The following is a 114410-nucleotide window of genomic DNA, read 5'->3' on the forward strand; positions in this document are numbered from 1 at the left end:
AATTACATAAAGCTTGAGCAGTTATGACGGTTATGATTAAAAAAAATTGATGTATAGCTAAAGCTTATATTCTTCAAGCGCCCAGACGCCTAAAACTTTATCTTTTTTACCACGTTAGTTTAAAGTTTCAACGGAGCAAAAAATATGAAGATGCCTACCTTCTTTTTCTCTCGAATAAAGGCATCCCACTCGCACTCTAGCAAACCAAGTACGTAGGGATCGGTAAAAACCTCGGCATCTTTCTGACAAATTTTCTGATATAATACACATCAGTCAGAAAAAGGTATTCAAAAACTACTTTTCCTTTCCATTTAGAACACCACGTATACGTTAAATGTCAATATTACCTCAGCAGCTCCTTTGATTATGTGAAATTCCACATCTTTAAGCAGACCGATCACCGAGATTGTATGTTTGTCCGCCATCTTTGTATCCAAAGATTCCCGGGGTTTAAGTTGTCATGGGAACGGGGATTCGCTCATGCGTTCACCTTCGTGAGTCCAAAGTTTATAACGCTCGTACCTCACGCACCTCACGCCACCTACGGCCTCCGACCGGCCATCGACGAAGACTTATAAATATCAGAATTCTCACTGCCGGACCATTGTCGGAGGCTAGGAAATGACTAAGATTCGTCCTCGGATTAACAGACTTAAACTAGACAGGGTTCTTGTACCTCTTGTGCCAAACTAAACGTGACCACCACGTGACACCACAGGTGCCCACAATTAGCGAAGCACAAACAGCTGACAAACACAGAGAAAAAAAAGACATCACACCAACTCTGACACCAACCGTAAAATAATATAAAATAATGATATAAAATTAAATAAAAATAACAATGTAACTATTTCTTAAGAAAAGGCCTCAGGGAGGTAGTTCCAGACAGCTATACTTGGAAAATACGAAAATTTAAACACGTCCTTATTTGCATATGGTACTCGAAGGCATGTGATGGCTTCCCCTCGTGTAGCCTGTTCCAGGCTCCGAGATAGTGTGAAAAGTCGTTCAGTAAAAAGAAATGCGAAAAACGCGCGGGGGTTGGGGAGAGACAGGGCCATTTTTCTCGCCGCCACCGCCCCCTTTCCCAAGTCACGCGCGTCTTTTTTTTCGCTTTGCTCGTTTTAATTCGTCCGCACTATACTATCTGAGAGCCTGGCGCAGGCTACCCCTCGTGCGACTCTCGGAGTGTTGAATTAAATATTTTCGGCTATTTATATCAATAACACCAATGAGTTAGTTTATACATAATTATCCTAAACTAAGAACGAGAAGTCCAAAGACTACTGCAAAGCTGATTTAAAACAACGTGTATTGTTTTTTATAACAATATTTCGGCTGGCCATACCAGCCTTCTTCAGGTTTACAGATGTTACCGAACAATACACGTTGTTTTAAATCAGCTTTGCAGTACTCTTTAGACTTCTCGTTCTTGGTTTTTATATTTTGGCTGATTTGATCTCTTTTCTAGAGATCCAACGTTTACAACTAGCAGGATCTTCGTCCACGGTTTTTGCAGTTAATTTAATCCTTAACCTAAACTGTCTTCTTCTCATTTCCAGCGTATCCCACCCTAACATAACACTCGCATATCTATTATAATTCTGTGAGCAGGACCGTGCTGCTTTGCCTTGAACCCTTTCCAGTGCACTGATATCTTTTTTTAAAAACGGGTCCCAAGCCGCACTTGCGTATTCTAGTTTTGGCCGTGCCAGGGAAGTATATGCTATTTCTCTCACATTCCTGGGATAATTCCAAAGGTTCATCGCATTATACACAACGATTTGCTTACATTAGCTGCTGTCATGGAAACATGGGCTGACCACCTGAGCTTGATACTGATCGGTAACACCAAGGTATGGGAAACTACCAACCTGTTCCAACTCTACACCATAGACGACATATTTTCTCTGGGGTGGATTGTTCTTATGTGAGATGGTAACAATTTTGCATTTGCAAGGATTAAACTCCATTTGCCAATGATACAGCCTGGATTCAAGCCTGCGTAGGTCACATTGAAGAAGGTTACGGTCCGCATCGCTTGCGACAATGCTGTAAAGTAGGGCATCGACGTCTGCTAAAAGCCTAACTAATGATTGCACGTTGTCTGTTAAGTCGTCTATACATAATAAGAAGAGCAATGGGCCGAGGACTGTACCTTGGGGTACGCCAGAAGTCACCGGACATTGACTTGATGTTTGGGCTTGACAAACAACTGTTAGTTGTTAGCTGCAACAAGTTAGTTGTCTGAATCATAATTACCACGAAAAGAAATCAACCAATTAAAAAACTTACGGACGAAACCTTTTGAACCCGTTGAAGAAAACAAAACCTATGTTTCCTGAGAGATCCGTTAGAGTGTTGACGGAAGCGAAAAATTGAAACGTCAGCTATATTTTTGACTTGAAGTCGCATGTTATTGCAAAGCGCGGCAATGGTAGCGAAGAAATTGCTGGTAGATGAAAAAATTACAGCTTGTGTCAAAGGCATATGTATAGTTTTGAATAGAAAAACATTGTCTGGTTCGAGTCTGGTGAAACATTTTGCGTTCTTAAAAATATCTAAATTTTGTGCTTTGAGTAACTTATTAGGGCCATTTATACGAGGAAAAATAAAACTCGTCTTAAATAAGACGCGAACTTTTCGTATAAACGACACATTTCGTCTAAAATAAGACGCGGCTTAGCTAAGACGCGTCTTATTTTAGCCCTTAACACCTGTTCTTAGATAAGACGCGTCTTAGCTAAGACGAGAAAACTTCGTATAAATGACCTTCGCGTCTTACATAAGACGGGAACGCATAGTACGCATGCGTTAATTTTTGGCGCGCCACGTTGGATTGCCGTTGCTACGGGCAACATTCACATGAAAACGAGTCAAGAACAGAAATAAGACGCGAACGATTTGTACGAGCTGTTCTGGTCTTAGATAAGACATGCTCGTATAAATGGTACAATTCACGTCTTATTTAAGACGCGTCTTATTTTTCCTCGTGTAAATGGCCCTATTGTTTTTCTTACGAGCTGCTGATTGGCCCACAAATAACTTTCTTGAAATGTTGTTATTTTCCTGCAATCCGATTGGTCAACTTTGTCTAAGTGGCCATCACTGTAAAGGTAAAATTCATCCTCTCGAATTTTTTTTGGAGTCTTTCAGCAAAAGTTGGAACTTTCTCGAAGAACTCGAGCAGAAACTCTTGCTACTGCACAGCAGGCTCCATTCAAGCCTAGTACAGCGTAATGAGAATCTTGGTCAATTCACTCTTTTCACCGAGACCATAATGTACCTTGTTTGCCCCCCAAAATTTTACATAATCTTTGTTTCCAGTTTCTCTTGGGAACCCGTTAGCCTGCGTGGCAGGAGCAGGGGTTTTGGGCGCGAGAGAAACGCGAGGGGCGCGCGAGGAGGAAGGGAGGGAGGGAAACGCCTGCCAGGAAACCATTGTTTTCGCCATCCCGCCTACTAATTATGTATGCAAAAATAACGCAACTGTGAATGACTAGCTGTCAAATAAGTCTGGCCGCGATGCGCTTATTTAAGTCGTATTTCGCGTACTGTTTTTCTTTTGTTTTCCTAAAACAAGAAATCTGAAGTGAAGGTACTATTAAAAAAAGTGTAAATGCGGTCGTCCGTTGAAAGAAGAAAGTCGCAACCATGCGTGGCTTGTTATATAAAATCCAGCATAAATCTATTACGTTTTTGATGAAGGTATCGTGTTGGACTTCCCAACTTGCATGCAGTGTTTGTCGGAGAAATTAATTACAAACACTTTGCTGACTCTCGAACTGGATCCAGCGCAGCATACAAAAGAACGCTGGTAGCAGGGAAAGAAGAGCGGAACTTCAAAGATCTACAATAAGGCTAATTCTGCAATCAATATTATTATTGAAGTAAGTTCCTGGCGGTTTTATAACGTCTATAACCAGCAAGAAGAAGTCCTCAAACCAAAAATCGCTAAGGATTATAGATCGCTTCGTCTTCAACAATCTGGTCGTTGATAAGCGTAGCCTGCGTGGTAGGCGTTTAAGGTCAAACAGCAGATAACAAGCACACAGGCAGCATGATTTTTTCTTTCTTTCTTCTAGTGAGTAAAACAAGCCGTTGGGAGACAAGACTTATCAAAACCAGTCAGCAAAACTCATCTAGCTGACAGGTCTTTTCCTTCATACGAGTCTTTTAACTGCTTTCTTCTATTCTCCTCTCAAGCTGAAATAGATGCCTTCAGTTTCTAATCTTTCTAAAAAGATGAATTCCAGACAGAAATCTTATCACGCCTCACTAACAACATATTTTTAAATGATTACTGAAAGATTACTCAGTAGCGTGATGTTGATTTCAGCCAATCGGATTAAGGTATTAAGGCTGTGATTGACATGTTTTGAAGATGGACCAATCAGGATTTTAACATTTGCCTGGTGGATGTTAAAAAGAGAAAAACAATGGTCTCCTGGCAGGCGTTTCCCTCCCTCCCTCCTCGCGCGCCTCTCGCGTTTCTCTCGCACCTAAAACTCCCTTTCCCTTCCCTTTCAAACGCCTGTCACGCAGGCTACGTGTTCGTCAGACAATGATTTAGCAATAAAAATGTAGTGATACTTGCTGCATCGCAGTTCTTGTTTATTGATCTTCAAAGTAAATTATATTGCGTTAAATCATCTCTCGAAGGATGTATCACAGACATTTAAAAATTTTTCTCCACACTCCGCTCTTTCGACACCTTCTCATTTTCCACACTCCGCACTTACTACGGGCCACTGTTTAGATCCTGCTGCGTTGCAGATTTTTCTATAGTTCTTACGCCAAGCTGTACTTAGAGCGTTGATAAGGCTTAGATGTTCCTCGAAAAAAAAAACATGGACTTTCAAGACTGTGCTGGGTGTTCAAGGGTTTTCAAGACGCGTGCTGTGGTGTTGAATAGTGGCACTGAAGGTGATGTATGATAGTGGCCAATGGGGATGAAGGTGATCACAGTTATGAGGATAAATATAGCGTTGGTGACGGTGAAGATAAAACGGCTGGATGCTGGTGGCAGTGATCGTTACCATGGCATTTTTGTGGCGGTGCTGACAGATTAATGACAGAAATGGTAGTGATCCCTTGAATTACTAAAATTGCCATTTGCAACAGGCTATAGGTTGATAAATTGAGCCATTTATTGGGCGAGAAATCATTGCCAGTTTACCTAAAGCATAATATGAATTTTAAAAGATGAACCGCACAGCCTCAGGAACAACTCGTTACAAGATTCCATCCGTGTAGCTTAAAGAAGCTGTACCAATTATTCTTTGCCGAAGTACTTTTTGATTACCAAATCAACCACATCATTTCCAGTTATATAGATCAGAAAGTTTGGCCTTTACTACCGTGACATCAACGTTGTACTTGTCATTTGTTAGATATCGTAGGTTTGGCTTGTCGCTGAGTATGATGTTTTTCACAATCTCTGCAACTTCATCCACATTTTGAATCCCTTCCTGAACAAGTCATTAAACCTAAGTCTATAGTTTTGAAACTGCTCCGTGGTCTTTTAGTCAGCGGTTGGACTGTCATGCTTTTGTGTCCAAACTTCCTGATTCTCCAATATTGATGATACCACGGGACCTGGTTCCAAAAGAGAGCATCTACCAGGCAATGAAAAGTCACTTCATAAGTAAAGCAATCTTGAAATACATTGTGGTTTTATTAGCATCAATCACACACAAGAAGGAAATCTGTTTTTCCAGGCGCTGCCGGTTGGATCAGGCACAGGTTAATTTCGCAAGGGACAGGGTTTTTCTTTAATGGCAACTTTCCTTCCTCAAAATGTCGAATAAAATGAAGGAACTTTCTTTGCCTTACAAACGGCTAGATCTTTGTGTGAGGAAGCGAGTCGGATAACCACGTAAAATGGCCGGCCCGTCTCCAGTAGGAGACACAAAAATAGTGTCCTCAATTAGCACTTTCGTACTGAATACATTGACGCTTAAAAAATAGTTTTTTTTTTTCAAAATGGTCGAACTAGCGCAAACGCGACAGCAACACGAATATGCCTCGAGTATTGGCCTCCTGGCAATAAATTTATTTTGGTTGTGTGTAATTGCACAGTGTGGGGACTGTTACATAAGAAAAGGAACATGAAATAAAACCAAGAAAAACTGACCCTTATTTGAAATTTCCATTTTCCTTCAATTCTATTGACGGTGTAACTTGTTCTTTAACGGGTGTTCGTCCGCGGCGGGTGCGACGGGTGTCCCACACGATTTAGGGACAGACCATTAGAAAAGTTATCGGCAGGGGTATGGGGGGGGGGGGGATTTTCGAGCCGCAAGAATTGTTTTCGAAAACAAGTCCTTTGCATGATTATTTTTAAGGGTTATTTGGCGTGCATGATTTTTTATTATTATTTAATTTTCCCTTGCACAAATTTCTTTTTGTACTTCGCCCGCCCGCCCCATAAGTTTTCTAATGGTCCGTCCCTTACCACTAGGAAGGTTAGGGAATGCGGGCGACAACGATCGAAGGTCAAACCCTCAGGGGTCAAAACTCTTTTGCTCCATAGCCGCGCATTGCCTAAGTTTCACGTGATAGATGGTCAAACCACGCGTGATCAGATTACGAGCGAAAGAAGCTAAAAACGGGCGCGATCACATTACGTTCTGTGCATTCCATTCATTCTTAGTAGAAGTCCAAAATGCAGCTGGCTACGCATACACGTGCTGTGCATGCGTAATAGCAAACTTGATTATAGTTTCAGTAATTAATACAGTTAGTACAGCAACTAGCAATGCTCCAAGCTCTGTACCACAGTTCTGATTTGTGAAAAATTTTTTTGAACAAGAGATAGTTTCAGTTCCTGGGTAGGGGTACTCGGCCTTTTTTTTCAGGCTTTAGGTATATGAAAGAAAAGGGAAATCTGTCATTTCGGTCTTTACAAGGGCCTAAAAGGGCTAACAGATGCATTTTATGGGTTTGAAAGAGACAAGCAAATCATTTATTCATTACTGTCATTTATTAACATTTTATTAAAAGATATTGCTTTTTTCCCCGGGGGGGGGGTACTCAACCAATATTTGGGTATCGGTGAGCCGCTGAGGTTTTGTCCTGTTTAGGACAAAAAATTCCTAAAATACATACCCTGTTTAGGACAACACCCTCAATTTTAGTACCCTGTTTAGGACAACTCCCTCAACAAATCTAAATATCAGCGTTTGCACTAAGACAAAATCGATCGTGCATGAAACACCCTGTTTATGATTAGAACAGACTAGCACAAATCAGGCACACTGTTTAGGACAGACTTGCACGAAAGTGTATACTCCATTTACAACAGACTCGTGCAAAATTATATACTCTGTTTAGGACAGAGAGGACGAAAACCATACCCTGTCCAGTGGCACATCCCCTTATAAGCCATTTAAAGGAGTAGCCCCTGGGGTTTTACTGTGGCTCTGAAAGGGATGCAACAACAAGAACAGCTTTATTTCAGTATTCCCACGTGAGTACATGGTATTACCTCCATTATTTATGCAATAAATCTTAAATCAAAAGAAAGGCTATGATTAAAGAACAAGTTTTGTCTATATCCCATACATTGTATGTAAGCAGCTCTAGTCTGTAGATATGAGGATCAACATTGTCAAATATGAAGAGGGTTTTTCATAGCTGTCAAAATTATTAAAAAGGGGGTATCTATTATTACTGTTTCTGTAAAAGTTAGATCAAAGACTATCGTAAAGATTACAATATTATTGACAGTGGTGGATCCAGGGCTGGGGCCTGGGGGGCCTGGGCCCGCCTCCTTATTTTTAGACCAAACTGAGGCCCAAAGGACCAAAAAATTTTTGTTTTTGATACTGCACCCCCCTTTCTAAGGGTCTGGATGACCCCTCCCCCTCCCCCTTTTCTAAAGATCTGGATCTGGCACTGATTGAATAGAAAGTCTAATTCTTGTTCAACTTCATTTAAGTGGCAGAAGGGGCAAATTTGAAGATTTTCTGGAGTTTTCGGTACTGTATGTCTGCCTGTTTCGATTAGTAAGCGATGGTTGCCAAGTCTGAATTTATTTGGTGATTATGTTCAAGTAATCATTGAGATTTAAATTATTGCATAGGGTATTAACTTTTTTCATGAGACTCATCTGATTTTTCTCAGCCATTTCTTTTGATATTAATTTGTAAACAGTGCTTGGCATAATGATCATCTTGTTTGTTTTCTAAATGTACTTCTGCATAAAACTGGTATCCTAGCCTCCTCTGTATAGCACTAAGCTTTACTGCATATTATTTCAGAACAGGGATGGTAATTAAAATTTAAAACCCAGTGAATAAATCATCATGAAATAAAAATTATAACAGGCAGAACAGAAGAAAAGCCACAACATGCACCGTGACAATCGCCTTGCACAGTGCATGGCACCCACAGCATGTCTGTTAAAAGCTTGAAACTTCACATGACCTTCTGATACATGGATAAATCCAATCCCAGCTTGATAATTCTCTAGTGCCAATCCTTGTAATTCTGTAATAGTTAACTCATATAATGCATTCAAAGACTCTTGGCCATCAAAAACGGGTTGGCTCAAAACAAATGGCAGTGATCTTCTATTGACAACCTCATGTTGGCTGAAGACTGCGATGAAAACAGCACACACAACAAAACAATAAAAAGGTGTCCCCTTGAAATAACCACCTTTGACAGCCAAGACACCAAGAAAAGAGGCCAGGAAAAATATCCATGCAAAGTAGGAGAAACAGATGCAATTGATGTAGGTTGGTAGATTCCTTCGAAAATATGGTCTACTTTGTATGATGAAATGGTTTGTATAAGAATAAACTGTGTTCCGCAATCTCACTGTCCTTCCTACATCTTGAACTGACACTCGAGTGTGTTGCAGTTGTGTTGCATTGGTGCGAGGTATGAGAGGATCCCTCTCTGCCATGATAGTTTATCTGAAAACAGAACATTACATCCCTGTAATAAATATTGATCCTTTGAGATAGGATTAGCTGTCAAGAAAATACCTGACAAGAACCTTGTTATTAAAAAAAAAACTAAACAGAATTGGAGAAAAACATAGATAAATACTCATGTCATTCATTTCTTCATTAAAACAAGCTTTGATTTTTTTCCACACAACTGATGTTGACCATTCAAGTCAAGGACATAAGCAAGTCATGTCACTTGAGCGAAACTGCAAATGAGAATCCTTGAAGCGAGACAAGACGACAACAAGTCTCAGTGGGAAAGGCTGATCATTCTCATTTGAAATCCACAAAAACGTGAAAATGCTCACTCCATGCATGCTAGATTTTGATCAACCAGAAGTGGGCTCCTTGGTCACCTTGTTCACCATTTTCACATAGGCCATAATGCGCCTGGTTTACCCCCAAAAGTTTGCATAACCATTGTCTTCAATTTCTCTTGGGATGCCTGTAATACCCAGCAGAAGTTGGGCAAAATTTGGTGCGGGGCGGGGGGGGAGGGGAGGGGGGTAAACAAGTTGTATTATGGTCTATATGAAATTGGTGAGGATGCATTAAAAACAAGCAAATTCATCAAATATATTTGATTTTTTAGAAAGTTTACTTTAGTCACAATTCAGCTATTCAGAGGTTGGCGCAATATCTCCACACAAGACGTCGGGTATAACGAGAGGGATTTTGCATCATGGCAGTTGAACTTAAAACTAGCACTGAGACGATCTGGGATCTTCACCGCTTTTGAAGTCTTTCATTACACGGTTCACTCATTTTGGGACAACGCGCAGTTTTTATACCCAGGCTACCGTATTATAAGGTCTATAAGCCTGTGAAAAGAGTCATATATTGTTTTAAGAATCCTCAACTTACCTGGACGTAGAGAAAACGATCATACAGCGATATCCGTGCGCCGAAAGCGGAAACAAATTCTCGGAATGATGTCGCATCTGTCCTCAGCAGAGTAGGGTAGGGCTGGGTATCGTAAAGCTCCGGGGGGGGGGGGTACTCCCATACATTACCTATACGGGTATGTGCCGCCCAACGGGGTCGTGATTTTGAAGCTCCTGATTTAGAACGGGGTATCCATTTCAGAGGTGTTTTCTAGAACGGGGTATAATATTTCGAACGCACGAAAGCTCCAGTTTTGTAAGCAGCCATTTGAAATTATTCAAGGACAGATTGCTTTTAAAAATACGGTTCAATGCGTTAACAAGCCAACTGTTGTGTTCTTTGAACCTTAGAACGGAGTATAAAAATTGGCCCATTTCTAGAACGGGGTATCAATTTTAGGGGAAATTTTTTTTAGAACGGGGTGCCAATTTGGAGTCCCGGGCGGCACATACCCACCCAAAAAATACCCAAGTGCCCCCCCCCCGGGCGTAAAGCTACCGACCAGACGAGCGATGATCAGCATGATTACTCGGCCTTAAGTTAAAAATGTGGGAAAACTATTCGGTATAATTCTAAGTGAAATAAGCTTTGATCGATGGCCCGCTCAAGCTTGAACTGTCTGCCTGTGTTCCCACGCCTCGCGCCCCGTCCCCCGCTACTGTGGAGTTTCCAATGAAGATCGGCGGAATACAAACCGGGGGAGGGGGGTTCTTTTAGAGATCAACATGACCTCACTTTCACTCTGGTGGGTTGTTAGTCAATTGATGAGTACCCTTTGTTTTTAGGCCTCATTATTCCGCGCGGCCATAGCCTGTGAACAGGCTCTCTGTTTGGGGAAAAAAGGCCTGTTCACAGGCTAGCGCGGCCACGTGGTCCAAGCGAAGATAGGATAGGATGGGGCTAGCTAGCAACTCAGAAATGAAACGTTTACAGTTAAGTGTCATTCTATGTCCAAGCAGAAATGCTATTTTTTGACTTTTTTTCCTGACGAGTAAGCTCCTCGTCGCACGCGAGAAAAAACCTCTGGTACCCAGCTAACAAATTAAAAGTATGTTGTCTGATCATTCAAGATTTGCAGTTTACTAGACAGAGGGTCACTAAATGAGATTGAAGAAGCAGAAATCAATCCTCACAGGACTAAGAATAACATTTGATGACTTTTCAAAGCCGGTGGGCAAAAGTCGATATCGCAAATATCAACAAGGGTTTTTTAAAAACCATAATTGCCTGGGCCCAGTTGTTCGAAGGCCGATTAGCGCTTAACCCGGGTTTCTTTTTCTTGTGTTCAAAAGCATTTTTCGGATAATTTTCTGTGCTATTTTTAGAGCTTTCAATCATCAACTTGTAGACAAAAAGAATTAAAACTGAAATGCTTTTTAAGCTTTCAAATCTTAACCCAGCTTTGAACAATTTGGCCCTGCTGTTTTATCTTGAATTTCAAAAAGCAACGCACTCATGCTCATTCCGTTTCCGTTTTTCCCGCCCGTTCGCCTCGGATACGTCACCGTTGTGAATTGACCGAGAAGGCTGGGGAAAACGCTGTACAGGGACTGGGCAAATGATTGGTGACTAATCTTATGTTGACTTCGCTTCCAACCAACTAGACAAAACAAAACTGAGTGTTGATCTGGATATTTATTAAATAAAGGACTGGTCGTCTTAACATCTTAGTCATGTTGCTATTCTGTTAAATCATGCTCACTTTCAAACGCCCACCTGGGTAGATCTTATTGTCAGCTGGTCAAGGCTACGTATTATGGCGACCAAGCACAACCGTGCGAGTGTGTCTTGAATAATCAAACACCAAAAAACTAGCCTACCTTGTGTATATTAAAAAAATGAAATAGTAAAAAGTTTATTTAAAAAAACCAGCCTTTTTAATGCCAATGACGCTTGAGTATTCTATAGCTTTTGGTGTGTAGTTGAAGGCAAATAAATATTGGTGTATGAGCGGGTGATGCTCGATAGACCAAGTCAATATATGCACTATTGTGTCGTATATGCACTATTGTGTCGACCGCCGCCTGGTTGGCTCAGTTGGGAGAGCGCCGGGCTGCTGAACGGGAGGTCACGGGTTCGAACCCTGGCCGGACCAACGCTCAGGGTCTTTAAATAACTGAGAAGAAAGTGCTGCCTTTGTAATGACATCTGCAAACGGTTAGACTTTCTAGTCTTCTCGGATAAGGACGAAAAACCGTAGGTCCCGTCTCACAACACCGCTGTTCGAAAAGAGTAGGCGACGTAGACCCCGGTGGTGTGGCCAACCTTCACACATCACATCACTCACATCATGGGTTCAATTGGGTGGGTACAGTAAGCTCATAAATGGACTGAGAGCGGCTGCCAGTGGCGCCTTTGTATGCTGACGTCCGAGCTTACTGTTCACAGGTTAAAAATGTGTTGTAAAGAGGACACGTCTGTTGTCCTCTCATCCACGCCTCTTCATTCACTCTCTGTCTCTTCTAGTTTATGGTACTATTGTGTAAGTGCTAGGTATCATTGTTGTGTTCTATGTGACGTCACTCTAGACTTGCTATTCACTTTTGGTATATCTTGCACCAGCCGTGTGTGCTCCCAGTTTCATTGCTGGGAGGTCGTGAGTTTTCGCTGACGATACATCTTACAGGAACAAAAAGATTTTGGCTCTGTAGATTCGACGCAAATTCAACCAATGAATAAATAAACAAACAAACAAAAAGAAATAATTAGATTTATAAATAAATACATCAAACGTGCACTAAACCTTTTATATAGTGAGAAATGTGCTTCAGTTCTTTGAAATTAGGAAAAGTCACCAAGTTTGGCAGTGATAGCTTGAATGGTTTTGAAGTACTGTAGTAATTTAACTTTAAAGCCGTGAGGGATCGAGAACCTCAAAAGCCTCCCCACCCCCCGCCCCCAGGTCTGAATAGGGTTAATGCTTGATTCTTTTGCCTTGCTGTTGTGATCTAGCCTGCGTAGAAAGCGTTTCCGTGCTGTTTCGGAGCAAACGAACGACGAACGAGAGTCAAAGACCGCACGAAAAAGTGGCGCGAGTAAGCGGGGAGGGGGAAAAAAAGGAAAGAAACGCTTGCAGACATATCCCGGGCTTTTGAAAACCGCCCACTTTGGCTCTCGTTCCATTTTTCGCGCGGCCAAAACCGAAAAATCCCGTTCCTCTGTCTTTCTTTGCTGTGAAACCAAACGGAAACACTTGCTAGGCAGGCTAGTTGTGATAAAAATCAGCATTCAGATCCGGGATACCAATTGTTTTATTATTCACTCAAAATAATCCCTAGTTTAATCGTGTTCAATTCCCGTCTTCAGTCGCCTGTTTCTCGGCAAGTTCAGGAGTAAAGGGATATTTAGTCCAATTCTGGAGAAAATCTCCTCTGAATGGAAAATGGCATCCGTCGAGTTGTATTCTTCCTTTTTTGCTATGCTTTTTAGGCAGAAGTTCGGCTATTACGTATGAAATAACGCAACCTCGTCCCCAGGGCTTCTCGGTTGGCGTCCGTTTTTTTGGCATTTTTTACATATCGCAAACGTCTTCCAGCTTTATCGGTGAGATTTGAGCCAATCAGAAACAGAGAAATATTTTGAATGAATAATGAATAACTTTAAGCTTAGTTTTTATGCATTAGATCAGGATTAGATTAGATATTTTTAGGATATAGGTATTGTGAGGTCGGCCACTGTCGGCGGGATTCTTTTTTCTCTCGAACTTTGTTTACAAAGGCAGTACAATAGGAGACAAAAGAATTCTTTATTATACTGAACCTAATAATTAGAAACCGATTAGCTTTGAAACGCTCTCTAGCCAAGCAAGCTCTGCCCGCCACTACCGCATAAATGGAGAATATGACAAATGCACTGCTTTGGTTTAAAGCTAACTGAAGGATTAATATCACTGAAAAAGTGAAACAATACGAGTTCTGTTCCTCCTCGCTGAGTTCTCAAAAACTCATCAAACTGGCACTTGAAAACTACGCTGCTAACAGGCTACTTTTGATCCGAGTGAGCTGCAGATGACAGCTGAGAGGCGATAGAATAGACTAGTTGTTTTATGTAAACAGGATCAAACAGAGAGACAAAAATAACTTCAGCCAGCAACGATTCTTGGTTCAAAAATCACCCGTGTTTCTTTCATCAATTAATTAAGCAAGTGAGATTACAAGGGACTTATATTGCATTCATCACGCGAAACGCTTTCTGGGGATCTTGAATGGCGCGGAACAGGCGGAATGCTCTCCCTGTGATCTTAGAACCCATTTCACATCCCGCAGAGCATATCGCACATACGCTCGAAGAAGAAACACGTCGCAGACATTCAACCGGCAATGCCATGCCATATCCTGAGGTTAGTAAGACTAAATTAAGTTAACGTTAATAAGAAAAGATGTGTCTCCACTTTCCGTATTGTATAAATCATTGATCGAGTGTAGGCGTTTGTTAATTTGTTTCACGATGCGGACCTAAATCGACTGTAGTCGATAGACTGATGTATTCCAAATGAGACATATCATCAGCGGATACATAGACTATCTTGAAGACTATTAACCTCAACTGACTAATTACCTTAGCAGTAGGCATTTTTGATTGCACAGTGCTTTTTTTTGTAATTTATTTCGAAATTCCATGACATTGTTTCCCTGCCTGCTGCTTGTTCATTCCAGGCATGATTTTCTTTTGACTAATAATTTTTCCGACATATTGTTTTGGGATTACGTTTTCAATAACTTTCTTTAGATTGACACCTTTTTGAGAAATATTTCACGCAGTTAATTACTTATTAATTGCCTTTGTTATTTGTTCCTTCCATTAAAAGCCAAAAAAATTCTTTCATTTAGTGTCACGGTACTTGGTTGTTGACAGGAAGAAAGAGATTTATCTAAGCACTCGCTTTCTTCGCTTTAGATTTACATGTATCGTGCATCAACTGTTTCTACCGCCGCACTGAGTGTCTTCAGCTTAACGAGTCGTTTGTAAAGAATGTTTGAAGTAAATTCACTGATCAGATATATTAGAGACGGTTTAAACTACTGCAGAATATTTTTTTCCATTTTTGGTTCTTCCATAAGAAGACCTCTCCAATAACTGACCTTATCAACACAAAGATCATAAAAAAAATATTGTCAATATTCCAACGCAGCAGGGGAGGAAATTTTTCCCTCTTACTTCGCTTCCTTTCTTTGCTCTTTTATATTACGTCACCTCTTGCGTGCTGAGTTATCAAGTGCCGGGTAAATATGGATACAGAAGAATCTTTTTCTCTCTTATTTATATTAACTTATGACATACTGTACCAGATTTTCTGACATTTACGTCCCGAATTGGCATCTTACGCGATCTTAAATGTAAACACAAAACCCAGGGATCGATTTTTTAACGGTCGCGTGATGCTGCGATGTCAACATAGCATAATCCATTTGTCGACTTAACCGCAACAGTTATTCCAAAACAGCTTTTTGTTCGCTCTCGTGTATTAAACTCGCAAACTGTAACTGAAAAGGTAAACCTAGCGTTAAACTGGAAACGAAGGAAAATTCATTGGTTTCTTAAAACGCTGTTTTTGCACAATCCAGGAAAATGCGTCGTGAACTGAATCGAAGTTTTGTGACAGTCTTTTGTTGTATTCGATCGTGAACATCACTGATGTATGACCCACATAAATGACTTCTCTACCTTTCTGTCCGCCTACGCTGATCCCACGCTGTGTTCGTCTCCCAACTCTACCAAAAAAGCTGCCAAAATCATAGTTTTTCTTAGAAAGCTTTCAATTTTAAGCTTTTTTGGCAATCCCGCAAATAAAGGAAATTTATGATTCCCAGTGGAAGAAGTTTTTGAATGTTAACCGAGTCATTAATTGTAGTTAAATCCTGTGAAATCATTTCTGAACCGGCAAATCTTGACGGGCAAATTTTGTTTGAGAAAGATCATCATGATCCAAGCTAACAACATAACGGATTTTAGATTCCACGAAGCTCAGGGTAATATTAATAGCTATTAATGCTTTTGTAGACTGAAACATTAATGGTATTGGTTTGATATTGCAGCTCTTTGTATGAGCAAAATCAAACAAAAACATTATGACTTACTGTCAACCGTATTTAGCAGGGGCGGATCCAGGATTTTTCTTAGGAGGGGGTGCACCACTAACTGACTGATGACGTAAAAAATTTTAAAAGCGAATACGAAGAAGAGGGCTTTTGATTAGGAAATAACATAATGTGAACTGCTGAGAATACATATCAAACGATAGAGCAGATTTTGTATGTCTGTCAAGCGACTGCACAGTGTTAATTAGAAAGCGGCCGCAGGTCATCCCAGGGGGGGTGCGCACCCCCGGCACCCTCCCCCTGGATCGCCCCTGTTTAGCACGAAGTGCCAACTTGATGTGGAGATTGTTTTAAAACAGCTGTGTCACGCTTGACTTCTTTCAGCCTCTTCTTTAAGTTCTAGTTCATGATCTTAGAGCTTTAGGTTTTAAGACAATGACAACTACGAGAACAAGATTTTACCAATACTAAGTAGTACGAGCACGTGAACCAACTTCATTTTGGCGGAAAGAAGTTTATCCATCGTCATTCGACTACGAGTTTTACTCATGTGGTGAAAACAAGTTATGAAATGGTAGAAATTTTATCATTTTATATCGATCGCCGGAAGATGGCTTTACCTCCTTCAACGGAAATAAGCGTGCTAACTTTTGTGGTGAAAAAAAGTACAATGAAGCTTTCCGGGGTGTCTATTTTTAGAAAATAGTCGAGAAAATGTGTCGTCCTCGTCCGCTCGGATCTAAAGGTCTCTATTGGTCCAGGAACTTAATATTAGCTACGAAATTGGTGGCTAATCAAAAATTCACAGCTTCATTTCAAACAAAGTCTCCCAAGCCATTAAAGTATAAAACGTTACAGACAACTAAAATATACGTTGAAATACTGCCAGGATCGAGAGAACAAGTTTAAAAACTTCAAGTGCAATCCGTTTTAATCTTCTTCAAGTTGGTCCATCCGTACCTTCTTTTGTATTTCCTGTGTTATTTAAACCTGCTTTTGATGTTTTGAGCTCTTGTTTCTTATTCTTTGTTTCACTCAATTTGGAGGCAACTCCAAGTGCTTCAATTTTGAAGAATTTCTAGACTGCGAGCAGTCCCTTTTTTTTCTTGGCAAAGTTACTGCACGAGAAACCCAAGCATGCGAGCTGCGATAAACGAAAAAAACGAGAAGGAAAAATCTCGTGATGACACCCTGACTCCTTTAAGATGAACAACGGGGACAATAACGCGCAACGTCAACAAATGAACAGGTTTTAATAAAGTTTGACAACAATTTGCGCGAGCGTCAGACTTTTTGGTTCATCTTTATTGCCGCCACCGCAATGACGACGACATGAAGTTTCCGGATGCGTCGTTATATCTTAACAGAGAAAGTGAAAACACAAGACGTCGAATTTTCTTTCTTTTAATATCTGTTTGGTACGGTCTTATAATTCCAATTATAGGAAAATTCGGCTACGTTTGACAAATTGAGTTCGAATAAAGGCGATAAGGCTGAAAAGAACGCGAAATCACTGCATAAGAATGTTTCCGCTGTCGTCGCCGTTTCGTATACCTTATTACATGAAATTTGGGGACACGTTAAGGTAGCGATTTTTTTTCGCAAAGTTTTGGAACATAAGTCTCTTAATTTTCGCTATTTTACGAAATGAATTAAACTTTGGCGCATTACACTGTAAATAAAGACGACAATAGAACATTTATGTGATAACATCATAAACGTCAATAACTTCATTTAAATCAAAATCATACAACGTTCTGTGTGAAGTGACCAGATGGCGGAATTTCATATTGTACTCACTTTGATTTAGCGGGGATTTAAATTTGGGACTGGGTATTTTGCGAGTTGCGAGTTCAAGGTGCGAGGTGTGAGTAATGGAAAGTTGACAAACTGCAGTCTGTCTTTTCAGTCAATCCGTTTCGAAAGTTTGTTGCTTTTCGTAAAATTAAACGTGAGGTACATTTAGCTTGCGACTAGGAAATAAGGCGCTGTCAAACGATCACGTACTTGCCGTCCGACTAAATAAAAAGTTCAAAAACAGAGCTGACGCGTTCTGTAGTTGGGCGTCAGGTGTAAGACGTTCAGCATTCTTTTCTCACGATGAGGGAATGATAAATGCTGACTTCGCGTTAAATTGGGTGACCGGTAAGCGTCGAACGCCTTGGTACTAAACTGGATATACCCGAAAATGTTAATAACCACTTATATTAAACACGCTTTTTTTTTCTTCTGCTAAAACCTCTCAGTTATATACTCTGCCATCTGCGCCTGCTACATTTTCTGCTGTATATCCAAGGGCTTTACTGTTGTCCGCCTACGCCACCGTTATAATTAGCATTTACTGTGACAGTGTGTGTGTGTTACGACTCTTTGGTCTCCTTGCTGTCTTGCTCTTAAGCAAACTGTTAAGATTGGAATCCATTATTCCATACCTGATAAGAACAACTGAATCACCGCACTGCACTTCACTGAATAACAAGAACATTTATTGGCGTTTAGTAAAAGAAAAACACATATTGTTATACGAAGAATATTGAAACAATAGGGAATCTCGTATGTGCTAGCAAGGATAACAGAAAAAAAGGAGAGAGTACCGTAAAAAATCCGCGAAATATTCCCGTAGGAGTTCGCGACTCTTAAGTATTTTCGCAGCGGCTGTGTTGGAGGATTTAAATAATAAAAAGTATTTCCATAAAAATGAATTTTACAATAAATCGGAGCGATTTTCAACCTCAACAAAGAATTAATACTCTAACAATCGACATGTGGTGGGTCATTACCATTAGCAATTCAACAAAATATCAGCGGTTATTATTTCTCAGATCTTCTCAGAGAGTAATTCACCTTAGCAAGCAAATTATAGGCTCTATCAATAGTATAAAAACAACAACGACGGAGATGAATTTTAACGAAAATTATTCCGCGTAAAAGCAGATATGACTAAACGTCCCCGGAGGGTACTCCTTTATATAAGCTATATAGGTATGTGCCGCCCCATCGGGTAGGGTTTTTGCACCGTTTTGGTCTGAAAACGGGTGTACACTTTTCCCATTTTGGTCGGGAATCGGGTACGGTTTTCGAGGGAACTACAGGATTATATGAATGTATTTATCGTTTCAATTCCAAATGAGTAAGAAAGAACGAGAAATATGCGAATTCGAAATGGCTTTGAAGAATTGCTTTGTTTGCGTTCTAATCTAAGTTATAATAATTTCTGCCTAAAGGCCAGGTTTGAAAGTGGGTATGGATTTTAGAGGTCTGGTCTGAAAACGGGTGTCGAAAGTTACATTTTTTGGTCTGAAATAGGGTCAGGATTTGGAGAACTGGGCGGCACACCACCAAGAATTCCGAGGAGTAACCCCCCCCCCCGGGTAAACGTCACGCAAATAATGGTGTCTACCCCCGTCTGCATTATGTTATGTTGTACCGCTAAATCAACAGAGATCGTAGTTTATAAAGCCACGACACTTTTTTAACGTCCGATTGTCGACTAAAACGTTGGGACAGGGAGAACACCTTCACCTTTTTCAGTTCGTCTGTTTTCAAAATTTAAACTTACTGTCTGAAAGCGGTTTCAGGTCCAGGGCGGTCGGACGAAGTACGTGATCGTTCGGCAGCGTTTTATTTAGTCGCAAGATGTACCTTTTAATTTCTTTAAATTGACTGAATAGACAGACAGAAGCTGAGCTCGTCAATTTTCCATTACTCGAAACTCCACAATTCGCATTCTACCCGGGCATTCTACGCACAAGTATTTCTTACATCAATACACTGATGTATTTCCTTGAGCTTTGTGATTTTCCGCTCAAAATTGCGTAAAATAATATCTCTTCTCGAAAACGTGACCTTGAATCGATTTTTACTCCAGTTTGTTGTCTTCCTTTGCCCACTTTATATTGAATCCCGGAACTGAACTATTGGAGTGTTTTAATTATTTATTCAGAATATTTTTCCTTTTTTGATTGGCATAAATACCTTGACTAATTATGGCCGGGGGAGAAGCATGGCGCGGTGGCTCAGCTGTTTCGGCAGTGTGGAACTGGGTCCGAATGCATAAAAGCTGATACGTCCGACGTTAGACGTATGTTTGACGTTGTTAGGAACCTGTGGTGTCATATACGCCTGACTTATGCCAGGCGTTGACGAAGGTTGCACCAAGAAGACGTTCCGGCGGGCACCATCGGTAGCAGTATATTTGTGAACTTTTATTTTTACATATTTTTGAGTCCTAATTTCGTCCTCGTTTCAAAATGGCACAAAACGTAAGCACCAAGAGAAAATGATAGTCACGGGTACGGTGTAACTCCGTTTATGCAACCGGCCTCTGGAGAAAATGGAGCAGTACATTGAACACGTTATGCGAATACTCTTCTACATCAGAATAAACATCCCTTCATATCCGTTAAACTGTTCTGTTCTGAACTGTTCATAGAGGTAAGCATGTTTGAAGGTCGGAGATAGTTTGAATGAATAATAAACAGTTGTTGGAATGGGTTGGTTTTTTTTAGCTTGACTGACTTAGCTTAGCTTATTATATGGCTAACTTCGCTCCTACTGAGCAAGTACGACACTTCTTTTTACGCTCGAGGACTTATAAATGGACTGAAGAAATAAATGAACAGACCTCGTTATTTATTTATTTATTTATTTATTTTCGTCATCCCAGTTCTCAGACTCTTTCAGAAAAAATTGGAAAAGGCGGCACCTCTGAGCTAGCTTGTTAAAACTTTGATTCGTAAGCTAAAGATCTTTGTAGCCCGTTCCAGGCCTGTCTCCCCTGGTTTTCCCTGCCTACAATTTAACTCGCTACCCAGCATCGAACTCCGCGCCTAGAACAGGCTAAGATCTTTAGGGTTCTTTTGGCGAATTTAGTGACAAGATGTTCACCCTAAGAAGTCTGGAAGTTTTCAACTTTCCAGGAGCGCTTCAAAATGTGATTTAACGTCATATTCGTGGTGACATAATTATGTAAACTGAAACTAAAGACCTACAAAGTAATAAGCGGAGATACACATATAAAATAAACATTTCTAAATTTTACAGAAGTGAATGCATACTTAGTGTTTAAAATTTTATCATTAGCTCTGTCCACACTGTATAAGAAAGCTGAAGCTATTTCATTTTCAATAAACATCTTGTCGATAAATTAAACAACGAAATAAGTCATATTCTTCAACTAATATTAACTTTCAAATGCTAATGATTGTAAGGTAGCGTCTTTGTTTCCATGCCAAAAATATATTTTGCGATAAAATATGAAAAAAATATGTAACTATGACGAACTGCGTATACTTATTTAATTGGCTTACCATGATTTGAATTCTGAAACCGAATTTTTATGTGCCTTATGAAACAGCGTAAAGAAAGAAAACTGAGAATATAACTTGTATTGCAGCTGTTTTTCAAGGAAGGATATTTGCATATCTCTTACCCATACTTCTGAAGAGAGAAAATAAATTACATTTTTGAGTAACAAATTAAGCGATAGGAAGCTTAGGAAATGGAGATTAATCAATTTAAAAGTTTGAAGTGCAAAGAATAAATTTGAATATATAAAAAAATAATTGTTTTGAAACGATTGCTGACAAAACGCCTTACCGTTAAGTGAACCGTGGCAAAATGCAATATTTTCAAGTGTTTTCTAGTTCCATATCGAAATTTTCCATTACGCTGGTAATTTTTAATCGATGAAATCTCACAAGAGAAGCAAGAAAAGAGCATTCAGTCTTCCTTCAGTGTCATTCAAGGTTGGCTTCTTAATTTGTTTTTGTTTTCGTTCCGAGTAACGATTTCTCATGCAATCGATAACTCGCCTGATTTTTACTGTAGACTGGCAGTTAAGCCGAAAAAAGTCTGTGTGTCGAGTTTGGGAAAAATTAGTGGGATATTGAAAATTTCAAAGGTCTCCTTGTGAAATAATATTCAACCATCAAAATGCCTAACAGAACCTATTTTCGCATTAATTCGGGTTTCTCTCTACAGTCAAACACATCGTTTCCCTTGTGATGTTTATTTATAATTTTGGAAAATCACTTTCTTCTTTGTTTTCGTTTGTATTTCGTGTGCCGATTTATTTGTTTTCCATAGCTGTCGTAGCCTGTACATTGCTGTACTTTGTTAGGCAAATCCTTGGTTAAAATTAGCAGCCTGATCGTGCAAAATATCTTTAAATAATGTTTAACCTTCTAGCTCTCATATAACATGCTAGTAAGTGTGATATGGGTGTGGTCTTCTGGTCCATATCAGATCAAGGGATAGTGAATCACGATAGTTAGACAACTATGCCTCTGGTAAAATTTTGATCCGATCTCGAGAAAAAAGGACGCTAATGTTAATGCGTCTTATAACCTCGTTTGTCGCGTTTCTTTCTTTGAAGTCTCGGATTTTTAAACATGGGTCTCGGCAGGAGTCTCGCCGTTCACGCCACCTCTAGCTAAATTAAATGACCTGAATCAAATTAACAATCTGGTAATTCGACATTTCGGATTCCGGAATCCGGGAAATTTAAGGAGAAGAAGAAGCTTTATATTTTTTACATTCACAATAAATAAATTACAAATACAGGCTACCTGCAAAATAGCAGAGCTAATCAAGGCAGGTAGTATGGAGACGTGTCTATTACATTATAGAGACGTGTATATTACATTATACAATCTTATTCTAATGACATAAAGATATACAATAACAACGAAATTAAATTTTGCTTGTGAGATCCGGAATCCTGGGCTTCGGAATCCAGAATACAGCTCAAACCGGAATCCGGAATCACTCTAACGATTGGAATTCAGAGTCTAAGTTCCACTGACAAAGAACCCGGGATTCAGTACCTGGGCGATCCGGAATCCACGGCGTGGAATCCCGAATCTAAGAGTCTCTTGGATTTCCATACATGGGGCAAGCAATAGGAGTAGCTATCTTAACGTGTCGTCTTCGTTTTGCTTTATTTTTTAGCAGGGTGAAAATATTGGAAACAAGCTTCTTCTTGAGTATCCATGTCCTGCAATAGAACGCTACAAATTGTTAGTGGTAGGAGATGACGGATGTGGGAAAACGAGTCTCCTCAACGCGCTTGTCAAAAGCGACTTTGATGTAAGTGTTAATCTGTTCAATTAATGTCATATTGCGTCTTCTATAACTCTAATAGTGGAGTAGAGATAACGTCGTATATACAGTACGTTTTTGCACATTCAGAACACCAATCAGGGAGCAATAGGCATAATTTTTTTGTTTGGTAATTTTTGCAGGCATAGCCAAAAACTTGAAAAAGTTGATCCAACCTTTTAAAGTTTCAATCCATGCCTATCACTGGCATCTGTCGCAACGGACGACAGTACACGTAGACAGTTTCAATTCCCGAATACTATCTTAAATAACAAAGCTGGGCCATTGTTTTTAGAATTCAATCGAGTCAAAGACACGTTTCAGCTTCTTTTTTTCTAAATGACGTGAAATAACCCTTTTAACTCAAGTTTACAATAATTGTAAACGTCAACACTAGTGTGAACTTTTTTTAACCATAGGTACCAACCAGAAAGGTGGGTATATTATTTTAGGTCTATCTGTAGCAAAACCTTGAATATTTTGTGAACAGGTTCCCTTTGAGGCGTTTTAAATAGAAATAATTTTTGATAAATATTTTGTAAGCTAAAAAACGCTATAATTTAAAGAACTTTTATTTGAACGGTTTTTAAACGTATCATTGCTGTGCGATTTCAGAACTTCAACACCAATAAAAGTGTAAGAAAATTACAATAAAGTTTTCATAAAATTTAAGAGACAAAGCAGCCAACTGAGGAGCTGTAGAATTTTCTTTTAAGCAGTATTTACTTTTTGTCCTTTGTAGGCAGAGGAGACGATATCTTGCATTTTTGATGAGTGTGTGGCAGACGTTATAACGGAAGGAAGTAGAATGGAATTAATGCTGTGGGAATTATCTGGTACGAAAAGTATCCATATTGGACGCCACTAGCCATCTTCTCATAGCTGTTATACTTTCTAGATTTAGCTTATTTATTGGACTGATCTTGCTCCTCGGCTCATTTTTTTGGTCATTTGCTCATTTTTTGATAAATTATAACTATTATAAATTTTAAATGACAAATAATAAATAAATTTTAAATGATTAGTTTTAATTAATAATTGGTGTTGCTGCAGCCAAGATGATCACGAACTTGTGAATCCTGATTGATGATTGGCGATGTTAGTTTCCTTTTTTGTAATCATTCCAAGTTCATTAATACAATGCCTTTTTTAGGCCTTGAAGACTACGAGAGCATAAGACGAGAGATGTACAGAGATTCTGACGTCATACTGATATGTTTTGACATTGGCCATCCTCCGTCTTTACAAAGCGTTGTAAGCAAGGTATTCTTAAAATTCTGCTGTTGCTGCAGCCTTTAATTTCCTTGCTTAGGTGCTTGATCACCTTTTGTTGATATCTTACAGTGGATGCCAGAAATAAGTGACGCATGCCCAGGAGTACCTTACTTACTAATTGGCTGTAAGAATGACTTGCGCAGTGATGCTGCCCTTCAGTATTATTTGACTGTACCAGGACAAGAATCAGAAGAGAACGACAGTGTAACAAGAGTTCAGGTATGTTTCAAGGAATCTTACATACAGCTTACTGTGCTGGGAACTGATTTGAGTAAATGAACATCTCATGGCTAATCCGAATGTTTCGTTCTTAAGAGGCAAGGCCACAAGCTTTTCTTCAGATTTGGCAGCTATGTTGGAGAATGCCAGCATGAACTCGACCAGCCGTTCTTTTCTTTGCTGGTTGGTATACTTGTTGGCTAACACACAGTGTTCTCCAATCTGTTAATTAGTATATTGTAGATTTGTATAATTTATTCTCTCTCCAAGTTAAACAGTGATTTTTCTTCTGCGTTTACTCCTGATTCAATCTTGTTTAACACCTTCCCTTTTGTTTATAGACTGTCTCTGTGGCGCAGTCAATAATGGCTCGTGATTATGTCGAGTGCTGTGCCAAAACGCGGTGGAATGTGTCGAAAGTGTTCAAGAGTGCTGCGGAAGCTATTTTGCACAAGGACGACGAAAAATTAGAAGAGACTAAATCACAATCTGTACTTCGGCGGTTTTCGTGGTTTACTCGGAGATCTTCGGGGTCTGATATTACTGACTGTCACACCGTTGCTCGTTCGGTATCGGGAAATCGGAGGCTTTCTTTGTTTTCAACCAGCTGACAGAAAATGCTAACAGTTCCACTCTCACAAGGAAGGACTTGTTTGATCTGTGATAATATGGTGAACCTTGACGCAAGTATAGTGGCATGATTCCTTCTATTCGTGAAGGTTCGTACGTAAAGATACTTCAGAAACCACCATGTACGTAGGGAACAATTACAATATCGTCGAAACTTCGAGAATGTTTAATGTATTTCTTGCTGAAATAGAGACATTGGGAGCAAACATCAACCCGATGCGAGGAAGGCATCCAAGGGACAGTAAGCGAACTTACAATGCCCTCAGTCTTCTCAGTGAGTAATTGACGGTGCGAAAGAGAATATATACAAATTAGACCCATATTCAATCTTGTTCCCAGCTTTGTTGGTTTGATTTAATTTAGATGAGATCAGAATGAGGAATCACTATGATGCGCATGCGCCTTAAACGCGTCTTACTGCTTTAATCAGCCACAAGAGAAACCTCACAAATGCAAGCCTTGGATCTCGGCTCGGACATATGAATTTTTTTGCACGATTGTGACGACAGAAAACACATGATCGTAGAACAGAACCGTTTCCTGGTCAGTTCAATCACTAATCGCCGGTTTTCACTGCACGCCATTGAAAAATGAAATATCAAAACGGTTCAATATAAAAGCCCAGAATCTGGAAATGAAGAGGAAAATATGCAAAGACCCTTACCAAGATTGAGGTCAGGTCCGGCATATGCGAGATATTCAGAGAAATGATTTTTCCTGATTTATAGAGCTTTGTATGAAGACGCGATGTTGGTGCCCATCGACACCAACGTGGCGGCCGGAAACTTTTTGCTTCGAAAGCTTGAATTCATCTCTCGAGAAAATCATGAAAACCATGAAAGATTTGAATCAATCATTACATCAAGATATTTAAATAAATTTTCATTTAAAGGCTTGCGTGGGCGATAGTCGCAGAGCCAAGAATCCTTATCCTAGGTATGAGGGACATTGTCTTTTGCCGCCGGCGAAAGATTACAAAATGTGATTTTTTATGTTCAGAGTTAATTTATTGGCGTTTAGCCATTCGTTGACCTTAACAAGCTGCCGATTAACAAGTGATTCGAGTTTCTGCAGATTATTTTCAAATATTATAGTGATATCGTGAGCAAATAGATAAAAGGAAAGCAGCGAAGAGAACTTGTCAGATGACATTGATGTAAATTAGAAATAAGAGTGGTCCGTGGATCAGAGCCTAGCGGCACCCCGCACAAGGTCGTTTTTAGCCTTAGATGCGTTGTTTTTGACTTTAATTCGTAGTTTGTTTTCGGTCAGTTAGGTATGATCTAAACCAGAGTTGCTTACTCCACTGACTGACCGTAATTTTCAAGTCTAGCTAACAGAATCTCATAGTTAACTGTACCTAAAAACCTGAAGATGATGTGGGCTGCGGAAATACAAATTTTGAATGAAGATATGACCATCGCAGTGGTGTATGAAATTTAAGCAATTGGAAATAAACCCGAAAAAATATCGGGACATCAACGGGATTCGAACCCATGGCCTCTGTGTTAGCGCTGCAGCGCACTACCATTTGAGCCATAAAGACCCATACATTGGGAGCAGGCCAACTTGTTGACTTCATCTTAACCCGTGCAAGGAATGACACATGAAGATGATGTGAACTGAGGAAATACAAATTTTAAGTGAAGATATGATCATCGCAGTGGTAAATGCAATTTAAGCAATTGCAAGTAAACCGCCAAAAAATTGTATTTCCGCGGTTGACATCATCTTCATGTTTCATTCCTTGCACGGGTTAAGATGAACTCAAGAACCTTTTCAGACAGTGTGTCATCTTCATCCTTAAATACTGGGAAAATCTTATCATAATTTATTGATCACCGGAAATAAATTTCAGTTAATCAACAACTCTTGTTTGAGCTTTGTCCCATGTCCAGTGATCTTCACGTGGAACCCTATGAACTCTTCATTGTTTATTTGACCAATCACATGGCACTCTGCCATGTTCAATAGCTTGCATTCCCATGTGGAGTCACTCTGTTTTTTTCTTCACGACCAAGCACAATGTCTTGAAGCGTTGTTTTTAAATTCTAATGTGGCGTGCCGTACTTTTCTTTTCAAGTGTGTTGCAGCGTTACGGATTAGTTCTCGCCTCTCTCGCCTCGGAGATCCCGGTCTTTTTATTTTGCGGGAGAAGCTCGAACAGCTTCAGTTACATGTTCTAATGCAATCTTCCCAGCGGACACAACGTTTAGGGACTGGCGAACCGGTCAACATTCCAGCTGACCTCGACCTAGATAGCCTGTTTGTGAAAGACCTCCGTACTTTGTGTAGTCAACTGAGCCTTCCTACCGCCGGAACACGCTCCGCGCTCGTCGAACGGCTCAAAGAAGCAAGAGAAGAAGCCCGGCGAAATGCACAACCTATTAGCGCCCCACCCCCAGTTCAAAATGGTGGCGACGGCATAGAACTCCAGCAACACTTTCAGCAGTTACAACAACAAGTCCAGGACCTGCTGAACCGCAACTCTAATATGACGAAAGAATGCTCTGCGAGAGCCAGCAGACTCAAGCTAAATCCTTGGTCCAAGCAACCAGCAACGAGACGATCGAACAGACAGCGGCCGCAGCTACCCAAGCTGCAACGAACGCCTTCACTGGTTCTTCGTCGTCTTCTCAAGCGGTTGTTCCTGAGAGAAACGCGTCGAGCTGAGGGCAAAGTTCCTTCTGCGGTCCAAGAAACCTTAAATTCTACTGCTGTTGTTGGCGCAAGCGGTATGATATCAACAGTACTTCCTCTGCATTCCAGCGTACTTTGGATTCAGTACACGAACTCCCACCCAAGCTTGTGAGGGAAATCCTCTCGGGTAAGTTTATGGAACTGTCCAAATTGTCGTGCTGCAGAATTGTTAGAATACCTGTCATTAATTCGTTATGCAGCTGAACATTACAGGGGCCTAGGCTGGTGTGTTTATGATGTTTCGCCAAAAGGCTGTTGCTAACAAGTTTATTAAGTGGTCGATCATAGACAGCCAATTATGGCTTAAAACGTTTACTGTTACCCTTCACTTATGAAGGAAGAAGTTGGTTTTTCCAGTCAGGACCCTCATTCGTACCAAGTACAGTTAGAGGCAACAAATATCGTACTTGCCACAACTTCAATAAGGGTTTCTCATGAGCCAGGACCCCCTGCCCCTATGCACACACGTGTAACAAGCTAGGTTGTTGAGGGGATAACCCCCGGATCCAGGTGCCCTATCCCGAACCGGATAATCAGCCACCCCACGGGCTGAGAATTCCAACATGGAGCACCATAGCTCCCGCCACCGCGGCAAGTAATTTGGGGGTGTAGTCACTGCAGTAAATGTCTTTAACACTTAGGGCTTTCCACAAGTTGCTCGAGATTTTCCAAAAAGATTTGCGTGATTTCTCAAAAGTTGCTCAAAACACAATCAAAAGTTGCTGGAAAAAAAAGAAACTATTTTTGGTCTGATGCTAAAATATGCAGATTGTAAAACAAATTAAGGTAAGATTTCTGATCATTTTTGTGCAATTTTGCGACGTAACCAGCGTTGCTAAACAACTTTTCCTCAATTAAAACCAAAAAATGTAATAAGTCAAAAAAAAATTGTTGAATGACCTTCTTCACCCGAGTCAATCAAGTCAGTCGAGTGTGAATCTGTTATGCCTTTGTGGCTTTCCACCATGAAGTATATACCGTGAATCTTCCTCCACCATTTTGAATTTTCTCTAAAAACCGCTGACCTAGCCTATCCCAAAAGTAGCTTTCCAGCTACTTTTATCTGACCTAATTCTCTCCGTTACAAAGAAAAATGTAAGCAACCCTTCGGTCCATAAAAGTCACGATGCTCCTTTACTAAAACCATTTAGGTAGACTGCTATACTCAGACTGCTTGCTGAGACGCCCGGGGTTACTTCCTCATAAGAGGTTAATGGGGATGTGCCGTTGGATGGGGTCGCATTGTCACGACTGGGTTGACTTTAATGGAGTCGCATTTTCAATAGAGTTACTAGAATGGGGTCGTACATTTTCGGATTTTTTGGGGTAAGACATTTCTTCATACTTACGGTTAGCAAACGCACCAGAATGTTTGTACTGCAGATGAAAAGAAAAAGCTTTCCTCATTCAATCTAAAAAAAATAGGTCAATTCATAAAAATAGAAAGTGACTAAGTTGGGATCGGGAAAATTACATATTAGCCCAAAAGTGACTAAGATGGGGTCTCTAATTAGCCACAGAATAGACTATAATGGGGTAGGGGCGCTGAGAGGCCAGTGGCACACACCCAGCAAAAATTAACCCCCAAGATCTCCCCCCCCCCCGCCCGCCGGCTGAGACGATTTTAAATGACGCATAAGTTCCTTCTTAAATGTTACCATGTATGTTAACTTTGTGAGCCATTTGGATAAAGAGTTTCAGTGTCAAAAAAGCCCGAAATTGAAAGGTCCTTGGGCCTGTCACAGTTCTGTACTGGAATGTCAATCTTATTCTTGTTTCGTGCGTCTCTTTTGTGAATTTCAGACCTCTTTTTAAGCGTATAACAGTAATGATTTTGTTTCTGTACAATTTCTATTAATCACATTCTGAGGTCAATATAGAAGAGGTTGTTTCTACTTTTCTTAAACTAGCGGTCAGCCACGGTTTAATGAGGAATTTTGTTTACGATTAGCTGTACTTCTTAAGGCGGTGTTAATTTTTTGGTTGACGCATTTGTAAAATCTAGAAATCGATTGATTGAGAAAAGTGTGATTGCAAATATTATTCCAGTTGATAGCCTGCAGGTCGTCAATGAAATCCTTTGGACTGAAGTCGCGCAGAGTAGCCATGGATCTTAGATTTCTTAGTTGGGAAGAATTATTTACAGGCCTGAATGGTGGAATAATGTTTATGTTAAATAGGAAGGAAGGAACGTAATGGAAACCGGGATGCCAACTGAAATAAAATCCATATCACCCTTCAGATTGAAATAAAGTACTAGATTTACTTAGTTTCGCAGTAATTTTAATGTGTACTTTAAAACTGACAATGAGCGTCGTATCATAGCCACCTGATAGGCAGTCTGGGTGACAGGGATTAATTCATACTTCGACTTCTGGTAATTCTTGGAAACAAACCAAGATTGTCACTTGTGTTGACGTTTATCCATAAAAGGTATTCGAGATTGCAAAATAATACATGTTAGCCAAATATTGTGTCCCAAGTATTCCGATGAGAGCCATTTGTAAGCATCATCAAGATGGTAACGTTAAGCCCAGTTTACTGCTTTGCCATCCTCCTCCAGCTGAACGAAGTCGTTGGTTTCTTCAACTGCAACTCAGACAACTGCAGAGACTGCGCTTCTAATACCGACGCTTTTGGCTTCACGTGCAGATGGTGTAGAAGGGACAGTGAATGTCATACTCCAGGCGCATTTTTAACAAACCCTTGTAAGAGAGCGGAAAATATTGTTGATCCGTCTCGCTGTGGAGAAAAGTTCTCCCATTATGACACTGGATTGTCTTTAAAAATGTTGCTTCTTTCTGCAGCAGCGTATGATCCACTTCATCCCCAGAAATGTCTCAACAACTCGCTGCCATCTGCCGACTTTCAAATACAGCATATTGTAACAAGGAAATGTGATTTCTCTGATAACCAATGCTCTGGCTATGTCGCTGTTTCCCATACCGTGAAAGTTATTGCTATTGCTTTTCGCGGCTCCGAATGTTTCGATCAAGCATTTTCTGTGTTTGTTGAGACTTTATTTAGCCCTAAAGAAGCTTTTTTAAGCAAGGGTAAAGTACAAACCTACTGGAAAAGAGGGTTCGAGACATTATGGCCGAGCATGGAATCGAAAGTGAAGGCTCTCGTCGCTGACAATCCATCCTACAAAATTTGGGTTACAGGGCATTCTCTGGGTGGTGCAATGGCGTCCTTAGCAAGTGCATGGCTAAGTTATTACAATATTGCTTCTCGGGAGAAAATCATTTCGTACACTTTTGGAATGCCCCGAGTTGGAAACTACGACTACGCCTTAGAACACGATCGGCTGGTTGGCAACAGTTGGAGAGTGGTTAATGATGATGACGCTGTTCCCCATTTTCCAGGAGTTTACGGCGTGCCAAACATGTTCTTCGGTCCCTACCACCATGGAGTAGAAGCTTTTTACAGCAAGCCGGCAACAAGTGTGTATTCTGAGCACAGGGAATGTCATGGAAAACCAAACAACGAGGACGTCACTTGCAGTTTCTCGGAAATAACTCGCTCCTTCGAACGACACAAGAACTACTTCGGCATTCCTGTGGGGACATTCTGGGCAAAAGACTGTGTTCACTCGACACGTAAGAAACGAGAAACGTCGGAAGAAACCAATACCACAGTGTCAAAAAGATTCCATTTTGTGCAAAATCGCTGCTTGAAGAACAAGTACATAAATGGGTCGTTACACGTCACAGCAACCCCGCGGTTCCAGTCTGTAAAAGCCTCCTCCACTCGAACAGTGCAGTCAATGCACATAAGATCAGTGTTTTGTTTCCTGTTACTTAACATTTTCATTTTCGATTAAAAAGGTAACTATACTGTGAGATTTAGTTACGGATTTAGTCTAAATCATTTAAGTTGTAAAAGTATGTAACAGTCAGAGATTAATGCTAGGACAGAGATATAAAACATCCCATTCCACGGCACTGGCTTTACTGACTGAAATAAGACCAAAAGCTGAGCATGCTTAAAAACTGCATTCGTAACAACTAAATATACCACGAGTAATGAGTGTTGTCAAAGGTACGCGACGGACCCAGATGAGCACTGAGGATCCACAGCTTGCAGCAATAAGGAATTTAAGATCCGACGACGTGACGGTAACGCTAAGAGCATAAGAAATAACCTATTACAGTGCATCATACGTCTTCGTCCACTTTGCTGTTCGTTTTTGCTCGACTTCGACGTGAAATTGCTTAATTTTACGTTTTATGGAGGACGTAAACAGGCGACGACGAAATTTTATATGTCTCTTTCTGGCTTGGATATGGTCTCTTGAAATTTCACCCACACTTGACAATTGTAGGAATAATCGCAAGTAAGACTGAAAGAACGCATATTCACTTTTTAAGCCACGTTTTCTTTGCCATCGCGTCCTTGGATCTTAAAGTCCCTAATACAGCTGTTTGTTTGTCTAAGTTTTGTCTTCGTACGACCTCAAGCTTTCGTTAGTCCCAAAACTTGCTATTACCATGAGTAATTACACTGTTATAATCTTAGTTAATATTTATGTAGTTTTGTGGAGAACTATTCGGTCCTCTTCCGCTCAAGCTCGATCTTCCAGTATGCCAATGCGTGAACGATCATTGTTTTGCTTCTTAGCATTTTTCATTTCTACTTAAAATACTGAGATGAGAAACTATGCAGACTCATGGATACATAGTTTATATTTCAACGGCTGTATTTGTCCACGAATAATGAACAACAAGCATGCTAGTTCTCGTATTATTATAGAAGTGAATACTTCTCATTAGAGACATAAAACATCTCGGAACTTAAACTCCCGTTAGAAAACAGTATAATGTAAGAAAATTATCACGGATAATGAACATTTTTATTTTACGTGTTATTATCCGTGTGGATGAGCAAAAATCCACAGCACACTTTGTTTGTAGGATTTTTAGATTGTCCCTGATCTGACCTTGCAGATATGACGTGCTGAAATCATCACATCAGTAACAAGCATTCCTTAGTCCCAAGTGTAACTGTCGTTTCACTCCTTTTATTCAAATCGATTATTATTTTGCTAGAAAGAAACCTTGATGTATCATACTTAGGAGCAATAGTATTTAAAGGAGTAAATAAATCAGAAAGAGAAAACCTGTGAAACTGGGAGAATCACGCCGTTGTCCTGTAGGTTAAACCCTGGCTCTTAAGTATCCGTATCGTGGTATCGAGAACGAATGAGCCTAGCTTCCATTTTTTTCTTTGCTGCTGGATATTTGAAATGATGGTGGGAAGTTCCTAGTCACCGTATCGACGCTGGAATCTTTACTATGACTTACTGTATAAAATCAGGCTGTTTAAACAATGCACAACAAAAACAGATTTTCCGCTTCTGAAAGAGGGCGAGTCAATTACTAGTCTAACTAAACATCAGTCGACGAATGATTAGTTTGAGAAGTAAACCTATTATGCTAATGCCTGATTTCTTCCAACAATAACCAAATGAAGAGGAAACAGGGAAAATATAATTCTAATCACAAAAACAATGTAAAGGTGGAGAAAACAGTTCTCGGAAAGTCACCTTTGCACTCAATAGTAAGGTCGTCTTTTTGGCGCCGATTTGAAGTTCTGGTACGTTAAATATCTAATGTCAGGGTTTATCAAAGAGATAGATTGACGTTAACTTGGTTTTTGAACTAAGTTTTCTTTCACATGAAATTCCCATAGCGAGAAAATAAAGTAGAAGAAATAGATGCAGTAGCTCGTACAACTAAATTAAATTGTAAATTCAAATCCAACCCTCGTTGAAGTCATCCCGCGTGTCTCTCTGTGACACTCAAATTAGTGCAGGACAGACAATTCCCTGTACCTCGAGACTTGTAAAGGACAGTGACTAAATCATGTCACCTACTTAGCAATTCATGCTTTTTTTCATATATTTTTAGAGGAGGGAGAAGACAATTATCCGCAGCTGGCAGATTTTTCATTGAAGGAGTCCTTGAGGCCAAAACTTCGTATCATATGACTAACGTAACAGGCCTTTTGCATTAGTTGATGATGTGATTAACTTTCTGTAAACACAAAAAACAACTCACTTTAGGAAAAGTTTGTTAGCACGAACTGAAAGAGCATATTAAAATTGGTTAACCTGTAAATTTTCAGCCGTATTTCTCAAACGTAGCTATTGCAACGGCCGCCGAAAATTAGAAGGATTTGTATGGGAAAAACAAAGTTGCCACCCAGTTGATCACGCGGCCAAAAGGCCTATTTCGGGGAAAAGCCTATTGCGTTGACACAGCAACACTTCAGCGTTCCACAGAGTCTTGTGTTTGCTTCTCCTACAAATTTTATCACCTGCAGGTTTGCCAATTACAAAAGTATAGAATGCCTATCACAAGAGCAGAGATTCAACGCGAGACAAATGTGCAGATTGAAAATTATGGCACCAAGTTTGATGTTCGTCGAACAAACGTCCATCGATACACAAACATCTTCATCCATGAAAGTAATCCATTCTATCCATATGAAACGCTACCAGTTTATTGTGTGTCGCCATTATGGTTTGCTGCAGTGGGATTTCTGTGTAGCATGGGTGGAGCTGCTAATCTAACTGCTGCAATAATTGGCTTGATTTTTGATGTACCATTCCTTGCAACGTATTGCCAAAATGAGGTTGTGAACCGTAGATCGCTACCGATTGTCAAGAAGCAAAAGACTGTGGACAACCTTCCAACGCTCAACGCCTTATGGGAGGTTACCGTAGAGGAATTGAGAGGAATTGGTGTTTCCACGGATAATGTGGAGATTGGTCTTCAAGTGATGCAGTCGGGCAAATTCAAATTACAAGTCTTCCATCCGGCAGCGTTCAAAATAATGGATAAAGCGAAAGGCACGTCACGTTTCTTGCTTACTGGGTTCGCTGTTGCTGCACTCTACAACATTATCTGTATTATCGTACATTCCTTGATATAAGAAGTTGTACGTGTAATGCTTATATCCTGACTGCAGAACAAATGTTAGCGTGTAGGATAGGCTACAAGGTATAAATAACGTTCTCACATCTGAATGGCTGACAAGTTTTCGCGGAAATACGCATTAACGTAAACATACTCTAGCGATAAACACATGCCAGATATTTCCAAAATGTGCGTATTTCATAATAAGTTCGAATAAGCAGAAGTGGTTGAAATAGAAATTACTTGTTTCAGAGCATTTATTGCACTGTAGAATATGACACACAACAGTTTTTGACAATATCCGTGTATGTCATAGCATTCTTGTGTCTTGAAGCTTCCGATAAATGGATCAGTGCAGCAAAAGGTTTGCAGTTACGGATAAATAACAAAACCCCTGAGCAGCATATATATGTTTTGTGTTTTGAGAGAGGCTACTGCACTTTAGATAAATGTAGATCTTTAATTTGGCAACCTTACCTACTCGCAAACAAAAGAAAAGAGTATTGTTTTATGCTACAAAAGCAGCTAACAGAGTAAGATGTTAAAAAGATTAAATGAAATTAAGTACTGCGCATGTCATTCAACTTTGAGAGCTATTAAAGTATCCTGTATGTATCTTTAATAGAATGCATATTTAGGTTGTATCGGACCCATAGCCCTTAGTTAACAGTTCTGGGCTATATCCCCTTGTTCAGAGTCTGAGATGAACTTCAGCGTTATTACTTTCATTTTTTGGATTGGTTAAATGCATTTCCGGGCTTCGCTCTGTAAAGATGAACTGTAGGTAATGCACATTGTTCGAGAAACCGAACAAGGACCGAACAAGGAAAAACGGATGTGCACTCGTGTGGCATGTTTAGGAGTGATTAAATTAATGTAAACTTTATTTTGGGTGGGTTCAAAACTTAGTTACGTCATGTACTCTCTTCAATGGTAACTACAAAAGGGATAATTAAGAGCTCCCGATTTTTACCGTTACATGGCTGTTAGTGGTCATTGACTCTTTCTGTAACTCTCCTTCCATTTCACTATACGGACCGAAGATCTTTCATTTTTCTTAATTTTACTCCTGTAGCTACAACTGAGTAGACCATCCTCCATCTAGACAATAAAGGCCCGGTCAGATGAATATCCTCATTTTATATTAATTTAGGTTTCCGCAGTTCTGTACAGTACCACAAATGATCCCCAGACCGCAAATGAACCCCAAAATGGACCCCAAATGATCCTCGATCGCAAATTATCCCGTGAAAAGTAGAGGAGTTGAATGGATTTTTGGAATGAATGGTGAATGGTGCTGAGAACTTGCACAACGAATAAAGCAAGTGAAATAATAAAATTATAAATAGCCGTTCCTTTCTTTTAGCTTCGGATGTTTCGTTGTTGTCACAATTTAGGACAGGAAGGATGTCAAACAGAAACATTTATTTTAATGCTGAGGAATACGGAATACTAGCAGCTCCATCTAGTGAAAATGTCACGTCTAACTTGTTACTTGAGACAGTCAGACAAAGATTCAAAATCAGGGAATGAGAAACTGCGAAGGAACGAGCCAGCGTAAATTTTTGTACCTATATCAGAATTCTCATAAGTCAATGGGGGCTACACCAGAGCGAAGCTTATTTTGGGTCGGTTTCAGAGAGCTCGCCGCCACTAAAATGATCATCCTCTGAGGTTGATACTGATCGAGTATCCGAAAACAAGTCTGATTTCAGAGACATTTTCTCGTAAAAATAGAACATCTTATTTAACTTCAGTATCTTGGCGTTTTGCTTAAATGTTAACCAGTAAATCAAGCAAGACTCTACATTGCTATTCAAGAGCTATTTTCTTGTTTTACTGATACTTTTTAAGTTTATTTCAGATTTTGTCGTTTGCATTTATGTTTGTTTCATTCATTGAACATGATTAAGTCAGTTTAAATGTAGTTTTACAGTTGATTCCTTTTTTGCAAATATTTTAAAGAAAAATGTGTTCAGTTAAATGCTTTTTGTCATGATAATAAACTAGAGACGATGATCCAGTAACTTTAATCCTATTCATTTTCCTCAAGGAATCATTTGCGGTTGGACAAGGGGGATCACTTGGGGTCGTGGATCATTTGCGGTCTATTTTGGGGATCAATAGCGTTACTGTACAGGTCACCTCATCTTCATTTCAACACATAATCAAGCAAAAAGGTTACAAAAACTAGTAAGTCGATCATCAAAGGAAACAAAGGAAATCGGTCTGAAGATTAGTGTGGACATCAAGGATGACCACGTAAGTTTCACTGTTGCTCATCAACTGATTTGTCAGGGACGTGACGTGACGCGTCTCTAGTGCGCGTTCCTCCGCACTAACCGCACTCGACCGTTTCATGTGCACGGGAAACACATAGAATAAATTAATATAGCATTGGTTGGGGCAGGGACTGCAGGGACTCAATTTTACCAAACATTTTTCGCTCCAAACAACAGGAGCGTCGTTCCCAAAGGGCGAATTGCCTTATATGGCCAACGGGAACCGTCCGCTGACCAAGGTATTGTGGCATCAGGAAATGAGATTGCTCTAAGAGTTGTTTTGCAGCTGCTCGTGTGTAAATCCCGCGTGCGTGCCCGAAATCTTGACGGAAACGAATAACTATCAGCGTCTTTCTTGCAAGCCTAATCATTTTGCGGAAGCTCTCTCAAAAGTTTTTTTTTTTTTACACTTTCACTATCACTGCTGTCTTCTAACTTGATTCTTATTTCTTGAATCATTTTCGCTTATGCTTTTTTTCTTCTCTTATTAATCCAGCCTAATAATAAACAATTATTGGACGAGGTCTTTCTGGTATCCGGAATAGTCAAGGTTGAGGTAAGTGTTATCAGCCGAGCCGAAGGCCGAGGCTCACCTGATAACGCTTACCGAGACGGCCTTGATTATTTAGGATATAACAAAAACCGAATATAATAATGGCTTTATTATACATTGTTTTGACGAAAACAACGACAAACACACCGTCGCAAGGAACCTAAATTGATACTGTTATTGGAAATGATACATTTCGCTCGCAACCTACAGCTAAGTCAGTTATCTGCTAGCAGATAACTAGCCGATCTGTAGGTTGCGTTGATTTCCAAAATTAGCTGTAGGCTCTTAGCCAATGAAAAGACAGATAGTGAGTACAATGTGTAATAATCAATAGGATCAGCCTGAGCACTATCATATATAGCACAGTAGCTGAAGTGTTGTTTTCTGATCAAATCGTTACGATCTGAGATACCCTTTGAGCCTAAAACATCATCGCTTCGGGAAATATACTTGCTTTTCGTACAGGCAATAAAAGGTTTCTTGCTTTACTATCTGTATTATTTAGTTAACCAGGGTGATCTGAAAGTTAATCTTTTATTTCCTTACAAACATGTCATTATCCTTTTCTAGATCAGAAGTTAATGGCCAATGGGGGTGAATAAAAGTCTGCAAATAGCAATCGGTACTTCGAAGGTTTTCGTAGTTTACGAGGAGATCTTCGGGCCCTGATATTAATGACTGTCATGTACACCGTTGTTCTTTCAGGGGAATCGGGAAATCGGAGGCTTTCCTTGTTTTCAACCAGTTGACAGAAAATGCTAAGAGTTCCACTCTTACGAAGAAGGACTTGTTTGGTTTGTGATAATATGGTGAACCTTGTCGCAAATATAGCGGTATGAATCCTTCATCGAGGTTCGTGTCACTGAAGAAAAACCACCACATACGTAAGAGAATAATTACAATATCGTCGAAACTTCGACAATGTTAAATAAATGTATTGCGTGTTGAAATGAGAAATATTAGGAGAAAACATCAACGACATCAACCTGATGGATTGTGCAACCCAGGAATACAATGCAAAGAAAACAAATCAGACCCATATTCAATCGTGCTTCCCGTAGATTTAGATGAAGTCAGAATGACAACATCATGATGCCCATGCGCCTTAATCGTGTCTTGATCCACCGTGGTCCACGAATCTCAGCTCGGACATGGATCGTGTCCAGCACAAGGAAAGCGTTTCTTGATAAAAAAAAATATATGTTTGCTTTTCTATTTGTAAGAGAGTTGAAATTGAAATGTGAATCTCATTTCGACCTATATTTCACGTTGATGACGACACAAATGACCATAGACTGAACTAAACTGTTTTCTGTTGATCGCTATATGTATACTGTAGTTCACTTGGCAAAGAACGCGAAACTGAGACCTACCAGCATGTTGATAGTACGATGAAAAGACCTCAGCAAGAGTAGATGATCGCGTCGAATTTCTTGACAGCCGTGTTGCCAAATGAAGGGTTTTTAGAAGTGATAAAAATATACTCATTGCTCTTAAATAAAGTTGTAACGTTTACCGCGGTGGCAAAAGTACGTAACGAAAAAGGTATTTGACAGCTAGACCCAACAGCAAGGAATTAAACCAGGGGCGGATCTAGGGGGAGGGTGCAAGGGGTGCGCACCCCCCCCCCCTTCCCTGAGATGACCTGCGGTTTTCTAATACAACTGGTATTCTGCCCAAAAAAAAAATGTGAATTATTGGTGTTGAAGTAGAGGAAGAGACGAGTGCACCCCCTCCTAAAAAAACTCCTGGATCCGCCCCTGTAAACAAAGTGCACAGTTCTAATCAAGCGAGGTTTAGAAAAGTGGTAAAAAAAAGACTGAGAGAGTTGGTTGCTAAGATGAACCTACCCTCATCTCTCCTCTGCAGATGCTCCCGCTGCTTATCCAAATGAATAGAAATAAAGTATTTAAGAAACAATGAGTAAGAAGTAGTAAGCGGCGTCATTAAAATCGCAATGTAAGATTTATGATAAATAGGAAGAAATTAAGAAACCAAAAGAAATCGGATCGCTAACTAGAATCAAATCACATTGAAAAATGTGAAGACAGTTTATTTCCGTTTCGGTAATACATGTTAAACAACGATTAAGATTAAAACAGAGCACTAGATTTATACTTAGTTTTGCACTCTGCTTAGTTTTGTACTCTGCACCATGTTTAGCATCTTGTTATTGATATACTGACCTGTTTTGAGTTACAGGCATTTCAACGAGTTCATCTGACTTCTGGTAATTCTTGGAAACAAACAAAGATTGACGTGATTTTCATAAAAGGCTTTCGATATTGTAAAATAAGACTTGTTAGCCATGTATCGACATTTATAAAATAACTAAGATAGTACGCGCGCTCTGATTGGCCGAGAGGAGTGTTTGCGTGAGAGTATGTAAACATGGTTGTGGCGTCAAGATGTTTTGCTTTTCGCGTGCTAATCACGCAAGCACGAATTTGAAAAAGTTTTCGAGTTAAAAACTCGACAAGTTTACTTTATTTACCCATTCCTTCGTCGGCTGAAACTTGGAAAATCGTTACAAAGAAGGTGTGTGAATTTTTTTCGCTTAAGCTGACATTTTAAGCGAGACAAGTCCGTATTTTGGAAAGCATCTTTTTTGCAAAACGAGAACTGATTACGCGTGCAAGACTTTGTGACTGGTAAGAATTTCTCTTTTAATCAGTGCCATAGAAAGAGTTTTGCGTCTTTTCTCTGGAAAGTCATTGTATAAAAGCAATAGAAAACTTTTTTCCTGTGTTTGCATAGCCTGATATAAACACTCGAGGCGTTGGGAGAATTCTCGACCGTTATGCAGACCCTCAACTTCGTCTCGGGTTTGCATATTTATCTCGAATTCTCCCAACCCCTCTCGTGTTTATACCAGGCTATGCAAACACGGAAAACGTTTACTATAGATGGTTTTCACAGTGACGTCATCAAATTGTAAAATTAAAATAGCGAGGTTTTACGAATTCTTATTTACGCTAGGTTGAAGATAAACAAAAAGAAAATCTTTGTACAAGTTTCCATTCCCGTAGCATGTTTCATTTCGAAAATACAACAGTTTGAACTTCCGAGTTTTCACAGTGCGTGACACCAAAATAGGAATGCTGTCTCGTTGAAAAAAAGTCTCTCCTCTTGATTTTCAGCATGTATAACTATTTCAAGTATTAGAAGATATGTTTATGCGCACGTATGCTAGTTCTCGAGTGAAAAGAACGAGGTTTTATAGAAAAAGTGAACTCGAGATGTTTTTGTTGATTTCCGGCGGCCATATTGGTGCACCAAAACGGTGCACCAATATGGCGTCTCCATACAAAGCTCTACAAAGGTGCGTCAAACGTTTCGGCAAATAACTCAGAAATTGTGGGTTACGAAGACCTGAGACTTGGACAAGTTGTTTAAAAATTAGTCTTTTACAACATTTCATTTTCCTGGCTTCTTCCACTGGACGGTTTTCAATTTACTTTTTTGTTGCGTGACAGTGAAAACGATCCATTGCTTAAATGCCAAGCATTTCGGTGGATACTATTTGTTAGCATTATCAAGATGATAACGTTAATCCCTGTTTACTACTTTGCCATCTTCCTCCAGCTAAACGTAGTTGTTGGTATTTTCTGCAACTACAAAAACTGTAAAGACTGCGCCTCCAATACCTCTTCAGGCAAAACGTGCAGATGGTGTAGAAGGGACAACAAATGCCATGTCGTTGGCTCCCCCACCACAAAGTGCAAGAGGGCGGAAAATATCGTCGATCCGTCTCGTTGTGGAGAAGAATTGCCCCAATACAACCCTGAATTGTCTTTAAAGATGTTGCTCCTTTCCGCTGCGGCGTATGATCCAAATCATCCCCATGAATGCCTCGACAACTCTTTGCCATCTGACGACTTTCAAATACAGCATACTGTAACAAAGAAATGTGATTTCCTTGATAACCAGTGCTCTTGCTATGTTGCTGTTTCCCATACCGTGAACGTTATTGTCATTGCTTTTCGCGGCTCCGAATGTTTCGAACAAGCATTCATTGAGTTTGTAGAGGGTTTAGTTAGCCCTAAGGAAGCTTTTTTAAGCAATGGTGAAGTTCAAACCTACTGGAAAAGAGGCTTTGAGAAGTTATGGCCGAGCATGGAATCGAAAGTGAAGGCTCTCATCGCTGACAATCCATCCTACAAAATTTGGGTTACAGGGCATTCTCTGGGTGGCGCAATGGCGTCCTTGGCGAGCACATGGCTCAGATATTACAATGTTGCTTCTCGTGATAAAATCGTATCGTACACGTTTGGAATGCCTCGAGTTGGAAACTATGACTACGCTTTGCAACACGATCAGCTTGTTAGCAACACCTGGAGAGTGGTTAATAAAGATGACGCTGTTCCTCATTTCCCAAGCTTAGCCTCCCTGAGCATCCTAAACGGTCCATACCACCATGGAGTAGAAGCTTTTTACAGCGAGCCGGCAACAAGTGTGTATTCAAAGCACAGGGAATGCCACGAAAGACCATTCAACGAGGACGTCACTTGTAGTTTCTCGGAAATACCGTCCTTCAAACGACACAAAAACTACTTCGGCATTCCTGTGGGGACATTCTGGGAGAAAGACTGTGTTCACTCGACACGTAAGAAACGCGAAACGCCAGGAAAATATAACAACACTCTTGCGAGAGATCCGCGCTGCTCGAAGAAAAACACGAAAGAGGCTCGGTCCTCTTCCGCCCGAGCTCGATCTTTCAATATGTCACAGTTTGAGCGATCCTTTTTCTGTTTCGTGGTATTTTTCATTTCTACTACCTTAGAATAAATGAGAAACTACGCAGACTCTTAAATATATAGTCCATATTTCAGTGGCGGTACTGATTTGTCCACGAAGAAAGTTAACCGCAGTACAAGTAATGATCAATAACCATGCTAGTTCTCGTATTATTATAGAATACTTCTCAGTAGAGACATAAAGCATCTCGCAACCAGATTGAAAACAGCACTGTAAGAAAATTATCACGGATAGTGAACATTTTTATTGTACTTTTTGTTAACCGTGTGGATGAGCAAGACTCCACAGCACTTTGTTTGTGGGATTTTTACTTTGTCTGACCTTGCAAACATGACTTGCTGAAATCATCACTTAATAAGCATTCCTTAGTCACAAGTGTTACTGTCGTTTCACTCCTTTTATAAAAAGTATTCAATGGAAGTTTGACTTGCTGTTAGTAGGTGAATAAATAGAAAGAGAAAACCCTTGAAACTGAGAGGTAAATCACGCCGTTGTCCTGCAGGTTAAACCCTCTTAAATATCGGTATCAAGAATGAATGAGCCTTCGCTGCTGGCTATATGAAATGATGATGTAAAGAATGCACAACAAAAATAGCTTTTCCGCTACTGTAAGAGGGCAAGTCAAGTAGGTCGAGTCCAACTAAACATCAGTCGATGAATGATTAGTTTGAGAAAGTAAACCTATTAGGGAGAGTGCAATAATTATCAGGAGGGGGCGGCGGAAGAACTAGAGTTATCTACCAAAAACTTAGACAGTACCCCCATCAGAAACCAAAAAATTAGTTCTAATCCCCCTCTGTTATGTTAAAAATAACGTCGCACCCCCCTCCCACCACCCACCCACCCACACACACATACCCACCCCTCACCGCCACCATTACCATAGATGCCTTTAAGTAAATACCTTTTAAATTGTCACTCTATATTCTCATCGCCTGATTGAAGATTTAGACAAAGCATTTGCTAAGTACTGTGGTGCTTACCACATTGGCTCAAAATCTAAAACTTCTGAAGCCACAAAGAGAAAGGAGCAGAGAAAAAAAATCAAAGAACAGGAGACTGAACGCTTCAAATAACAGACGAAAAAGAGCTTGCATTATATTTAGATCCTTGGGAGGAGAGCCTGTTGAACTTTGTTATGAGCCAGATATATACGGAATTCAGCAAATCGATTCAGTCGATGAAGAAACATTACTTTTATTCACATCAAAAACCAACAAAGCTTGTCTACGAGATCTGTTTGATTCCCATTGTTTTATGGGGGAAGCTGAAAAACAAGTTCATGATTTTTGCTATACATAGGATCAGCTCAATTAATTAGAAGACGGGTTAAAATTGATCAGTTGTGAATTTGCTTCTCATTTTGATGGAATATTTTCAATAATCGTTTAACAGCTGTTCGTATTGATATTTGTTACAGTCTATCATGATGCCTGTATTGAGAATCTTTTATTGCGTTTAATTTTATTTACATTTCGAATAAAACTTAATTACCCCCCTCCGTCAAATGAGTGATTTTACTTTGAGCCCCCTCTATCTTGGCAGCAATTTTATGTAATGCCCCCCCTCTAGTTTTTCAGCCCTCCCCCCCCCCCGCCACTCCTGATAATTATTGCACAGTCCCTTATTCTAATGCCTGATTTCTTCCAACAATAACCAAATGAAGAGGAAACAGGGAAAATATAATTCTTATCACAAAAACAGTGCAAAGGTGGAGAAAACCCCAGGGGGGGTACTTGGGATTTCAAGTGACGGTGATGATCGAAGGATTTTTGGGGGTTTGAAATTTTCGATTCCGGGATTTTTTTGGGTAGGAAAATTTGGCAAGTATTTTTTGGGGTAGCTTGATTTGAGTAGGGATTTTTTGGGGGTATTAAAAAGAATCGGTTGTGCCCTGGCTGCGTAGTTCTGCGAGTAAAGTACAAACAAACGTGTTTTGCTGTTGTTTAATAGTTAACTATGGTGTCGCTTTACATCGCACGTGTTATACAATAGTCTGCATTTTTGGTCCAGGGATTTTTTTGGGTTTTGCTGGAAGCCCTAGGGATTTTTGTCGGTCTTGAATTTGGTTCGATTCGATCATCCCTGCCACTTGAAATCCCGAGTACCCCCCCTGGGGAGAAAACAGTTCTCGGAAAGTCACCTTTGCACGCAATAGTAAGGTCGTCTTTTTGGCGCCGATTTGAAGTTCTGGTACGTTTTAAAATATCTAACGTCAGGGTTTATCAAAAAGAGAGATTGAAGTTAACTTGGTTTTGGAACTAAGTTTTCTTTTACATGAAATTCCCATAGCGAGAAAATAAAGTAGACGAAATAGATGCAGTAGCTCGTACAACTAAATTAAATTGTAAATTCAAATCAAACCCTCGTTGAAGTCATCCCGCGTGTCTCTCTGTGACGCTCAAATTAGTGCAGGACAGACAATCCCCAGTACCTCGAGAATTGTAAAGGACAGTGAGTAAATCATGTCACCTACTTAGCAGTTCATGCTTTTTTTCATGTATTTTTAGAAGAGGGAGAAGACAATCATCCGCAGCTGGCATATTGTTCTTGGAAGGAGTCCTTGAGGTCAAAAATTCCTATCATAGCGGAGCTCTCGCGCGCGAAGCGCGCAGCGGAGCACCATGGGTAAAAAAATGTGGTAAACTACCCATCCGAGAAAATTTGGTAATCACGTGACCGTACACCGACCGCCCGCCCGACCGTCCGTCCGCACCACAGACATACCAATGTAAAATAATTCAATTAACAGGTATGGCAACCCAAATGCAACTCAAGGTTTTATTTAGAAAGAAATCGCATGGCCGCCCGGACTTTTAGAAAGAAAAAACAACAACAAAGTCGCGTCTTTTTCAACGTTATTTTTGATGTTTACACTCACGTGGATAACAGAGAAACTGAGCTAGAGCTAGTTTCTGAGAACAAAAGAGAAGAATTTTGTAGGAAGAAAAACATGAAAATTCAAAGCGGCTGTGAGACAATGAGAAATGCTAGTGGCCAGCAAGGTGAAACTGAGCGGCAGTGAAAAATAAAAGCGAACATCAACACAGGAGACAATTGGGTAAGAATTCCTCCATAAAAATAATGTGCAACTAGGAAGTTTGACGTTTAGTCCTACAAAACAGCGTTGTAGTTGTGCAAAACAACGGCAAAGAAGGACGAAAAGCGTGCTGCACGTGCAAATTTTGTTGTTTTGCTAATTAGAAAAAAAAGTGTGCTGCACGTGCAATTTGTTTTTTTGCTAATTAGATCTATTGATGCCATTTCCATTGGCCTCCCCGTTTAGCATTAGACGATTTAATTTTTTTTGTTTACAAGTTTTATTAACAAGAGCTTCGCTTTTAGCCCTGGCTAAATCTATATATTATGACTAACGTAACAGGCCTTTTGCATTAGTTGATGATCTGATTAACTTTCTGTAGACACAAAAAACAACTCACTTTAGGACAATTTTGTTAGCACGAACTGAAAGACCTTTCTAAATTTAGTTAACCGGTAAATTTTCAGCCGTATATCTTAAAAGTAGCTATAGCAACGGCCGCCGAAAATTAGAAGGATTTGTATAGGAAAAACAACTTTTGCCTCCCAGTTGATCACGCAGCCAAAAGGCCTATTTCGGGGAAAAGCCTATTGCGTTGACACAGCAACACTGTGCGTTCCACAGTGTCTTGTGTTTGTTTCCCCTACAAATTCTATCACCAGCAGGTTTGCCAATTACAAAAGTATAGAATGCCTATCACAAGAGCAGAGATTCAACGCGAGAGAAATGTGCAAATTAAAAATTATGGCACCAAGTTTGATGTTCGTCGAACAAACGTCCATCGATACACAAACATCTTCATCCACGAAAGTAATCCATTCTATCCGTATGAAACGCTACCTGTTTATTGTGTGGCGCCATTATGGTTTGCTGCAGTGGGATTTCTGTGTAGCATGGGTGGAGCTGCTAATCTAACTGCTGCAATAATTGGTTTGATTTTTGATGTACCATTCCTTGCAACGTATTGCCAAAATGAGGTTGTGAACCGTAGATCGCTACCGATTGTCATGAAGCAAAGGACTGTGCACAACCTTCCAACGCTCAACGCCTTATGGGAGGTTACCGTGGAGGAATTGAGAGGAATTGGTATTTCCACGGATGATGTGGAGATTGGTCTTCAAGTGATGCAGTCGGGCAAATTCAAATTACAAGTGTTTCATCCGGCAGCGTTCAAAATAATGGATAAAGCGAAAGACACGTCACGTTTCTTGCTTACTGGGTTCATTGTTGCTGCACTCTACAACATTATCTGTATTATCGTGCATTCCTTGATATGAGGAGAAATTGTACGTGTAATGCTTATATCCTGACTGCAGAACAAATGTTAGCGTGTAGGATAGGCTACAAGGTATAAGTAGTATAAAAATGATGCCATCCCACTCACTCTCTTTTATTTCTAACTCATCCCACTCACTCATTCACTCACTCACTCTCTTTTATTTCTAACTCATTTCATTCGTTCTCAAGTAGTCGCTCTTATTGCTCGAAGAGATAGAAATAAGATAGTTCTCAAGTAGTCGCTCTTATTGCTCGAAGAGATAGAAATAAAAGAGAGTGAGTAATATGTCATCATTTTTATACTACTGGTGTCCATTTTTTTGTACTTAGTATTATAGTTGGACTGATATTGAAACAGAAAAATAAATTTGATTTAGTGTTTAAAAAGATAAAATAATAATTATATAAATTATGTCTCATCAATCTTTTACCGATAAACAACTTATGAATTTGTCTTTGGACGAATTAAAAAAGATTGTATCACAAGAAAAAAAAGATATTAGGAAAGATTATAAGGAATCACAAAAAAAGAGAAGATTGATTGAAAAATATAGAAAATTGACAGAGTTTAGAGAAAAAGTTAAACAAGGAAAATTTAAACCAAAAGTTGATAAAAAACCCAAAGTTGATAAAAAAACCAAAGTTGATAAAAAACCAAAAGTTGATAAAAAACCTCATTCTAAAAAGATAAAATCATTTGAGGATTATTTTGAGGAATGTATAAAAAATAAAAAAATTCCTAAAGATACTCCGGTCTATTTACGAAAAGCTCTTGAGAGAGCTATAAAAGAATATGACCAAGGAATTGAAGTTGAGAAATCAGCTCTAAACGAATTTGCTAAAAAATATATTATAAAAGGGAAATCTGGTATTTTACCTTATCAGTTTTTTGAAAATAAATATCATATTATTAAAAAATTTATTAGAAATCATCGTAATACTAAAATAAGGTTTGTTTTAATTTGTCTTATGGAAAAGAAAGAAAAATTATCGAAAGATTCTATCTCATTTTTTTATACTCAGGATAAAGCATATTTTAAATCTAGTACTTTTAATAATTTTACTTCAACTGATGAAGAAGATATATTATCAAATAGTTATAAAGAGATTAATGAAAAAATAGCTATTTATCAACAAAATGGTAGTGGGTGGTATTTTAAAGAAATTTTACAACTAGATATTCATACAACTCAATTAAAACCAATGAGAGGTTCTTCTTATATTCCTCTTCCAGATTGGATTATGAGAAAAAAAGCAATTGTTAGTATTCGAAATAAAGATGATAAATGTTTTATTTGGTCAGTACTTCGTTATCTTCATCCAAGAGAAAAGAATGATTGTAGATTTGCAGATTTGAAAAAGTATGAAAATGATCTTAACACTAAAGGAATTACATTTCCAATGAAAGTAAAAGATATTAACAAATTTGAAAAACTTAATCCAGATCTTCCAGGAATAAATGTTTTTTCAAATGATGGAGAGACTATTTATCCTTTGAGAGAGGTAAAGAAAGATTGTAAAAAAACCATCGATTTATTTTTGTATGAAGAAGATGGTAAATTTCATTATTCACTAATTAAAAACTTTTCTCGTCTTGTACGTAGTCAAATTACTTCAAGAACAAATGAACCAATTAATATTTGTAAGAGATGTTTTAGTCATTTTACAAAACCAGAATTATTAGAAAAACATATTAAATATTGTTCTAGTAATAAAACATCATTTGTAAAAATGCCAAAACCAAAAACAACTTTACATTTTACTAACTATGATAAACAACTTCCTATTCCTTTTGTTGTATATGCAGATTTTGAATGTTTTACTAAACCAATGAATAGCTGTTCTCCTGATCCTAAAGATTCTTACAATTATAACTATCAAAAACACGAACCATCAGGATTTTGTTTTTATGCAAAGGGTATTGTTAATAAAAGAATTAAACCAATCATTTATACAAAAAAATCAGATGATGAAGATATTGCTAAAATATTTGTAGAAAAACTTACAGAAATGACGAAAGGGATATATGATGATTTTTATCTTAACCCAAAACCTTTAGTAATGAGTGAAAAATCAAATAAAGATTTTAATAATGCGGTTAATTGTCATATTTGTGGTGGTGAATTAGGTAAAGATAGAGTTAGAGATCATTGTCATTTTACAGGTAAGTATCGTGGTGCAGCACATAACAAATGTAATCTTATGTGTAAAAAACCGAGAATACTACCAGTTATATTTCATAATCTTCAGGGTTATGATGCACATCTATTTATTAAACAACTTGCTAAAATAGATGGTGATCTTAGTTGTATTCCATCTACTGAAGAAAAATATCTTTCATTTTCTAAATCTATTAAAGTTGGAGAGTATAAAGATATTTATGGAGATATTAAAGCAATAAAATTTGAAATCAGATTTGTTGACTCATTTAAGTTTCTTCAAACATCACTATCCAATCTTGTTTCAAATTTAAATCAAGATGATTTTCATATTACAAAACAAACGTTTAAGCATAATACTTCATTACTAACTCGTAAAGGAGTTTATCCTTATGATTATGTTTCATCAATTGAAAAACTATCTGAAAAACAATTACCACCAAAAGAAGGATTTTATTCAAAACTATATGATGAAGATATAAGTGATGAAGATTATCAACATGCGATTAAAGTCTGGAATACATTTGGGTGTAAAACAATAAGAGACTATCATGATCTTTACCTAAAATCTGATGTAATGCTTTTGGCAGATGTTTTTGAAAACTTTAGGAAAACTTGTCTTAAACATTACAAATTAGATCCAGCTCATTACTTTACATCTCCTGGATTAGCTTGGGATGCATGTCTGAAAACAACAGGACAACGTTTAGAGTTATTACATGACTATGATATGTTAATGATGTTTGAGCGTGGTATTCGTGGAGGAATAACACATATATCAAAAAGATATGCAGAAGCAAATAATAAATATATGAAAAATTACGATCCTGAAAAGAAATCATCATTTATACAATATTTGGACGCAAACAATCTTTATGGTTGGGCTATGACTCAAAATTTACCAACACATAATTTTAATTGGATGACTAATATTACAGTGGAAAAGGTAATGAAAATTTTAGAAAAAACAAATGATAGTATGTTAAATACTGGTAAGAAGGGATATATTTTTGAAGTTGATTTGGAGTATCCACCAGACTTATGGGATCTTCATAATGATTATCCTCTTGCACCTGAATTAATGAAGGTTAATGGAGTTGAAAAACTAATATGTCATTTTAAACCAAGAAAAAATTATGTTATTCATTACAGAGCTCTTAGACAATGTCTTGAGTTGGGAATGAAGATTACTGCTGTACATAGAGGAATATCATTTTATCAGTCTCCTTGGATGGAACCATATATAAGAAAAAATACAGAACTTCGAAAATGTGCTGCAAACAATTTTGAGAAAGACTTTTTTAAACTAATGAATAATTCAGTTTTTGGTAAAACAATAGAAAATATTAGAAAGCGTCAAAATATAGTACTTGTTGATGAACGTAAAAAAGCACTAAAACTATCAAGTCGTCCAAACTTTGATAGATGTACAATATTTGATCGAAATCTTATTGCTATTCATATGAAAAAAACAGAAGTGTATTTTAATAAACCAGTATATGTTGGTCAAGCAATTTTAGACTTATCAAAAACTCTAATGTTTGATTTTCATTATGAATACATCAAAAGTAAATATGGAAAGAAAGCTGAGTTATTGTTTACAGATACAGATAGTCTAATGTATCAGATTAAAACAAAAGATTTTTACGAAGATATATGTTATGATATAAAAAATAAATTTGATACTAGCGATTATCCATCAGATCATCCTTCTGGTATACTAACAGGAGTTAACAAAAAAGTGATTGGTATGTTTAAGGATGAATCATCAGGAAAACAAATAACTCATTTTGTTGGTTTACGTCCTAAACTATACAGCTATAAAGTTGAGGGTGTTTTAGAATTAAAAAAGTGTAAAGGAATAAAAAAAAATGTTGTAAAAAAATCAATAAACTTTGATGATTATGTTAGATGTTTATTTTCTGGTGAAAAAGAAATGAGAAAGATGAAAATAATAAGAAGTGAAAATCATGATATATATTCTAAAGAGGTTAATAAAGTAGCTCTAAGTCATGAAGATGATAAGAGACATGTGTTAAATGATAATATACATACACTAGCTATTAGAGAAAAATTTGAGGTTTAAGATGTAACAATTAGAAATAATAAATGACATATACAGAAGAAGAAATAAAAAAATATCTCAATATTTTAAATAATTATAAGGTAAAAGAAAGTGAGGTGATTAAAAAGTCAACAGTAGCTTCATGTTTAGACTGTAAAAATACAGAATCTTTTATTATTGATTTTGGTCAAAAAATATGTTATGAATGTGGAACAGTAAACGGACATGTACTAGGATTTTATGATGTGAAAGATTATGATAGGGTACATTATAGAAAAAAGAGTATTTATCATAGGAAGTATTACTATGATAAAAAGGTTAATCAGATTTCTAAAATAATAGATCTTTCTGATGAACAAAAATATGAACTTTACAACAGACTATTAAAAATAGATAATTACATTATGGAAAATATTAACAAACAATATTCTAGAAAGAGAATGATAAATATTACTTATGTAATAAAAAAAATTTTGGATGAAATGGGGTGTGAAAAGTATAAGAGTTTAGAGCTTAAAATAAGCCCTAAAACTTTAGAAACTTATGATAGTTGGTGGAAAACTTATAAAGAAATGTTAAAATAATTTTATATTATTATACTAATATAAAATTTAATCTTCTAAATAATAATTATCATAATGAAATATCTCAAACATCTTAATAAATGCTTTCTTCATACAAAAAAGATCTTCATCTATTTCAAAATCTATATCTTTACTTATTTTTAATTTTATATCCATTTGATCTAAAAATTGATATATTAATTTATAATCAAGAGTTTCATCCTTAATTTCACCCTCTATTTTTTTTAATAAATCTTCAGTTTTCATTTCAACTAAATCTTCATATCTTTTATTATCAAAATATAAGTTTCTAATTTTTTTTTCTTCATGCTCATAAAAAGATAAAAATTTTTCAGTAAGATTTTCATCATAGTATTTTCTTTTTAATTTTACTTCATCAAATTCTGTTAAAAGATAATCATCATGTATATGATCATAAAATTCTTTCATTAATTTTTTTCCAAGTCTTTCAAGATCTTTTTCTTTTATGATACAAGAACTCATTTTATTATATTATTATATTATTCCTTTATGAAAAATCCAGTATAATATTCCAGTTAGATAACCAAGTACTTCACTTTTTAATGGTGAATCAAATACGTATACACATCCTCTCCCACGTTTGTAATGTTTATAGAAAGATTTAAAAGCTCTATGGAATATTAAATGATTACGTAATATTTTACTTTCAGTATTAATAGGTAAACCTTCTAGCTTACAGATAATTTTTTCTAATGAGATATTTTTTTTAAAAGTAGTCTCATATAAAAATCTATATATTAATGCTGATTTTATCTCATCTTCTGAATAAATAGTATTTTTGAAAGGAGGGGGGTAGTAAAAGTTAACGTAATGAACTATTGTTTTTATCATTTTTATTAATCACATATATTAAATATATTATTATATTTAATCTCAAATCTATCCGGTTCAGGAGATTGATCAATTATCATATCATCTATTAGTTTCATTCTATCTACGAATTTTTGTTTATCCCATTCATCTCCTCTAAGTACAGCTCGAAGTTCAACAAGAACTTTTTCATAAGTGGTGTAAGCAATTTTTGTCATCTCAATTTTCCTCTTATAATTTTGTTTTTTTCCAACTCCAGTCATAATAACACCAGCACCATTTATTACTCCGAGAATAACAGGATTAAGTGTAATTCCCCCAGTAATAGTTCCTATTGATACCAAACATATTCCAGTAATTGTAAAAAAATTATCAAGAAATTTATAACTTTTATAAGATCTCTTAAAACACCAATATTTTTTATGATAGTAACTGTAAAAATCTTTTATTGTTTTAATATCAGATTTTGATAGAGATGGGTCTATGTGATTAAAATCAAAAATATCTTTCATTTTTATTATTTTATATATATAATCTTAGTTTAGTCTATAATACATAATTTCCGTTTATCTTTTCCTGTAGTAATATATGATGATGTACTGAAGAGTCAATGTCGTAAAAGTTTGGAGAGTACATAAATTTTTCTATCACTGATTCTTTACATAAAAATTCAAATTCAAGGTTAGATGAAGTTCTTACAATATTAGCGTCTAAGTCTGCGGAATAGTTACTTATATTAACTTTTGTAATATTATCACTAATACTTTCTGTTAACCATAAAACTATTTTTTTTCCACTAAAACTAGATGGTATTGGTATATTTTTTCTTACATTACCAATATTTATGTTTAGTGAACGATTTATATATAAATAGTATAAAAATAAAAGTTGTTGTCTTGAATTTGCATTAGACACATCATATTTTTTTATATGAAAATTATTTCTTCTAAAATGAGAAAAAACAATACATAAAGTGTAACTTGTACTTTTAATTGATGGTTTAAAAGATATCTTATAATCATTTATTCTTAACCCAGTTTCTTTTATGTTATCCATTGTTTTACTTGGAAATGTAATATTTTGTGCAGATTTTCCTGTAATAGAGGACAAAGCATTAAACACAACACCAATTGAACTTTTATTTAAAACGTAATAGTTTGAATCGCTAAAGTCAAAAAAATGTTCAAAATATTTTCTATATACATAATTTTTTATAAAAGGTAAATTTTTATTTACAATTCCAACTGTTGCTGTATTAATTTCATTTACCATTCCAACTGTTGCTGCACTATTATTATTATTTTTATCAAGATCAATGTTTAATATTTTTTTATTATTTGCATTTATGTCAACATTGTATGTAACTTCTGTTGGTTTGATATCAAATGCTGTGTGATAGTCATAAACTTTATCTGGGTCGATATTGCTTACTTTACCCACAATACCATAAGTAACAAAATAAACTCCTGAAAACTGTCTTGGATAAACAGATAGATCAGTACCTTCTTGTGGTATATTAACAAGAAAATGAAGAAAGAACCTATTACCAGTTGTCAACTTCTTAAAATTAACTATTATTCTATGGTAATACATATATTGTGATTGATTTGTTGCATCTATATAACTATGACTGAGTTTTTTTACACTTACATTTTCAATTGATAATCCTGTTGAAGTTCCTTTGTCTACACTTATTTGAGATTTATGCCAAAGTTGATAGTCAGTGTTTAGTATTTCCAAACATAGTGTGTAATCAACATTAGCGGTTAATCTGTAAAAGTTAACTGACATTTTGTACTTATAACCACCTTGAGAATTTTTGTTTATTTTTACATAAATTACTTTGTGGTTATAGTTATGAAAATTACCTTTTGAAGGAGGTAAGTCTGCTATTTTTGATATAACAAAACTAGTTCCAGTATCTATTTCATCAGTCCATTGTGCAGCATTAGACATAAGAAAAGTAAATTGGTCATTGTAATGACTTGGTTGAACTGCAGTGTGATGAATTAGACTATCAACATAACTTTTATTTACACCATCATTGTCTTGAGTTGGATTACTTAATCTAATAATTTTTTTATTGTTCATATCTAAGTTTCCAGTCATATAATCTGTTCCATCTTTTTTTAAATAACCTGTTGTAAATCCTTTATCATCAACATACTTTTTGGTTGCAGCATCTGTATCATTAAAAGGTGGTCTTAGACCAATTATAAATTGATTATTCATGTCAAGTGAGTTTAACATTTTATTTGTTCCACCAACATGTAGATACTTTATATCTGTAAAGGCTAATGGTGTTGGTTGACTGGGACCTAATGGAGTTGGTAGGTTTAAAATTCTATGATTATCCATGTTAAGATTACCTTTCATTGGGTAAGATCCATCTCTATCAAGAAATGTATTGTCTACATATTCTTTTGTAGGAGGTTCTTTTGCATCCAGTGGTGTGCTTAGATTTTTAATTCGGTATGTATTTTTCATATCAATGTTTGAATCAATTGTTAGGTTTGTTGTTGAGGTGGGTTTATCATCCACATACTTTTTGTTTGCTGCGTCATTATTATCTGTTGGTTTACCAACATTAGTTATTTTTTTATTATTCATGCTTAAATTGCCAATCATTGTTCGTGATCCATCTCTGTTAAGAAAATTACTGTCTGCATATTGTTTTGTTGCTGGCTCATCTGCATCATTTGGATGTTTAAGGTTTAGAATACGAAATCTATCTTTCATATTAATGTTTGAATCAACTGTTAATCTTGATGTTTTGGGTGCTCCGCTAGAATTATCATCAACATACTTCTTTGTAGCAGCATCAGTATTAGCAGTTGGTGTACCAACATTTCTTATTTTTTTATTTATCATATCATAATCACCATCAGAAGTAAGATTAAATCCAACTCCTGGTGCTCCTTGAATTCCTTTAGCAAATGAGTTATCTTTTTGTTCGTTAAATATTCCCATTTTATTTATTAGTTTAGACTACTAGTAAAGTTTTTAGCAATACGTTTTTTAGGCTTATCAATGTATAAAAATGTAAATGGTTTTTTTGTTGCTGATCGATATGTCTCTTTATCAACTCCTAATTCTGATGATATACGATTTGCTTCTCTCGATGATGGAAATTCATACAAACAGTAGTGAGAACAATTTAATCGTATATCCTTTGGAGTTTTGTAAAATGATTGACTTAGGTATATTACAGAACAATTCTTATGACGACCTTGGATGAAATAATCAATAAGTTCTCTTTGATTTTTATCACAAACATAATCATCAAATATCACAAGTTTTTGATTATCCTCATATTCCATTTCTGTCACTGGAGTTATTTCATCATTACTTACATTTAGTATTTCATATCCCATTTTATGACTTAATTCTCTCATTTTTTGAATTAACTTTTGATACTTATCCTGTTCTAGATTACGAGCGTAAAGATAAATTTCATCATAATACAAAAGTGGTTTAATTAACATATGATAAAGCAAATTAGTTTTACCACTTCCACTGTTTCCACATATTAACATTCTAAAAGTATCTGATGGCATGTAAGGAAATAACTGTTTATATTTTTTATCCGGGTCATCGACACTATCATAGTTTGGTATTTCCATTTTATATAATAGTTATATATTTATTATATAAAATGGATATTGAAGAATACAAAAAACTTGTAAGAAATAAAATTGAGGCTGACTCTTTGACTAGACAAGTGAGAAATGTTATAAAAGAAACAAAATGGCAAAAACAAAATATGAGAGAGGGTTTTACAGAAACATTTAAACCTCTTATTGAGTCTCAAGAGAGTGTTAAAAAAAGTATTGATGAGCAGCAAAATAAAACTTTAGAACAACTTCAAGCTAATCAACTTGCTCTTACAGAAGGGCTTAATAAAAACAGACTTGCTATAACTCAAGGATTAGAAAATTTAATTTATGAAAAATTTGAAGACGCTGAAGAAGGTAGTTCTGGCGCTAAAGGTAGTTCTGGCGCTAAAGGTAGTTCTGGTGATAAAGGTAGTTCTGGTGAGATTGATTTATTAAAAAAATTTCAAGAAAGATTTGGTGCTACTAGTGATAGTGATGATGAAGAAGAAAAATTTAAAAAACATTTACCTCCTACTCCAGAAAAAAAAGTAAATATAACACCTGATTATTTTGATGAATACTTAAATAATCAACAATCAATTAATATACTAAAAAAAATTGGTTATGATAAGTTACCTTCTTTTTATTTTGATAGGGATATTACTTATCTTTCTAGTGTAATTGAGAGTGTAAGTAATAAGTATAATGATTATTTTAATAATATCTTAAAAAATACTGCTACTTTCGAACAATATCCTAGAAGTGGTTATGTTATGGCTATACCAAAAAATCAAAATCCACGAAAAGAAACAATAGAAAAAATTTCTGATTTTAACACTTTAAGCTCGTATTTAACTCAATTAAATAAGCTTAATTCTTTTAGAATAAAAACTGGCTATGGAATTACTCTCTTTAATAACCCAAATAATCTCCTAAAAAGACTTGAATTACTCGGTGGATCAATTCTAGCTGGTAATAATGGTGTAATAAATGAGTTTTCTCAAATAGCACATCTTCTAAACCAAATGAAAGTAATTACAAAAAAACAATTAAACGATCTACTAAAAACTTATATAACAATTAGATAAATGGAAGAACGAGCTATTCATATTTCTTCAATAAACAGGGAAAAAAGAGGAACAAGCAGACCCGGTGATTTTACTATTAAGTTTAATCCATCTTTAAAACTTGACCCTGAAAAGAAACATCAACTTGCTCTTGATCGGTTGTCAATGACTTACTCTTGGTACAACATTAGAAGTGATTATAAAAATAATAAGATTAAATATACTCACGATGGATCCACTTGGCAAACAATTACTTTTACAGATGGAATGTATTCATACTCAGATATCAATGATTACATTCATCAGTATATGGATCAAAAATCTCACTCATCAGGTTCAAGTGGAAATAAAACTTATTCAATTAATATAACATTTATACTATCCACCTATCGAGTTCTCATATCAATTGAAGGTGATTATCAATTAGATCTGAGAGGAACAGAATTTGGAGACTTGATTGGATTTGAAAAAAAACTTATTACAAAAACAGAGTATGGAACAAAACTACCAAATATAACAAATTCTATTGATGTGTTAAATATTAACACAACAGCAATAACTAATAGTATTGTAAATGGAATAAATACAAATACCATTGCTGTAATACCAACTGATAATTTAACAAGATCTTTTCCATTTACTTTCGAACCTAAAAGACCTTTATACTGTGACGTTTCTGCGTTTAAAATTGATGAAATGAGAATATTTGTTACAGACTCAGTTGGAAGACCAGTAAATTTTAACGGTATAGATTGGTATATGACTTTACTTCTTCACTCGATGTAAGCGGGGGCACCTACGGTTCCCCCTGCACCCCCCTCCCTTTATAAGAATGAGGTTAATTTTGGAACACCCTTTTTATATAACTATTAAAATAAAATGATGAGACAATCAGAGTTTAAAATGAAACTTGACCCTGAATTGGGTAAATATAAAAGAGAACATATTTATGGAGAAGGAATGATGGATAGGTTTAAATCGTTTGGAAAAAAAACATTTGCAAAGTCAATGAAAAAAACTGCTAAAAAAAGTGCTCAAAAAAGTGGTGATAAATTACTAAAAATGACTGCAACAAAAACTGGTGAATATTCTGGTAAAAAGGCTGGTGATAAAATAGTTCAAGCGTTATCCAAAGAAAAGGTAAAATCCACCAAAAAAACCCCTGCAAAAAAAGTAACTTTTAATAAAAAAGTTGAAAGTTTACCAACAAGAAAAATGACTCAACAAGAAATAAATCAAAGATTGAATTCCATTCTTAGTGGAGGTACATTAAACTAAGAAAAAAATTATATAATTATTAAAATAAAATGAAGTCTTTTAGAAATCCAAATTATCTAGAGAGATATGAAGATGTTGTTTTTGATCTGGAACAAGCTATTAATACAGCTCCAGCAAACAACACTGATCAAGATAGAAATAACCTTAAATTTATCACTGACAATTCAGGTGAAGTAACACCATTTGATTGGTATAATGCTAGAATAGCAATAGATTTTAAAGTTCAAAAACGTGATGGAACTAATTTTGTTATTGGAGCTAATGTAGATGATGACAGTCTTACAGCTAATAGAAACAACCAATATGTTGCATATAGAGATGATCAAATGGGAATTGTAAATGGAGCAAATAGTTTTATTTCAAGATTATCAGTATTAGCAAATGGAAAAGAACTATACCAGTGTAATTATGCTAATCATAGTGTAAATATAAAAAATTTACTTGAGTATAACAAAACTTACGCTGAATCAGTTGCAACAAATGAATTTTATTATCTTGATACATCAACAACTGCTAATAAAAATAGATTTATTAAAAGAGAAGTTACTCATCGTCAAAATGCTGCTGGTAATGCTGATGAAGCAGGTTTTATGTTAGATAACACCCCATCATCTTATAATAAAGGATTTGCAAAGCGTAAAGCTTTACTTGGAACATCATCCACAGTACGTTGTGAAATTCCACTTAATAGGTATTCATTTTTTGAGGCACTTGAAGATAAACTTCTTCCTAACACTAAAATCGAAATAAATTTTGAGATCGAAAAAGATGATAATCTTATTTGGAGGGCTGGAGGAGATCGATGTAGAGTAGTAGTTACTCGTCTTCAACTTTTTGTACCTAGGCTGGTATTCAATGCAGAAGGAAGTAAATTATTTATGGAAAACTATCTTAAACCGTATAAATGGACCTATCTAAAAGAGGTTGTTGAGAGAAACATTGCTGGAAATCAAAGAACTGGTAATTTTAGAATTACAAATGGTATATCAAAACCACGACATGTATTTGTTTTTATAATTAATACTCCAAATATAGATACACAAACAGCAAATCCATTTTTGTATAATACTTTCAGTGTTTCTACAGATCCAAGGACTCTTGACAGGTGTTATCTTGAGGTAGGAAATGGAAATGAATATCCTGATATTCACTACAAACCTTCAACAGATCCTTCAAGAGTTTTTAGAGATGTGATGAAGTATGTTTATGCTAACAATGATTTTCAAGGAGGTACACTTCTTACTAGATCTACTTTTGAAAATATGTCCGTTTGTATATTTTGACTTAACCAAGCAAAAACTAGACATAAAAGATGGGGTGACAAAACTTGCATTTCATTATGAGTTATCTGGAACAACTGCAGCTAACTACAATGTTTACGCTCTGGTACTTCACGAAACTGAAGCTGAAATAACACAACAAAATGGAAAACTATTGTTAAGAGCATAAGGAAACCTACACCGCATATTATTACACAGAATTTTACACAAGCTGTTATGATTACACAGAATTTTACACAAGCTGTTATGATTACACAAAATTAAATACAAGCGTAAAAAATCATACGATATTTATATTACAGCAGGTACATAAAACCACCAAAACAAAATAATATAAATATTATAATAAAAATGACATCTTATATTGAATACGGAGTAAAACTTACGGATGGACAAAAGTCAAAATTGGCTTCTGCAATATTAAATAAATCACCACTAACTCTTCGGTTAAAACATGGACATCTTCGAGGTTCTGATGAGTTAATGCTAACCCAGAGACAAATTTCTAAAATAAAAAAATCTATTGCAAATGGTACCGGATCGGATATAAAGATAAGTAAAACACAGATTAGACATTCTGTAAAACATGGTGGAAACTTATTTACATCACTCGCATCTCTTGGAGCAAAAGTATTACCTTACGCAATAAAAGGAGTATCAAAAGTTGTTCCTGCATTGGCTACTGGTGCTGCCACTGCACTTGGTGAAATTGGTTTGAATAAAATATTTGGAAAAGGAATAACAATCCCCCATAAATTTTTCCCAATGCTACCACCTTTTGTAAGAGAATTTACACAATCACAAATAAACCAAATTAACAAAGCACATCAAACAGGTGGACGATTAATTATTAAACCAACTCGTAAACAAATAGAAGGAGGATTTCTTGGAACTCTTGCATCTATTGGTATACCAATGGCAATTAGTTTAGTATCTAAAATGTTTGGTTCTGGACTACAAGTAGATAGAAGTAATTCATCCAATACTTCAAATGTTTACGTTCCACCTCCTCCATCTACTTATGGTGAAGGTTATCCTTATCACTCACCACCTTTTATTGGTAATTGGTCAAACCCAATAGGAATGGGAGTTAAAAAAAAAAAGCCCAAATCCAGGGGAAAAGGACTACTACTAGGAAAAAACAGCTTATTCAACTCAATTCCCATTCTAGGTACCATTTTGTAATTAAACCTCTATCTAACTTTGACCTTATTGATTGGATAAAAAGACTTGGTATTAAAAATTTTAGAGGAATATATACTCGTGATAGACTACCAAAAAATATTAGAAAAGAATGTGGAATAATTAATCTAGATGATATGGGAGGACCTGGAACACATTGGGTTTGTTATAGAAATATAGATAATATTGTTGAATACTTCGATCCATTTGGACTAATAATGCCAAATGAAGCATTAAGATATTTTAATACTTCTGGAAAACAAATAGTTTACTCAATGGATGAAATACAAAATCGTAATACTGTACTTTGCGGATATTGGTGTTTATACTACTTATTTGAGAGACAGAAGGGTAATAGTATTCTAGATGTAATACATAATCCTCATTTTGATGATGACAATAGTGATTTTATAAAAGCATACTTTGGAGGATAAATATAAAATAATATATTCATTATAAATTAAATGGATGAAGAAATTACAGAAGTACAAATTTATACTTACAAATTTCCTGATGGTAAAATATATATTGGATATACAACTGGAGATTTAAAATTTAGACATAATCAACACAAAAGAATAAGATCTGTAAGTCCAATAACTAAATATGTAAACAGTAATGAACCATATGAAGGACCAACTTATGAAGAAACTGTTACAGTAGATTTATATGGTAATGAAAAATATAAAATCCTAAGAAAAATTTTGGACAAATATACTAATGATACTACACAAATTCTTAATAAAAATTTATATCTTTTTGGTTATTAATATTAAACATTTTATATTATTAAAATATAAAATGAATCAAGGTCAAAGATTTATTCACTATCCACTGGTGTATTCTTTAGTAGTTTAACCTTCTCAACTTTTGTGTTTAAATCTCTAACACTATCAACTATGTCAACAAATTTTGAGTAAATGTCAATAAGACGATAAAGTTTCTTCTTTTTATCACTATTTATTTTCAACCATGAATATTCCTCATTTCTAATTTTTTTCCACATATCACATTCACTAACCATTAGCACTCTGGAAAGATTATCATTTTTCTTTCTAAGTGACTCCATCTCATTATATATTTTTGTTCGCACTTCTTTTTCAAAATCCTTGATTGTTTTAACATCAATATTTTTCTCAATCTCAGAAAAGAATTTAGCCTCCATTTATTATATAAACAGATAATTACCTTTTACAACTTTGTTGAGAGTATTTGCTTTCTCATTTATTTCCATAAGCAACTCAAATATCATTATAAATTTATTATCATTTTCCAATCTAGAAAAATCAGCATATTCATAACTCATATTAAGGTTATTATATATCTTTTGTAGTTCACTTTTAAGAAAATTAGGTCTACTAGACATATTTTATCTAAGCATATATTAAATGAAAGAATCATATTGCATTAAAGATAAAATGGTAACTCCTTGTACAGAACCAAGTGGTTATCAAAAAGATAAAAGAGGTAGAACTCAATTCTTCTGTCGTTGTGGAGTTTGTGGAATTAAAAAAGTTAGATATGTAAAAATGGGGGGAGTGCCTCCCAAAACCCCCATGCTAACTGGAAGTGGTAAAAGAAAAAGTAAAAGAAAGTCAAAAAACTAATCAGCCCGTCTGAAGGGGCGGGCGTCTTTGATACTGTTGTTGGTACAGCAGTTGATGGATTTGTACATTACGGTTTACCTTGGATGGGTAAAAAAGCAGTTGAAATGGGTAAATATGGAGCAAGTGAGTTAATGAGAAATAAAAATGTTCAAAAGAAAGCTGTTAATTATGGAATAAATAAACTTACACCATTTATTCAAGATTCTGTTGGAACAGCAATGGATCAACTATCAACAAAAGTTAGACCGAATAAAAAGTATAAAACTGATCGATTAGAATTAGACGGTAGATCTGGAAAAGGATTTGATGTTCACAAATTGATTGGAAAACTTCCAAAACCAAAAGCAGGATGGACTCCAGGAAAATATAAGTATATGGGTCCATACAATCCTCTAGAAAAACAATTAAACTATGATCCTGAAACTGGAAAAGTTACAGAGTGGAAAGTTAAACCTTATAACAAAGTTGATGAAATAGCAGCTTATCACGATATTTGTTACGACATGGGTAGAAGCAAAGGTGATTGTGATAAAGAGATGGTAAAATCATTAGACGACTTACCATATGGAGAAATGCCAAAATGGGGTTCAACTGCTAGATTCTTGATTAATACAAAACAAAAACTTGGTCTTGGTTTAAACTTGAAACGGCGTTGAGTAGTGATTGGTCTCAACAATTAGCCAACGAACTTCACAAACCAATCACAAGAAACTTTAAAAAAAGAAGAGTAATCTCAAATGGAATTGATGATATCTGGACTGCTGATTTGGTAGAAATGCAAAAGTTTAGTAAGTGGAATAAAGGAATTAGATATCTTCTGATGGTTATTGATGTATTTAGTAAGTATGGATGGATAAAGGAATTGAAAAATAAAAAAACTGAAACTGTAACTGAAGCATTTTATGATATATTAAAAGAAAGTAATCGTAAACCAAAAATGCTTTGGACAGATAAAGGTTCCGAATTTATAGGTAAATATTTTAGAAATCTTCTTGGTATTAAAAAAATTAAACCGTATCATACTGAAAACAAAGAAAAATCTAGTGTTGTTGAAAGATGGAATAGAACAATTAAAAACAAAATTTGGAAAATGTTTACTCTTAATAACAACAATGTTTACTGGGATAAGATTGATAAAATACTTGATGATTATAATAATACTTATCATTCTAGTATAAAAATGACTCCTGTTGAAGCAAGTAAAAAAAATAATGAGAATAAAGTTTTTTCTAATTTGTACAGTGATTTGATTTACTTGAAGCCAAGTAAAGCAAAGTTTGCAATTGGTGATAATGTTAGAATTCCAAAAAATAAAAGAAAGATATTTGATAAAGGTTACACACCAAACTGGACAGAGGAAATATTCATTATTGATAAAGTTCTTCCAACAAAACCTATTACTTATAAAATTGTAGATCTGATGGGGGAAGAAGTTAGAGGTTCTTTTTACGAAAAAGAATTACAAAAATCAAAACAAAAAACATTTAGAATAGAAAAAATTATTAAGAAAGATGATAAAAATAAATTAGCATTAGTAAAATGGAGTGGATATCCTGATAAATTTAATTCATGGATTAGCTCAAAAGATTTGGTTAATTTTTAATACAAAAATAATAATGTATTAAAAATAAATAATAATATTATTTACTCTTCATCACTAACTTTTTCAAGTAATGATTCAATACCATCTTTTGTATAATCACCCTCACCATCACTCTCTTCTTCTTCATCCTCAAATTTTAGTAAAGACTCTCTAGGTTTGAGAGGTTTAACATAACACTCATATACTTTGATTTGTAAAGATGTTACAGTTTTACTTATGAAGATTCCTTCAATTATGAGAGCCAATTTAACATTACAGTATTGATTAAGATATTTAAAAGGATTTAAATCGCGACCACCCTTTCCCTTAAACAAAGATAAAATTTTTTTTGTTTTTTCTGAGTAAATAAGTTTTGCGTAAAGAACTGGTGCTGATGAATCATCAACTTTTGTTTTCTTTTTTCCTTTATTGTCTGTGTATTCTATTTGTTTATGGTAAAGTGGTGAAGATAAACTTGATGCCATATCAGGACCATATTCATTTTCTAAATATTGTTGTGATGCAGTTGTTATATTATTAATAACATCAAAAAATTCTTTTTCTTTAGTACTGGGTTCACTATCGCGAGACCAAAGACATACTGGTATTGAATAACCTACTAACTTTTTGGTATCTTGGTTTTTCTTTTCATTTACTCCAAAAGAGAAAAGAACTGGAGTTTCTATTACAAGTGGACCTTTTTTCTTATTTGGATATTTGATTTCAATTGGAATACGTTTATATTTGATTTTGCTATCTTTTACTTTGTACTCTTTGCTCTCATTAAAGATGATATTGTCTTGGGTAATATTTTCGTAACTTGACAACTGCATTTTATTATATATTTAGATAATTCTTAAACCACTTTTAAAAATTCAAATCTGTATTTATTTCCATCTTTTTTGGAAGTAGCTGTTTTACGGTAATTTATTTTATTACAAATATTAGAAATACTTGAACGAAATATTTCTAACTCTATCGATGCTGCTTTACTACTTATAAATATTTTTTTCTTACTTGTCTCAACATTAATCGAAACAATTGGTTTATTTTTACTTTTCTCAATATTTTGCTGATGTGTTAATAATTGTAAATTTTTGATTCTATTATCAGTTTTTACTTCATTTCGGTGATCAATTTCAAATCCTTCAGGAATTAATCCCTTAACTGCTTCAAAAACAAACCTATGTAAAAAATAAGTTTTTCGTCTTTTTTTATACTGTAAACCAAACCTGTAATACCCTGCGTGATTTTTACACATTTTCATTTTTCTTCCAGTTTTAATATTTATAACTTTCCCTTCCTTTGAAGCTGCATAATTAGTAAACACAGGATGAATATAATATTTCTTAGCACCAATTAAAACTATTTGTTTAGTCATTTTTTTTTTATATTAAAATTGTTAAGCCTATTTTCATTTTTTTAGCTACCTCCACCCCAAAGAAGCCTTGTTGACCAGAAGTTACTCGATTCTGGATTAGTATAAGTTAATTCTCCCTTTTTATTTTTGATTTTCATTGCACGAGACAAATATTTATCTCTTCTCTCTTTATCCTTGTGAATAGTAAAGTCTGGATATTTAGGAGACCCAAAGTGAACTTTCTTTCCACCTGGAAGTGTAGCCATGTATTTGTTATTTTTACGTGTTGAATAATCAAGTGATTCAGCACCGAGTTTTTTAGCACTTTTGGTTAATCTCTTAAAATCTTCTCCTTCAAGAATGTATTCTGGATCCTTATCATCTATAATATCCAAATCTTCTTTAGTAGGAGTAGTATCTATAGATTTTGGTTCCATTTTTATTAGTTGGTTATACTAATTCTTGTAGGAAAAATTCTCTAATACAAATTTCTTTACTTGTTCATAAAACTTTTTTCGGTCTTTTTCAAGTTCGATTTTATCATACTCTTCTGAATATAACACTTCATAAAATTCATCACTGTTAAATATTTCAGGTTGTACTAGTTTAATCTTTTTAAGAATATTTTTAGTTTGTTTTACTTCTTCATTTTGTATTTTTTCATCTTTAGTAATAAAAGGATCTCCTCTATCTATTTCGTCTAAAAACTTAATCTCATAACGTTCTGTGTCTTTCATAGGAATGGTAGTATTAAGATATCGTTTTTTACTTAATGGTGGTTCATTTTCATCAATTCCATGAAATGTTGGTTCTTCAGGTTTTCTACAAACAAATTGATGCTCTTTATTAACAAAAATAGCATTTCGACCATTAACTTTCTTAATATATTTATAATCATCATAAAATAAATAACCAAATCGTTTTTTCATATAACGTAATTTTAGTAAATCACCATCTATAAATTTAGCAACATCTTTCCAATCTGAAAAACAATCACCTTCTTTTAACATTTCCATCAACCAATCAAACTCGTTATTTAAACGACAATACATTTTATTATATTGATTATATAAAGTAAAACTTGTAACATAAAATGTTATAAGTTTAGAAATCATCATCACTATCATCAAATCTTATTACATTAATCTTATCAAAAAAACAACAACCAACTTTATAAGTAGTAACAAATAATGTGCCTTCGTAACATAATAAACCTGTTGCATTTTTAAACAAACCATCCATTTCTTCTCTTGCATTATAATACATTTCTTCTACATTTATTTTTTTAACATTATTAAAAACATCTTTTAAATCAATTATACCATCTTCCACTGATTTAACTGTTTCTCTGATATTTTTATCAATATTTTTAAACAACAGATAATCTTCTTGACTATTAAATATTAATCCTCCAACATTGAAAGGAATACAATTATTTAATTGTCTTGTTTGTTTGTTTATTGGTTTGAATCCCATTTATATTTTTTTATTTTTTATTTCTTAAATCAAATTTATTTTTCTGTTTCAATATCAGTCCAACTATAATACTAAGTACAAAAAAATGGACACCAGTAGTATAAAAATGATGACATATTACTCACTCTCTTTTATTTCTATCTCTTCGAGCAATAAGAGCGACTACTTGAGAACTATCTTATTTCTATCTCTTCGAGCAATAAGAGCGACTACTTGAGAACGAATGAAATGAGTTAGAAATAAAAGAGAGTGAGTGAGTGAATGAGTGAGTGGGATGAGTTAGAAATAAAAGAGAGTGAGTGGGATGGCATCATTTTTATACTACTGGTATAAGTAACGTTCTCACATCTCAATTGCTGACAAGTTTTCGCGGAAATACGCATTAACGTAAACATACTTCTACCCGATAAACACAACCTCTGCATGCCAGATATTTTCAGAATGCACGTATTTCTTGATAAGTTCGACTAAGTAGAAGTGGTTGAAATAGAAATTACTTGTTTTAGAGCGATTATTGCACTGTAAAATATGACACACAACAGTTATTGACAATATCCGTACATGTCATAGCATTCTTGTGTCTTGAAGCTCCCGATGAAAGGGTCAGTGTAGCAAACGTTTTACTGATATGATCAACAACAAAACCCCTGAGGAGCATGTATATAATTGTGTTTTGAGGGAGGCTAGCCTACTGCACTCTACATGAGTGTAGATCTTTGGCAACATTATCCACTCTCAAACAAAAGCAGCTAACGAAGTAAGGCGGAAGACGGTGCCGTAAATAGATTAAATGAAATTAAGTATTACGGATTTCATGGTAACTTTTTGAAAGCTATTGAAGAATCCAGTATGTATCGTTAATAGAATGCATATTTAGGCTTTACCGGACCAGTAATCCCTAGTTATCATAACAGTTCGCCGCTATATCCTCTTGTTTGGAGACTGAGGAGAACTTTCGTTTCTTCAAGTATTGTTACTTTAATTCATTTTTTGGATTAGAATTGCACTTCCGGGATTCGGGGATCATTTGCGGTCGTGGACCAATTACGGTACTGTACAGTTCACCTCAGCTTCATTTCATCATATAATCAAGCAAAAATGTTACAAAAACTAATCAATCGATCATCAAAGGACACAAAGGAAATCAGTCTGGAGTTCAGTGTGGACATCAAGGAGGACTACGTGGGTTTCACCACTGTATTAAAAAACAAGACTAGAGGCTTTTTTAACAAATGGCAATATGAAGATCTATCGCTGGGACTCAAAGGATAGTCCACACCAAAAACATTTCAAACACCTGATGTCGCTGATCAACTGATTTGTTACGGAAGTGACGTGACGTATCTCTAACCATTTTCGACCGTTTCATGTGTACGCGAAGCACATAGAATAGCAGTATAGCATTGGTTAGGACTGGAATCGGACTCAATTTTACAAATTAAACATTTTTCGCTCCAAACAACAGGAGCGTCGTTACAGGATGCATGACCTTATATGGCCAACGGGACCCATCCGCTGAACAAAGGTATTGTGGCCTTAGGAAGTGAGATTGCTCTAAAAGTTGTTTTGCAGCTGCCCCTGTGTATATCCCGCCGCGTGCCTGCCCGAAATCTTGACAAAATTGTTGTCTCCTGAACTTCAGTCTTAGTTCAGTTTTATTATAGATTTTTGGAGGATATTTCTTAAATCATTTGCTTTCACTTTTTTCCTCTCTTACGCATGAATCCAACCTGTTAATCAATATGATCAGGATAGCGGCCGGCTGAAGTTTTCTTTTCATCAGATCGTTACGGCGATCGAAGATATACCCTATCGCTTTAAAATATGGCGGCTTTGGAAAAATCGCTTTCCGCACGCCCATAAATTAAATAGGTTACTAACTTTACTATCTTATTCGGTAACTCTGTGTGATTTGAAGTTAGTTTTTTTTATTTCTTTACAAAACAGGAGCCTAAAAGGATGAATTGATAAGCGTACCATTAAACTTAACAACTGAAACCGGTAAGAGGTCGGGAGTTCATCTTTTTCTCTTTTTCAATAGACACAATATCAACAGATTAAAAATGAGGGTTTTCTATTTGCTTAATGTGTGTAAAGATGAAAGTAAACTCAATGCGAACCAATTGAAATAATTGTCAGCAAAGATAAATGAATACTAGAAATAATTGCAACATTAAGGTTGATTTCGTCATAAATAGAGATTCACTTTTTGAGTTCCTAAAAAATAGTTATTTTATGTGCTTAAAACTTCATTAAAAAATGTGAGCACCGACTCTTCTGTCTACAATGGAATACATCTGATAATATGACTTAGATACTTCCTGTTTGACACGATCTATTCATCCAATGCCTCAGTACGATGGCTGTCATTTCACGACAATTGTTTGCTGTAATGCCGATCGAGCCAATAAGAGCTATTACTTGACGAAAACGCTTTGTTTCTTTAGTCGCCTCTACTAAGTGTAAACGTTGAAGGGTTTCTTCCGCTTCTATTGTTATTGTCTTTCAAATAACCTCTTTAAAAAAGATCAATACTCGCGTCGCGAAACAGGCTGAAACATTTTGCGCTTGTTAACGAAAAGCTACGAAACAAAGTTAGAACTTAAGGTTATATCACTCATGGATCAGTAAAAAACAGTATTGCTGGCCGAATATTTCTTCGCTTCAGTTAAACAAGACGTTTTTAAGTGTCTAATTTAGTTTAAGGATTCACAAGGAAACAAGCCTTCGCTTGAAATGTCCTCCTACCGACTTGAAGCGATTGTAACCTCTATTTTCATGGTTGTCGTTTCTGTTGTGGTTGTTTTTGGAAACTTGATGGTCATCGTGGCGATCTTGTGGAACAAAAGACTTCGTACAGTGCCGTACAACTTTCTTTTCCTTAACCTGGCTGTAGCTGATATGCTTCAAGGAGCTATTGCCATGCCGCTTCGTCTTGCCGATCAACTCAACCAAACTGACCAAAAACCATTAATACCATGCCTGGTTGTTATACCTTTAACTGTGTTTTTCTTCGGCGCTTCAAACTTTAACTTGACTCTAATAAGCCTCGATCGATATTTTGCATTAAAAAAGCCTTTTCTATACCCTCTCTTAGCTGTACCTTGGAGACTGGCTCTTATTGTCGCCGTATCTTGGGTAGTCATTTTTATCATCGCCTTCTTGCCTATTATGGGATGGGGAGCTGCTGTTACTGCTGAAGTGTCTGATATCTGCTTGTATTCCACCACGCTGACCAGAGAGTACCTGTTTGTGTTATTTTCCATCCTCAATTTAGCCGTGATCATTATACTGGCATTTACCAACTACTTCATCCTCAAAACTGCCAGGAGACAGGTTCATCGTATCAACATCGACAAAAATCTCGGAACACTATTGGAGGTGCCATTTTCAGTTGCTGCAAAAAGCAAGCCAGTGACATTGCCTAATATCCGAACAAATGCAGACAATAACACGATTAACAACCGAGTGTTTCTTATCAGCAACAGTGAAAATGCTGATCGAAAAGGGACAAAGATTGTTCTGATCGTAGTTGGTATCTTTGTGTTTTTGACAACGCCAATCACAGTGATTGACATCATTAGTCTATTGGGTTGTGTTTCATGCACGCCTCTCATTGTTGTCAAGGTAACCGTGTTTATGGCTTACGCAAACGCTTGTGTCAACGTTTTTATATACGCTGGCCTCAACACGGAAATGAGAAATACATGGGTTGCCATGTATCGGCAAGCTAAGGCAGCTTTAGGTAGATCTTTCCACTCTTATTTAGTAAAATGGATGTGTTGTCGATCCTCGGTCTCAAGTACTGAAGTAATAGAGTTTGCGTGAAAATTTTACGGTACACGATGCCTTTCTAAGGCGTTAAGGACCGTCAGTCTTTTTGGAAACTAGTCTTTTTTTTTCCATTTCCAGCAGAAAAAAATAAGCAATTAACGCCTTGAGACTCTTGAAAAGAATCAAAACACTCACCCTACTATTTTCTTAGTTCTATGATACGTTATCAAATTAAATACCTCACAAAAAAGTATTCGCCACAAAGATGCATGTATTTCTTGAATTACGACTCGGTAAAGAAAGAGAAAACATGTATCAATGCGGGATTGTCTTCATTCCTCTTTTTGTACAGTTTTTGAAAATGCAGTAATTAAAGAAGTATAGATAAGCACACACTTTGTTATTAACGTCATAGTCATTATACCTCTCCTATGTGAAGGATCGAAGTAACCAAAGGGATCTAGATCTTGGTAACTGACGCGGCTCGTTAACGAAGAATTCTCTGACGCGCTGGCTGTACAATGAACGACAAACTCAAACAGTTAATTCTTCAGCCAGTAAGTGCGATTATTTGAAGGTTAATCACAAACTTAGGGACACTAATTTTTTTTATGCATGCAGTTTGAATTTGAACAACAACAACAACAACAACAAAACCAATAAATCATATTAGCAGCCGGAAAAGCTGAAACCGTGTTAAACAAGACCAATGTCGATAACCAATGATATTAACAAATGAAAATTATAAGTTTACACAACGATAAGTTTCAGTATGGAGAAATAAACTCATTCATTGCGGGAAGAATCGTCAAAGCAGAAAAAAATATTAACACCTGCTCTGTAATGAGCCTGAATGAGCCTTCGGAAGACTGGGTATTGATGACCCACCATAGAGCATTTTGTAGTAGTAGGCCATTTCGGAGTTCCAAATAAGTTTTATTTGCATTAGAATAAGAAATCATTTCATAATCAACAATAGCTTCATGTGGAAAAAGAGGCTTGCAGTAACTCAGAAATTGTGTATTAATATTATCCCGTGCATTGAAAACTAACCCAGAGAAATAGATTCAAAGGTTCTGGAAGACTCTCTTTATTCTACGGTAGATTTTCCAAAATTCGCAACAGCTTTTCAATAATTAGTTATTAGCGTCCAGTCTCTTTTCGTTAATTCCCGAAGATAACTTGACATTTGTGAAAATTAGGGAGACCGAAACGCAGATGTTCCGATTGTACTTACATTTCTTAATGTATAGGTCATTTGCCTACTAAGTCGACGCAAACCACTGTCAACTAATACAATAGGGGAATCTTTGTCTCTGTTTTTTTCGCCATTAAAATGTCCTTTATTTTCTTCAGGTTATAAGAGAGGAACAAAAATGTCAGTTCTAAGGACAGTCTTAATCTCATTTGTTGCATGGCTCCAATTGAGTCTGCGCATGCGATGCGAAAGGAATCACATCAAAGAGGTCTTCTAGAGAAAAATTTATCCAATCTAGTTTCTTATACTTAAATTCTTATTGAAAGAATTCCATGAAGAATTGATATTTCGTGAATAAAAGTCAATAAAAGAATCTCAAAGAGACTGGTCCATTAATTCTTATATTACATACAACAAATCTGAGGCCGCTTGTCAATCCTAAACATCCGGGTTTTCTACCAAAACGGCTAGTGTTCCGGACTAAGGGCAAAGAGACATGCGCAGCCATAAGATCCGAAGGCTCTGGTGACGTCAGTGCCATAATGAAACTCTTCTCCTTGCACATGCTGGGTAATATCAGAGAAGGATATAATTTACATATGTTAAAATGAGGTCATTTGGAAGGAGTAAATAAACTATATCAGTAATCATCAGCAGATTTGGAAAAGTGAGAAATTGTACCGGCAGGATAGCCTGCAAGCCAGCTCTCTGGGGAACACTGGCAGCGGGAAAAGGAAGGAGAGCTTGCAACTACGTCTCTAGAATTTCAGCATTTCGCATGGACTTTTTCGATGCAGGTATTCAAATTTCTAAGACGTAGTTGCAAGCTCTTTCTGTGGTTTAACTTTTCAAGAAACAAAATTCCCGCAAATAAAGGAAAGTGATTTTATTAACGTTTACTGTGAAAAAAGCGCATGCGCAATTTTGCGAAACAAAAGAGCTAAAAGGAGAAAACAATAGCGTGCTGCATTCATTGTTTAGTTTTCCACCTTCATCATATTAATGAGCACCGTCATGCATTCTTGGCAACCAATGGTTGAAGCGTTCTTACAGCGTCTAAGCATGACTGCGTGTAATATGACAGATCTACGAACTTTGGTGAACTGGAGTAAATGTCCTGAGAACAATAGGCATACTGGGCGATGTTTTCCCGCCCCGCCCGCCAGAGCGCCCCGGAGATCTTGCTCGCAGGCTACCGGCAGGAGATCTCGACTGGTACTCTCAGTAAATTCCTTAATACTAACTACATTTCAAGGGAAATTGAACCATTACTTTCAGACTAGATAACTGTAGCGCCAGGCTAGCTATGTGGTATTTTAGTAACCTTCACTAATAGATATGACACTTTTTACTTAAAAATACGAAAGAAAAAATAGTGCATTCGAACATTTTGCTCAAGAAGCTTCATTTTAATAAAAAAAATTACGGCAAAGGTTAGAGATAGGCCCCATGTCTTTTGTAAAACTCTCTTCCGGAGATGAAAGGTTCACTATTAGGCAAAAAAGAAGACGGGGAAAGATTCGATGACATGAAGTATTACTAAAAGGAACTGGTATTTGGTTTTTCCTTTATTTCTGTTTTCCATCGAGATATTTTTCATCTTGAGACACACAAAACTTAGATAACCTTCTCGATTCCACTCTGCTTAAAGATTCATTCCATGTCGCCTTTGGATTTAAATTAACCTTCAACGAAATTTTTCAATTTTTTTATTTAAGTTGTTAAGACCAAAATGATGATATTTTCCTTACATTTTCTGCACATTTTGTAGTTAATCTTTCTTCCCACTTTTTACTGTAATTTTCTTCTCAGCGATTTGACCATGCAACTTTGATGTGATAGTACATTTGTATCTTTCCGATATACTCATAGACTTGTCTTCCGTCTAAAAAGAAGCGTTTAAATTTACTTGCATAGGAAATTAAACCAAAAGTGTCAGAAATAAAAAAAGGTAAAAGAAGTAAAGTTTACTTATTGACAAACAGCAAACACTGATAAAATACGTTCCATTTTAACTGTCTAACAATGTGATTCCGCCTTGTGTTTCACTTAGCGCGCCGCGCGCTCGAGCTGTAAATTGGAGGGATTATCGATTACCCGTTCTCCATATCAAAATTGTTGCAAAACTGTAAAACAGCTGAAAAACTGTGTCTTAATGGACGCAAGTATTGAGTCAGGAAACAGCTGAGAGCCTTTTCATTCTTGAATGTTACCGCAATCGTACAAGAAATCAGAGCTGTCTCTAAATAAACAAGTTTGACAAACATCGCAAAATGAAATTAGTTGTACACTACGAAAAACCAAAATGAAAGTCGTTTGCTGAGTCTTGTAGCATTTTTCTTTTACTTGACAAGAATATTCTGTATCAAGTGCTCAATCAAATCGGCAACTCCAAAAGTTTAAGATAATTGGGTCTTATTTTCTGAACTGTGAGCTTCGACTATTTCCTTGACTTCAGTGGCGTTTGTTTTAATTAGAAGGTTTTTGTGCGTCAATTTAAAAGTTTTAATGAAAAAGTTTAACTATAGGAAACGAATTAACAGCTGCTTACCTAGTGCGGGTTAGTTTAAGGTAAAACTCGATAATGAATTTGACTTTGATGAAAAACAAAATTATAACAAATCATTAAATTTCGCGTTGCGTCGAACCGTTAATCAAGGCGAACAGACTTGAAGAACTTCTGTTGACCATCGATGTAAAATTCAGTGTAGTGCGAACTATTTTTTATTTTGCGAAGACAACTTAGATTGTAATCCCAAAAAGAAATTGAAAAGCTCGTACTTCTTATTCAAGCTTTTGTTTACACAGGACGAATATTGAAAAAAAGTGCAACATTATTACAGTTAAGCCATGATGTTGTCTGTGAATTAAACACACGTCGTTCCTATCCAATATATAGCGAATCAATTTATCGGTGAACTATTTACTTAATATTTTGCCTTTCAAACTGGTCGTGCATGAGGAGAATTCCTCAGTTTCAGTTAGCCTTGTGAAATATTTATCAATTTTTGAAAAATACATCGCAATTGAACTGAGTACCGTAACACGAGAGAAAAATTCTTTTCATTCTGAAATCGAATCTGAAAGCTTCACTTGACAGAAATGTCAAACGTAGCTCATTGTGGTCGCGGAGGAAATTGCAAGCTTTTAAGATGTTAATTCAGCGTATCCGGCAATATCGCTTGTTTGATTTGCAAAAACTGTGAAATGAGGGTGTTTTTCAAACAGTTATTAATACGGCTCGCAGGTGGAAATCTTTAGGGATTGTTAAAAAGCTACTGTGCCAGGTTAGGTCCTGTTTGTTTTTGCCGACTCGATCCACTCGGGAACAGCAGGTAGTGAATCTTGATATCAAAAGTTAATTCATCGTTGGTGAGTAGATATCGGCCCTTAATTCCCTTGCTGAAATTTTGTGCATCTGTTACGATAAATCCCAGAAATATGTTCCGAAAAAGAAATGTTTCTCTTTTAACAAAATAACCTTCGAAAAGTGCGGATGTTATAGAAATTTAATCCTGTGTGAGTTGAATGTTTCGCGCAATTTAAAGATAGTTTAAGGATGATCTATTGAGCTGAAATTAATTCAGATTTAGTTAAGTTCCAAGTAACGAAAAATCTGTAAGCCAACCTAACTGCCTAAAACGAAGTCTACAAGGCAGTTTCATTCAGTTCGCCTCCGTGAAAAGCAACTTATTTCTGATGTTTCAGAAACTCATCAGTTCATTATGCTAAGAAAATGAACTAGCCTGAAAATGATTTTGATTTTTGATTATCTGTCACAGTTTCGAAAGAGCTTTAATCTTAACTAGCCAGCGAGGTAATGTGGGCTTTTTTGTCTAGTTCTCAGTTGCTCCGGGCGTTTTGCGTGCTGCTCGACATTGTTACTTAATTCACAAGCAAGTGTTAAATTTATCTCTGTTTTGAAAATAATGCTGGGTGGTCTTGACTTAAATATTAGAATTTTCACTTGATTAGTTTTATGAAACAAAAAACAGTGGTTTCAATGATTTTATTTCGTTAATGTTCTATTGATTCTTTTAGAAAATAAAAAGCCAAAGGCAGGGGAAAAATGTTGCTGTGAATAGGTCAATTTTTGTTTAACTCATTTCCATTACAAATTAACAACTGTAATGCCGTTCCGCCTGAACTGAACACTTCTCTGCCATCATTTTAAATAAGGCCATTTGCAGGATCGGTAAGCTAAAACTTTGTGTTTGTTTATGTTTTTGTGTGTGTATGGGTTGTTGCCGTATTGATCGAATTTGTTGCATACATTTGTCAGCAAAATAGTGACTTTTTCAAGCATCTTAATTTTTAAAAAGTACTTGAACAATGGTGAAAATTGCTATATCTTCTTAAAATGATTTCTCTTGAATGTAATTTAAGCTGTTTTAGGCCTTTTCTTGATTTGAGATATCTTAATGTACCAAAGAAATTTGTTTTATTCTTAAAAAAAATCAGGGTATAATTTTTTGATCCAAGGCAACAATGAAGTGCTATAAAGTTATTGAAAAAATATTACCGCTTGATAAGATGTCCTAAGAAGTTATTATAGCAACAATTTGACAACAATTCTACTCTCTTTAAATTTTGACCTGATTGTGAAACTCTTTTTACAACACACAAATTGAGGCTTGACAACTCAGGGGTTAAGTGAAATTTTATCACCTGTATTCGTTATCTTAATTCATTGTCTTAGCACTGAAATGTGTTTTGAAATTAAGGAAGTTAGAGAATGTTAAAATTGTGAGCTTCAAAAGTTTTTTTCTGTGCCTGTTCCCCAACTGAATCTAAAGACAATGAGGCTTCTGTAATATTTTGACCAGCAAAATCAAAGAAAAAAAAAAAGCAATATTAAATAACAACAATAACTTTTATTTGGCCAAAAAAATATACCTCACCCAATTCAGACTGAGCTTTTTTTGCTTTTCTTACCACTTGAATGTTTGGGGGCGGGGGGGGGTTGCTTTAGAGGTCCCCCTGTTTGCCTTCAAAAGCGCTCATGATTCGGCTACCAAAAGAACAAAGAATAATGCACCTGTCATTTCCAGCATCTAGGCATAATTTGATTGGCACAATGATGTAATTTGACGTCATAACGACGCCATATTATTGAATTTACTGGCAGAATCCAAATTAAGTTGTCATAAAGCGAAATATAGTTAAATAGTAAGGTGACTGGTAAAATCGAAAAGTTGGTTAACTTTCATAATACTCAACCTCGTCCCCAGGACACTTTTACCAGGGAAAAGCGCCCCGGGGACGAGGTTGCATAATACTAAGAATAGAAATAAAACCTTTTTCAAAAAATATACCTTTTAAAAAACACCGCTGTGAAAACTCGGTTGCCATGGTAACGTCAACTTTGGCACACACCCCGCGAAGACTTAAAAATGCTCCCAGATAAATTTTAGGGAAAGAAGCTAACTTTGGCGGTCATAGCATTAGCTGTTTTGAAGTTAAGCTACCTGCAAACGGACGCAACATTGTTGGATGTTACATGTTGCGTCCGTTTGCACACCCTGTTGTATGTTGTTGGATGTTGTTGCGTGTTGTTGCTCGAGGTTTTAAACCGGTCAACTTTTATCCCCGTGAAAACGGGCGAAACATTGTCGAAACATGGGCTTTAGTAAAACTTCGAATAATCAATCATAAACTAATGATAGAAATAGGCAGATACTATCAAACTACCAAGGATAATAGGCATTGCCCTTTTTGTGGATGCAGTGTAATAGAAGACGAAGTTGACTTTCTTTTTTAATGTCCTACATACTTTATGATTAGGAATAAACTTTACTATGCTATGAAGTCAAGACTCTGATTCCAAATATTAGCCAGTTACCTATATTGGTTTGATCAATGACCTCGGATGAACTCTTCTAATTACTTTATCAATATACAATTCATAAAATATATTTCAGCTTCTTTTGATGTTCGTGACAAATTATTATCAAAGTAACGTAATTGCCCTGTGTTGTAATTTCGATTCCTAAAAATAGCTTTTGCAATACTGTATGTGCTTGTAATGCAAATAAAGCTCGTTGTTGTTGTTGTTGTTGTCGGGAGTTGTGGCGTCCGTTTGTACGTAGCTTTATTTAACCCTATTCAGACTGGGCTTTTTTGGTCAATCTGTGACTGGGGGGGGGGCTCCTCGGACCCCCCTCTGTATCTCTGGAACCAATAATGCTAGGGTCATGAAATTTACACACAATGATCATCTCCGTACAAAGAAGCCCCACACCCAGTTTTGACTCGCCACGCCCAATGATGACGTCACAGTGACGTCATATTCCGATTTTTCAATGTTTCTTATTATTTTTCCACTTAGATACGTAAAATATCAATAATATTGGTAAAGCCATCTCTTTGTTATCCTTCCTTATGAACTAGTAACAAGGAAAGACTTGTACAGCGAGAAAAAGCAGTAGGAAGCAATAAAATTTAAAATTTGAAATGGTTGTCCGCCATCTTGGATCCGCCATCTTGGATCCGCCATCTTGGATCCGCCATCTTGGATTTCCGTTTTTTTGGTTAAAATTATAATTTAAAGCAACTTTCAAAGGGGAAAAAGCTCAGAATGTATAAAAGAAGTATCAAACTAATGTTTATTACCCAAACAAATGACTTTGGAAGTGTTATTTGGAAAATAGAGCAGCATATTTGTCAAAGCAAAAAAGTGACAAATTTTACCCCATCCCTCCCCCCCAAATATTCGATGTTGAAGCATTTTGACGTAATTCAAAAACTAGTCCCAAGCAAAGACCATTTTAACAACAAAAAGCACTATAAGTGTAAAAACGCGATCTTCAAACAAAAAAATCACCATTTTTTAAATTTTCCAAAACCTATGTTTCAGAAACTGGTTGCCATGGCAACATGACTAATCACATGGACATGGTAATTATACCAAAATGTTCCTAGATAAATTTTAGGAAAAGTCAGAAAATTTGAACGTCATAGCTCTTTCGGTGTAGGAGTTATCACGATTTTGCCGGAGGGGGGGTTCGAAAAGCCCCCCCCCCAGTCTGAATAGGGTTAACGTAGTGAGAGGGACCTCAAAAGTGCCCCCAGTCTAAATACTAGGTTAAAACAGCTTTAGATTGACATAAAATTTCTAAATCTATCAAAGTCAAGGACCTTTAATCGTAGTTAGAAAAAAAAGGTAATTATAGGGTCTAAACGTTCTTTTTCCTGAATGCGTTTGATCAAAAAGCTCTTAGCAGATTTTTCGAAGGAATTCTATGACTGAATTTTTTTTTGTTCCTTCCATCAAAGCACCTCAGATTCCGGATTTGAAAACTCGAAAACTCCAGGTAGGCAACCAATCCAGGACGTTTTCATTTCGATTTCACGGACGCGTCTGCTTGTAAACGGCAAAACAAATCCGGTACCAAAATGCAAGCGACAAATTCGGAAAAATCTCGCGTTATATTGTAAAAGTAGTCTTATAAGTATAAACATATATTTAGACCAATATATGAAATATATCACTGCGTTGCATCTAATAGAGTACTATAATAATTGTGTCACTTTCATAGGCAAATTACTGTGTCAGTCCCTTCAAAGGTGTCTCACCATGTATCTCCTTCACTGGTCAGAAATGGAGAACGTTCAGCGGTATTCCGGAGTATTCGTGACATGCTCCATTCCTGCCTTACTAACGTTTGGTCCTTACCAAGGCCCACTAAACATGCTCTTAAAAACTACAGATCATAAACATTTGGATTTTGTACTTGAGGTGAGACTATCTGATTGTTATTCCATTCAGTAAATATCAAGCAAAACTGGCATGGCAATCTGCCCCGGCTGTCGTGGCCAGCATTACCAATAAAACTTCTCTTGTAAAGAAAGACAGTGAAATTTTTGTAGTTTGCGGATCGATCAAAAATTGGTATCACTTCCCCCAATACGGAGGTAAAACAAACCTTAAACCATTTCCTAAAAGTGTAAGCGGTTATTTTACATTAACAAATTTGATTGATGTGTTTCATGGAAGCTCCGCCTTACCAAAGTGGTCAAACTCAAACAGAAAACAGATGTATAAATCAAAAGAGTGATAGAGCTGGATTGAGTTCGAACAGTAATTTTCTGGGAAAATTCTGTTATCGATTATTATGGGGCGATGGTTTCTTTAAACTTTTCATTATGTAAAAGCATGGAGAGTAAAATAAACCTAAAGCAACAATTTCTTCGATCCTTGCAGATTTCTTACAGATACGGTCAGCTAATCTGGGTTATGGACCGCCATCTTTCTTGGGTTCCATTTATGAACTTTGCCCGTTGTCCAGAGGAGCAAAATGTGGAGGTGTTCTTAAAAGAGGGCTCATTCTACTTTCGCACCATTCGCAGAGTGGCCCCCGGAGAAGAGCTGCTAATATGGCCCACAGAAGGACTGGGCAGAAGACTTAAGATTCCAAAGCTTGTCATCCCAAAAACTGAGCAACGTAAGAAAAGATTTGTTGTTATTCAGTATTGCATCTCGGTAGCAAATTAAAGAAAGTTATTATGGCAATTTAAACAGAAGAAATACCTTGGGTACTTAATTTCGCGTTTTTAGCGAGGCAGTATTTCGCAGGGTTTTATTTTCGCGATGTAAATAGGAAAATACGAAAAAGGGGTATCAAATTTTGCCATTGAAGCGTTCTCAATTTCATTATATTTCTCAAATAGTCTGAACTTTTAAAAATTTGTTGATAAACTTGTGCAATCAAAACGTATATGTATGTTTTTTCACGAATCTAGCGATTCAGATGAAGATGATAGCAAGATTAAACACTCCACGTGTGAAATCTTTTTTTATTTCACAACAGAAGATACAACATGGAGTTTACCAGTAAATGTGTCGATACATATCTTGTATATGTTGTTGTTATTACATGTTAATCATTTTTCTGTGATTTTAATGTTCTGTATGGGTATTAAATTTTGCATGTTTAAAGTTCGCGATTTTTTTACAATCGCGAAAAACGCGAAATTAATTACCAATAAGGCAGAAGAAAAACAATTAAAATATACATATCCACAATATTACCAGTGCAGTAGTGGACCAACCCTGCATGGTTGGTGAGGGATCGGTTTGGACCCAGTCATCAAATCATAAATCAAATGTTTTGGAATATATCAGTTTTCTTTTGTCAGACAAAGACGAAGGCTCAAAATTTGCGAAATGGACGCACTCTTTGAGCTCCGATCTGAGACATTTTGTGACGTTTATTGTATGTTTTTGTCTTTTAAAACCACTTTTCTATGATTGAAAAACCTTTCTCAATTCAAAAAGGGTATTCATGCAATTCACTTCACTAGCACTTTAGATTCCCCTCGTTTTAAAAGTTCGGAACACACTAGGTGACTGGTTGCAGCCAAAGAGAACACGTCGCAGCGACAAATCGCTTCGCGTGTAGTAGAGAATTCTTGTGAAAATCTTTGCGGCTCCGCAACAGAATTTGTCGCCGCAACAAGTCTCCTAAATTCAGTCTGATGTAGTTTTCTGCGACTTGGTGTAGCGACAAAATTCTGTTTAGAAGACAAAGATTTTCTCAAAAATTCATCCTGCCAATTAAGAGTACACAGGAATCAATTTGTCGTTGTGATCGATGTGTCGCCGCGACTAGTTGCTGCAAGTTGTCTCCTGGTGTGTTTAGTCTAACCTTAAATATCACATTTTGGGACCACTAAACAGTACACTTCTTGACTTTATCACTCGATGCCCGCCTCATAGCTTTCACAAGAACAGCATTTAAAGTGATATTCCCTCTTATATAGCTTTTGATTAAGAAACAATTCAAGCGGTACTATAATTACATTCGAAGTTAGTTTGAATCCAACCAGCCAATCAGAGTTGCGTTTATTCCCTCCAATTGTTCGTGCTTTAATCGAGATGACGACTTCCATACTACGGAGCCAAAGACACAGTTACTTAGGCTATATTCATACTACATCGGATCTAGCTTTTTGTGCCGAAAGGAAAAGCTGACTGGTATAGTACTAGACAGTGTGAACATCACTTTAATTAGGAATCCGTGCGGCGCTACTTCGCTCCATTACAAAAAACTGCGCAAAATAACCGTTCTTATGTGTGAACAGAAACCCTATCCGGTTTGGTAGGGTATTCGTGCCTGCGCAAAAGCTATTCGGTAAAGTGTGAACGTCGCGTTAATCAGAATGCACCTATAACGTCTTTCATTATAGCTGTGATCTGTACTTCAATCACGATTCTGGACATTTGAGTAGAACAAATCCTTTCCCGCCTAACAGTAACCTAATGTGTGAGCAACACTCACAACTAATTAGGGTTTGCCGTGCATTAACCTGTCAATACCGACCTTCTTCACAAGAGTTCTAAGTCCGTCGAAGACGAAAGACAATCATAGTTTATACGCCACACGACTCCTGTCCTAACAGGCACTGTTTTTACTCAATTTAGCATTCAGGTTACCCCGGGTACTTTCAGGGGTGTCTCACGCGCAAGTTATGTAAAGAGTTCCAATTAAACTGCAGATACCTAACACCGTATATCAAATTAAAGCTAATTAAATTGGCATTCTTAATAATCCAACAGTTGTTTGAAAAATTGCACTGTCAATTTTGTTTAGGAATTTTTTAATGGGAACGTCCGAATCAGCTTTCAAACTAAAACTCAAAGCGATGTTTATTTTTCACTCATTTGATTTGCTCAAGTGTTTTGGTAGTCAAAGCCCTAAAAAAAGTGTCGGGGTATTCCCTTTTTCGCTTGCAATCAAAAATTTCAAAACACATTGGAAATACCGCTAAAAAAAAGATGTTGGATGATCGATCAAAAATGCCTGTCAACAAAAAAGGTTGATTGAAACCAAAAATTTCCGACACGTAAAAAATTCTCAAAATTCTAAGTTAATCGATCAAATTCCCTCGGAGTTGTAGCTTCTTAAAGTGTCCCCTCTGAGCGAATAATATAAGTCGAGAAAAAGAGGCGATTAAAAAAACTCCCTCGCTTCGTAAACAAACTCCGCCCACAAATACTTCTCAGGAATCTGGGCCAATCCGCGCTTCAATAAGATTACTTCAGTTCGATTTTTGGGGGCTCTTTCTATTTTTAAACAACCTCACGTTTCGACTTTCGAGCCACATTTGCACTGGGATCAATAGTGAGATCACTTTTTCTCAGTTAAAGCTGTGGAAATGAAAGACTACAAATGCAGCCACGCTTGGTCAAAAACCAAACCGGCCGGTAGAAGGGAAAGTTCGGCAGCTTCCACTGGGCCGACTAGTATTGACATAGAGAGAGGATGATATAATTTAACAGCAATGTTGAGTCGCTAACTAAAAGAAAAACAGTCCCGATTATTCATCCACCGGCTGCATTGAAATTCCCGCGAAAAACACCATTGGGTTTCAATCAAATTGAAAGAGTAACTTTACTTCCGATACAAACGAAAAACTGTCATTTCTACACCAAAATTTAATCTTTTCCATTTTTTGTTTTTGTTTTTGTTTTGATTATTTTTTTTTCATAAAGATCACACCTAAACCTTTACTATGAGCCAAATATCATAATTTTAACAAAAGTTTCCATCTGAAAATATCCGCCGGTAACCTCAACAAAAGATAGAGCCATATTTGGATTACAGGATGAATTCTAGCTTTACTTGAACTCTGGTGATCTGATCTTCACAAAAGCATTCAAGTCTTCACCATATTTTCTCCAAATATTTTAGATGCAATTTAACGTTTAACGAAAGTAGGAATGTTTCTAATCGTCCTCTCTCTATCACATTAATTTTCGATTATCCGAAAATTTTTAGGTCTCCTTTTTGTACGAAAAATAGCCTAACTTGCATGGGGAGTGAAATACGAAAAGTAAACTTCAGAAAATCGTGGGAATTTTTTTCGATGAGCTTCGAAAATTGCACATTGCATTTTCTCGCGAGCAGACTATGGAATAAAAGCTAATAAATATGTCCACGCGCCTCCTAATAGAAAAACGGTATCAGTAAAACCTGCAATAAATAGCAGGTAGATCCCCTGTATTATCCGGTCAGATGCTGTTGAGCGCATTTCGCTAATTTTTTCCCTCAATGAACTCTGTCCTGAGGTAGCGCTTGCAAGCACTTTGATTTCAAAGGCATGAACTTGGATTATGTTTGATCTACTAATTTTCCATGGATGTGACTGTAGGGTTCCCTCTCAACGAGTACCCTAGCTGCCGTAGAATTATTATTGTAAGAATCTGCAAACCTTCAAATGTTACGGGAAGGGATTCTGTTCTTTTTATCGCGGCCTAATGGTATGGAAGCCGGAGTGTTTCCTCTCTTAAAGTGTCGGAGCAAAGGTTAGTCCCTCAACAATGTCTAAATAACTATTTTTGGGTCAAGAGCTATAATCTGACCTAAAAAATTTAACAATTTCTTGCCCTTGTTAACACTTAATATTCCGGTCTTATTTAACTATGGATCCGTGCACTATTTTATATGTTTCCGATAACAGTGAGTTAGAATTGTAAGGCTAGAACTGGATTTCTTTGTTTTCGGTCAGAGGGTGTTAATTTGCTGAGGCTTCTATCCCTATGGGCTCCTGTCCTAACTTCTAGCTATTCACCCACTCTGCTTTCCTTACACTTTTTCTGGTTTGAGGAGTGATTAGAGTTACTATCCAGTTATTTTGAGAAAAGACTTAAGCTCAATACTTCTCTCGGGAAAGCGTGTTTGCATACGTGGAGTTTATCACAATGCAGATCCGAACATTTCTATAAGTCTCACTTCAAGATGAACCTTTTTTGCTTCACTTTTAGGCAACATGAAAGCTCATAGAAATACGCCAGATGAAAACAAAAAAAATTAACTCCATTGTCTGTTCATAAACCGAAAATTGACTTTTTTAAACTACTATTTACAACACTCAATAAAAGCTTTTTTCAAATTAGCTCGCACTACCAAAGAAAAGTAAAATTTCTAGTAAAACTATACTCTTTAATAAAATAGGATCTCTTACTGAGTTATAAAAGAGACAACAGTTCGACCAAACTCAAGATTTTTTTAAAAGCTTTCATAGACCTTACTGACTTTATTGCCGCGACAGATAACTAAAAGCCGATAATCGCTACGTAAAGAGCGCCTATTATGTCCATGTAAAAATAAGCGTTACTAAGCAGACCAGCTCGTTCTTGAGGTATTTTTATTGTGTGTTAGTTATACAGACACAATAACGCGTAGCATGTGTTGGTATTGTTCTACTCATTTAGCGTAATTGAGTGGTAAGAGATTCAAGAGGCATTTGTAATTTGCGTCTTAGAAACCTCTCACATGACGTGACTTGTTAAGCCCTGAATGGGTGTAACTAATAAAAGTTCTTGTCCTGTTCCGGTGCTGAAGTTGTGATCATAAAATCGGCAGCTCCAAATTACATTACCAGCGACCAAGATGTACCTTAAGTAAACTTTGCGCTGTTTTTTTAATGCCCGGTTATATTTAATTTGCAAGGTAGAGCTAATATTTAGAGATGTCAGAAATTTTACAAGGAGGCATAAAACTCAACGTCTGAGATTGAAAAATTTAAGAATAATGTTTCCATTCTTGTCACTTTTCTCACAGCTTAATCATTCTTTTAATAGCAATATGTATTTTTCATTCGCGTTTTTTTATTTCAATATATGTCCAATCGTTTAAGCTGATATAATCTTGTATTGAAGTATCGTTGATCATTGTTCCAACATATTAAAATTAAAGTTGTTCATCAAACCCGTTTTTATAGCTTTTGCAGAATGAGCTTTCTATCATTTGCTTTGTACTTCATGGCTACCGAAGGCTAGCCGTTCCGGACAGAGGTTTTAAAAAAGTAAATAAACAAGTCACTGGACCGGCCATGATACTAAGCAAAATGTGCAAAGATCTAAGTGAGAGCCACATGTACTAGGCTTGTGTCAGGAAATTGCGAAACTAACTTTTTGAGTGGGTTTTTCTTATATTGATTTAGTGCTATTAATGCCGAATGAGAGCTAGCGTGATCGACAGTTCTCGAATTCTGCTAACATGTGGTTTTATTGTTCTGATAAAAGGACATTGAGTAATCAGTTTTATGATTCCACTTGCATACATAAAGTGCAACAGAAGGCGAGTTCTAAAAAGTAACCGTCCTGATACTGAGAAACAGGCTAATATAAAGCCGTTTATGCCGCGTTAAGGTCATTATTATAAATTTGAGTTATATCAGGAATGTACATTTCCTTCTATCCTGGACTTAACATTATAGCATTATCTCAATTCACTTCAATGCTATTGTTGTATGGACTTGATTTTAAGTGAATAGGTTACATGATACCTTAGTTTGATTTCTTCGAAACAAGATTATTCAGATTAATAATTTAAGTACCTCGCTTAATTACCATCAAGAACCGTAGTTGTTCTCTCGTCTCCCTCTATGTAACGATTGCAATATATGAACAAGTCGCGAGCAAAGGATATTGTTTATTGACCAAAACCTGCCAACGCCCAAGTTCCATTGTACACACGTTGAATTCAAAATATTCTCTTGCGGAGCCAGATTAAAAGAATATAACTTAAACTAAATAATCAATGCCCACAGAGCATCTTCAAATAAGGGATCAATAATTTCACGTTGTAATGTGTTACTGGGCAAAAGCAGCCGGTACGAACCCCCAAAATCAGGCCTAAACATGTGGCTTATTGTACAGAATCACTCGCGCAGAAAATTACACCGCATTAATGGCAACATTCTCTATTATTTTTAGCAGGAATCTAACTTCTTTAAGAATTGTCCTCCTTACTGTTGCGTCAACCAAAAAACAGAAACAATCAGGATTTCCTGTCCCGGAGAGAGCCTTATGCAAGAAACAGATGGACTAATTTCTTTTTTAATCGATTAACTCTTTGAGCGCCAGGCATTATTTACGGTTTTAAAGGTTAAAGAAAATAGTTTTCGCCTCGGAAAATGAAGAAATACTAAATTCAGTTGAAACTAAAAAAAAAAAAGCTAAAAGATAGTCAAGCTACGACACCCAAGAAAATTTCTGGTGTAGGTAAAAATATGAAATCTTTGAATAAAGTACTCGGGTTGATTTTAATTCATCGCCAAAAGCCCGCGAAAGTGTACAAGTCTAATAGTTTTCATGGTGCGAGGTTTATTCTTTCGCGGCTAATGTTTACTGAAGAAATAGTTTACCGACAGGTGGTATATTCAAGTTAAATATGTATAATCGTTTTGGTCCGTTAATGATACAATAGTGCTTTTCAAAACAACTTCAATTTATTAGGTGTTTAAAAGAAGATGTGGAAGAAAAATACGTATGGTACTTTGGAACATATGAGATGAATTTTACCGTATCTTTATTTGATATTCACTATTAAATATTCAGTGGCATCTTCAGCCAACGGCAACAGTCAGCTCTCTTAACGGATGAATGCATTTATTAAAAATTAGGATTTTGCACTAAAAGAAGGATAAACAATAATCCTAAAGTCAACAACCTTTTTCCACTGCCGAGTTTGCAAATTTAGGAAAAATTACCGATAAATTACTGGAAAGTAAGATAGCACGACAGATAAATAAGGAAAATGAAAAGAAACTGGCCATTTCACCGACAAATAGTCTATTTAATGAAACCATGAATACAAGAAAATTATTTTTCAGAACTGCGGGACAAGGAATTAAATGTAAGGAATCACGATTATCGTAGTTTCAGACTCAACTTTTGCAGTTGCAAGATAAAGGTAGCTGTACAAGATTCGAACTCTTGACCTCCGCGATAATGGTGCAGCACTCTGGTTAATAGAGACTGCGGTATCAGGAACTTAATGCCGTGAAACAAAGTATGTAAAGAGGTTTCTACTGACCACTTCAATAGATTTTACAGATGTCATACCCTATATTAAGCTACAATGGAATCCTGATTTCCCGAAACACCTTGGGAAAAGCCGATTGGTTCGAATTATCTTGAGGCTTAAAACGACGGGGTTAAAATTGCAGTTTTTCACAGTTGAAGGGAAGAATAATCGGGAATTTCGAAAAACCGAGGGTTCGAAATATCGGAAGAGTACATAAAGAATTTACTCGTTATTCTTGTCTTGGCAATTTTTCATTTTTGTATAATTTTGCCTCACTCACGTCACTGAAAATTCAGTTTAATAAATTAGGGCTGTAAAAAGCTGCACGCGTTGACCAGCATATTTTTCATCAATTATAAATGTATGAGAAGTGTACAGGTATAGTTTAACTGGGCCTCGTCCACGCGAAATCCGGATATTTCTTTTTCACACGAATAGGGCGCGGATGAATGAGTGCGGTTGCACGTCTTTCACTGGTTTCGTGTGGACCGAGGGTCAATTCGTATCTAACTGTGAAATATGCGGTTTCAAAAATATCCGTCGGAATTCGTGTGGAAGGGGCCTTGGTAAATGTTTTGAGAAAAGTATCAAAAACAAAATGTTGTTATATAGCTGAGGTTCACTGCCAAACGATTGTTTCTCGAGGAAGTAGAGTACGTGGGGAAAAAAAACAAACAAGAAAAACCTTCAAACCAAAATAAAATACTAAAAGATTCTAATATGCGAAGTCAACGCGCTGAGCGGGCGGGGGCCGAGGTATGCTTATTTGCTCTTTTTGACTGCATCTAATCGAAAGGGAGAGACAACCACCGTCTTCCGCTACTAAGCAAAGCAAGCTGTCATACAAGGTATCTGTATTGTTCAGGTAACATGTGATTTCTTTGTTTTTGTCTTTCTTTGTTAAACAGTGTTCGCATGAGTTAATAACTCTGCTGGCGACCAATCTGGCAAATTCAGTCTCTGTGTGTTACGACAAACACTTCTGCAAATTCGAGAAGTTGCCGCAGCTAGCATGCAGTTAATAGCTAGGCTTTCTTCCGCTCTGTTCAAAGTTAAAAACAGTCCAACTTCAAAAGACATTTCTGCACGGGGTGCAATTTACAAAAGATTGTATCAAGCCTATTCTTTTTTAATTTCACTTTAATTTGCCTTCATAATTATTATGGAACAAAACAACACTGAGAAATCTGTGTTGCTTTTTCTGAGAGAATATAGTGCAAAAAGTTGCTTACGGTGCGGAGCTAAATGGGAAATTGAAGCTCGCGTGAACTTCGTACTTGTTTCGTTTTCGTTTCTCTTAATCACATCAATCTGACTAAAAATAAAAGTGATTTTTCTGCAAAAGATAAATGATTTATAACATTACTTTGTTTCGTTTTTGATTGCAACAATCGCCTTTGAAGGTTGTTTTCCAGTTTAAATGAGTCATTTCGGAAAAAAAATATGACGATGTTACAAAACATGACGACTACACATGCCAAATTGGTGTGGTAGATTCAGAAGGTCCGTGTTTATCCAAACTTTGATTAACGCATCAATTTATATCCGATAATTGCTTTTCAGTTCAAAGAAAAATTGAGAAAATCACAACTAATAATATCTCGTTATTATTCTTTTCATAAAAGGTCTCTGTTTAGTTTAATTCTCGGCTTTTCAATTGCGCCTTTTATGAAATCTTCTTGTTCTTCTTGCAAACGAACTCTTGTATAATTTGTCTAAAATGTATGACAATGAGCAATGATTTGTTTATATGCATCTTTTCGTGCCTTCTGCGATTAAACGTTGCGTTAAAAAATGGGACATTAATGCTCTTTTCTGGTTTAACCCTTGCGAACAAGTCTTATTACTACTGGTGTCGACTGGTATATAATTTGTTGAGTCTATGCCGCAGCTTGCTTCACGTCTCACGTTTGAATGCATTTACAAGCTTTTATAAGAAAAAGTGCTGATCTCCATGTGCAAGAATTTTTTTATATATGTATACATCACAGAAAAATTGTTTATGACTTTAAAAGCAAGTTAAAAGAAAAGAAAGTTTAATTGATTTTGTAAAAGACATTGTCGCGTGGTTTTCAGGGTGATAAGAGAATATGAAAATATAAGTAGTTAATTGATATCTCTACAAACAATGGAAAAATTTTCATATGATAATGATTTTCCTTTTCCAATAAACGTGATGGCGTAATCGATATTCCTAGCAAAAATCCTTTGCCTTTTTTTCCGAAAATTGTACAATTTTTGGGATTGCTCCGAAGATACCGAAAAGCTCAAGAAAAAGTGACTGCCCTCCCTTGGAGACAAACGGCCATATTTTATCGCGAATTTTTCAGTCAGAGCTACGCTAATGTTACCAGAAAAGTACAAATGTTGTTTACTACCTTAACACCTTCGGAGTGAAATCAATTTCCGGTGTCTAGGAAACACGACAAGAATGAATTCAATCTATAAAATGTTTAGTTGGGATATCAAGGGACGTAGTGATCAAATTGTAGCGCTTTGTCAGTGAAGTAACTAAGTGCGATTTTCGTTACTGCGGAAGCATTTCGATTTATTAGAAGCCACTACTTTTTCTTCCAAGATGGAACAGTTGTTTAATTCTCATTACGACAATCAGTGTTAAAGTACCATGTAGAACCGTAACAAGTAAAGGAATTCTGTTGCCACACCTTCGAGGTTCCTTCCAAGTTATCGAGGTCAACCAACTACAAATGGCTTATATTTACTTCTCTTATTTCCAGCCGACTTTCTTGCAGATAAAAAATAACAAATTGTTCAAAAATTCTCCAACTCCTTGTTGAGTAATAGAGAATATTTCACGTCGTTACTGCTCACTTAATTGTGCTGATGTTATTTATCTAAGGAGCTGGTAGCAGCTTTTGTTTTGCTTCGTCGGATTGCATTCTCTCACATTAAGCCATGGCGAACAAAACATTTCCTGTTCGTAGGTACTTTCATTGTGGCGCTAGGGTTAACAATGCAACACGTGCATGGCCTTAACATGTCTGTTAAACGCAACCGTAAGTCATTTAAAGTCCATTTTTCTTGGTCCGGTACCCGGGTGCCTCAAATAATCTACTAAAATGGCTCACCCGTTTGGCGTTCCGTGGCTACTTTCTAGTTCGTTGGTAAGAGTGATTTTACCCGTTAACTTAGTTATCCCTGTGTACCGAAGGAGACTGCACGGTCTGAGACTTCGAACTTGCTTTTGCATCTGTTGGCTTAGGATACATTCCAAGGACAAAAGATTTCCCTTTTCAGCCGCGTGTCGAAATTATATATGTATAAAGCGTGATACATCTATTGTGTGGGTTGAACAGCCATCCCTTTGTGGCAATTCTAAGATATATAGGCAGCAAAGGGCGAACTAAACAACTCGACACCGAGCTCGTAACGGGTCACGTGCAATGACTACGGCCACCATTTGGCACCTGCTAAAAGGACGATCTTGAATCAAAAAGCGTGGTAAAACTTTTTTATCTACCGGTTTATCGCTGGTTATGCTTCCAACGTCCTAGCTCTTGCAGAGCGGCTCAGCTGTTTGCAAAGTGCAGCTTACGTATTCTAACCGCTTCCCGATTTCGCCCAGGCAACGGCGCCCATTATAACACGGAGCAATTTAAAAAGCACAACAGACAGCGTAATTTGATTGGCCGGAGTCATTAACAAAAGATCTAACAATAGAATTGAATGACCCTCGTGGCAAAGTTTATTGTCTCAAAAATCAGTGAACTTTACTTAGCGCAGTACACTAATCGAGTTTCTCCCATTCTCCGCCTAACGCAGATAGTTATCATCGGCGCACCCCGAAAACTTAAACTACATTAAATGACCACTCATTTTGAAAAAATTTGATATTTCCCGGCCGATAGTGGTGAAGCTAATTACAGCATGGCTGGTTAATTATAAATATAGCATTGAATATTAATAACTCTCCGCGCTCGAGCGCCGATATTATTTAAGTTGTAAGCCAGTAGCGAAGGCGGAGGAACCTAGGGCCTTTCGCACGTGTCACTGAATCGCTGTTTGGCTGTCCCGTGAAACGCGCTTCTGATTGGCTGGTTTAATAGCACGTGTCATTAACTTTGCTACACCTGTCGGTTCTTTCACAGGTGAATACCAATATATTTGTCACCACTGCTCGCAAGTGTTTGCATTCCCAAACACACTTAAAACGCACATCGCATTTGAGTGCGCCACAAACCGTACGAAGAGCTATAAAGAGACCCTGCTTCACAGTCAGCGAGCACACTCACACACCAGTCAACTTTCAAGTAGAAACAACCCGTTGAACAGGCGGCCGAGAATGAGCACTTTGTTCCTGAGTCCAAACTCGGATACGGACGGGATACAGGTATCTAAACAGGACACTGATCCAGCGCTAGGTCTAAAACATGATGGAGAATCGACTAGGAGTCATCACCATAATGGCAGCGGTTTCTTATCCGACGTGTCAGTACACGATGACAAAAACGGAGGCCATTCCTCATCTGGACTTAATTTATCCAACAGTATGCCGGGTTCTTTGAATGGCTTAAATGGCTTTAATAGCTTCAACAACCTCTCACTGGCCATGAATCAGTTTCCTTTCCTCTCAAATTTCAACACCGACTCGTTCCTGATGAAGGAATGCCCAAAGTCGCTGCAAAGTTCAGGAGGAGAGAGCTCCACATCATCCAAAGCCTCACCGCCTGGATTTTTGATGCACTCAAGCTCCGACTTGCAGGTCGTCAGATCGCCAGACAAGCTCCAGCCTGTTCTTACGCCGCTAACCCCTGTGAGTTTGCCTTCCTTTACCGCCGAAACATTTGGGATTAAGGAAGGATTGAAAAATTCGCCGATTAGCGTACCTCCAGTGGGTCAATCGCCGCAATCATTTAGCTCTGCAAGTTTCAATGGCTTTAAAAGTCCCGAGCTTGGATCTGTGCCAGTTTCCTCGGAATTTCCATCAATCTCGCGACCGCTTTTGAACGAACTAAATGGACTTAACGGAATGCGGTATAATTTGTCACAGGACTCTGCATTTTCGCAGAATCAAATGGATATGTTGAGTAATCCCGCCTTTTTGCTGCAGCCTCGTCCACCACTTTGTAGTCCGTCTGCGATGCCCTTTTTCAAGTACGGTTTTCCGGCCCAGGGATTTCCACCGCTAAATGGCCAACCAGTAATGAATCCATCAGGTCCGATGATGTTCGGAGCAGAGCAAAATGTTAACCGATTACCTTCATCTTCAACTACTCCAAACCCGGATGGAACGGGTTTGAACGGAGGTCAAATGGGGCCGGATAAACCAAAGACGGGATGCAACGAGGAGATGATAAACGATCTTAACTCCAAGAAAGTTAATAAAGGATACCTGTGCGAGCTGTGTGGAAAATTGTACACCCGCAAATACGGGCTCAAAATCCACATGCGGATTCACACTGGATATAAACCGCTCAAGTGCAAATACTGCCAAAAGAGGTTCGGAGACCCTAGCAATATGGCGAAACACATTCGCCTTCATGCTGTTGGAGACACTCCCTACAAATGCCAGTACTGCGGGAAAGTTCTCGTAAGAAGAAGAGATTTGGATCGTCATATAAAATCAAGGCACCCAAATGGACGCTAAATGGTAAAAATCTTACTTTTTAATTCAAATTTCTTATATCTAGAGTAAGTTTATCCAGTCAAGAAGACTTCTGTGAAGGTTTTCTTTTTCTCTGCGACATTGAACAATCGATAACAATTCAAGGCCATTGAGGACCTTTTATTCACAACAGTCGTACGCAAAGCGAAAGCCACCGTGTTCGTATCCATAGTTCATACATTTGTATAAAATTCTTCCACGTATCCAGTGTTAAGACTAGAAGACATTTATAATAAAAAAAGGATATAAGTTTGTACGATAACAGAAAAGCAAAATAAAAAACGTGCTATTTGAAATGGTTTGATGTCTACTGCGCGTTAAGCTATAATTTATTAATTTGATATTCTTTCTCGTTGCTTTCTTTCAAAACTTATTCACCAACCTGCGAAGTTAATTAAATGAATAAATTGCTTTAGCTGTCTTTAGAAATTGCCTAGAAACCATTTTTCCTTTGTTTTCAACCAAGCTTTTCAATGGGAAGACCATGAATGGAGACGAGGAAGAACTTGAAGCCGAATGAGACATAATTTTCAACGTCATTACGAAATATACCTCGTTCACTATCAGTCACCTTCCAATTTTTAAAAACTTTCTACAGATAAAAGATCAGTAAAACAGCTAAAGACTAAAGTATATCAAATTAACTGGAGGCTCAATTTTTTTCAATTATCGAGTAAAATTTTGGTTGAAAAAAGCGTGGCGTTCGATCGCTCGTCGAAAAACAACAAACCTTTCTTTTATGTATCTTTCTAATCAACATGGCCCCATACGGCTTTTGTTTTGTAAAACATATTCTTCTTTCTATTTCCTTTATTTAAACTAAAGCTGTCATTTAAATGTACTTAAAAGCCTCTTTATAGAAGAAAAGCACGACATGTAAGATAAGTTTTCAGGTGGAAAATACCGGGTATTATCAGCACGTTCAATAAATCCAACTATAAGGACGGGAACTCCACAAAGGCGATTTAACTAGTGACAGGTTATTTTGTCTTGAGGCGAACTCGCTTATAAAAAAAGAGTTGTCCAAGCGATAAGATTCATTTCTTTTCCATGATTTCATGAAAAAGCAACGACAATGATGTTTATTTTTAAAGGTAACAAGGAATTGCGCTTGGGTGATCCTTTAATAGCTTTACAATCTCTAGGGTTGAATTTTTTATTTCAGTGTATCCTATGTACTGAATAGTGGGTGACTATGACGAGAAAATTCTTATGATCAGTATTCCAATGTTTTATTGTAACATCTGTTATATTTTTTGAAATAATTTCTGTTTTAATCGACAAGACTGTGACAGGAACTCGTTCTTTCCACCTTTCTAGGACACGCTGTATTTCGGAAATCTGAAAATATGTGAGATTACGTTCCACCTTAAATCGAAGCAAAGATTGATATTTAAACTGAAGTAAAATTAATACGATATCAAAATTTTAACCAGTAAACAAATTTCAATGAACCCACTCAAAAACAAATTCATTGTCTACTTATCCAATTTAATTTTTTTGGTTCTGACAGAAATTCTGGAGAGAACTGCTCCTCACATCGTACAACTCATTCATATCTTAGCCTGAAATTAGCGCAAGGTTGTCATGAACATGTTAATTCTAGTGTGTAGATTGCTTATAGAAGAAGTGGTTTTAAACTGAGTTGGTTAACTATAGGGAAACTCACTCAACATTTAATTGACACTTAGTCTAGCTTCCTAATGCTGATTTTACCCGCTTTTCGTGTGACCATGTGCTCAACTGAAAAAAGATCGTCATTGATGAGTCCATAAACTGAGCAAGCTCCGGGCTTATTTATAACCAGATTTGGATACTGTTTAATAGACGTTCTTCACAAAGTGATGACTAAACTATTTTTATCGTTATAAAGGAAAAAAAAATTGTGTTGACTTTTTAAGACTAGCTGGTGCATCTGCAAATAAAATGTTTGCAGAGGTTAAAAATGGATCCACATATATAGTAATTCAGACAGGTTTTTCTTTATTGACAATCAATATAAAATATAAAATTTCATAACTAACCATTGATTCGATAACAACTAAACGAGTTTTTCCAGAAAGTAAAAACTGAATTTTCACTGTTAAGTAAAACATAACAGTTTTTTAAAATAAAAATTCACATTGGCGATCACAGAGAATTGGGACGTTCGTGTTTCTAAAAATTGGAACAAGAGAGGCCTCTGTTCATTTAGAATCGTCGTCCTACAACAAAAAGAGCATAATCGTCTTATTAATTTTGTGAAATTAAACGCTCTTCAGTCTTGCAATTTTGTACATATATTTACTTGGATTGGCTAGTCTTAATAGAGCAGTTGGATTTTGTTTACTATGTCTGGATTCACGTTGCTTGAAAACACTTAAACATGGAGAAAGTTGGTATTAAGTAGTGTCAGATACATAATAATAACCAATAACAAGTGAAATGTGTCATTTTCATGACAGACAAATCTGGACAACATCATAGATGCAAGGAAAACAATTGGACTTGCTTTGTAATCGTTAAATGGGGCATTAGATGTTAGTCTGTTTTTGTTATAAACCAGGTGGAATTGAAGCAGGTGGAAAACGAAAGAAAACTAAAAAAAAAAAAAAACTGAGTAGGACCTAAGGACATGGTTGGAATACCGTGCAAAAAGATTATCCTTATCCAATGAAATAGGGCCCGCCAAAATCTCGACTTGTTCTATCCGCAGTTGTTAAAACGGTAGATGACGCTATCCACCAGATAAATCTCCATCCGGTGGATAACGCGATTGGTCTCCCTAGAAACATATCCACTGGATAGTGATTTATCCAGTGGATAGCGCTATCTACCGTTCGGAACAACCGGGCCCAATGATCTCTCTGTGTTTCTAAAAGATGTTCATGCGCTCGTCTTCTAAGTTTGCCACGGATTCCAGACAATGACTTAGCGCTTGACAGGTAAGCAATAAATGCAATTTAATTTCAACTTTTTAACAACCAAGCAGGTGTGTTGCGGAAACTAGACTCCTGCTTATAATTAGTATGTTAAATGATATGTTAAATAACGCGAATCAATAACAAAAGAATGGTTTCATTAAACTTGTATTTTTCGGGCAAATATTCCCCATCAACAGGTACGGGGTTATAGTAACAGAGTTTAGTTTCGTCTGTGGCGCAGTCGTAGCTGATCTGCGACTCGATCTTGTTCTCACTGCGCGGACTTGTTTGCTGCATTTGCGGCAGTAACTAAGCAGTGTTTAAGTATTCGGTTAGGAGTTAAGGAAATGCAGGAGAAAACTAGTTCAAGCAGCTGAGTGCGAACGGTAGTTTTAATTGGTTGAGGAAAGGGAAGGGAGGAGGGAGGAGGGATGGTAAATTTTTGTCGTGGCTTTGGCTAGAAGTATAAATTGAAATATTTTTTTCAGAAGTTTATGCTATGTTCTCTCAAGAGTCCACGCATTTATTGGAATTTAATTTTATCCTAGGGTGTAAATTATATTTTCCGTTGTTTCAAAATCATTATCCCACATTTAAAATTTACCATGCCCAAAATCAGATGAAAATGAAATTGAAGTGAACTGCACACGCTGGTCCACACGTTAACTATATGAAGATCACTCTAAACGGTCTCTTGTGGAGAACCGTAAACGCACAAGACTTTGCGGGCTAAATAAAACTTAAAAATACTATTATAAACAAGATCTCAATAGGTTTGCTCTTCAAGTCATGCAGACGTCGGTAGTGACACTTACAACGTCTTTGCGACAAGACAGGCCGGTGAATAGAGGCTGACCGGTTTACTAGGTCTTAGTTTATGTTTACCTTGGCTAATTGTCTGGGCTTGTTTGCAAAACAAGAATTAGAAAAAATAAACCATAGCTGGTATTGAAAAGTTTACTGGTGTTGATCAAGGCCTGTTACTGGTGTTAAACGCCCAGCTGAACGCCGCCCATGTTTCTATTTGGAAAATCATACGCCATACGCTCAATTAATGTCACCAGGAGCATAACCATAAAAATTCCCTATTCAGTATGTAGTTTCTCAAAAAAGCGCCCACCAACCTATTTGGCCAAACTAGCCAATAAATGCTCCTCCCCTAACCCCTCCCCTCTCCCCCCACCCCTGGCCTCACTTTGTTGAATTGTAATGGAAAAAAACTCCCCTTTTTTACGTTTATGTATATTTTTTAAATTTGACTACACCCACATCAATATAGAAATAGAAAGGACAGCAGTTCTATTTTTTTCGGTATGAAGATTAAGCCAACGTAAAGTGGCAGTTCTTTAAAGCAAAGGAATTTTTGGGGCCTTATACTAAGCTCTCCTGGAAAAGTGACCAACTACTCACTGCTGGCCGAAATTTTTGGATGAGAGCTTGGCGTTTTTTCAAGGAAACCAGTTTACAGTTTTGTAATATTTTAAGCAGTTTTGATTAGTATATGTAATATTTCTTCATACGAGAGTGACCAATTTTCTGACACGCGATCAAAAAAGAAGTTATTAGAGTCAATAAAATGAACACCAGAGGGAATGCCAACTTATTCTGACTTAATTTAGTTTATATCTGGTCTGTGTTACACTGCGCAAAGGAACTGAGTGATTTAAATACATACATACATACATACTTTATTGGCTCGTCCCCACGGGGCTTTTCGGAGTCAATTTTACATTACAAAATTATAAACCAAGTACATGACAATAAGAATATAACAATGATAAAAGAAGACAAAGGTCAATAAAATTAATTAAATTAATTAAATAAAGCAGTCATTAAGAAGCTTTTGCCTGAGTAAACACTTGAATTCCGTCACGGATGGGCTAAGTTTGAGCGCAGGCTGCAACTCATTCCAGAGAGAGGTTGCTCTATATTGAAAGGTCCTTTGGCCGCTGGCAGTGCGGAAGAGTGGTATGTTCAAAAGTTGAGAATTTCTCGTATTCCTTGTCGAGACGGCGGATCTTCCAACGAGCTTTGATGTCAAATACTCCGGAGCACAACTCGTCATGCACTTAAAAACCAGAACAGCAAAACGAAAATAAAGTTGTTGCCTGATTGGTAGCCAGCGCAAGTCTTTTAGCAAAGGAGTTATGTGATCGAATTTTTTAGCGCCGCTCAAAATACGACAAGCGAAATTCTGTACTGCTTGGAGCTTGTCCAGATTAGTTTGAGTAGTATTGCTCCAAACAGAAGAGCAATAGAATAATTTACTAAAAACTAAGGCATTTATAATAATAATTAGCGCGTGTTTATTAAAAATATGCTTAACGCGGTTAATTTGACCCAAACGTGACATGCATGAGGATACAGTAGAAACAATATGCTCATTATATGTTAAGTTAGAGTCTAGTGTGACACCAAGGTCTCTTGCAGCCTTAACGGGCTCGAGTTCCTTCCCCAATAGAAATAGCCTAAAGTCGCTAACCTTAGCAGTCATTTGCCGGCTGCCGAATATCACTAGTTTTGTTTTATCTGGGTTGAGTAAAAGCTGATTATCAAAGCACCAATTCCTAATGCTTAACAAGTCCTTGTTCATTTTTTCTACTGCACACTTGAATATTCCATTTACTCGCAACATTTGAACCACGACGCTGTTGTCTGTTTAGATCTCAGGCTCTACGGGACAAGAACCTGGTATTTTTATCGAAGGAATAAAGTTAGCCGTATCGGCGGGGTAGTTGCAACAACCGGGTTTAAGTAATTGATCGTAAACTTTGGCCTATTTGACTGATTAACTTGTCCTTAACTGACGACTGTTACTGGGTGTTTTAGTTTTTACACCAACTGGCACTTTAATTTTTTTATAGTTGACTTTTGGCGCGATACATTTTTCGAGCCATTGTAAGCACCACAAATGATAGACGCCGAGTTGTTGCAGTTGATTTTCAGACCACACGTTCTCTTTCTGAAATTGGAACTTTTGGGAATTCAGCTGGAGAGTTCGCCTACATTTGACAAAGTAAGTGAGTTGGAACGATGCGATGAAGATAGAATGAGCGCGAATCCACTTTTTCAGCGATGTTTTCGCTGTCGTCGCCGTCCTTGGATCCTAAAGTTTGCACGTGACGTCACGGCGGCCATGTTGGAAGTCAAGAACAAACGCATTTCTCTCCTCTCCTGGGAACTCAGCTCTATTTTCATGTAAATTCGTCGATATTTAATTCTTTTGTTTTGACTAGCAACATGGCCACTTTGTCACGTGGTTGCAAACCAAGAGTTTGGGAGAGAGGTGGGCACTTCTTTGCTGTTCTCTCAGTAACCACATATTTTTATTCTATCACATTTCGTCATTCATATCTCAATATTATGTAGAGGAGAAAGCGGCGGCTAGTGTCTCTTCACCAATGCAAGTTGCGCAACATTTTCCTCTCACGCGGAAAAAGCATGGATGACCACATTGCTCCTACTTACGTTTGAGAGCCGGTTAAATTCAAAATTAAATGCATTGTTTGAAATGTTTCTGCCCTCGTGCTGGTGGTCTACTGTATGCACGAACTAAAAAACGGGAATTACATTTCATGACGGATTGCAAAAACATCTGCGTGCTGGCTCCAAATAGAATTGTAATCTGCTCCAGCAAAAGGAATTTGTGGATATCAAAACAATATATATAATTGTAATTTTCAATCATTCAATCTTTATTGAGAGCATGATTAATTTTACGTCGGGGAATTTCTATATCCCTTGTTTTCTTTGGTTTATCGAGTCCACACAATAAACCACAAACTGTCCACATGCCTGCCTTTTGCCCACAATGCATAAGCGGGCCGGGATGATGTGAGAACGATATAAACCTGTCAGGTTGATGGCACATACTGTTTACTTGCAAAGACCGGTCATTGGAGAAAAACAGTTCAGCTATGACGGCATATCCAACTTTCTAGTTTTTCGTCCTTGAAAAACCTCACACAGCTGATTTAGGCTATAACAAACACGCGTGTATTAAACAAAGGATTCTTTTGTTGCATACTTAATAACTCAAAGGCGGTCTTTGTTTACATCTCGCGGGTTTCTTGCGCCCGGATTCTTTTACTCGAGCGATGTTAAAGCTCTTTTCTGTGCAGTCTACATCTTGTATTTCTTTTTGTCCCTGCCAATTTTAAATATATATCTATTACTGATAACATTTAAAATACTGGAATTATTTATTGGGAAACAATGTGCCATATTATAATGTATTATATATTTTCTCTTACTGGTAGCCATAGTCACAAGGCGGAGATAAGACACATGGTTGTTCTTTCACAAGAGGGAAAGAAGCATAAAACTGTTGAGTAGGACACTTTGATATTCGTGCAGTTTAGGAACGATTCTCAGTTAATTTATTGCAAGGTATCTCCTATTGTATGCATTAAGCAAGAATTGGTGTTCCTGAACCGCAAAAATTTCTATCCACGAGAATTAACGGCTCATTATTGATAATAGTCGGTAAGATCATGAGGACATGTTTAATGTGTTTGCTTCACTGTTCATGATGACCTTATAATTTTGTCACTTATGTTGGGATTCTTGTTAAAACACTTAGTTTTCTTTAAACTCGTTAAATCAAAACACGGCTGAAAAATAGGGACGGATTCATTGCCGGTTCAATAAAAGATTGGATATTTTTAGATGATTATTCGAATATTTCTAATACCAAATAGAAAGTAGAGGGGGATGTTTAAAATTATAGAAATTTTGGCTTGGGGGTTGTCGAAAATTAACTGAATATGAAGGGAAAAGTAGAAGACAAATGCCAGATAGTAATGCACCTCCACAATAAAATGTCCATGCTCTCATAAGTGGACTAATTGATTTATGTGTATACCTTTTCCTGACCTTTTTTCTCTTTCATTCTCATCCTCAACCTAATTTCCCCCAAAACAACCCGACTGCCCCCTTAACCAAATGCACTTTATTCATAGTCTCTGATTATTTGTAGTAAAAGGGGTTCGGCCCGTTGATATGTCCTATTTGTGACGTCCCAGGCCCAAGTCGTTCAAAAGGTGAATAATACTATCCACTGGATAAAACTCTATCCAGCTGGATATATAACGCAATTGGTGCATGTATACCCTGACACCTATCCGCTGGAAAGATCTGGCCCTGGTTGTTCAAAAGTTGGATAGCTCTATCCATCGGATAAATCACTATCCATTGGATAAGTATTACGGAAATCAATTACGCTATCCAGTGGAAAGTGATTTATCCGGTGGATAGCGCTATCCAACTTTTGAACAACCTAGGCCTGGATAGTTCTTTATGCAGTGGATATGGCAGTCCAACGTTTAATTAACCCGGGCCGGGGCGAGGTCCCCCGTCTATGGTGGTTCCAATTTTGACCTTCTAAGCACGGTCTGATGTGAGGTCAATAAATGTGATGAAACTTTCCTGCATATTCAAATCAAGTAACAGTAAAACATAAGGTTCCTTATTTTACGTCGGTAGCACGTACGTAAATAGATTATCGTCGCTATGGCTACATCAAATCGTCCCTTTCACAGCAATAGTATTTCATTGGTGTTTATATAATAAATAGAACATTACTGACATGGCCGCGCGGAGATACGAAATCTGTCTTCCAGTGTTCAAACTATTTCACTGGCTCGCTGCGGTTTTGAAAAAACAGCCGACTTTTCGCAACGCCATGCACTAACGGTTTCCCCGCGAAATGAAGTCTGAGGTTTTACCGTAGAAATTCCATGTGGAAGACATATCCGTACCCAGATCTGGGTAGTGCTTTTGTTTGGATGAAGTAAATTTCAACCAGTCGAAAGCACTCTCCAGATCATTGAGGTTAGTGACACGTTATCGGTATGTAACTACCGCGCTCTTTCGTCAGAGGTCAGTTAGGGGCGTCGCCCGCGAAATGTCGGCTGGTTCTCAGGCTTATAAATTTAGCCGCTGTGAAGAGGTTCTCTTACGACTTCTTGCTTGTACGCAAAGAGCTAGCGCTTGAAAGAAAACCTTAAAAGAACAAATTCTGCGATATATATAGTTCAGTGTCGTTAATTAATTTCCAGTTTTGAAAACGACCGAACAACTCACGTCCGTTCAAAGGTTGCCTGCGTGCAGACGTCTCCTATTTCCTTAGGAAATAGGAGACGTCTGCACGCAGGCAATTCAAAGGTGAAATGATAGTTAAAACAAACCGTGTCCACGGCGGGACCGCTGCATGTGTTTTAAACTTTTTTTCCGAACAGTTTCGCAAGTACAAGAAAAATACACAATGACGGAGCCCAGCCTTCTCATATTCGGTCCATGTTCTTGACATCTCACCTCACACACTGGAAATCATTAAAAAACATATGTATTCATCGGCCAGAAAGACGTGATTTGCAGTCAGTTTGAGGCAAAACAATTCGGATGACCCTTTTGTTGGATTGGCTGGAACTTTGGCTTTGAAATAGACTGTCCCTACGGTTTTCACAAGTAACGCACCCATTTCTTGCTGAACTGACAGTCTTCTGGGAATTCCGCACATCTTCAGCATTTTCATTTTTTGCAGCCGATTTCCGCAGGTGACTCCTTTTGTTGGTAACTTTGTACATCTTTAGTCCTTCCACGGTAAGATTTTCCCAGCTCTTCTGTTCCTTTAAATCAAATAATTCATGTCGTTGATAGCCTTGGTCCTTGTTTTTCACCTCTTCCTGTTTGCTTCTTACTCTGCTCTGGACCTTGAAAGTCTCTGGCGCAAAATATTTTTCAAAACCTTCCTTCTTAGTGTCACCTTCGTTGTGAAAATGTCGACAAAGAGAGCAGTAACTTCTTTTGTGTCTGTTTTTTTGCCCTCTACTTGAAGTTTCCTTGTTACAGAATACATAAACAAAATGGCGCGCTTCATCAAACAGCAAAGGAGAAGAAACAGGCGGAAAGCGATATGTCATGTTACCATGGAGACCAAGCTTACACTTTTTCTCGTCCATTCCCGTTGAAACTTTGACTTATACAATCTTCGAAATTAGAGACTGTACTTAAAGAAGTATTTTTAAAAACTCAAATTAAAAATTTTAAAAGATGAGAGAAAAATTCGAAATAGTTATAACTGTAGTCCAATAAAAAATTGTAATCGCTACTCGGTCCCTCAATGAAGGCCTCTGTCTGTTCAATTCGCACTCTTTCCTGATGAACCACGAAAATAACGGTCAATTATCGCGAAAATTCGAAATAATTTACGTTAAACAGCGTTTATACTTGGCAAACAAGCGTTAGACTTGGTCGATGCTAGTTCAAACACTGAGAGTAAATAACTCGCGGATTTTCTTCAGTAACTCGACGTCGAAACTTTTTTGGGTAGCCACAAAGAAGAAACATTTAAAATGTTCTGTATGAAGTTAGATTTGAATTAAAAGCTGAGCCTCAAACCCTATAATATAAAGGATTCATGACTGCAGCGTTGAATCGTTACGACTCCAGCAAAACTGAGAGATAATGAAATTCCCAACAGGTGCAATCCTCGATATAAAATATTTATTACCGCAGGAAGGCAAATATTATTTGTAAACTGTTGGATATGCTAACATCGAGCATGAACCTGGTGAAGCTTAGTTTCAGTACTAAACCGAAACACTGGGAAAATGAATTACCCATTCATAGCAGTCTGATCAACCTTTCTTCACCTTAAAGTTTTATTCTATATTACCGAGCCTGATCTACACCAAGATCTGGCTTTCCCGGCTCTCTGCTGTTTGTCCAAGTGGTCTCCGCGAGAATTGTTTTCTAGTAGAAATATGATTGGCTGAACCATTTGGTATATAAATTGCTTATTAAATCAATGAATGTAGGCTAATATTGTTTGTCCACCAGAAAAATAGAAGCAGAAAAGAACAAAATCAAAATTGCGAAATTGAGTCCGTTTCTTGTACGCAGTTTGTGTTTTGTTATGATTTGCAGTACAGAAGGAACTACCGTATCAGGATTTCTTGATTCTCAGTGCTTGTATCATATTTTTCCACTCCGTACCACACCGTTTAAAAAACAGTCCACAAAAACGCAAAGAGCACGCACGGGTCCCCCTTAATTTGTCATCCCTAACCCTAACCCTTAGTAACGCCCACCAAGCAAGCTACAAAAGTGAACGCCGTTTGGCAAAAGGAATTTTTTTTTTTTTTTACTGATTTAAGGACGCTTGGTGTTCCTTATGTAAATGGTAAAAACAGTTGCGCCTTCACCTACTAACCCCAAATGCTTTTTTGGGGAGGTTGATTATGCCGGAACGATAGTTCTTATAGCACTTTGAAAACTAGTGGGATCCAAAAAGAAATTAAGAGTAACTTCGCTGTTTGCTATTTCCTAATAAATACATATATTTTAACGTTTTCTTGGAATAATTACGTTTGCATAATAATCCCAGTCTTCTTTTTTTAAGTTTGAATACCCATTGTATTTTGATAGCTACAGTCCTTTACACATTTTCGACTCACTAGTTGTTATGTGGTTGAAGTCAATAAGGATTTCTCATATGCAATTTGTACGTAACAAACCTCAGGTCTAATGCATTAAATATAGTTGGTTGTGATTACAGGAAACTCGGCTTTAGGGCTTTTTTAATTAAATCAATATCCCAACTTGAAGAGCAACTTTCCTTTGGCTCTGCGTAAAATAACATTTCTGAGAGAAATGAAGAGCCTGGCGATACAATTCTGCCGGATTCATTGAGACCTAGCAGAAGAACTGACTACAATGAAGATTGCTTTGTGTCAGACTATCCGCTTGTTGTGACTGAAAATAAAATGAAAATTCAAGAAAGATCACGGTACGGTTTTCCGTTAAGATAAATAACCTTATAAGGAGAGCCTCCTGATCGAATAACCAATCAAGAAGCTGAAAAGGGGATAGCTAGACAGAGTAAATTACATCATGTATATCAGATCAGGCTGCTTTATTTTAGCCTGTGTAGCAGGCGCTTGGAAGTGTGGGCGAAAGATGAGAACGGGCGCGCGCGAGAGAGACACGTATCCTTCTCGCGCGCCCGTTTTTTCTTGTGCCCACTACTTCCAAGCGCCTGCTACGCAGGCTAGCTTAATTTCAAGATCTTAAGAAAATCGCTCATTTCATGATATAATTACTAATTCAATAAGTTGGAAAGCATTTCTTATTTAATTGTCTCAGTGAAGTTTATTTGGTGAAATAAATATAAAACAGTTAACTTAGCTCCCCATAGCTGGTCAGCCATTCCTGCTAACCGGCCAGACATACAAGACTTCGTGGTTGTAAAATAAAGAAACCATATAATATAGAATCAATAGAATAAAATCATATATTTCTCAATTTCTTTTTATGCGATTAAATATGAAGAACTTTTTTATTAAATTTTTGTCCATCATGGCTTAAATAAACTATTTTTTTTTTAGAATTGTAATTGTTTTCAAAGTCTTCAAATAATTTCTTTTTATTTACATTTGCATAACATACACTTCTCCAACGTTGAGTTTTGGTTAAACTAAAAAAGGTAATCGAGCAGCTGTCAGCAAGACTTTGTTAACTTGATTTCATAGATCGTATATAATGGAGAGACTTCCCTCAGGAAAACTACTAACGCAAAACCCTGAGTCCCTAAAAACTTGCCGTTTTCAGAGGAATGACAATACACAACAGTTCGTGCAAAATGCGCTAATGTTCTTCTTATTTGTTAATATTCACCGCATTATGTCACGATAAAATGAACCGTGTCAATATTCCCATACCATACATTTTCTGTACATTCAGTTCCAACATACGCCGGACTGGTTACTCAGTTTGCGTGGCCCCCAAGGTATCTGTATGTTTTTGGTATCTGCGCATACGTCACTGAGTTTTACTTGCTTATACTCTGTCTTAGGTAATGTGTAGTAAGCAATTTGAATTCTTGGTAGTTTGTTCTTAGTTTTTTTTTTTTACAAGGATTTCACGCGTTCCTCAACTTCACTATGTGAGAAACGTCTGCCTTTGCAAGCTACAATCATCGTCCGGTGTCGGGAAGGTTGCCATTTTTTTACCTCTTATTTTTTCTTCCTTTCCCCGCCCCTGGCCCAATGTTGAGCAAAACGTTAATGTTGAATGATTGAATGGGGGGGGGGGGGGGGGTACGGGGGATATTTAGCAAAAGCGAAATCTCTCCTTTTGGAGGATTAAAATGGACTACTGTTAAGTTGTACAACCTTCCCAACTACTTTTGTCTGTGATTGTAGGTCTGCTTTGTAGTTTGTTGTTATAATTATTATCTCAAGATTGTTCTCAGTGACTTCAACTTCCTTTTCGTTTCGTTTATGCAGCAAATTGCTAGAAGCGGTGCAAAAACTAGCAGCTCTGCTACCACACATCATGTTTTTGTGCCTTAATAAATCTTTCTCCCAGCTAGTCAACTTTTACATCATTTGACCCCAACATGATCCTGTAGTTTGGGGAGCCTTCAGGCAATGATCATTGCTTGGTCTCCTCTAAAACGAATCAATACAGCTTGTTTAATTGTCCGGTAAATAGCAATCCATGTATTTCTCATTTCTGTGTTGAAGCCAGCGTATATAAAAACGTTGATACAGGCGTTCGCGTACGCCATAAACACGGTTACCTTGACAACAGTGAGAGGCGTGCATGAAGGACAACCTAATAGACTGATAATGTCAATCACTGTGATTGGCGTTGTCAAAAACACAAAGATACCGACTACGATTAGAACAATCTTCGTCGCCCTTCGCTCCCTATTACTGCCGGCTCTCGGTTTTTGTACTTGGTCGGCAGCACTGGTCGGGTCGCTGTCAGCATAGGATCGGAAGGTTGAGACCTCAGACGCTGCAGTCTCCTTGTAAATCACAGATGGTCCCTCCGTTGAAGATGTTGCATGGTGATTGCTGTTAACAATGCGACGGATTTGTCTTCTGGCAGTTTTTAGGATGAAATAGTTGGTAAATGCCAGTATTAGGATCACAGCTAAATTGACGATGGAAAATAACACAAACAGGTATTCTCTGCTCAGCGTGGTGGAGTACAAGCAGATCTCAGTCACTTCAGCAGTAACAGCAGCTCCCCATCCCATAATAGGCAAGAAGGCGATGATGAAAATGATCACCCAAGAAACCGCGACAATAAGAGCCAGTCTCCAATGTACAGCTAAGAGAGGGTATAGAAAAGGCTTTTTCAATGCAAAATATCGATCAAGGCTTATCAGAGTCAAGTTAAAGTTTGATGCGCCAAAGAAGAACACAGTTAAAGGTATAACAACCAGGCATGGTATTAATGGTTTTTTGCCAGTTTGATTGAGTTGATCGGCAAGACGAAGCGGCATGGCAATAGCTCCTTGAAGCATATCAGCTACAGCCAAGTTAAGGAAAAGAAAATTGCACACCGTACGAAGTCTTCTGTTCCACAAGATCGCAACGATCACCAGCAAATTGCCGAAAACAGCCACAATGGATACAGTTAACATAAAGATGGACGTTAAAATGGTTTCCAACGAGTATGAAGTCATTTCTAGCGAGTGTTCCTCAGTTTTCAGCTACATTTAGGATATTTCCTGTTTGCTGATTGAATATTCTAAGGTAAAGATCGTACAGCTCTCTTCCTACTGAAGCCGGAGGTCTTTACGGCACATGTGTTTCCGCTGTTGAGGGAACAGATGAATATTAAACTTGTGTGAACTACTTTTTTTAAGAACATTATCTTACATCACAATAAGTGTGATATCATTTCCTTGTCACAAAGAAAAAGATAAAAAACAATTTCCTCTTGCAGTAAACTATGAATATCAATTCTGTCAATACTTGTTCCGCGAATTTGCACTGGATTGGCATGAAATGCCTTTGTTCATTTCCTGAGTAAATTTTATATGAGAGGATAATAATACTTGGCTGTGTTTTGCTAATGCTGATGATAAACGAATATCCAAAGAAAACCAGCGACTTCTTTATTGATGATGTTAGTCATTTAGTAATTACAACAAAAATGGAAAGTCAGTTATTTAAGCTGAACACACGTTTTGAAGTACATAATGTTGTTTGTTCCTGTTTTTAATTGACCATTATAATCACTTCTTTTCCTTTTTTGGGCCGCTTCTCGCTTTCCCGCCGTTATAGAAAAAAAATCATATTACTTTTGAATAAAACAACAACGGTATTGCTTTTTTGGTTGCCGCCAAGCTGCCTGTCATTTCAAAGAGGAACCCAACGAGGAAATTACTTAAAGCCACAGAGATCTAAAATGTATGCTGCGTGTTGGTCATTAACGATCTATTGAAAACTTGGAATCCCAGTACATCTTTACGATTTTGAATAACCCATTACTTTATCATATGCGTAGCTGGAGAGGTTTTAGAAATCAAAACAAATGTTTTGTGGTACAAAGATAAGCCGAACTATTATATTGCTGCAAAAACTTTGTTTTCGGGTAATACTTTTGCTACCGACGCAGGTTCGGTGACAATCATTAGGTTTAGGTAGTCATTCCTTTCCACGCCAAGCGGTGAACAGCTCAAAACTCGCGCCCTCTCCAAACCAGACCTTTTAAATTTCAAACGACACAATTCTTCAGGCTGCGAATACAAAATAATCTTGAAATGATTATTACTGCACTAGCGAATGACGAAAAACCCCTGATTTATGTTAAAATAATCAATTCTGTACGCTTTGGAAAGTTCACACGGCGACCCGCCATATATAAGATTCATAATACGCAAAAACGCCTTAGAAAAAAAAACAGAATGCAGCACTACAAATGAGTTTTTATGATACAATAAAAACATTTTCAGCTGTAATAGCTTTGATAAACATTACATTTGCGCTCTTTTTATGTCCTCATTAGTAAAGCTCTGTAAATCAACGCATTTCCCATGAACATCATACCACTCACTTATTTTTAATATAGCTGTTACGGATCCGTTGTAGAAGTCATAACCGAGATAAATGAATGCCAAATGAGTCATTAGCCTTAAGACTGTTTATTTCACATTGATTTCAAGTACAGATTTCCGCTTTACTGAATACTGATAAGGCGCTCAGCTCAGTGTATTCCAGTAATTAGTGTGAGAGCAACGTACAGGCGCTGATCCACACCGATTTCTACCGTTTTACGGAAATCGGTCAGATATGTTTTTAAAAGTAGGTTGAGTTTGATCGGAAAAAACTTCCAAGTTGAAATGTTGCTCCCGGCATATCCAACATAGAACATGGAAATTAACCTTGCTGATAGTCCGCTGATTTGCAAGGCTTCACCCGAGGAGAATGGAACTGGTCAATATCCGCCCCCTCCCCCTCCCCTGGGAAGCTTTCACCTTCGGTTCTCGTATAGGAAATCGGTCAGTATTTATCCTAGATCCGCGCCTGACGTGTTGGTTTTTTGGAGATTTTAAACAAAAGGTTACGGAAGAACAAAATCTCAGTTCAAAACAACGAAAATTAATTATAACATTTTGGAATGATCGTTGAAAATAGTCAGATAAAGATTTCTGTTTCTCGTAATTTCTTCCTGATCAGACGGCAAAAGTTCCCTGACATGTACTATTTCCTTTCTCCACTTCGTTTTATTTCTATGACGGACAAAAAATAAAAGAGTATGCGCAAACTGCAGGCAGTCTTAATCTTTTAACAAAAATATAATCGTTTTCGGACTTCAAATCTCAATTTAATGAAATGAAGCACCCTACGGCAGGCATCTCTAACGCGGGATCTGAAACCGCTACAAAGATCAATATGCATTCTTTTGCCAAGGATAACGATGTTTGCCAAAAAAATAATTCACAGTCCTCGAATGAAAGAGGAATTATATTTTCATCGAAAACTGGAATCTTTTCTTATTTATAGGTTAAACCATGTCAGATTACATTCGGTAATAACAGGCTGATACTTTTATACAAGGATGCTCAATGATGAATATTCCAAACCTGATAAACTAGCACAACCATTTTTTTTTCTTGCCTTTAGTCAGACTGAACTATTTATCAGAAAAATTCGTTAAAAACTTTGCCATTTTGTTTTGTTCGTTCACTCTTTGTTTGTTTATTGTTGTTGTTGCTTTTTTTTACCATCCATTCATTCATTAATCTATCCATTCATTCATGCATTCATTCATTCATTCATTCATTCATTCAGCCAGTCAGTCAGTCAGCCAATCAGTCATTCGTTTATTCGTTCATTCGCTCATTCAGTCGTTCATTAACCTGTGTCCAACTCTTATTTTGTTTCCCGGACAAAGTAAGCAAAAGCCTTCTGTTATTTAACTTACCAATCTGTAATCGGAACTCTTCCGAAATAGACAAGCATTATAGCCGAAATAGCGCTGCTAGCCCTTGAGCAATGATTCTAGTGTGATTGGTGAGTTGTAAAACGACGACAGAACCAACGAGTAAAGATTAATTTTACTGTTGTAAGTATCTCTTGAGTCTGATTTGCTGAGAATGAAAATTCACGAGCGAGCAGTTGTTTTATCATGCCAGTTTAAAACAGTGAAATTAATTATAGGTCTAATCTGTAGTTAATTCATCTTGTTGTTGAACTTTTATGAACACAAGAATGAAACGCAAATCTTATTTTGTTTATTAAAGACCGATTTACTCTTGTAACTATTCGTTAACAAGTTAATTTTTTTTCCATTTTCACTCCCATTGGGCAGCTCAGCGATACTTTATAAGGGATGGACCATTAGAAAACTTATGTGGGAGGGGGGCGCGAAGAACAAAAAAAAATATTCGCGCAGGGGAAAATTAAATGAAAAAAAAATTCGTGCACGCCAATTAATCCTAAAAAATATTCATGCTATGGCCTAAAAAATTCATACAAGGAATTTGATAACGAAAAAAAAAATTCCTGTGGCTCGAAAACTCCCCATCCCCCCCCCCCCCCCCATAACTTTTCTAATGGTCCATCCCTAATGTCATAATGTCGACTGGATCCCTCAGTCCATTCTGTCGATTATCAACTGTGTAAATTAAGCTTAATAATGACGGCAGACAGACGTCGAAACTTCAGTGTTTCTATCTGTAATCTTTCGTTTCAAGCGTTTGTCAAAATTTTTAGTCATGAAGCAAAGTTACTAGTCTCACTGATTTAGTTTTTATCTATATTTGTCTCTTAGCATTTCTCTTAGCCCAGTCCCAGCCTCTCTCTGTCACGCTCGGTCGAGATGTAGGGTCCAGGGAAACAGCAATTCTAGCTACGACTTTTTGACTTCATTCTCTTCCGAGGTTGAGCGACAACTAAAGAAGAGAACTAGGTGTTGTGATCTCAGCGGCTCTACATCAGCTGCGACGAATTGTTTCACAGTATGACGCGCCGGTTGTTTCAGCAATTTCCTTATTTAATGAAGGAGCTTCAAAGTAAACATTGTAGTTCACCAGGGCTTAAAAGAATACGTTTTAAAATTCTGTATCACAGGGTTAGGGAATTGCAAGACGCCTTTTTGGTTTAGGATGATTATAATTTGTCAATTCACGATGTCTCTGTCTATTATCTGATCAGAAATATTCTTGGTTAAACTTGGTCAGACCCGGCGTATTAGTTAACCGCCATAACAAGTGGAATAGCAAATTTTTATCCTGTCTGTTTTCTTTTTACTGAGTACAGTATGAATTTCAAAATTCAAAGTCAGGTACTGCTACAGATATGATCAAGTACTTGCCTTTTTTCATCATAGGAATACCAAGAGCGATAATGGGACTTGGGAATACCCAATGTTCACGACGCCAATATCTGGATTACTGATTAAACATTTTGAGGTCTCTAAGAAACATTTTGCCCCCTAAAAGGAACGTTTGCACAATAAATCATATTATAGTGATGTTTTAACAACAAATTCGCTGTTGTTTATCATGCTAATAGTGGAAAGGAATTAATTCGCTCCTACGAGTGAAACAAAATAGCGAAAGCAGAGGCTTTGCCGACAATACACTGTCATTTGTCATGACGTACAAACAGTGACAAGAACCTTCTTTCAATTTTAAAAGACTATTACCTTGAAATTTATGAACTTTACCCTGATGTTATATGATCAAAAATAGGATATTTGTTTTCCCGTTTCTAGTAGAATAGTCAGAATGAAAGAACAACACATAGATTGCCTCTTGGTTATCTAAACGAAAAGCACTTGCAATAGCAGGTTGGAACTTCACGCGGTAATTCTTTCTTGCATTTTAAAGCGACGAATTCAATCGTATTAGCTAATACTAACAGCTCTATTTGAGTAGAAAATGCCTGGCTTACGTAGACTCAGGAAAACGTACAAAAAATATCACAAACCAGTAACCGCGCTTCGGAAAGTTACCTACCGATTTCAGAAAATGTTCTTGCAACTGATCGATTAGTCAACTGGGTTGTTGAACTTATTATTCCAAACATGCTGCTTTCCTTTTATCTTTTCTACATCACAATGTATAATTAAAATGACAAATATTTTGTGTGACAAGACGCCATTATTAATCGTTCGCTACTGAGACGGCAAGGAAGTCATCATTTTAAGTTATTAATTCATGCCTGAAAAATTAAACGAGGAAAACGTCGTTGAATAGACTTAGGAAATATCTCGTAGGCCATATTAAAAAGTGTGTAAATAAAATTGTTGACTTAAACTTCCTCATGTAATATCACTGTTTTAAGTCTAAATGAAATGTTAACTGCCAAAGTAGAACCAGATATATGTTTTTCGAATGTGATGGTGATTCTAGACTCTCTTAAGTTCAATCAGTACCTTTGAATTAATTTGAAATGTCGTTATTGGGATCACTGACGCCGGCAAGAGATATAATGTTCACTGTAATCAGGTTAAGTGTCCGGGAAATAAAATGATGCTTAAAATTATCGATAAATGAGAAACTGATATTAATTTACAAAGAGCAGAATAATACTGAAAAAAACAGCTAAGTACAATTCCATGTTTTATGTCCACTTTAGTTGTCGTGCAGCGAGTCTTTCCTTAGTCAATTTCCTTTCCTGTAAATAATTATCGGGTCGGAAATAGTAAGGCCCTTTTTAAATTGAACTATGCTTTTGAAAGAAAATTTCAAATGTATCCTCTCGTCAACTAAATTAGCGCAACAAAAGACACCAGTCAGCAACGTTTCCTATCTCTCAAAAAGCTTGTCCACCCCTCTCATGTATGAAAGTCTCGCGAGAGAGTAGCAGTTATGAACCAATTGTGACTGGTGAATTTTTTACATTTATAGTATTGGGGTGATCATAAAACTTCTCATGAGTATGTTGACTAGGAGAATGATCGTCCGGGTGAACGTAGACCTGAATAGGATGTTTTACTGTTGTTGTTGTTGTTGTTGTTGTTGTTGTTGTTGACAGTGATTGACGTTTCGACAATCTGACTGTACCGTAGCCTTCAGAGTGATCTTCAAAGTCACTCAATTTGGAATTTATTTGCACTACCTAAACAAATATATTTCAACAATTACTGGATTTGGCTTTCGTATGATATGAAAAATTATGCAGATTTCAGGATGTCTTCTTCCCTTCGTATACCCTTCTATATCTGCATAATTCTCTATATCATACAAAAGCCGACTTCAATAATTGCTATCTAAGTAACTTTGAGCACCACAAAAAATTGGTCCCCTTGTAGAATGCATTGCATAATCGAGCGTCATGAAAAGTTACATTCTCTGTGACGTTTTGCAAGTTTCTTTTGTTTCGTCTCGCGGTTTTTCTGGATATGTTAAAAATCCGGCGGCTGGTTCCAACTCATTGCGGGTGTTTCTGATGACCGAAATGCTGTTACGTTTGTTTGCAGATTAATTTTAAAAAGATTGTACCGAGTATATTCCTGAGTCAAGCTGGCAGGTTGGAGGAAAGTTTAAGTGAGAATGTCTCCTGACAATTTGACATTACAACAAAAAGAAAATTTCTGCTTAGGATGACCGATACCGAAATGATTCAAACTTTACAAAAAAATTGGAGCTTTTTCAACTTTAGCGTCACCACATCATGACTTTCTCTTCTTTTTCCTTCAACTGAGTTTGTTGAAATCTAAATTGTCACCAACAGACCTGAGTGTTGTCCAGTAAGTTGCCATACCTAATCAAGGACAAAGTTAAACTAAAAGTGCTAGTACACACATTTTTAGAACTCACTTGCAAATTCCTATATTTGATCATTAAATGAAGAAATAAGTTTGGTCACTATCTTGTTTTGACGGCTTCACCTTGGAGAATTCAGCTCCAAGATTTCTGAGGAATGTGCATGTATACCTGAAATTGCCTGAAATGTTAGTTTATTTACTTGCGCGTGGCATCACCTGGCTGACGTGTTAGCTCGGCGGCGGTCTGCTTTTCGTGAGGCTTAGAGTTTCTTCTTCGTCTCTGAGCTTTCCATTCTCAAACTTGCCTCCAAAAAAAAAACCTTGATATGACAAGAACCTTGACATTAATCTTAATAATCTTAATGGT

At 36.9% G+C, this 114410-nt stretch overlaps 9 protein-coding genes across 11 annotated transcripts in view; 6 read left to right on the forward strand and 3 right to left on the reverse strand.

The window, feature by feature from the left end:
• LOC140940566 (probable inactive peptidyl-prolyl cis-trans isomerase-like 6) overlaps positions 1-476 on the reverse strand; it is a 7465-nt gene extending 6989 nt beyond the window's left edge. Inside the window, exons 1-2 of the mRNA XM_073389559.1 lie at positions 348-476; positions 159-254 (exon numbers count right to left, since the gene is read on the reverse strand). Coding sequence (XP_073245660.1) covers positions 159-254; positions 348-425 — 174 coding nt within the window. The 5' untranslated portion in view covers positions 426-476. The remainder of the gene's footprint in view (positions 1-158; positions 255-347) is intronic.
• Positions 477-7513: 7037 nt separating this feature from the next.
• On the reverse strand, positions 7514-9924 carry LOC140940575 (uncharacterized). Its single transcript, XM_073389571.1, has 2 exons — positions 9825-9924; positions 7514-8924 (listed from the first exon to the last, which is right to left on the reverse strand). The coding sequence occupies exon 2, from the start codon at positions 8912-8914 to the stop codon at positions 8279-8281; it is 636 nt and encodes a 211-aa protein (XP_073245672.1). The 5' UTR covers positions 8915-8924; positions 9825-9924; the 3' UTR covers positions 7514-8278.
• A 3764-nt stretch (positions 9925-13688) lies between these two features.
• On the forward strand, positions 13689-25289 carry LOC140940585 (uncharacterized). Of its 3 annotated transcripts, none has more exons than XM_073389582.1 (6): positions 13689-14184; positions 22835-22972; positions 23727-23820; positions 24138-24247; positions 24329-24478; positions 24820-25289. In XM_073389582.1, the coding sequence occupies exons 1-6, from the start codon at positions 14050-14052 to the stop codon at positions 25087-25089; spliced, it is 897 nt and encodes a 298-aa protein (XP_073245683.1). In that variant the 5' UTR covers positions 13689-14049; the 3' UTR covers positions 25090-25289. The 3 variants fall into 3 exon arrangements, with proteins under 3 accessions (XP_073245683.1, XP_073245699.1, XP_073245691.1); XM_073389598.1 differs by having other exon boundaries at positions 24138-24238; XM_073389590.1 differs by having other exon boundaries at positions 22838-22972.
• Positions 25290-30252: 4963 nt separating this feature from the next.
• On the forward strand, positions 30253-32926 carry LOC140923433 (lipase ZK262.3-like). Its single transcript, XM_073373531.1, has one exon. It carries the CDS (start codon positions 30327-30329, stop codon positions 31629-31631), a length of 1305 nt encoding a protein of 434 aa, XP_073229632.1. The 5' UTR covers positions 30253-30326; the 3' UTR covers positions 31632-32926.
• Positions 32927-41067: 8141 nt separating this feature from the next.
• LOC140940607 (lipase ZK262.3-like) lies at positions 41068-42780 on the forward strand. Its single transcript, XM_073389606.1, has one exon. The coding sequence runs from the start codon at positions 41104-41106 to the stop codon at positions 42349-42351; it is 1248 nt and encodes a 415-aa protein (XP_073245707.1). The 5' UTR covers positions 41068-41103; the 3' UTR covers positions 42352-42780.
• A 7480-nt stretch (positions 42781-50260) lies between these two features.
• Positions 50261-50884, forward strand: LOC140933085 (uncharacterized). The gene has a single exon (XM_073382603.1). The coding sequence runs from the start codon at positions 50261-50263 to the stop codon at positions 50882-50884; it is 624 nt and encodes a 207-aa protein (XP_073238704.1).
• Positions 50885-69411: 18527 nt separating this feature from the next.
• On the forward strand, positions 69412-70742 carry LOC140940618 (octopamine receptor beta-2R-like). Its single transcript, XM_073389612.1, has one exon. It carries the CDS (start codon positions 69443-69445, stop codon positions 70532-70534), a length of 1092 nt encoding a protein of 363 aa, XP_073245713.1. The 5' UTR covers positions 69412-69442; the 3' UTR covers positions 70535-70742.
• Positions 70743-79226: 8484 nt separating this feature from the next.
• Positions 79227-93418, forward strand: LOC140940629 (uncharacterized). The gene is made up of 3 exons (XM_073389620.1): positions 79227-79416; positions 79882-80122; positions 91603-93418. Exons 1-3 carry the CDS (start codon positions 79255-79257, stop codon positions 93099-93101), a joined length of 1902 nt encoding a protein of 633 aa, XP_073245721.1. The 5' UTR covers positions 79227-79254; the 3' UTR covers positions 93102-93418.
• Positions 93419-106134: 12716 nt separating this feature from the next.
• LOC140940636 (probable G-protein coupled receptor No18) lies at positions 106135-107617 on the reverse strand. Its single transcript, XM_073389628.1, has one exon. It carries the CDS (start codon positions 107502-107504, stop codon positions 106449-106451), a length of 1056 nt encoding a protein of 351 aa, XP_073245729.1. The 5' UTR covers positions 107505-107617; the 3' UTR covers positions 106135-106448.
• Positions 107618-114410: the final 6793 nt, after the last annotated feature.

The sequence above is a fragment of the Porites lutea genome, chromosome 1, assembly GCF_958299795.1.
Source record: "Porites lutea chromosome 1, jaPorLute2.1, whole genome shotgun sequence".
NCBI lineage: Eukaryota > Metazoa > Cnidaria > Anthozoa > Scleractinia > Poritidae > Porites > Porites lutea.

Coding starts and splice junctions, on each gene's coding strand:
- LOC140940575 (XM_073389571.1), bottom strand. CDS start 8,914: ATGGCAGAGAGGGATCCTCTCATACCTCGCACCAATGCAACACAACTG.
- LOC140940585 (XM_073389582.1), top strand. CDS start 14,050: ATGGCGCGGAACAGGCGGAATGCTCTCCCTGTGATCTTAGAACCCATT. Junction 14,185..22,834: donor ATGCCATGCCATATCCTGAG/GTTAGTAAGACT, acceptor TTTATTTTTTAG/CAGGGTGAAAATATTGGAAA. Junction 24,248..24,328: donor TACAAAGCGTTGTAAGCAAG/GTATTCTTAAAA, acceptor GATATCTTACAG/TGGATGCCAGAAATAAGTGA.
- LOC140923433 (XM_073373531.1), top strand. CDS start 30,327: ATGGTAACGTTAAGCCCAGTTTACTGCTTTGCCATCCTCCTCCAGCTG.
- LOC140940607 (XM_073389606.1), top strand. CDS start 41,104: ATGATAACGTTAATCCCTGTTTACTACTTTGCCATCTTCCTCCAGCTA.
- LOC140933085 (XM_073382603.1), top strand. CDS start 50,261: ATGAAAAAAACAGAAGTGTATTTTAATAAACCAGTATATGTTGGTCAA.
- LOC140940618 (XM_073389612.1), top strand. CDS start 69,443: ATGTCCTCCTACCGACTTGAAGCGATTGTAACCTCTATTTTCATGGTT.
- LOC140940629 (XM_073389620.1), top strand. CDS start 79,255: ATGTATCTCCTTCACTGGTCAGAAATGGAGAACGTTCAGCGGTATTCC. Junction 79,417..79,881: donor ATTTGGATTTTGTACTTGAG/GTGAGACTATCT, acceptor CGATCCTTGCAG/ATTTCTTACAGATACGGTCA. Junction 80,123..91,602: donor CATCCCAAAAACTGAGCAAC/GTAAGAAAAGAT, acceptor GTTCTTTCACAG/GTGAATACCAATATATTTGT.
- LOC140940636 (XM_073389628.1), bottom strand. CDS start 107,504: ATGACTTCATACTCGTTGGAAACCATTTTAACGTCCATCTTTATGTTA.